General features: G+C 37.7%; 22 protein-coding genes, 3 long non-coding RNA genes and 1 other non-coding gene across 67 annotated transcripts in view; 13 read left to right on the top strand and 13 right to left on the bottom strand.

Moving 5' to 3' along the window:
* The first annotated feature begins 655 nt into the window (after window positions 1–655).
* On the top strand, window positions 656–22,182 carry LOC107275166. 3 transcript variants are annotated; one of them, XM_015755015.2, is made up of 11 exons: window positions 656–1,122; window positions 14,324–14,378; window positions 14,465–14,635; window positions 16,771–16,993; window positions 18,783–18,866; window positions 19,436–19,569; window positions 19,659–19,795; window positions 19,876–20,030; window positions 20,112–20,353; window positions 20,437–20,623; window positions 20,741–22,181. In XM_015755015.2, exons 1-11 carry the CDS (start codon window positions 1,088–1,090, stop codon window positions 20,935–20,937), a joined length of 1,620 nt encoding a protein of 539 aa, XP_015610501.1. In that variant the 5' UTR covers window positions 656–1,087; the 3' UTR covers window positions 20,938–22,181. The 3 variants fall into 3 exon arrangements, with proteins under 3 accessions (XP_015610501.1, XP_015610502.1, XP_015610503.1); XM_015755016.2 differs by lacking the exons at window positions 656–1,122; window positions 14,324–14,378; window positions 14,465–14,635 and adding an exon at window positions 15,362–15,483 and having other exon boundaries at window positions 20,741–22,182; XM_015755017.2 differs by lacking the exons at window positions 656–1,122; window positions 14,324–14,378; window positions 14,465–14,635 and adding an exon at window positions 15,523–15,549.
* On the top strand, window positions 7,236–10,857 carry LOC107275168. 6 transcript variants are annotated; one of them, XR_003058105.1, is made up of 7 exons: window positions 7,236–7,463; window positions 7,624–8,072; window positions 8,163–8,259; window positions 8,339–8,398; window positions 8,595–8,823; window positions 8,915–9,994; window positions 10,086–10,857. It is a non-coding gene; the product is annotated as an uncharacterized LOC107275168 (long non-coding RNA). The 6 variants fall into 6 exon arrangements; XR_003058107.1 differs by having other exon boundaries at window positions 8,920–9,994; XR_003058108.1 differs by having other exon boundaries at window positions 7,624–7,857; window positions 7,941–8,072; window positions 8,595–9,994.
* On the bottom strand, window positions 13,318–18,193 carry LOC107275167. 4 transcript variants are annotated; one of them, XR_003058103.1, is made up of 5 exons: window positions 17,778–18,193; window positions 16,805–17,052; window positions 16,179–16,307; window positions 13,762–13,923; window positions 13,318–13,642 (listed from the first exon to the last, which is right to left on the bottom strand). It is a non-coding gene; the product is annotated as an uncharacterized LOC107275167 (long non-coding RNA). The 4 variants fall into 4 exon arrangements; XR_003058102.1 differs by having other exon boundaries at window positions 16,179–16,710; XR_003058101.1 differs by having other exon boundaries at window positions 16,179–16,728.
* Window positions 22,183–22,837: 655 nt separating the features above from the next.
* On the top strand, window positions 22,838–28,769 carry LOC107274894 (cyclin-dependent kinase 14). The gene is made up of 7 exons (XM_015754449.2): window positions 22,838–23,574; window positions 23,795–23,884; window positions 24,361–24,489; window positions 25,055–25,251; window positions 25,372–25,757; window positions 25,867–26,411; window positions 26,503–28,769. Exons 1-7 carry the CDS (start codon window positions 23,529–23,531, stop codon window positions 26,592–26,594), a joined length of 1,485 nt encoding a protein of 494 aa, XP_015609935.1. The 5' UTR covers window positions 22,838–23,528; the 3' UTR covers window positions 26,595–28,769.
* Window positions 28,770–29,006: 237 nt separating this feature from the next.
* On the top strand, window positions 29,007–35,085 carry LOC107274890 (lisH domain and HEAT repeat-containing protein KIAA1468 homolog). Of its 2 annotated transcripts, XM_015754443.2 has the most exons (16): window positions 29,007–29,448; window positions 29,533–29,721; window positions 29,905–30,063; window positions 30,159–30,511; window positions 30,571–30,681; window positions 30,758–30,999; window positions 31,069–31,379; window positions 31,447–31,733; window positions 31,805–32,138; window positions 32,223–32,376; window positions 32,490–32,613; window positions 32,701–32,971; window positions 33,032–33,167; window positions 33,239–33,438; window positions 33,529–33,790; window positions 33,879–35,085. In XM_015754443.2, the coding sequence occupies exons 1-16, from the start codon at window positions 29,394–29,396 to the stop codon at window positions 34,033–34,035; spliced, it is 3,345 nt and encodes a 1,114-aa protein (XP_015609929.1). In that variant the 5' UTR covers window positions 29,007–29,393; the 3' UTR covers window positions 34,036–35,085. The 2 variants fall into 2 exon arrangements, with proteins under 2 accessions (XP_015609929.1, XP_024935495.1); XM_025079727.1 differs by lacking the exon at window positions 29,007–29,448 and having other exon boundaries at window positions 29,580–29,721; window positions 29,888–30,063.
* LOC107274893 (lysophosphatidylcholine acyltransferase) lies at window positions 34,962–45,953 on the bottom strand. Of its 2 annotated transcripts, none has more exons than XM_015754447.2 (11): window positions 45,594–45,953; window positions 42,485–42,630; window positions 37,332–37,546; window positions 36,981–37,093; window positions 36,756–36,910; window positions 36,546–36,683; window positions 36,352–36,477; window positions 36,117–36,264; window positions 35,938–36,036; window positions 35,733–35,877; window positions 34,962–35,655 (listed from the first exon to the last, which is right to left on the bottom strand). In XM_015754447.2, the coding sequence occupies exons 1-11, from the start codon at window positions 45,729–45,731 to the stop codon at window positions 35,567–35,569; spliced, it is 1,512 nt and encodes a 503-aa protein (XP_015609933.1). In that variant the 5' UTR covers window positions 45,732–45,953; the 3' UTR covers window positions 34,962–35,566. The 2 variants fall into 2 exon arrangements, with proteins under 2 accessions (XP_015609933.1, XP_015609932.1); XM_015754446.2 differs by lacking the exon at window positions 37,332–37,546 and adding an exon at window positions 41,259–41,476.
* On the top strand, window positions 37,554–41,061 carry LOC107274892 (piggyBac transposable element-derived protein 4). The gene has a single exon (XM_025079728.1). The coding sequence runs from the start codon at window positions 38,864–38,866 to the stop codon at window positions 40,595–40,597; it is 1,734 nt and encodes a 577-aa protein (XP_024935496.1). The 5' UTR covers window positions 37,554–38,863; the 3' UTR covers window positions 40,598–41,061.
* Window positions 42,626–47,726, top strand: LOC107274901. 4 transcript variants are annotated; one of them, XM_025079741.1, is made up of 9 exons: window positions 42,626–43,722; window positions 43,868–44,702; window positions 44,839–44,952; window positions 45,102–45,280; window positions 45,610–45,748; window positions 46,673–46,865; window positions 46,977–47,270; window positions 47,349–47,461; window positions 47,551–47,726. In XM_025079741.1, the coding sequence occupies exons 6-9, from the start codon at window positions 46,720–46,722 to the stop codon at window positions 47,598–47,600; spliced, it is 603 nt and encodes a 200-aa protein (XP_024935509.1). In that variant the 5' UTR covers window positions 42,626–43,722; window positions 43,868–44,702; window positions 44,839–44,952; window positions 45,102–45,280; window positions 45,610–45,748; window positions 46,673–46,719; the 3' UTR covers window positions 47,601–47,726. The 4 variants fall into 4 exon arrangements, with proteins under 4 accessions (XP_024935509.1, XP_015609950.1, XP_015609946.1 ...); XM_015754464.2 differs by lacking the exon at window positions 45,610–45,748 and having other exon boundaries at window positions 45,102–45,152; window positions 45,218–45,280; XM_015754460.2 differs by lacking the exons at window positions 42,626–43,722; window positions 43,868–44,702; window positions 44,839–44,952; window positions 45,102–45,280; window positions 45,610–45,748 and adding an exon at window positions 45,965–46,093.
* A 22-nt stretch (window positions 47,727–47,748) lies between these two features.
* LOC107274891 (sodium-dependent neutral amino acid transporter B(0)AT3) lies at window positions 47,749–51,378 on the top strand. Its single transcript, XM_015754444.2, has 11 exons — window positions 47,749–48,075; window positions 48,347–48,639; window positions 48,730–49,047; window positions 49,125–49,232; window positions 49,336–49,419; window positions 49,487–49,759; window positions 49,824–50,225; window positions 50,299–50,500; window positions 50,575–50,734; window positions 50,821–51,084; window positions 51,174–51,378. The coding sequence occupies exons 2-11, from the start codon at window positions 48,454–48,456 to the stop codon at window positions 51,376–51,378; spliced, it is 2,202 nt and encodes a 733-aa protein (XP_015609930.1). The 5' UTR covers window positions 47,749–48,075; window positions 48,347–48,453.
* Window positions 50,987–55,260, bottom strand: LOC107274895 (nudix hydrolase 7). 8 transcript variants are annotated; one of them, XR_003058097.1, is made up of 7 exons: window positions 54,886–55,260; window positions 54,473–54,781; window positions 54,213–54,415; window positions 53,975–54,130; window positions 52,481–52,620; window positions 51,684–51,921; window positions 51,267–51,406 (listed from the first exon to the last, which is right to left on the bottom strand). XR_003058097.1 is itself a non-coding variant. In XM_025079736.1 (6 exons), exons 1-6 carry the CDS (start codon window positions 55,097–55,099, stop codon window positions 51,097–51,099), a joined length of 1,041 nt encoding a protein of 346 aa, XP_024935504.1. In that variant the 5' UTR covers window positions 55,100–55,260; the 3' UTR covers window positions 50,987–51,096. The 8 variants fall into 8 exon arrangements, 6 of the variants coding, with proteins under 6 accessions (XP_024935504.1, XP_024935507.1, XP_024935503.1 ...); XM_025079736.1 differs by lacking the exons at window positions 51,267–51,406; window positions 51,684–51,921 and adding an exon at window positions 50,987–51,115; XM_025079735.1 differs by lacking the exon at window positions 51,684–51,921 and having other exon boundaries at window positions 51,280–51,406.
* Window positions 55,261–55,659: 399 nt separating this feature from the next.
* Window positions 55,660–57,507, bottom strand: LOC112493600 (galactoside 3(4)-L-fucosyltransferase-like). 2 transcript variants are annotated; one of them, XM_025079733.1, is made up of 3 exons: window positions 56,969–57,507; window positions 56,756–56,895; window positions 55,660–56,659 (listed from the first exon to the last, which is right to left on the bottom strand). In XM_025079733.1, the coding sequence occupies exons 1-3, from the start codon at window positions 57,179–57,181 to the stop codon at window positions 55,723–55,725; spliced, it is 1,290 nt and encodes a 429-aa protein (XP_024935501.1). In that variant the 5' UTR covers window positions 57,182–57,507; the 3' UTR covers window positions 55,660–55,722. The 2 variants fall into 2 exon arrangements, with proteins under 2 accessions (XP_024935501.1, XP_024935500.1); XM_025079732.1 differs by having other exon boundaries at window positions 56,741–56,895.
* Window positions 55,954–60,454, top strand: LOC107274897 (ribosomal L1 domain-containing protein CG13096). 2 transcript variants are annotated; one of them, XM_015754456.2, is made up of 6 exons: window positions 55,954–56,006; window positions 56,152–56,237; window positions 58,547–58,861; window positions 58,933–59,162; window positions 59,533–60,098; window positions 60,181–60,454. In XM_015754456.2, the coding sequence occupies exons 3-6, from the start codon at window positions 58,715–58,717 to the stop codon at window positions 60,405–60,407; spliced, it is 1,170 nt and encodes a 389-aa protein (XP_015609942.1). In that variant the 5' UTR covers window positions 55,954–56,006; window positions 56,152–56,237; window positions 58,547–58,714; the 3' UTR covers window positions 60,408–60,454. The 2 variants fall into 2 exon arrangements, with proteins under 2 accessions (XP_015609942.1, XP_015609941.1); XM_015754455.2 differs by lacking the exons at window positions 55,954–56,006; window positions 56,152–56,237 and adding an exon at window positions 58,001–58,227 and having other exon boundaries at window positions 60,181–60,420.
* LOC107274900 (ankyrin repeat domain-containing protein 40) lies at window positions 60,425–61,620 on the bottom strand. Its single transcript, XM_015754459.2, has 3 exons — window positions 61,330–61,620; window positions 60,926–61,230; window positions 60,425–60,857 (listed from the first exon to the last, which is right to left on the bottom strand). Exons 1-3 carry the CDS (start codon window positions 61,452–61,454, stop codon window positions 60,502–60,504), a joined length of 786 nt encoding a protein of 261 aa, XP_015609945.1. The 5' UTR covers window positions 61,455–61,620; the 3' UTR covers window positions 60,425–60,501.
* Window positions 61,621–61,753: 133 nt separating this feature from the next.
* On the top strand, window positions 61,754–67,019 carry LOC107274896 (splicing factor U2AF 50 kDa subunit). 2 transcript variants are annotated; one of them, XM_015754453.2, is made up of 7 exons: window positions 61,754–61,932; window positions 62,268–62,497; window positions 62,588–62,848; window positions 62,934–63,084; window positions 63,168–63,223; window positions 65,715–66,161; window positions 66,249–67,019. In XM_015754453.2, exons 1-7 carry the CDS (start codon window positions 61,911–61,913, stop codon window positions 66,378–66,380), a joined length of 1,299 nt encoding a protein of 432 aa, XP_015609939.1. In that variant the 5' UTR covers window positions 61,754–61,910; the 3' UTR covers window positions 66,381–67,019. The 2 variants fall into 2 exon arrangements, with proteins under 2 accessions (XP_015609939.1, XP_015609940.1); XM_015754454.2 differs by having other exon boundaries at window positions 62,934–63,072.
* LOC107274902 lies at window positions 67,005–67,747 on the bottom strand. Its single transcript, XM_015754465.2, has 3 exons — window positions 67,558–67,747; window positions 67,388–67,471; window positions 67,005–67,294 (listed from the first exon to the last, which is right to left on the bottom strand). The coding sequence occupies exons 1-3, from the start codon at window positions 67,598–67,600 to the stop codon at window positions 67,134–67,136; spliced, it is 288 nt and encodes a 95-aa protein (XP_015609951.1). The 5' UTR covers window positions 67,601–67,747; the 3' UTR covers window positions 67,005–67,133.
* Window positions 67,748–68,417: 670 nt separating this feature from the next.
* On the top strand, window positions 68,418–70,749 carry LOC107274847. Its single transcript, XM_025079740.1, has 6 exons — window positions 68,418–69,305; window positions 69,359–69,549; window positions 69,647–69,694; window positions 69,793–69,975; window positions 70,108–70,293; window positions 70,372–70,749. The coding sequence occupies exons 1-6, from the start codon at window positions 69,227–69,229 to the stop codon at window positions 70,720–70,722; spliced, it is 1,038 nt and encodes a 345-aa protein (XP_024935508.1). The 5' UTR covers window positions 68,418–69,226; the 3' UTR covers window positions 70,723–70,749.
* LOC107274903 lies at window positions 70,740–79,091 on the bottom strand. Its single transcript, XM_015754466.2, has 12 exons — window positions 79,032–79,091; window positions 78,301–78,551; window positions 77,772–78,224; window positions 77,473–77,644; window positions 77,126–77,344; window positions 76,777–77,057; window positions 76,442–76,633; window positions 76,272–76,381; window positions 72,485–72,780; window positions 71,805–72,095; window positions 71,372–71,521; window positions 70,740–71,301 (listed from the first exon to the last, which is right to left on the bottom strand). Exons 2-12 carry the CDS (start codon window positions 78,534–78,536, stop codon window positions 71,047–71,049), a joined length of 2,655 nt encoding a protein of 884 aa, XP_015609952.1. The 5' UTR covers window positions 78,537–78,551; window positions 79,032–79,091; the 3' UTR covers window positions 70,740–71,046.
* Window positions 79,092–79,176: 85 nt separating this feature from the next.
* LOC107274899 lies at window positions 79,177–84,640 on the bottom strand. Its single transcript, XM_015754458.2, has 4 exons — window positions 84,286–84,640; window positions 81,317–81,462; window positions 80,928–81,237; window positions 79,177–80,838 (listed from the first exon to the last, which is right to left on the bottom strand). The coding sequence occupies exons 1-4, from the start codon at window positions 84,347–84,349 to the stop codon at window positions 80,603–80,605; spliced, it is 756 nt and encodes a 251-aa protein (XP_015609944.1). The 5' UTR covers window positions 84,350–84,640; the 3' UTR covers window positions 79,177–80,602.
* Window positions 84,641–85,021: 381 nt separating this feature from the next.
* Trnaf-gaa lies at window positions 85,022–85,094 on the bottom strand. The gene has a single exon. It is a non-coding gene; the product is annotated as a tRNA-Phe (tRNA).
* Window positions 85,095–85,115: 21 nt separating this feature from the next.
* LOC107275001 (probable cysteine--tRNA ligase, mitochondrial) lies at window positions 85,116–87,956 on the top strand. The gene is made up of 8 exons (XM_015754689.2): window positions 85,116–86,031; window positions 86,100–86,395; window positions 86,472–86,670; window positions 86,754–87,019; window positions 87,082–87,218; window positions 87,284–87,406; window positions 87,479–87,739; window positions 87,849–87,956. Exons 1-8 carry the CDS (start codon window positions 85,781–85,783, stop codon window positions 87,906–87,908), a joined length of 1,593 nt encoding a protein of 530 aa, XP_015610175.1. The 5' UTR covers window positions 85,116–85,780; the 3' UTR covers window positions 87,909–87,956.
* LOC107275005 (ribosome production factor 2 homolog) lies at window positions 87,905–89,264 on the bottom strand. Its single transcript, XM_015754700.1, has 5 exons — window positions 89,242–89,264; window positions 89,019–89,151; window positions 88,489–88,928; window positions 88,274–88,418; window positions 87,905–88,188 (listed from the first exon to the last, which is right to left on the bottom strand). The coding sequence occupies exons 1-5, from the start codon at window positions 89,262–89,264 to the stop codon at window positions 87,970–87,972; spliced, it is 960 nt and encodes a 319-aa protein (XP_015610186.1). The 3' UTR covers window positions 87,905–87,969.
* A 17-nt stretch (window positions 89,265–89,281) lies between these two features.
* LOC107275004 (threonine aspartase 1) lies at window positions 89,282–93,704 on the top strand. Of its 3 annotated transcripts, XR_003058096.1 has the most exons (12): window positions 89,282–89,446; window positions 89,723–89,783; window positions 89,867–89,934; window positions 90,094–90,365; window positions 90,435–90,514; window positions 90,661–90,728; window positions 90,811–90,927; window positions 91,167–91,347; window positions 91,439–91,608; window positions 91,779–91,886; window positions 92,476–93,249; window positions 93,329–93,704. XR_003058096.1 is itself a non-coding variant. In XM_015754697.2 (11 exons), the coding sequence occupies exons 1-10, from the start codon at window positions 89,435–89,437 to the stop codon at window positions 91,881–91,883; spliced, it is 1,134 nt and encodes a 377-aa protein (XP_015610183.1). In that variant the 5' UTR covers window positions 89,282–89,434; the 3' UTR covers window positions 91,884–91,886; window positions 93,329–93,704. The 3 variants fall into 3 exon arrangements, 2 of the variants coding, with proteins under 2 accessions (XP_015610183.1, XP_015610184.1); XM_015754697.2 differs by lacking the exon at window positions 92,476–93,249; XM_015754698.2 differs by lacking the exon at window positions 92,476–93,249 and having other exon boundaries at window positions 91,457–91,608.
* An 846-nt stretch (window positions 93,705–94,550) lies between these two features.
* Window positions 94,551–119,369, top strand: LOC107275002 (hepatocyte nuclear factor 4-gamma). Of its 10 annotated transcripts, none has more exons than XM_015754691.2 (8): window positions 94,551–94,991; window positions 96,336–96,475; window positions 113,139–113,340; window positions 113,531–113,625; window positions 113,731–113,867; window positions 114,156–114,426; window positions 115,937–116,071; window positions 116,143–119,369. In XM_015754691.2, exons 2-8 carry the CDS (start codon window positions 96,376–96,378, stop codon window positions 116,649–116,651), a joined length of 1,449 nt encoding a protein of 482 aa, XP_015610177.1. In that variant the 5' UTR covers window positions 94,551–94,991; window positions 96,336–96,375; the 3' UTR covers window positions 116,652–119,369. The 10 variants fall into 10 exon arrangements, with proteins under 10 accessions (XP_015610177.1, XP_015610176.1, XP_024935497.1 ...); XM_015754690.1 differs by having other exon boundaries at window positions 115,919–116,071; window positions 116,143–119,363; XM_025079729.1 differs by having other exon boundaries at window positions 113,731–113,849; window positions 115,919–116,071; window positions 116,143–119,363.
* On the bottom strand, window positions 103,545–106,755 carry LOC107275007. 6 transcript variants are annotated; one of them, XR_003058099.1, is made up of 4 exons: window positions 106,595–106,735; window positions 106,420–106,515; window positions 105,498–105,806; window positions 103,545–105,398 (listed from the first exon to the last, which is right to left on the bottom strand). It is a non-coding gene; the product is annotated as an uncharacterized LOC107275007 (long non-coding RNA). The 6 variants fall into 6 exon arrangements; XR_001539587.2 differs by having other exon boundaries at window positions 105,498–106,274; XR_001539588.2 differs by having other exon boundaries at window positions 105,498–106,274; window positions 106,344–106,515.
* Window positions 119,370–119,413: 44 nt separating the features above from the next.
* On the bottom strand, window positions 119,414–121,280 carry LOC107275006 (DNA replication complex GINS protein PSF3). The gene is made up of 4 exons (XM_015754701.2): window positions 120,991–121,280; window positions 120,695–120,839; window positions 120,484–120,613; window positions 119,414–120,391 (listed from the first exon to the last, which is right to left on the bottom strand). Exons 1-4 carry the CDS (start codon window positions 121,094–121,096, stop codon window positions 120,158–120,160), a joined length of 615 nt encoding a protein of 204 aa, XP_015610187.1. The 5' UTR covers window positions 121,097–121,280; the 3' UTR covers window positions 119,414–120,157.
* Window positions 121,281–123,869: 2,589 nt separating this feature from the next.
* Window positions 123,870–133,673, bottom strand: part of LOC107275134 (guanine nucleotide-binding protein G(o) subunit alpha) — a 23,621-nt gene continuing 13,817 nt past the window's right edge. The window contains exons 6-9 of the mRNA XM_015754958.2: window positions 131,491–131,619; window positions 131,253–131,382; window positions 130,347–130,500; window positions 123,870–130,237 (exon numbers count right to left, since the gene is read on the bottom strand). Coding sequence (XP_015610444.1) covers window positions 130,050–130,237; window positions 130,347–130,500; window positions 131,253–131,382; window positions 131,491–131,619 — 601 coding nt within the window. The 3' untranslated portion in view covers window positions 123,870–130,049. The remainder of the gene's footprint in view (window positions 130,238–130,346; window positions 130,501–131,252; window positions 131,383–131,490; window positions 131,620–133,673) is intronic.

A 133,673-nucleotide genomic window follows, 5' to 3' on the forward strand; every position in this document is an offset into this window, starting at 1 on the left:
CTCCCTTGCTCGCCTTGCCGATTTCCAAGAGAACCCGTTAACCGCGTGCGGAATTCTCTGCGGAATAGGTATACGCAAGGGTGTTATACTGATAGTTGTGATCCAGTGATACCATCCTCCTCCAAGAATACCGTTTTCGAGAATTTACGTAACACCATAACACCAGATCCATGAAGATGCTGTGCTCTTCTGCGATATCTGTGAACTGCGGGGATCCTGAGTTTGCTGAACTGGAATATACTAGAAAGAAAATAAAAAGATATTTGAAAATGTTCAGATCCTTTTGTACGGATAAAGGGATTTTGATAGGATGAAGATAAAAAATTGGAATTTACCATTTTTGCGGATCTAGTTTTCGCTGGATTATTAGTTGTCACCTTTTTTAAATCCGTTTTCGAAATACCATTAGGTATCCATGCAGAACCGGAAGAGTTACGTCATCTGAGGTTCTATGCGAAATAATTTGCTACGATAGATAGATAAGGCTTGGAGAGCATCTGGCGAAGATGCGCTCCGGAATGTCCCGGTCTGATTGGCCGTCGCGTACCATCCTGGCATTCGGATTGGCCAGGTACGCGTTTCCCCACCTCGGGAAATTCACTTTTTACCCGCGTTATTACAAAACTGACTAGCATCTCCTAGACCATGTCATTACGCCGCAGTGCTCCATTCCGCAAGCATCCTCTCACGGACTCCTACTTTCTCGAGGAAGACACCGATCCATGCTCGGTTTAGTCGAATACAGTGGAATTTAAAAAAAAATAGATCTCATCGAACATAACGTCCCATCGAATACAGAGAAGAGCTTCTTATCAGAAAGTAAAAAAAAAAAACAAAAAATCCGCGACCAAGGATCACGCACAGTTAATAAAATTTCCCAATAATTTCTAATAATCTTCCAGTTTGTCAATATCTTTTTCTTGTCTTTTTAATTAAATATTGATAAAGACCAATTACGTTAACGCGTCTGCATGAGGATAGTGTGCCAGGAACATTATTGACAGACAGTGCATTGTGTTATTAAGAAGATTTGGTGATTGCGATAACGTAACCACTAATCAACTTGGAGAACATTTCATCATAAACAATGGCGGCGATACGGCAGGATCCATATCGACAATTGTAAGTCAATTTGATTGAATATTCACTCAATAACAAAAGAAACACACCACACAACTATAGTCGACAATAATAATAAAAAAATTAATTAACACCATTGGTCAAACTGGAATAGCAATAACGAGACTTATTTCTCTATTTACGTGTAGCTAATCTACACGATATACTATAAAACAATGTCCCATTGATGACATCCTGTGGACATCTATCATTCATCTCACATAATCCTTTATGTTGTTGTCGAAATACTTGAAAACTGGTGCCAACGACTTGCCAATTTTTTTCGTACAACTTCACTCAAATCTCAGCTGTCATTGCGTGACGTGCAGAAACCCCTATTGGCAGAGTGTCTGACGTATCTCGTTTGACAAATGACGGGTTACTTTTCAATCGTGTACCATTAGAACGTCGAGCAATCAAACGGGACAGTAACCACAGTGCTCGGGAGGATCGTGCACTAGGTTGCATGCCTGGTACCACCATAGGAAATGATCTCGACCGATCTAGCTCCATTGCCAACGTGTATGCGCCGACGTCGAGACGCCCCGTAATACAAGTAAACATCGACGACACACATGGTGCTCTGGTGTGGTTAGTTTACAGCTAGTCACCAACGTTGGTCCCTGTCAGATCCCCTCTTGTCAACCAGTTCAGGATTGTGATCCCGGAAGAAGATAGCAGTTCACATTGATTTAAAAAAAAAGTTAGGGCCATTAAAAAAAAGAAAACATTGAAATTATAATACAAAAAAGATCCGTACTTACAATTTCACTATAGAGCCAACTGTTTCAATAATATTAAAAATAATTTTTTAATATTTCTCCAAGAACTTCTTCCCCAGGCTTTTACTGCTTCTCGGTATAGAGATGAAGCTTCTTTAAACGTAATGGCACTCGACTCTCCACGTTCCCCTGTAGCTTATTCACTCGGTGTCCATTCGTGCGTGAAGGGTACTGGCGCAGTTCTAGTGCAAAATTGAAACAGTGGATCAAATCCTGAAATGCTTGGCGTTCCGTACGAGTTACCAAGTGAGATGTATATAAGTGGTAAAAAAGATTGAGCGTTTTCACCGCAAAACATTACGCGAAGAAACATAGCACCTGCGATGGTACCTCGGCACCGACAGTGCTTACCTACGTATAACAGATCTAAAGTTCTGCTACAAGTAGCTTTGCCAGGCTAGTTGCAAATGCTTAAGCATAAAATAATAGAACTATTATGTTCCTTGTAATAATTTACGTGAAATTAGTGCATAGCTAGTGGCATGAATAGGACCATTGAATCCAGGAAAAAAAATAATAAGGAAACGATACTTCGGATGAGTCTCAGAGGAGCAAGCAAGTCCCATTGTCGGTCAGAAAGAAATTCTAAGTGTCAGAAATGAGGTGAGGCTTATCTTTACGATAATTCCGACTGACGTTAAGTAGCTTGATAATCGCAATTCGCCGTGGAAAATATTCTCACTCTGCTGCTTTTAAATTCTATCTTTCATTCCCAAGGAGGTTTAATTCCTTATAGGGTGACTTTGCCTTTACTTTGTCAGACGTCATAGCATTTCCGGATATTACTTTGTTTTCATCTATAGTGAATACGCTTGCTGTGGTATGTGGATTTTTTTGAAGATTCCTTAAGGCGGTTCCGCATGAACGACAGGCGTAAGAATATCTTGAATCGCAACGACGGGGCGGCTGTCGTGTCTGATAATGCGTGGCGGGATATTCAAACTGCTGGAGTATGTCGATGATACTTGAAAGAATACTTTCCTACGGTCAAAGTCATAATTAATTATAATTAGCAAATTAGTGAAACGTACATTGATAATGATAATAGATAGTGTTATGGAGGTGTGTGAATTTTACTAGTTTTTTTAAATACCTTTTATACTTATTCGTATCCTGCGATTAGTCGATGGATCGGTGTTTGCAGGCATGAGCGGTGCTAATAACAAATTGGCCGGATCGAGTCTGCTTTCAATTATGGTGCAAATTGATGCACGTAATGGAGAACGGATTGTAGATCGTGACTCGTGGAATATCCCATTATGAGTGGCCCTTTATGGGGATCTCAATAGAGAACCCATGTGAGAAGTATGACCGTCATTTTTCACGTGTCAGTGAGGAGTATCAAGCAATTAGATACAGTAAGTGACCTTCGATCGGGAAACATTATTCAATTTTTATTTATGGGATTAATATGAAGCGATAATTGTCTTGAGTGAGACAAACTAGATTTTTTTTGTTTTTTTTTTGTTCTTAAAACTTCAATTTTGGTTGTGCTAATTTAAACCTGAGACGTAACGAAGGAGGTGGCTAAATAAATCCAAAAAATTGGTATAACGACAGCTTTAAGAGAAGAAAAAAGATAATAAAAAAAATACTGAAAAATCTTGACTTCTGTGGCCTTATTTTTACATGCGCTTCCATTCAGCATTACCGGATCATCGTGTTTGATCGTGGTAAATCGTGAAATTCGCGTGGAAGAGTCACGTTCACTTATTTATCGAGATTCTTCAATAACTGCAATTAAAAATTAATCGAGTTACCGTGACAATGAAATTGTTTATTTATATAATTGTTTAGCCACGCCATTGTAATTGTATTTTCTATTAAAAAAAAACCGCTAAGCAGTACTTGAAACAGTTTCACAACGGTTTTATAAGAAATCTCAATTAAATGCACCGCGGCTTAAGGAACATTTTGCAAAGAAATCTTATTCATACGTACAATGGGTAATGATTGATAAACTTTAAAGCATACGTTCAAATTACAGCATTACTTAGAATCTGCCGCCAAGACTACAGAGAGAGAGTTGTCGCCCAGTCCGACAATAACGGCAAACTTAACATGAAATCTGATAAAGAAAATATTTTAATTGGTCAGTGACAAAATCTCTATGAAACTAACTAAGACTATATATTGTAGTGTGTTCAGTCTATAGAACAAAATTTAAGATCCAGGGGACAGCGTTGCCTTAAAAATCATAAACAGATGGTCCCTGGAAATGAAACTTTTATCGCAAACGAATTCCTACTACTTCCAACATACCTGGATAAGTATCCCAGGATGCAGAAGTATTACTCAAGGTCGTTGAATGAAGAAAAGAAGTATAATAACGTGAAAATAACCGATTTCCAACAGCCAGACGATCCATCCACTTCAAGGTAATGTCAAAATGGCTTTAGGTAGGATAACTTCACGAGGTACCAAGAATCAGCGGGGTAACGTAATAGGAAACTCTCGTTACAAAACTCGTGCCTATAGACATAAAACTTCCAGCATAAACTCCTTCGGGTAACTACTGGTCCTTTACGTTGATGCCTGGTAGTCAGAACTTCCTCTTCCGCTCCAGAGAACGTTGCCCACCTTGAGTATCTACGGTTGTATTCCTTTTTTTTTCTCTGTAAGTTGCCTTCCTTGCAAATCATCAACCATTTCTCGAATCCATAAAGGGAAGCTTCAGGAAAGCATTAACGGCATAGTTGGAATTCTGTAAAGAGAAAGAAAGACAATATACCAGAAACATAGTCGTGTGATATCTTCCATTCTGTACCTGCAATTGGGTTTTGACATCTAACGTCGATTTTAACAAATACACTGAACTTTGAGTCGAGTATACTGAAATTAAGGATAGGAATGTTAAGCACTGTATATCTGGTCTTTCTATCCGTTATGTAATGTCACGACCTGCCTATATACACGTATGACGTTAAATGATGATGACGTTACCAAAAAGGTAAATGCCTAAACGGCGACAGTACGGAAAGGTCACCACGCATGTAATGGAGTAACGACCTTTATGAAATAAAAATGAAGATTCTTAAAGTCGACAATTAACTTTACGACGACTCATTTACAGACGATTACCAGTGTCGATATTGTTTAAACGGTATAGTAAAACAATCAGAGTACTCAGATAATCATACCCATTAGGAAAATGACCGGATACTTTCTACCGTCTTATGATGTAGCAATCAACCTGACATTTAACCCTGAAAATTTTATCGTACGGGTTATGCATTGCTGGTACCTTAAGATCTAAGGTGCTAGTATCTGCTGCGTTTATCTGCATGTAAATATGCTGAATGAATATAGCTATATTTGTCAGAACGTTCAATTCTTCTTTGATTCAAGGTCATCTGTACTGCTGATAGTGAAATTAATTTCAGTTTCAGGGGATCATCTCCTTATGCCATACAATATACGAGTACCTTGAATGTATAACGTAAGGTATAATAAAAAAAATATACAGATCGTATATGAGTATCTTTCTTGGCATACCGATTGGAAATCGTCGTAGGTTTAGTACTGGGATGCCTCCTTGATTTAACGACGTCCCGCGGCTAATGGTGCTGTGTGACTGCAAATTGTATGAGTCTATGTAGGCCTGATGGCTATTATACCATGAAATTTATTGTTCCCGTCGTTATTAGAGACGACCATCCTCTTTGCCAGTCTTTACCCTTTGATAGAATTCAGAGTAAATGGTCAATTTTGTGAGAGACACGTGTGATTTACGAGCGCAAATTTTCTTTGCTGTTTCTAGAAAAATAAATTGATATAGATGTAATAATAAAATAGCAAAGTGTATTAGTAGTTCTGAGAAAGTCAACTTTTTATCAAGCTAGGGAAATTTAAAAATTCTCCGTTAATTTTAAAAGAAACTGCAGGTGGTCACGTGATCTCTACGCACATGCGCAGAGAGTAATTACTCTCGCCTTTATAATTATACTAATTATCTTCTCACTTTCATATTTGCATAAATCTTTTTCTTTCTTCCTGTTTCCTCAGTCGATCGCGTTTGTGATCCAAGATACTGATCCCACTTTAGTGCTATGGAACGTTAAATCTCATGGATGGAATCGGCTGATCTGTGTTCTGATTTTAGGTTAAGTTTTAAATTTCACAATAGTTAACAGTTCGTTACCCTTGGGTCGTTTACAGTTAATTTTCTAAAGTGTCTTACCGAACGATGACGCACCTTACTATTCCAGGTTAACGTGAACGTTCTGAAATTATATTCCAGTAATGCGGTCGATTTCAAGCAATGCATTCATTAGTTTGCTTTACGAGCCAATAACCAGTGGCCTTACGCCGCTGCGCGAACCGACATGTAAGCCAATTGTAACGGTGGCAACCATTCGTCTAGACAATTTTTCTCTTTTGGGCAACTGAGAAAACAATTACCCGTCAATAGATTTATATACCTACTGGCTACCGTTAAATCTTGTTTGAATAGTACTGGACCTATGGTCTGTATTTAAAGTCAGTGCTTAAGACGATGCTCAGTCTTACGACCATAGATATAGTAATAATAAAACATGGTAGAGGATGTCTTAATATCTTGCTTAAAACGAATAACTGACTATAAATACGGGCCATAGATTCCTTGATATTCAATGACCCAAACATTACAAGAGATGGCTCCCTCAATTATGGACTGCCTGTAGGTATATTTATCTAGATCTATTTATCACTCTTTTTTTCTCATCACTTCTCTTACAGTTATAAATCAAGATCAAAGAGATCGCGTAATGTGCGCTAAACCAGCTTGATCTAACGATCTATAACCACGATGCAACAGACTCTTCTGCATGGTCTAGAAATTAACCCAGTATTTTCCAGTGAGAATCTATTCTACAGCCATTTTTTCTTTAGCCTCTTTCAACTATTTTTCCCACAATGTCGAAGACCTACAAACTGTGCAATTTGTTAATATGCCTTGCAATCTTCAAGGCCGGAATATCAAGAACGCGGAACCTGCGCGTCTATATCCTTTGATAAACTTCGTTTGAAACTGGGACAGCCGTGAAACCTCACGTAATTAAATCTTCAGTAATTCGACAATTAATATACAGATCACATATTAGATTGGTAATAACGCAAACTCTATTGAAATCTCATCACATAGGACAATAACTAGTGACTGTTATGACTATTTCCATTCTTTCCTCGAATCAAAATGGCGAGTTTCAGTAGCAGAAAAAGTCACCGAACTCGCTAATGGCCACGATCATTTGTGGTTGCGGTTCTTTTTTTTCACGAAGATAAATAAATAAAAGAATGATGAAGGAAACGTGCATGAAATAGAAAGAAAAAAAAATCAGAGACTTCCGCGCACTAACAAATTAGAAACAATTACCGAAATTACCAGCTGAATACTGTCTCCATTAACTAGTCTAAGCACGTTACGTAACTGCATTACTGTACCGGCATCAAAAGAGGAAGTTAGCACACGTGTTTCTTCCCGATCTTAAGTCCAGTTTACTTTTATAACGGCCTAAGACAATTACAGAAAGACGTACGTAAGGCCCAGCATCATGCTCGAACAAGATACAACGCTTTCAGGTTAGCCGGCGCTGCCAACATGCTAAGCTTTTAAATTTATCTTATTTCCATTATAATAGTTTTCACAAAAGACAGATTTCCTTCTGGTGTTCTAAAGTGAAAGATAATTGTTAATATTTAAAAAGACCAAACGAGCCTGTATGCCCAATTTTTTATACAGAAGTAAATCTGTTGTTTCCGCGAGAACATAACCTTTAACGGCCGCAAGAGACAGTGATATCCGTTACACAGCGGAGCCGCTTAAGCGTACGTAGACGGGAGCAGGTAATCTGTGTTTCGGAGGGATTATGAAAGAGACTGTTGGAAAATTGGAATCTCGTAGAGCCAGGCAAGAGGCAGATAGTTTCGTGAGTGAGCTGGAGGAGTAACGGTCCCGTTCCATGTGGCGCCCCAAGTAAACGTCCTCTGTACACTCATTATAAGTACCCTGTATACTTGAAGGCTGATAATGATACTTACAAAATATCCAGCTGGTAGTTCATCTGTTTCAGGATAATTAAATCTGGTATAAGAAATATCATTGACCGATGGGATAAATCAAATGAGTGGTACGATAAGTATATTATGATGACACTTTGTCACTTTAAATTCATCTGCTTAACAACACAGGTAACAGGTTATATTCTATTGGATGAGTTTAGAGTATATAAAAGGTCTTCGATGAGTTAAATACTGTATTAATAGTTATTTCTTATTTAGATGCTACGGATGATTATTTCTCAGATGAATTGTTCTGGCAAGTCACCAAGGAAGCGAGCAATGCATGTAAAAGAGGTTAAGCCACAGGCACGCGTCCGTTAGTCACTCCCTTTCTTCTTATCTCACTGCATTGCATCTTCATTTTTTACAAGACTTCATTTTCCTGGTATCCACAGGTACCTGAAGAAGTGTCACGCGATAAGATCATCCGTTTCTGCAGTCTCTCATATGTATAGGTACAATAGTTATCTTCATTCAAATTCAAAGTTAGATTCTAAAATAGCCTGGAGCTCATTGATAGCCCTTAGGAGCATCTACTGAGAAGTGTCGCACACCGTTCTAATCGGTGGTTTATTGAAAAAAAAAGTAGATCTTGAAGAAGCAGTGCAACTGCTATTCATTGATAGTAATTAATAACCTTTACTCCTTCAGGGCTAAATGCCAGGACGTATCCGCATTTGGATTTGTATGCAGCAACAGATGCCACGTTATCCGCACTATATACTGACAACCTATCTTATATACATAGATATGTATATGAGGAATGCCATGAATTGAAGAGGATTAATCGTGCCTTTGTAGCAGCACTTCTAACGCACAATACCAATACATCTGTCAATCCTGACACAGTCTACTTCGCGCCCGCAATAACGGTTCATTAGTAAATGATCGATTTTCTACAGAGCCAAATGAGATTTCTGCAGGCTCATTGATATCCGCTTAACCCGCGGGTTAAATAACACTACTTTCAGAGAAGAAGAAGAAGAGATATATAGAGAAAAAAATGGAAAGAAACCTTGATAAATCTTCAGGTTCATCACTGGCCCGCTGCTATATATTCACGCTTGATAATACACCATGCCTACTATCATGGACCCCCCTTGGCGGGATAGAAATACCCACATCCCAGAGATCTTTTCCTATGATGAAAGACTCGGAAATTGAGCGGCCATTCGTTGGCTGTCGAGCAAAACGAAATGGAGACCGGATGCCATCAGTGGAATCTTCATAGAAATAAGAGAAATTAGTTTATGGTGTCTTATATATATTGGGTACTTACTATGTCGGCAACGGATTTATATGTACACTGAGGGATGACTTAGTTACAGTTAACAATTTACTGTTACCGACAATGAGCTATCAACAATCAGCCATGGAAGTAGTGCATCGGGTTCCTGGCATCGTGGGTTGTTCGACATACGTTATGCTCGCAGCGTCACACATACACACAGACACGCACACACATGTACAGGTATATATCCCATATAAAAATCTAATCCTTTACCCAGGTGGAAGATTAATCACGAGATCCGTTAAAAGGCTAATCACCCTTACCGTTTAGCGAGCATACTTTAACGCCTGTTTCTTTCAAGGTATCTAGAACAATCATGTAATTCGTGCAATTGCTAAATTCCTCTGCGAATTGAGACTCTAACACGTACTAATCTGTATGTAATGTAGACGATTCCATTTTATTGAAGATTTTTATGTTCTCTGATAGGCATTGTTATATCACTGGTGTTTCACTTAAAGTAGGTATAACGAACCCTAACTGTTTTTATGACAGACTTTTTGTCCAGATCCGGCTAGATATGCGTGACACTACGTTAATCGTTAATTAAAATCATTAAGCAAGAGACAAAGTGGAGTTTGATGCATTAACGGAGGTAGAAGAGCATCCAAGCGTACAACGTCCTTCTAATTGTACCAAAGTAATGAATACGACATCGGTACTCTCGCCATGACTAACTAATTGCGACGTGGAAATAGCTGAGATGATCTTAGTGCGAGAAACGTCGAAGCGTTTGGACACCTGCCGGAGAACGTACGAAGTAATCGTGAAAATGGAGTAACCGAACGTCTAATACTTATTCCCTTTTTTTTTTAATCTATCGTTAACCACGTCAGTTTGTTATTATATAGGTATATCGAACAAGTTACAAAAGCCATGCCACCAGCAAATGGTGTTGCATTCTGGTCTACAAGAGCTTCTATGACTACATTGCGGTTCACTGAGATCTCAGGATCATGAGAATCACCAGATCCAGATAACTCGTAAAGCATGGATCCAGATAACTTGTAAACCATGAACCAGCCGTTCAAATTGATTCGATTGGCTCACGAAGTAACGGAGAACAATTGACCAATTGATTAACAATATCCAAGAGGATCTTCCATTCTGAAGATCTCACGCTTGCGGAACATCCATCAGAAGCTTGACAGAATTGCAATCTCTTTATTTTTACAGAAATCGTTTAGATAGTCGCTCATTGTAGCATTGATCCACAGTCAGAATCTTATCGAACAATAATTCATTTAGGATACTTAAGTATTCAACCTTCATACTTATTTCATTGATTGATCACTCGTACATTTCTCAGCAATTTATTTTATTTTTTTCTTTCTTTTAAGTTCCTAATCTTTATGATGGATTAAGTAGTCACTAGATTCCCTAGGATATCACTGTAACGGTATACGTTCAGTCGAGCGGGATTATCGTCTCTGGTTTGTTACAGGCTGTTTCCACTTCTGACATATTTTTTTTTTATTATACATAAACCATTAAGATACCAGCAAGTGTATATCTGCTTGGAACCTGGACAATAGAAGGTTTTATGGTAAAACAAGAAAAACTACTGAATCGGCTTGTCACAAAATTACTAAAGGATTACAGTCAATTTATCTCTATGATAACAACGACAATTGGATCTATGGTAACTTTCTGCATGCATATCCTACAGATAGAATTACATACCAGCTATACACCAGAGCACATAAGAATTACCGATTTCCTTTTTACCACTGGTTAAGATAATAATACTAAATCGTTCGACACGAAGAATTCCGTTCTTCGTCCTATTGCCATGTATCGTGCCAGGCTTCGTATACCGATCTTACCTAACCTAACCATAGAGAAAGCACTCCTCCCAAGAACGATCTTCACGTTTAATTCGTACTTAGGCAGAAGGGTAATCGACCGAAATCCCGGAGTAGCGATTATCGCCAACCGATTTCCTGCTCGCTTGAACCACGCGAATAGCGGATATCGATTCGATTTATCGGTTTGCCTACGTATGCTATACTCACACGCATATACATATATATAAGATATAGAGAGTGATCAATCGGTAAACTTATACCGATCCGTACCACATATGGCGTTTATATTACCAATATGCTTCAGATCTATTCATTTTTTTATAGATAACATATCCAAGACACGCCTTGGATTACGTACAGAATTTACAACACGTAACAGCCTGGCGCGTACGATGCATCTTCTGAACTTAACGCATACCTTGGCCAATGTTAATTACCCTGGGATTCTAAGATTGGATTAACAAGAGACTAGTCACTGGCTGACTTTTAATTCTTACACAGTCTGATCCTGAACGCACAGCTATATCGCAGCACTGCATAACGGATACGAACTTGTAAATCAAGCCAAATGCTCCAATAGCAATTCGCAGGAAGCCATTTCCTCGACTACCGTTTCTTCATGCCGACCATGCATGACCAAAGAGGTCTGTTCCTCGGGTAAAAGGTCGCATATAATTTGAGGCATCTTTATATGCTACGTAATGACAGTCGTGATGCTTGTTACTTTTGCCAATACAGTAACACGCTGCCCTACGCTGTATTACTAAATACACAAAATTCGTAGTGGCGAATTTCGAAGTCGAAACTGTCTGACCACTTTTTGTAGCGACACTTTATGTTTCTAATGGATTCCAAAAGCCTCTGGATACTCCTCTTCCCTTCTTTGTTCCTTTGTTCTTATTTCTCTTTATTATTTTTCTTTCTCTCTTTACCTTGCTCCATTTCTCTTCCTATTCTTCCATGTAACTCCTCTCTATCTTTCCCTCGCTTTCTGTCTTGTGCTTCTCGGCCCAGGAGGCCATAATTATGAATGCCATTATCCTAATCTCGGGTTTATATCGGCTGCACTTAAGCGCAACGGTAACTCGCTCCCATCCTATCCCTTGTGGAGTGTTCTGTACTGCCAATAGGTTGTTGGTACTCTAGTAGTATCAACCGTAGGAAGCCAGACGAGAGTACAGAAGTAGAGGCAGAGAACAACAGACTGTATACTTGTGTTAGACGATGAATTCAGCATAAGTTAACACCGATCTTAATTGCAGTTATATGCAAATTTCAAGCAGACACTTATATGCGCCCAGACTGTGTGGATCCACTTTTCTACAGGGTCTAATGTTAACTCAGATATCCCGTGCGAACATTGTATAACTGCGCTTTTATATGCTTGCATGGTGGACGTATATTATTCTTGTGGATATATATTATACCTAAGCCATTTTGTTTTCGTGGTGGTCTCAACTGTCTTCGTTAAAGAAATTTTAAACGATCGTTAGCCCCACTCTGTCGATTTATTATTCTCGTAAATTCTCACCCTGGTCCAAGGTTTATTCTCATCTCTGTATTCTCTATTCGTTTAAAGTGAAATACCACGGCTTTGTTGTGTTAAGATATCTCGAAAATAATGCAGCTTTTGTCTGGCAAAATACGCACGTGGCTACTTCATGCGCATGCGCAATAGACTGACAAAGAGCCAATTATTAACGTATTGGCTTATGGCGGTTTCTTGATGCTGACAGTAAAAAATTTTACACTGACAGAGTTTAACTGAGTACGTATCTTGATGGAAATTTATTTTTATTAATATACAATTTTGTGGTAGGTCAGGATTTGTTTCATATTAAAACACCAATACCCATTTACGCGTTACTGATATGGTTATGTGAAAATTGACTCAGGTTCTCGATACGACAACAGGATCTTGTTTTGAAGTTTTAATCCTTTTTAAAGAATCCCAACACTTGTGCGACCCCGAGGAAATAAAATATTGCTCTTATTACATGCATATAGAAGAAAATCGAATATATAATGAAAAAAGGATACATAACACGTGATGGTCCCGTACGAGGAAATGGCACAATAATGGCGTAATGATGGAGACCGCCACTAGCAGATGCAATACTAATCTAATTAATAGCTCATCTCGCGTAAGATGGGTCGAGTGAACGGGTTACGTAGCCTGCGGCGACACGCCTACCTTCTTCATCATCCAAGAGGAGCGTGAACGTCGTTATTCCATGTTATACGTAGGCGTATTAGGTCAGGTGGATAAATCTGATCCCCTTTAACAGTATCGCTTATTATTTCATGCGTTTAATCCAAAAATATTGGATTTCCGTTTTACATGAACCATCTTAATTAAATTATGTTTCATACGGTCATCGGTCCTTTAACTAGATAATATTTGATCTCATATTCAAGAAAATCTTGATTGTATATGATGTTGCTTCTCCAAGCGGGATAGTCATTGCCATCGGGGATGATCTTTTTGCGATTTAACGGTTGCACGACTGTTACAAGGACGAGCGAGGTCGCTGCACGTGCATCTAGGTGGGGATAAGAAAGTCGTTCGAGGACGTAGAGGAAGCTTTCCAAGAGGATATCTATGGAAGGACAAGTATTGATAATTAGGAGTGACGTAATAGTGAGAAACGAATTTATTAAAAATTCTATTCTTATCCTTAACTGTAATATTTCATTCCTAGAACGTATATACCGATACCTCAAAGGATCTCGTGGCTGGAGGTCAGTGCCTTATCCTGATCCTGGATCCTCGTGGTCGGTCGTGAAGTAGCAGTAGGAAGTTATGCATCTTGTAAAAATACAACCCACGGTCCTTCCTGAGAACGCGCCCTAACGATCTCAGTATAGTTGGACGGCCTTGCTTAATGTTTTGTAAAACAGAAAGATACGTTCATGCTTTATGCAGACCTCAGGTTAAATTCATCCTCCATATACATATATAGATATACTTTACGGTAATCAAGCCGTCACGGAAAGTCTTTCCCTATCTCTAATAATTGCCACTGATTATATATCCGCGACGCCCTGACGAGCATTGAGAATCACGGTAATCATTATCGATAACTAATAACAGATCGCACGATAGCTAAATGCAAAACTTGAATGTATTCACACGGTAGCTTAAAAAGTACATACCGTGAATAGTACGTAATATCTGCAGACAGTAAATCAGAATTGAAAGTATTCGAAGATTTGTTAAGATTTTCAATTATATCTCTTTGCTGCTTGATTGTAACATAATTTTGTTCTTTTTCTTACAGATACGCTCTCGTCTTCTGGCTACTTTTATTCGCGTTTTGCACCGTGGAATCACTGGTAAACATTTAATTTATGACGATATTAATATACTGTACACTATATATCCAGCTTCGTTGTACTCAGTAAAAACTTTTAATCCTCAGGCGTCTAGTACACAAGGTGCCAGCGACGTCGAGACGCCTATAGAAGATCCCGTTATCGAGGACGCTACCGAAGATTATTGGGCAGGAAGTGGCTCCGGTCCAGATGAAGATGATTCTCTTCATAACGAGACAAGAGAAGCTCTAACGCACGAAGCAAGCGACCACGAAGCGGTGAGCGATTCTCTCCCAGAACCTCCGTTTTCTTCTGCACGTCAATTTCCGACATAACGAGCCACTTTAGATAGCGTTCTACGTTCTTTACGTGCAATGATTCTAATGTGACCATGCGATTAGATTAACACGTGTGAAAAAAAAAAGATAGAGTTCTACCTTATCGACCGCGGTATAATACTGATAGTAGAAACTTTATGGCATATATAAGTGAATAAATTACACTGGTTTCTTAATTATGTAATGCGTTATGCGCGAGATACGCTAATACCACTTGGTGAGCACGTGCCGTGATTTTTTTCTATCGAGAATACATTAAAGTTGATGTCATTCCGAAGATACAGATTGTAAACGACATTCCGGAGCGAAATTAATTATCAACGCCTGCCTTTAATGTATGGAGCTAATTCAATCGCACTCTGTTCTATATATGGCACAATGCACGTGCTACAGTGCATAATAAAGCCAGTCGCCAAGTCCTCGACTCACAGTACGTTTCCAAGTCCCAGCGGTAATCACAGGCATAAAATAAAAGTCACGAGCGTAAAGTCCATCCGTTTCGCACGGACGTCCATTAAAAAAGAATAATAAAGAAAAGCACAGTCGAGTCTTAAGTATCGAATAATTTCTCAATTAAATATATACGCGAGTAGCCATTTAACGGTAGTCAGTCAATTTGAAATAACAGAACTGTTGTGGCCATGAAAGATGATCAATCCGAGAAAATGATGCGTCAATTAACGCCGTGAGGTTGCCGATATGGAAGGAAGAGAGGAGAAAAACCGCTCGAAGAAATGGACCAAGAGAATAGCTGTATGGCGTTAACGACCAAGAAGTCAGCTTTTCCAGTTATGTATTCAAGATGAGATATATTCAGCGTCCGTTTTATCCAAGCCTGAAAGATGGAAGATCAGGTGAAGAGAATGAAAAAAGATGAATATCAACAAGAGAGCACATGCACGTCCTACCTGATACATTTTCTGGTCATCATACGTAAATGTATATATATATATATATATATACACACATATGTCTACTCGGCATATAATATATAGCTATACAGTGATAGAGACGCTCTTATCTCACGAAGCCGGTTTTACATCCTTGGCTGCATTTTGCGCAACTAGGTGCATTCACCTATCACACATATGTCTACTCGGCATATAATATGAATATCAACAAGAGAGCACATGCACGTCCTACCTGATACATTTTCTGGTCATCATACGTAAATGTATATATATATATATATATATACACACATATGTCTACTCGGCATATAATATATAGCTATACAGTGATAGAGACGCTCTTATCTCACGAAGCCGGTTTTACATCCTTGGCTGCATTTTGCGCAACTAGGTGCATTCACCTATCGGCACGCCTCAACTAATGACTTTCGACACCCCAACCACGCGACCGTTAATGATCGCATGATCGTACGTGGGTGTCCTCGTCGTAGTACGTGACGTGTCAGATCTACGTGATCGAACTTCCTTCGATATAATATTGTAAATATAATACCTGCTTCCCATATACCCACCGTGTCCGTCGGTATGACAGGTCGTGACTACTCGCCATGAGAAAATAGAAGATTCTTGTTCTAGTTCTTTTGAATATTTTTCTTTTATTTTCCTTCTCTCTTTCTTCGCTCGTTCCCTCGTTTTGTTATCTGGGAATAAACAAGCAGACACGACACCGAGTGAGAATTCTTAGGGACGTCAATCCGAGTTCCTTGTGTATCAAAGTGAATGAACTCATAAGGAGTTGGTCACGCGCGAATGCGATTATCCTTTTTATTAAAAAATTTTTTTCTCGTCATCATCATCATCATCATCATCATCATCATTCTATGGTCGCTTTGACTGGTATCGACTGTACTACTGTGGTTGTCAGTGACCTCTTGACGTAACTTTTACCTCGTGACGGTCGAGCCGACGTGGGAGAGGTCACGGTCTGAGAAAGTAAACGAGATGTCGCATCTTCTTTTCTCTCTTTTTCTTTTTCTTTGTGTCGCAAGATAAGAGAATCGTGAGGTTACCTCAGGAGCATTCACACGGTATATACCCGGTGCACTGCATATATTAGATGATCTTGAGATTTGATTTTAATAAAGTATTAACTTTGTCTTTTAGGTGGTATACGTTGGCGAGGGTGCCGGATACGTACCTGTGCCCTCTGTGAGAAACAGACCCCTCACAACCAATCTTCAAGCCCTTCAAACTCTTCAGGGTCTTCAGGGCTTAGCTGGTGGCGGAGGAGGAACTGGAATTGCTGGCGACGAGGACTGGCGTCGACATCCTGAAACGTGGGATCGCGAACACAGGAGATACAGACCCAACACCACAAGAGTGCAGCGTAAGTTTATGCATGGTAATCAGCAGGTGCATACTGGATGAACGTGGAACAGGATCACCCTGGGAAAAGATGTAAAATGAAAATTCAGTGAATATTAACCTAGCTGTGAATTCTCTAGATTTTTACATGAATATCTTGTCCGTTGGTAGCAGTTGGTATATATGTATATATATATATCGTATATAAACCACAGGGTGGTTTTGCACTATTGCCAAATTTTGTTAAGTTAGGTTAGTCTATTGATAAATGGCAGTGTATCTGCTTATTAACAAAAAGATATGAACAAAGTAATACAGGTATATGAATAGAAGAGAAAATTGTGCAAGTAAATAGTAAAAATTATCGGTTCGAATCTTTACTATTATTTATAAGTTATACGTCACACAATTCATCAGAGATCGTGATATCCTTGGCGGCCATATTGAAATTCGACAATAGCCCTGAACGGTCCTGTATGTACAATATATATATATATATCCAGAGGACGTTAAACGATGAAAGAATAAAGGTTTGCGCTATTGCGTTATTAATGCATTGCGCAATGACCGACCATCTTACAACAAAGAGCATCGAAAGCTTGTTCGAAAACAATCGTTACAATTACAACATGGAATACGAGCCCGGGATTGCGAAGTATTTTTTCAACGGAGCGTTACGGCATTGCGAAATTACCAAATCATTAGAGAATTTGGGCTTTGCGTTAATAAAAAAATATTAATCTTCGTCTCAATGATAATTCATTATACGATTAAAATGTCGTTATTCCATAAGAATTACGGCTTACCGTACGAGCAGGGACGAAACTGATTCCGAAACAAAATGGCGAGTCACTACCGTTAGTCCGGCAATTAAAACGGTGTCGGAAGTCGTACTGCTGCTGACACTGCAAGTCCGGCGCACCTCACAGTGCAATTCAATAGCAGCATCGAGTGTACGGAAAGTCGAGCAAGTTAGATGAGGGCCAGGATAAAATTACTAGACTTTATATAGTACGCTCTATGTTATGCATATGTAAAGCCAACTAATGTATATAGATATATTTAACACAGTGACTACGTGGTTCAATGAAGCCATAAAGCGAACTTGATTACGGGAAGTTCTTTCATAAACGACAGTCCCCGACTTACGTGGATTATCAATTGTCTTGAAAACAATTAACTTTTATATGCCCTCATTGGTTATAAATATATTCCACACAATTTTCAAATATACATACAGATCTGCACTTGACTAACGAAAATTGCAGTACCTTCGAACATTCAAATTTTCATCACAAGAAAGCAGCAGCTTGTTGTCTCTTGAAAGGAAAGAAAAAGACTTAGAAATGACTTTCACGTTATAATTTTATCGAAGCATGGATTTGACTTTATATAACGAGATTTTCTTTATACATATGATATCCCAACGTTTTCTCGCACGATGAACACGTATACCTCGTGCACTGCGTTTAAAATTCTAATGTATCTAGAGTTTCGTATACAGATTTATGTTGGCTATACTCTATACCATATAACTTCTATATATGAAGTATACTGTATCCTATACTGTATTGTATCATCGTTCTTTTTTCAAGTGTAACTATCGTATCTATCTTTGCTGGCGTAAGTCACGTCGTTACGTCGAAACGGCACATACCGCGAACCACGAAGATGCCGACAAGGTCTACTTTCACTACTCCCCGATGACCGGGTTTCTGTTATTCATAGACCGAATCTCAATAGGCGATATACCCGTGAGATAGTTGAATATTGATAAGAGTTATCATAACCTTTTTTTTATTGTATTACAGATATCGAAGCCGAGTGCCAGGACGATTATATGAAGATCAGAATTGGCTTTAATGGTTCCTTCGCAGGACTTCTTTATTCTGCTGGTGCGTATACTTCTCAATTGAATTTATTTTTGATAGTTGCTATTTTTTTTTTTAATTAGGATCCTTCAAACTTCGACATAACAGCTGTGTCAATTAAGGATACACGGACGTTCTCCGATCAGAAAATCGTGACTAATCAGTCAATGACCTTAGTCGTATGGGATCCTGACAGCTGATCGTTATAATTTTATTCGAGCAGGAGCATCATTCTTGATGACCTTCATTCCGTTATATAAGTCTTCCTCGTCCTCCTCTTCTTGTAACGAATATCGATGGAATTTCCTGCCCTCTAGCCCAGTTCATAAACAGCCAGGAATCATTATGGCACAGATAATGATCTTATATGATCTTCATCTTGTCAATACGCTATAGTTATATATATATATATATATGTACGTGTTTTATGGCCAATCTTATGGCTGGAGACGTGATCCTCAGCACGTGTAAACTTTTTTCTTCTACACTACGTGCAGTCTTATGGTTATTTATCGTACAGATACTCAGATTCGGATATCAGTTCTTGATCTTGTTAATGACAATTCCTAATGGTAATTATTCCTTAATTGCAGGCTACTCTTATGACCCTGATTGCATGTACGTTAACGGAACGGGTCGAGACTACTATGAATTTTATATTCAGTTAAACAGATGTGGCACCCTGGGTGAGAACACTCATCATCAAGACAATAGGAAGAATCCTACGGTATGTAAAAGAGAGAAGTGACTGTATTCTTTTAGATTTGTATTATCTTATTTATGAGTGTATATATGCTTTATTATAATTTCTTACAGAAAAATCTCATGTGGAATACCGTAACCGTACAGTACAATCCTCTTATCGAGGAAGAGTTTGATGAGCACTTTAAAGTGACCTGCGAGTACGGTTATGACTTTTGGAAAACCGTCACGTTTCCCTTTCTCGACGTGGAGTGAGTTTTCTTTTGGGATTTTCTTAACACAGTTTTGTGTTTCAGTAAAATTGATCTTTAATTAACAAATTTTTTCTCAGAGTCGCCACGGGGAACCCTGTAGTTTTTACTTTGCAACCTCCTGAATGTTATATGGAAATTAGATACGGATATGGTACGACTGGAACTCGCGTTGCTGGACCAGTACGGGTTGGTGATCCATTGACGTTGATCATTTATATGCGTAGTAAATATGGTAGGTTTTTTGAATTAATAATAAATTATTAATGAATTATTGATTGTAGTGTGTCTTATTGATGAAAATGGTTTTTTTTAGATGGCTTTGATATTGTAGTCAATGATTGTTACGCTCACAATGGCGGTAACAAAAGGATTCAACTAATCGATCAGTATGGCTGTCCTGTCGATGATAAATTGATCAGTCGATTCCGTGGCTCCTGGTCCGAAAGTGGACTCTTTGAAACTCAAGTCTTTGCCTACATGAAGACTTTCAGATTCACGGGTTCTCCGGCGCTCTACATAGAATGCGACGTACGCATGTGCCACGGAAGATGCCCGGTAAGAATGCACTTATATGCCTTCAAAAAATGTTTACTTGATATTCATAATTATTTTTAATTTTTATATCTTTCATCGAACAGAGTCAACCCTGTCACTGGAGAAATGCCAAGAACGTAGCTAAACGTTCAGTAGACGCTCTGGAGGGTCCAACAACAGCGGCAACGAGTCTTTCAGAGAATGTCAATTTGTTCCAATCACTTCGAGTTCTTCAGGAAGGTGAAACGGACACGGAAACGGCATTGTTTCAGAATTCAACAGTTGGCAGCAGTGAGTAGTACTTTTTATACGGATAAGGTTATACCTTTATACATTAATAAGACATTATATACGTTAATATTTGGAAAAATTGCAAACTAGTATTAATATTTTTCTTAATTTACTCAGGTACGACTGAATCCAGCGGTGACAGGGTCTGTTTACGATCCACGCTTGTCAGTACAGTAATTGGCTTAGGATGCGGTCTGCTCTGTATAATGGCGGGCACTTTATTAGCAATGTGCTCAAGAATGAGACGGGCTGCCCGCGATAAATTACTCTCGGATAGTATAAGCTATATGACGCACAAGGGTCGAATCAATTAATGTATCCAAGTGATACCGACGACGCCAGTTTTCATATCGAGTCACGTAACGCATGGCCGTAACCGACGGGACCTTAATGCGCATGCGCGAAGGATTTGGTCAGAATGCAATACGTTGACGAATGCGGAGTTTGACTCCGTTAAAAAATTATATTAATATTTATGCTAGGCAATCATCCATGTAGCTCGACGATCCAAATACTTTTCTCTATCTTTCACTTTCTCACACCGGAACCGTTGAATCCGTTCGTTTAAAAAGGACCAAGGATACGAATCAAATTTATACATATGCTGTGATCCTTGTTAAATGCGATGCTATGACGTTTATAGGAAACGTTAGTAGTTGGGCTTTATATTACACAGATCTTCGTGAAACGCCATTATTCGGCATGTTCAGGAACGCGTAATTGTTTACTGCATTCTTCAATTTCACTCGTGCTTCATATCCTGCTGTCGTCGCGCGCTGTCATTAGATGCTGTCAATTTCTTTTTAAGTGTAATTCCAGTACACCGGTAATGCACCTGTATTAAAGATATGTAATAGCTGAATACTCAACCGGTACTGACTTTATATGTAACTTGATCGTCCTTAACGGCAACCTATCGTTAAGATATCATTACGGATGCAATAAGTATGCGTGACATGTTGATGGGATTGCAACGGGATCGCAGTCACTCGGTCACATGTATCGATTCGTTCTAACTCGATGTTTCTGAATGTTCTTGAATGATGCGCTTGATTTTACAGGATATCTTTACGCTATATTATATTATACTTGAATTGTAAACGCTGCATAGGGATAATCAGTGAAGCTTTTACGGTAGACAAATGAAAAAGAGAAACATATATATTGAAAATGGAGAAAAACTCGTTTTTTTAGGGCCAGCGAGGATTAAGTAATGTTCTGAAAATATTGTGGACAACGCTAAAGTCTAATTTTCTTTTTTTCAATACTTGTTAGACTATACTATTAATTTGTGTGACGTTACGTGGTGGTTAGGCGTACGTTTTTTTTTTCTATTTTAATTGAAATTTATTGTATTGGATGTTTTGAATATTAATTTCTCCTCCTGGTCGTTTTCAAGTGACTATTCAACGCATCACATAACTTAATATTCTCCGGGTTACACATACCATATTAGGATACTTTTGTTTAATTAACTACCTGTAAATATAGATTACTAGAACTGTACGATTATATCATATTTATAATTAAGTTCGAGTGTATCAAGATTTTCAATAAACTATAGAATGATCGCTCGATTTTTTATTTTTTATTTTTAAATGTTTTATAGGATGAATTAAAGAACGAGAATACCATGTGCAGAAGTTTGTTGTAAAAAAGGGATGTATTATTAAAGCAATCTGAATTTATTGGACTCTAAAGGGACGTGGTAAATACTCCATTCTTCCTTATTACACTATTTCCATCTTTCTCTGAATAAAGTAGTCTGAATGAAGTAATACTAAAGATAAAGCAGCAGTACGTATTCTCTCATGATACAAAACCATTAGGTCAGCCGACGATTTTCGTCGAAGTTTTCAAAGATTAGCATCAGACGGTAAGAAAAATCGAAAAATAGTACATTGTCGATAAAACGGTTTCTTCTTAGCCGACATAATACTCTGCCGACACAACAGTTCTATTATTCTAGATAGATGTAATCGGACATTAGCTTAGTTGAAAGTTGAATATGAAATATATCTTGACGTAACAGTTAAAATTAGAAAATTATCAGTTCAAGTATGCAGCATCGGTATGTATATAATTTCAAAAAGGATAATTTCTCGTTGACGCCATGATGACGTCATATAATGCCTGATAGTCGACGGTGGCGCTACAGAAGACGGGAAACTGTTTTAAAAAAAAAGAAATCGCGTATACCGTCTAGGTGCCACTAAGCTAATCCAGGGTTGTGGTGAGTGGTGGTGAGTGTTGTCGGGTGGGCAGTTTTGTAGTTTTACCTGGCGTGTGAGACTGTGTGGTACGTGTGTGAAGCAGTGACGGATTCGCGGCTCTTGGAATCTCGTCCTGTCGATGTGCTTGGTGTTACCCGTCGGATGACGAAGTCTAGGAGGTAGTGGCAGCGGTGTACGTGTGCGATGGCTACGGCGACCAAATCTTGAGGAAGCCGAAGATCTCAGACACCGTTTGCCACGATACAAAGCCTGTGCTCCGTGCAGCAAGAAGTTCGCCTTCGGGACGGGTGAAGGAACAGAGAAAAGAAAGAACGAAGACAGGATCCGACGTGAGCGGCCTCCTGGTGCCCTGTTTTCGGATACTGAAGTTCCCGTTACCTTCTTCACGAAGAACGGTGCATCTGGCTGACGATTTGGAGCAGAAGAAATTCTTAGAGCAGCAAATTAATGCTGGAGAAATAAGCGGAAAAAATATATATGGAACCACTTGAATGGCGATCGGTGAATCTTTAATAGTCTGGTGCTTCGAGCTATCGTAATTGAATCGTTCTCGTGTACGAGGACACTCGTCTTTGGCTCTGACCTGTCCAATTTTTTTGATCAACCACGCTAAGCGTCACCGCCCATATGTGATGTGTGCCGTATACGCTACAAGCGAATGAGTAATCGTCATGTACTGTCAGGACAAGGGCTCTACGGCCTCCAAGAGCAAAGAGGGTGAGTTTAATAGACGTAGGATTTAATAGTTTATTTTTCTGTCATCTCTTTCAATCCTATTATTTATACTTGTTCAGTTCAGTTCCGAGCATTCTTTTTTCAAAGAAGTTGCTTGGTTCATGTTTTTTGCAATATTCTTTATAGTTGTCTTTTAATAGATTATTTGGAGATACTGTTACAGCTGTGTTATAATTCTACGCAATGTTTTTTTGGCGTTCAGGAGCTGTGACAATGCGAGAAAAGAAAGGTGGTGCTCTCAGCAGGGTTCAGAAGCTCAAGAAACGACTAAGTCACAGCTTTGGCAGGCTTTGTGAGTATCTGAGATTTTGGCCTCAGAGAAATCCTAATATCTTATCATTGTTAATTACTATTTACTCATGTTTATTAAAGATTTACTTTGATTAGTTAAACAAATATTCATATTTGCTAAGAAGATCCTAACAACGCAATGTGGAAGGTAAGGGGAAGTTGGAGGTGTTGACAGGGGAAAAGAGAAATAGCAGACAATAGAGCAAGAGGAGTCAGACACATATTTGCTCTTTTTGCTTGATATGCATTGAACTGTAAAATGCATAAAGGCAAATTCCAGTGTTAGATAAGCAAAATTGAGCAGTAATAGAAAGTCCCCAGTTTTGTTTAACTGAATTTAATGTTGTAGTCATAAATAGCCGTACATATTTGATAAGGTCGCAGATAATTTTTTTTCTTTGCAATGAGCAAGGAGATACACGTGCGATATTTAAGAAAGACTTGTCATTCTACATAGTCTGGCTATCGTTGTTTTAGCAATATCAAAGGAGGAGGCTGATGAGGTTGCACACAGAGGTCAGCTACCATACAATGGTTATTCCGAGGAGTTCCTAGACCGTTTGGAGCCAAACGGTAACATCCCCGCTGACAAAGACCGTCGTTACGGTAAAGACACACCTTATTGCTATTTGATATAAAGGCAGACTGCTCTTTAAGCCATTGCCAAGACAATGGTCTCTGTCATGTACACTTGTATAAGAGCAAAAGGAGTGAAAAAAAGAATAAGTAAAGAATTTCAATGGCACGAAGAGTGTCGTACCTCATTTATCAACGTATTTTTCCACTAGCTTCCTGCTCTATCAAGATATATCACAATCTCGAAGTTATTCCTTGTCTAAAGAATCTTATCTATTATATGAATACCCTGCAATGAAATCTTGTTGGTCAGTTAACCAACAAACCAATAAAAGAAAGAAAGTTCTGATCCAATTCATTAACAGAGAGCTGCTAACTTGTAAGGGGTTTTTTCTCGACGGCCAACTACGTCTGCGTAATCTTTATCTGATAGACTTATTCCAATAATTAAATGAATCGATATGAAGTTTATCAGAGTAGGGCTTGATTCGATTTAACTTTAGCTTTACTAGAAAATCGAGTCATTTACGACCAAGATACTTGATCGTCATACTAGATTAATATTGATATGTACGATATGATATCAACAAAACAGAATGGTCAGGCGTGGGTGAGCACGAGAGAGTTCATCGGCAGCTATCGGTGTCGAGCGATTCAAAACTCCTCGACGAGGATATACGAGAGGAAGCCAGGGTCATCCTTAGACCTCGGCGTCCACCACGACCAAAGTCAGAAGTCTTTCTTGGGCCGGATCCTCCACCACGGAGAACGAAGAGATTCTCAGCGTTTGGTGTAGGTATACCTTGTACTACACATTAATGAGCTGTACCTTTGATTAAGGATTTATAACTATTTTTTGTATTTAACGAAGAAATTAGTCTTCACTATTTGCATACAATTTTTATTTTCCAGGGAGACTCGCCTTTCGGTAAATCAGAAGCTTACATAAAACTCGAGCAGTTGGGCGAGGGTTCGTACGCCACGGTGTTCAAGGGTTTCAGCAATCTGACCAATCAGGTGGTCGCTCTTAAAGAAATTAGACTGCAAGAGGAAGAAGGTGCTCCGTTCACTGCCATTCGGGAGGCCAGCCTGCTCAAGGATCTGAAACACAACAACATTGTTACACTCCACGATATCATACATACTCGTGAGACCCTTACCTTTGTCTTCGAGTTTGTTAATACTGATCTCTCACTGTATATGGAAAGGTATGGCAGTGGTGGCGGTGGATTGGACCCACGTAATGTCAAATTATTCCTTTTTCAATTGCTTCGAGGATTGGCGTACTGCCACCGTAGGTAAGACATACTATTCCTCGGCTTCCTCATCCGGTTTTCTAAATATATATCATACCCTAGATTCATAAATTGGAGACTTATATTTGAATGGGTATTAATCATGTTCCAGGAGGGTGCTACACCGGGATGTCAAACCGCAGAATCTTCTTATCAGCGAGATAGGAGAGCTCAAGCTTGCAGATTTCGGATTAGCCAGGGCTAAATCGGTACCGTCGCATACTTATTCCCACGAGGTCGTCACTCTCTGGTACAGACCTCCGGATGTACTCCTGGGTTCAACGGAGTACTCGACCTCACTAGATATGTGGGGCGTTGGCTGTATTTTTGTAGAAATGCTCACAGGCATACCGACCTTCCCGGGTGTGCGATGCACGTACGATCAGCTCGACAAGATATTCAAGGTCCTTGGTACACCGACTGAAGAAACTTGGCCCGGAGTTACGCATTTTCCTGGATACAAGCCGCATAAGCTGGCTTTCTATCCCGTGCGCAAACTCGGACTATCGTTTCCTAGACTCTACGACATCGCCGAGGGTGACTCCATGGCCTCCTCTCTGCTCCAACTTAATCCGGATAAACGGATAGGTGCTGACGAGGCACTTCGGCATCCTTATTTTGCCTCTCTTCCTAGAAAACTATACGAATTGCCCGATGGTAAATGATTTTATATATACATATATATAAACACACTTCTCTTCTGTTTTTCTTATCTTCCAATCTTTCATATCTCCCATTGTTCTTACAGAAGTGTCTATATTCAGTGTAGAAGGTTGCCACCTTTACACGGAATCGAGGCAGACCTACACGGACTCCCGTCACACGGCCCTCAAGACTTGAGGCTAGAAGTAAACCCTATATAAAGTATAAACAAGAAAAGAGAAAAAGATCAAGTGTAAAAGCTAAGTAAATACCCGCCCGATTGGCGTGTTATTCATCGCGCCGAAGAAGACGCTTCTACCCCATACTCCGTACCCCATAACCAGTGCTTCTATATCAAGGTACTCACCTGGACATTTATTTCTTACTCTATCGCGCTCTCTCATTTATTTAGGAACGCCGCTCTATCGTACGAAACCGTCAAACTGATGTTTTCAGACGTAAACGAACGTAGCTTATTCAACATTTCATACACAGTAGGACCTTCGCTATGTCTCGTGTATCTGGCATCTAAAATGGCTAATAAATAATCCTCACGAGAAGGATTATAAGGAACATTCAGAAAGATTGGCTGTCAAAACTATTTATAAAGAGGGACTTGCTAGAGGTACTATTGTACAGGACGTAATGGGGTATAGTGAATTTTTAAAAATGTTTCGGACAAAACGCATTTATTAAGATAAAAATAAGACAGGGGTTAACGGACGATGGGGTATGGGGTGCAGGGGTAACAGGTACAAAGTATGCACGACCCATCCTTGCACTGCGTCCAAATACTAGCTTTAGACTGAAACCAATCAAAAGAATAATATGAATGAAGAGAAAGAGAGAGAGAGAGAGAGAGAGAGAGAGAGAGAGAGAAGACGAAGAATTAAAGAAGAGAGTACTCTTAACGAGACCACCGTCCCGAGTCTCCAGATCCCAGTAGCCCAGTACCAAGTTGTGGGATGGCGGTAGCTGGCTAGGCTGAATATATTTAAAATAATTAACTACGATCTTAGGTAAAATCATGGAAGATCTGTAGCGCCATGAAGCAACAAAATGAAAATTAGAGAGACACACCCATCGCGTAGTACGTAATTAAGAGAAAAAGTAACGGTTAAGATAAAAAAAATTTTTTAAAATAAGTAAATTAAAAATAAGTACGTCTCTCGCACGCTTTTTGATAGAATCCAATCGAGTTCTACTTTCTCGCTGATTCAACTTATTTTAATTTTCAAAGAAATATGAACATCGACTCCTGACATTAATTCTGCTTATCCGGGATTACATCTTTTTGTGATTTAAAATCTGCAAGAGTCCTCTCCTCTCCCATTGAACTAAAAACTAATTTCGTAGCTAATCCTATTGGTTCTAAAGGTTAAAGGGCAAACCTGAATCTTTGCCAAAGCCATTCCGCGCGCGATTCTAATCGTTAACTTAATTCATTAATTAAAAGCAAGCTTTATCGAATGTTTTAAAATCCTTGTCTTTTAATACAAAAGAGTCCCTTCCTTCGGAACCTCATACCTTATTTACGGATCGAGTTTAATTTAATGAAATAAATTCAAAAAATCCCTCAGCTTTCTCGATAATGACAATTTACTTAGTATAATTAACTTTTAAATAATCATTTCAACGGTACAGTAACGTCCCTCTAGTTAATTAATACGTATAACTCCTTAAGCGTTCGAACGAATTGTTCAAAATCCTTTCTTCTTTTCTTTGCTTTTCTCTTTATGTGTCATTATATCATCAGCTCGACCTAGTCAGGCTATATTGCTGTGATCTTTGCGAGACAAAGTCTATGGATCAGATGCTGACGATAATCAATGACAAACGTGCGTTACAGGTCTTCCAAATTGTGTCCAAGCCACGATGACTATTACGATAATATTACTCCCTAGTACGATTACATTTATACCGATTTTTCAGCACACTTAATAAGAATATTGATGACGCAAAGAGAGAATGGGAGGGGGGTGGAGGGGTTGCAGAAGTGCAGGGAAGAGATTAAAAAAAAGCTGCGAAAATATTACGAAATAGCGAACGAATAATAGATGCGATTTACGAGCGCGTGCGCGTACGGTTACGCGAACACATAGAATGTTCCAGATCCTGAACAACGGATAAGTGTTGAAAAAGTTGTCTTTAAGACTTCTTATGCGAAAGAAGTTGTCTCTTAGGCATCTTGAAGATAACTTTACGATTTACGTGTTGTCTGGAAGGATTATTAAAGTTAATAAATTTGTCGAATGTATTATTTGAATTGGCGAGACGCAAAGACGGTAGGATGTATATAGAACACCAAGTTCATAATTATCAATGACACTGACGTAGATGAGCTGAGACTAATAAATGTGACTTTGTAATAAATTGAGATGCTTGCTATCGGCACTTCGGATAAAATACCAGTGTCAATTTTTGTACGTTGTTTCGCTTAGGCTATGTGTATAATTATATTTTGTTTTGTACTTTTCTCCCAAGAAGTCTTTAACCATCTTCCATCCTGTTCATTCCAGTACGATGCGCACGGCTTCTCACGTGATATTTACTCCAATTGAAAAACGGCTTGTGACAATGACTTTTATGTCGGCCGTCGATCTTACGTTTCCCTTGATCTTATGTTTGTTTGATTTTCTTTTTTTTTATTATATTTCCTCTTGATCTACACCTGCTGAGAGATTCGAGGACCAAGATGATATTTCATATTTGAATGGACACCTGCGGCTTTTTAAGTTGTCGTTCTGGTCGCTAGTCTTGAAGTTAGTTACACCGCGAAATAATAGTTGGCGTTAGTGTTGTCGTTAAAAAAACATGGCGTTGTTGTCATTGATCTGACAAGAGGATATTTCTATTTTTATTGATAAATGTTACTCGCTCGAACGTGTCCCTTATATTGTGCTTTAAGTCATTTAAAAATTAAAAGAGTTTATTAAAGAGCACTAATTTGGCTTTAGTGACATGTCATTTCAAGAAGATCGTCAAATCTAGTTAAAAATGGCTAGTTTTGTTGGAAAGGTTAGGAATGAATTACCTGTCGGTGCTATCAAAGGTAACGTCACCTCCAATATCTTGGGTACGCCCACGTATGAAGACGTACTTAACAATATGTTTACGACGGTCTTTTTATTTTTAGTGGACAGTGCACTGTCATATGAGGAAATTGCTGAGAAATTACTCAATGAAAAGCTGTTGCTGACTGCTTTGGAGCTCCATGCGGAGTTATCCGAGGCGGGAAGAGAGCTGCCAATTTTAAGGGATTTTTTCTCGAATCCTAACAATTTTGAAAGCCAAAATATCAAACCTGAACCGTACAATCCAATGCGTATGAACATTTTTATATATCAATTAGTCTTTGTCTTGATACCTATGTATTATTTCTTCTTACTAGTAGAACACAAGTCTTGAAGATTTGACTGTAGAAATATTAATTATTGACATTCATGAGTTTATTCAGTTAAATGTTGGTTTAATGTATTTAATATTCTTAGAATCTATTGCATATTAGCCAGGTCCTCCAGTCAAGTCACCTTAGACTCTCTAGATATGACAAGGTATTCTGAAGATGGCGGTGGGGTCGATGAGAGAGTGGCAATCCTTGAATTTGAACTGCGCAAAGCCAAAGAAAGCATCTCTGCACTACGAGCGAATCTGACTGTAGTCACTGGTAATGTACCTAGTTAAAATATGGGAATGGATAACGATATTATTCATACATTTCTCATCCTCGTTATTTTAATGAATCTTCCTTGTACAATACAGAATCAGAAAATACAACACCTGATAAATCCTCTGAGAAACAAAATTTAAATGACCTGCCAATAAAACCACATGAACAGCGAGCTTTGAATTTCTTGATAAATGAATACCTGCTTGGTCATGCATACAAATTGACTTCAATTACGTTTAGCGACGAGAATGAGAATCAAGATTTTGAAGATTGGGATGACGTAGGTTTAAATATTTCAAGACCACCAGAATTATTGCAAATCTACAGAGAATTCATAAAATCCAGTGGACATGAGAGACGAATGGCTTCTGCAAGTGTTGCTGTACAGACCGATCCCGTATCTTTTGAACTAAATGATAATAAGGAAAAAGAAATTACGAAACTGGTATGTGACAACATTGTCTTTGTCATTCTAAATATCATGTTTTAGATATTTTTTTGTAGATGGAAGAAGTTGAGCGACTGAAGGAGGAAGCTCAGGTTATGGAACAAGACAGGTCAGAGCTTCAGGAACTTCTTACAGCAACACGTATAACAACAGACGTATTAACCAAAGTTAGAAACTTCTTCAGTGCGTAAGAAGTATGAGTCAATATTATTATTAAGGATTCTGGCTCTCCTGCACTTTCAGGACGGTTTGGTGACAATAGAAACGACAAATTCGAATTCAACAACACCAGATAAGTTCGAGCTTCTCGAGTCTCCTCCTCAGGACATCTCAACCACTACTCAGGAACCCGAGGAAGAGGATTCTGCCTCGGTAGCTGTCAGTCTTGGGGAAACTGATCCCGGCGATAGAGAATGGACAAGGCTCCAAGTACCTATACTAGACGTCACTGACAGTATAGCTGTTCTACCGAATTCTCCGTCTAGGTAAAATACTTACATTGGCAATTTCAATTCATAATTATACTTTAGACCGTCTTAATTAAAATCTCGTAGATACTTGCCATCAAGCTTCAAAAAGGAAGTGTTAGCACTCTGTATGATGACTTCGACAAGCTCTGCCAGAAGCATCATTGAAGAACCTTTAAAAGAAGGCATTAGTAAGGACACCGTTACAGATATTTTGGCTTATTCATTGCCAAGAATAGTACCAAATGTTATCCTTAATAAACGGGAAGAGGTTATTCCGCTGATTCTAACAGCGATAAGGTTGCACATGAATGCAGCTGAAAGAGAGAAATTATTACAGCTATTATTTAATTTAAAGAAGAGACCACAGGAAGAAGAGAGGCGAATCATATTAGCTGGTGAGTTGTCATGATAACTAAAACTAATACCTATAAGATTACCTTTATATACATGTCCTATAAACAGGACTCGTGGCGATAGCGAAGCTACGAGACGCGCAGACAGAAGGCGAAGAAATCATCAATCAATGCTGGGAGCAATCTCAGCACAAACATCCGGAAAGAAGATTACTTGCTGCTGAGTGTTGCTCCAGTATAGCTCCATACGCCTCGAGCAATGTCAGGAACTCATTAATCCTCTCAATGCTCCAGCAGATGCTCCTGGAGGATAAAGATCCTGCTGTACGAGCTGCTGTTGTCAGAAGTCTAGGTCTGCTGGTTGCCTTTATGGATGATCCTGATAAATATTTTCAGGTATCTTATCGCTTCTATCATACATGCTTAATATTATATACTGTGTATTTTATCTTTGGGATTCTTAACAGTGCGAGGAATTAATTCTTACTGCTCTCGAAGATGTCTCATCCTTGGTTGTCGATACGGCCACTTCTGTTTTGTTACCCATACTCGCTCAATGGGCGTTGTCTCTCAAGAGACTACAATCTCATTTACTACCAAGGATTATTGTCAAATTAAAAAACCAATTAAGATCATCAACACATCAACAACATTCACCGGCAAAGGATAATCGTTCGGATGCTGACAGAATACAAACGTCCATTGCTGTTTTACAGTGTCTTGTGCCACACACTGTAGTTTGTGTAGCTGATGCTGCTATTGTACATGAATCTATTCAGGAAGAGGAATCTCAAGATCTACGTAAGTCAAAGTATTTATTAAAATTCACATTTTATGTATAATCGTACAGTTATAATACAGTACATATGTAATAAATCATTTTAGCTGCCTCATTCCTCACTCTTTGTCGGATGAATTTAATCAATCCCATAGTCTTTTATGACGGGGAAGTAGATGTCGTAGCGTTGTTGAACACCTTTTTCGCGAATGCATGGGAAAATGATTCCTGGCCGGAGCTGGAATGGCTCACTGAGAAACTGTAAGTGCTTCATAATTTGTCTTTACCTTATTTGTAAGTTAAACAACGTTTTTAGCCGTATTTAAGCGTGTATTAATATTGCGTATCTTTATTTATTCGTGTATCATTTTCAGTATCCCGGATCTTGTGGAGATTGTTAAATCTCTTGAAGTCAATCAGGATGTGATATTCAATGCTTTCCTCACGTATCTTCAGTCTCTTTGTCTTGGATTTGGTCGATACATTACACAGACGCGGGTAACTAAGCGTAGATATTGTACTGTTAGGAAAACGTTAAGTAACATTTTATTTTTTTTACTTCCTGGCATTCATATGAATTTACAGATCCAGCCTGTATTCGCTTCTGAAGTTAGCCAATTGGAAAAGCAATTGACAGCTTTGACGCCGGATAAGGGACAGATGAGTTTAACATTGTTTCCAGCATATCTTATGGCAGTCTCTACCCTGGAAGTCAAGCATGTTGTTGAATCGCTGAAGAGATTCATAGTTGCATTGTCGATGAACGGCGTTAGCATCGTAAACCTCCAGGTCGCCGTTGTAAGGCTTTGCAAGCAGCCTAATATGCTAGAACATATTCTTGGTGCTTTATGGGACGGTTAGTATTGTTGATTGGTATTATTTAAATAATGAATTAAAAAAATAAAAATTGTTCCAGGAGTCGTTCATCAAAGACCTAGTGTTAGATGCGCTACAGCTGTCTTATTCAGCGCAGTGGTGGCCCATGTTCCTGAGCGTTTAGCAAATGCTAGGATAACACCAGCCATTGTTACCCTGGCTAGTGATTCTGAAGTGTAAGATAATTTTAATTCTGACTTTTCAAAATGACGAAATCTCAGGAGTTATTGAAAAACCTTTTGTGTAGTACCGTCAGAGCAGCAAGTATACCAGCACTAGGACGGTTAGCTACAGAGTGTACAGCGAGAGAAGCTAGGGACAAAGCTAGATTAACACTGGAAACCATTGCCAGGGAACCTCAGGGTGTACCTCCTTCCCTTGCAGTTCCACTCGTGTCCACCCTGGCTACCATTGCTCCTAACTGTCCCCAGAATTACGTCGAAGATGGTATATTTAATATAATACAGTAGTCACTGATTAATATTGTGTTGGCACGACTTTCAGGTGCAATAAATTTTCATTCCTTTGTGTTTCTAGTCATTGCCACACAGCTTGCAGGCATCACTGCTTCGGCACTTCAGCAGCCACGTAAAACAGACCTGGTTAACGCACTTGTGGAAGCCTATTGTGTCCTTGTCTACTGTCCTCTAGGTTCACAGTGTATAAATGGAGTTCTTCTTCCTGGTCTGAAATATCTAGAGACTCTAGTCAATCAGGTACTACCTCAACAGAAAGAAGCAGTGCGGTCTCTGTTAAGAGAAGCTGAATCTCACCAGGAATTGCCAAAATTAATGGAGAGGTTTGTTCAACATCATGTCTATCATTTTGATCTTATTAAGCATTTCTTTTCAGAAGTTCAGATAATATTATTTTTTTTATACTTACAGAACTTCGTCAACCAGCTCAGGACTCTCCTTGTCTATGGCTACAGCTAATGTTGGCCAGGGTGTCGAAGACATGCGTCAGAGAATGAGCAAGATGTTCCAACAGAAAACAAACTCTTCAAGCATGCCAAGTATGCCCAGTATCTTCCGCAAAAAGTAAATAGTGTGATCGTCAATTGCTTTACTAAGAGATCATTAAAAGTAGAAACAAGTGGACTTGTTTGTAATGAATCCTCTAGAGAGGGTATGTATTATTTTGATTTGTATTTTTCATTTTGGTGCTACAATTTATTCTTCGTACACGTACTTAATTGAAATCTCTTAGAACTAAGTGTATCTAATTCTGTACCGACGTGTACATACGTATTAGCATAGTAAGCACCTTTTCCAATAATTATAAATTAACATTTTTAATGATTTCACTAAATTAATATTAACCACTGTTATCAGAGACCCAGTCTAGATTCTATATATTGTATTGTAATTATTCACAATAGCAGTCAGACTGCTTATAAAGATTTATAAATTATCCACCCTGCATCGACTCTCAGAATCTAACTGGTGAAAGAGGGTAATGTCTCATTTTGTCACTTATAAGTATCTTAGGGGTCAGATTACCCCAAAGGGCACGTATATCATTATCTTGAAAGGCATTAGAGAACCTTGTTTGTAACAGGTTCTACATTTCTGTAAGAGATGGCGCGACATTTATCAAAGATGGCTCTGCCACTTAGTGTTTAAATGACCGCCAAAAAGGGCGCAAATTTGAATTACCCGACGATATTAGTATAGACTAGCATAATATTTAAAGATCTTAAAAGACATGGGCCTAAGATAAGAAATGACAATGAGGTATACGGAATACAGTGTTATTTGTATATATATGATTGAACTTGACAGTAAACTTACTGGTCATCGTAGATAACTTTTTACTTCAAATTGTATTTCGATACTGAAATTTTGTTTCTAATAATTTACCTATGAGATGTTATAGTATCAGAGAAAAATAATATATATAATAAATAGTCAAGGAGCAGCTCTTTCAATCGAGCCAAAATATACTTTGAAAATACAGATCTATGCGAATAGTATATATATACATATATTTCTTTACTCGTCGCATACATATATACACAGTCGCATACCCGCACGTAATCTAATTTTACTACAGATGTATTGTTACTTGGCAATGAATAAATTTTATAACATATTTATTCTTAAAACGTATGCATTCGTTCCGAAGGCTCTGGTCTTCTTAGTAAATGTTATCATCATGTAGTAAATATTAATGGAATACTCATACACATTCTTGAGGAGGATTTTCTTTCCTTTGCACTCTTGAAATAAATTTTTTTAGGACACGCGAGAGGACACAAGACAAACTGCATTTGCATACTTGTATAAGTACTCGTAGAATACATTTTCTCTACTATTTACATTTCTTATTATCTGAGAGGTTAGGCTCTCTCCAAAGGGAAGATTAGAGCAGCAAATAATTTGGTTACAAATTAGTGTAACTTCAGCTATACAGATTCTCATTACAGGGAATGATATTATTTGCTGTAATTACTCCTACCATGCTTGGCAATAATCTACGCAGGACTCAATTGTGTTCCAATTAGTAAAGAGTTGGAGTTGCTTCGTTGGCCTGTAAAATTGTAAGGAGTTACTGTGGCTGTCAATAGACACTCTCAAATGGACTTCTTCCTCTTGGTATCGGTGCAACCATTAAACCAATGGGCAAACTCTGGATGAGAACTTAAAATCGCCAAAATATCATCTGGAAGAACAATAAGTTGCAAAGTTTCTTCATAAACTGCTTTACTTTATAATTAGCTTATGCGATATCTTAATTACCTAAATATACTGTCTCGGCAGAGTTATCTGTCTGTGCTTGTGAGAAGATCCTGTCCGACTCTTCTGGTTGAAAGTGAAGGGACAGTCTCAATGCTTTTCTTAATTCCCTATTGGTCAGTGATCTCGTTCCATTTGAACTGCATACCTGCAATATTTATTAATTAGTTTCCTTAATCAGTTAGTGCAACATTTTTTGTTGAATTACCTGAAAGGCTATATCTATCATGTCAGGGACTGTGTTCGCGTCAGCTATGACCAATACTGTGAAAATATATTCCTCCAGGTCTACTTTTCCACGTGAATCCTAATAAAAGAAAAGAATAAACTCTAATTACAGATAATTAATTTGCAAAGTCTCGGAAGACACTTGAAAATATTTTGTACTCTGTCGTGAATCCGAAAGAGATGCTGTGTCGATGGTTCCTCAGGATCTAGTCTAAGTATTTTGGTAAATTCCTGGAGATCGACATTCTCACCAAATCTTTCTGTTTTTGTCTGAACCAGACACTCCTCAGTCTTTGCTTTCAGTAATCTGTTGGGCATATATTTTTTTCATTCCTTATTCTTTTTAAGAATATATGCCTTTTTTAGATATAAATCACTAAAGCTTGTTATTTACCCAAGTTTATAACGAAGCTTATGTGCTTCTATGATGGCTGAAGCATGTGACAGATTAAGCTGATGAGCCTTGCTGATGATTCTACAGTCATCGTAAGTGTAGTCTGAGACAGGAATTTTTAGCGCCCTAAATAATCAATTGATGTATGAAAAGTGGAATAAAGTTAAGTAGATTGAGAGAGAAAATTAACTTACTCTGCCATCAGACGACGAACATTATTAGCGTAAAGCTTAGGATCAATTTTCTCAGCTTCGCTGGGTTTGTACACTGGTAGGAACTCAATCTCACAGCTACTGTTCAATTGTGTTAAGGTGAGCCAAAGTAATTTCAATCTAAAATATATCATTTTCTATGATTAATTGAATATTTTAGAGAATCCATGCGAGATATGGATATCCACTTACGCTCCAGGACCTTCCCAAGTCCATGTGACAGTATCCAGCTTATTAGGATACCTAATACAAACAGGCTGAACTGGAACTCCCGGGTAGAATGCTCCAGATTTAAATGTAATTAAACATGAACGATTGGTACAGGTTCCCTCAGGGAATATCATCACCTGTCACATAAAAAGAATCATTCAAACTTAATACAATCAATAATAACATTTGGAATTTTCAAATAATTACCTGTGGCCAATCTTCCTTGGAAGTGGCTCTTTCAATGATCTCTTTTATAGTATTTTGCCTGGAATTAGGATCCTCTCTCCATACGTAAACTGGTTGTGTATAGTTGATGAGTTCTAGCAATGGAAAATAATGTCATTAGAATTAAAGTATTCAATTTTGACTATGATTGATATGTCTTATGCCAGTTGGTGCTGAGATGTGAATCTTGTCAGACAGATTTAATTATCTGCTTTTGTTTTAATGGCCCAGAGAATCTATGGTGAATGGGATTGTAGTTATGAGAATCTTTTTTACAGACTGTTTATACTGTTACTACAGTCTACAAATTAGACGGAACTGGTCTGAACGTACTTCCAATGAAAGGATTCAATCCTGATTCTCGTCTTACGATGATCGAGGGGAATCCTGTTACATAGACGATGCCACCATCGATGAAAGTGGAGTGTGGGGCCACCACAAGAATAGGAGCTTCCATCCTGGAAGCTTGCTTTCCTCGTACCACAATCCTCATGCCTCCTGCCTGGTAGGTAAGTCTTCCCAGGAAGCACAACCAGGGTATAATTTTTCTGTAGGTTTTTAAAAGTTTACTTAATGCTCTTTTCAGCATTCTTAAATTTGTCTACCAAGAGAAAGAGAGAGAGAGAGAGAGAAAGAATTTGACTAAAAGACTAGGACAAATTTTTACTTAACCAAATACAAGATCTCCTATTTATTTATTTTTATTGGAATTGCTGTAGTTAATAATTGCCTTCAGGAATTATTTTTATATGTTAGATATATTACACAATAATGAATAAATTAATTGTTACCATTATATATCTTTCAATGTACAATTATAGATGGAAATTTAACTTCTTAACGTGGACTGAAGTTGGTGCACCCGATACTTATATTCATTGATTCACCCTCGATCAGTTAATTTCTTGTTAGTTACAGTTAATGATACATCCCATCCACCATATATGTCATAATAAATCTGTATATGTATATAACATTTATTATAAATTTTTGTATTATATACACGTGCGACTCTGTCGATAATGCATCGACATATCGTTTTGATTATACATTTCTAGATGTCGCTATATACGTCGAATAATAGTAACCTAAAATTTTAGTGGATAGAATAAATATTTGTGAGAACAAAATTTATGATCTGTACAAGTTATATTCTTAAACAAATGGACATCAGCATCAAGTAAAACGTGTGGAAATACTGTATTTTTGGAAAAGAAACCAGTAGCTTCAAGGAGGGCAGAGGTGTCTTGTTTTGTATCCAAAAAGATATGAAATTGTTCCTTGACAGTGGTCAATACTGCTATGACAGCTTTCTAAAAATTGCTCAAACAATTCCCTCACTATCTCTGAGAAATAGTTTGAACTAGTATCGTGATGATTTATGGAGCATGATAAAGGAAACTTTTGTGAAAAATTATCTAACGACCATCGCAGTTGCTAAAACTAAACTTGAAGAACTCTTCGTTCTATCCAGAGTTTGCAAAGAAACGCGTGTGAACCCCCTACTTTTAAACACACGTATCATTTGTCTAGTGAAAGCCTCAGCTGCTCCATATTAAAGTATATCAAAATATATGATAGAATATAAATAATAGAAAACACAAAGTAAGAATTACCGATGCCAGCAAATAAGTATATGCCAAGTAGCCTAAGCCTGTTTAAGATAAAGGGTATACACACACACGAGAATGCCTTTCTTGAGCAAATGTTGAAGACAGTATGTATAAACTGTGCTACTACAAAATTTTTTAGAGAATTTGGATAATAGTCTTCAACATATGAAATAAATTAAAAATGATAAAGTAATGGTGACTCATACCTTGAGACACTGAAAGTCCATTTTTGTTTAACATTGAGGTTTTAAGATGGATTCCAGCAATATGAGTGAAGAGGACATGGATTCGGTGTTACATGGAAATTTGTCAGGCTTTGAAAAGGGCACAAAGGTCTTTGTGTCAGACAGTGAGTGTAGTGACGAAGACCGCATACTGGAAGTGTCTGAAAATGACAGTGATGCTGAAAATGATATGGGAGTTACTAAAAGTGTAAATCCAAATGAAATCATAATGAAAAGAGAACCAGGAGCAGAGGTATGTAGTCCTGATTCCAATACAACAAGTACTCGTATTACCAAAGGAATTAATACATTGCGTTTACCAGAAGTAAACGTAACATCTCCATTGTGCATTTCCATCCTAGACTCATGGAATCTAATAATTCCAGAAGAGATAATAGACAAAATAGTATTAAATACAAATGAAGAGATCGCCGAGAAGGCAACAAAATACAAAGAAAGAACAAGGTACATCGCTATGACAAGTAGAGCAGAGATAAGGGCGTTCATCGGGCTCCTCTACATGTCCGGAGTGATGAAGGAGAGTCATATCAGTGTCGAGGAACTGTGGTCTGATATGTACGGACCGCCAATATTCCACGCGACCATGACACTCTCGCGATTTCGATTCCTGACTGCGTGTATCCGATTTGACGAAAAATCTAGCAGAACCTCAAGAAAGATGACCGATCAATTCGCAGCGATTCGTGAAATCTGGGAAATCTACGTGAACAGTTGCAGGACGTACTACAATCCTTCAGAATACTGTACCCTGGGTACTAGCCTCCTAGGCTTTAGAGGACGCTGTCCCTTTCGAGTCTACAAACAGAATCATCCTGACAAGTGTGGCATCAACATCCTGATGCTCTGCGATACGAATACTAACTATATGGTCAATGCTATGCCCTACCTAGCGAGTGTCGGCAAGTCCGCAGATGAGGACAAGAGAGTATCTTATGTAAAAGCCTTGACAAAACCCATTCATGGAACCAATAGGAACGTGACCATGGACAAATGGTTCACATCGACATTACTCGCGGATACGCTGCTGACCGAGTGCAAGCTGACGATTGTAGGACCTCTTAAAAGGCGGAACCTAGAATTTCCAATTCCATTTGTCAGTCCAAAGAGTAGGGAAGCAGGCACTTCGTGTTACGCATTCGACAATGAGAAAACGATGGTCTCTTATATCCCAAAGAACAATAAAACCGTTATACTTTTATCGACGATGCATAAGGATGATGCGAGTGACGAGGAAACAGGAAAACCGAAGATTCTGACTTTTTACAATCAAACGAAGGATGGTGCCGAGCACTTTGTCCAGCTCTGTCAGAATTACACCACTGCAAGAAAGACAGGACGTTGGCCATTAAGGGTCTTCTACGGGATGCTGGATCAGAGTGCCATTAATGCCATGATAATCTTCTCCATGGCAAATCACGAGTGGAAAATTGACAGGAGTAATACCAGGCGTATATTCCTCAAAGAATTAGCCCTGAGTTTGGTGAAGCCTTATATGACTGAACGTCAGAAGATACCCACGCTGAGGAAGGATCTCAAGCTAATAATCAACAGTATGATTGGCGAGGATGATACTCCCGTACCGCAGATTATACCCGGTGGTAGTAAAAGAAGATGCGGCCTCTGTCCTCGCAAGAAAGACAAAAAAACTGCACTGCAATGTCAGTCGTGCGCGAAACCCGTGTGCTTAGATCATCGAGCTATGATTTGCATATCTTGTGTTCATATTAACCATATGAACTAGGTTTAGAATAGATATTATAAAGTAGATATTAAACTTCTATTATTATTTCTATCTAGAAATTATATAGAAACTTCTTATGATCTGATCACATGGCTACTGTACAATTCTTTAAAGTGATGCTGATTTCATTTTTTAGTCCTCATGGACGTGGTGTACAATTACGCACATAACGTGCAGCTACGTAGTGAGAGGACCAGATTAAAGGACGCGGTGACGAGTACAGTTTATGTCAAGACGCCATGTAAAGGTGTCTCTAGTCTATGTATAAACTAATAAGAGTTCAGGTAGCAGTGTACAGATTTACTGTTTAAATAATTCATCGGTTAGTCATAGAACCTGCAAAGAGAAATTTCAGAATATAATAGAAGAGTGTCGCAGTGCTTGCTGTGGAATATTTATCTCAGAAGGGTACGTCAATCATGCATAAGAATCCTTGATAAGTAATAAATTCTACAAGATCTATACAAGTGTGACTCTCTATGCCCAGAAAATCCCCAGATATCCCAACAGGTATAACCCACTTTCATTCTAATATTCAAAATCCTCTATGCACACGTTTGCCCAGGCGTCATTTCCTCATTCTTCACATAACACTAAGTCATACATATTACGTATCTAAGCAGGCTGAAATTGGGTGCGAGGACTCCCGCAGAAGACCTACTTCCAAAAAATGGAATGCTCCCAGTTTCCGCTTTGGCGACGATGCTGGGTCCACCGAGGTAGACGACGGGTAGAGCATCGAAGAAACTGGAATGGGGCGCCAGTGCCAAAACCGGAGCGTCCTTCGGCGGTGCCCGTTCGCCTTTCACCTTCAGGTGGTGGAATCCTCCGCAGATGAACAAGGCCCTCATCACCCAGCACACCAGCACCCTCATGTCTCTGTTATTGGGCAAGGACCATGACCATGACCATAACCATAACCACGAGGACGACAATGACAGAGAATTAACAATAATGCTATCATCGCAACCATCATTATCGTCATCGCCGTCATCGCTGTGCATTCGTTAGTTGTTTTTATCTATACATTAGCAAAATAAGCTTAGCTATTCTTATCCGCTCATTAGCAAGGTTATCGATTCCTAAATAGATAAAAACAATCAAATAATTCCTCATATAAAGATAAAATAATTTATTATTCGCATTATTCCAAACGAGCTGAGAACTCGAAATATTATTTTGAACGGGACATTATTTGAAGAAATAAGCTTAGCTTCAAGTGTACCAATGAAATGACTATTGCCTTCAAGCGTTATCGATAGAACTGCTATCAGGAACGATCCTGATGACTCATTTACCAGGTGGTATACATATATCTGCAAGCTCACGCCACTTAAACTTTCGACACGTTCCTCGCCTGCTCGACTAGATAAAACTGCTGCCTTTGCAATTAATGACATAAATTACCAGGAATATATAATATAGCGTATAATCTTGGACAATATCAGCAATAGTGAACTACGTACTAATGCATGCACGCGCTCTATAAATAAAGCAATTAGTATATTTATTGTATATATAATTAGTGTATATATTTGCACGTCTGTACACACATAGGTGCTCATGACATATGTACATATATTGTCAGTATCCCTTGTGGACTTTGTCGAAAGTTTTGGACCGAGTGTACAAGTACTTGCATTAACAAATGAAATGTAAGTAGTTAAAAGCATAGCAGGTCAGTTGAGAAGGAAAGAAGCTGAGGAGCGAGGACATTCACGTGTTAGAGAAGGAAAGTGTAACCCTCATTTCTTTTAGGTCAAAAACTCTTCACGAGAATTCACCTCGTACAATTATCACGCTTGGGGCAAGAGCAAGAGGCTCTCCAAATGAGAAGTCCAAGGGACTCCCAGAAACAAGACTAACAATTTTCAACGTAATACTTACCGACGCCAACCAGTGAGTGGAGCTCGACGTAGATCTTCTTCAGAGAGACCATGAAGACCTAGACAAGCTAGAAGCCAAGCCATAATCACCAGTGCGGTAATGGCTGCCAATCTCAATGGTAGTAAAGCCACAGTGAGGAATGCAGTCTGCAATAGAAGGAAACAAACACTCCTGATTAAAGAAACTTCTTGATATCAACTTCCTGGTAGTTTAAATTCACATTACGTTCTTCCATTGCTCATTCTATCACACAGCATCCTCATATTAGTTTGTGAACGCATTTCTAATTTTTACCTAATCATCATTCAAATACTCGTAGGAGTCAGCTGTACAATTTCTTTTGTGAGCGACAAACTTCCTACTAGGACTCCTAGGTCAATCATGTGTCAGTTTATCTAATGGAATGTATCATTGCCAGCGGCTATCCTGGACCTCGGGTTTCTACTTAGTAACGTGTACCGTTCCTCTAACGTTCCGTTCCAATCCGTTACGCTCTCGGAAAGCATAGTGCAACAGAGAAAGAAGTGGAGACAGACCGATGTAAATATAAAGAAATATTATGACGAATAAGTGGGAGAGAAGATCGAGGTTACGGCCACGTCCGCTTGCCAGCGTTCTCATTTACTCTTGGAGCATCGACACCGGCACGATGTCGATGTCTTCCTCCCATGAATTCAACGCTGAAAGTAGAACAACGCCACACGAGAGAGTAGACGTCGGTGTCGATCAGCACTTCTAAAGGAATGGCCACTTTGTGCAGTCAGATTGTTTATCGATGACAAAATATACATATATATTTCTGAACAAAAGATATTAGCCAGATTTTGGATCGAATATTAATGACCAATGCGGAAACGGCCTACGCCATAATAAATATATGTCTCGCCAAGGTCTTCTGGACGTTTGATCATCGTCTTATAAATATCTTATGTATATGCTATTAGGACTGTCTCTTGCATAAGTTCATGATGTGGGAACTTAAAAAGGGACCCGGAATCAAATATTCATTTGATACAGTAAATATAGTCAGGACTATATTTTGTGATTCATAGACAAACTTTCAGCTGATTCTTGTCTGCTTGTATGTCGTCAGCATGTCAGAGTGGCTGCCTAAAAACTGTGTCAAGGAATTCGGGAAAAAGCAAGGACACTTCCGTTACACTGAAAGCCTCGTTATGACTGAATGATTCAAAAGTTTTACTGAGTACGAGTACATAATCACCAGAAATTTAAAATAGGTAAAACTTCCAGTTTATAAATTTTAATAATTATTTATATAGCGAGTTCAAGAAAATTCGCTAGATATTGCTTGACGAGTGCGTGGATGAGAGATACTACGGCGTCGTTGTCGAGATTAAATAAACAAGTAATTTTCTCTTGTAGGTGCGGAGGAACAGAGGCTACGTTATTTTTGAACGACCTCGACAATGGCACCGAACAGTATTCATCTTACAGTTTGTATATGTCTAACGTAAAAAGTGCCGACCATCGTAGGATTAATCAGCAACTTTGAAATGGCTGGGACGTCGCTTTCGTTTCTTTCTTGGTATCGTTTGCCACCACCTCTCACTGTCCTATGTCTTCAGTAAATCTTAATTCATTAGAAAGGATCGAGGTTTAATACCTTTAGACGACGTCGTTGATTGAACACGTATAAAATGCTTTTTTACAGAATGCAAGACGTTTGCGTGTCAGCAAGTCACGCGCTAATTTTTCTATTTATTTTGTTTTTCTTTATTTATCACTTTTCTACTTTAATGTAACTGCTAAGAAATAATAATACGGCCTGAAGTCTATCTCTCTCTGTCTCTCTGTTAATCTCGTTGAGAAGTGTAGAGAGGGAGAGAGAGAGAGAGAGAGAGAGAGAAAGAAAGAAAGAAAGAAAGAAAGAGAAAGAGAGATGCCGTCAGAGCATCTTAACTGTATTCAGCAAAATCACGCCTTCCTGGAGATTGATGTTAAGATACTTCATTGGTCAATAAAAACTGGTGGCTATGAATTTTATTCAATCAATAATTTTTATTGCATAGAATATATTTATGCTTGACGGAATTTGTAGGTACAAAGAATCAATCACGTAACTCACTGCAGCTAAGGATGCCGTTAAATAGCTAATGATATTAGTGGGATTGGAAAATGAATTACTGAGGCTTCGAAATTCAATTGACAAATATACAGGTTGCCATGTTGTATACACACCTTACAAGAAACAAGTACTGTTAGTGTTTACCTGTATTAATTCTACATTTTATCGGCGTGTTACGTTATGTTCTTTCTGAGAACTAAGTATCTATTATCACCAATTAGTTAATAGCTGTCGATAACTCATGATAATTAGTGCACTATTTTTTTAGGTCGAATTCAGAACAATGAATTAAGAATTGATGACCCATAGGCTTATGGAGACGTTAGATGATTATAGTATTTGTTGCCTTCCCAGGAAAATAGTATATTACGATACGAATGCGGTAAAACTTTTTCTCACAAGTCAAAAATGGTATGAAAATGAGGGTTTTACGCACGGGAAGCGTACGTAAAACTTTGATTTTCGCAACGATATTCTTTTTTTAAATTTTCTTACTAACGTTCCTAATCCATTCTTTTTTACTTCCTATAGTGGCTTCATCTTCACTAAGAACATTTGCCAGTAATGGTCCAAGTCGATTAGGTAATGCTTGTCGAATTGAATGAGAAAACTCGTATAACTCAGTTTGTCGTCCTACATTATCTCAGGATGATTTGAATACATTGGACCACTGGACGTAGGAAGAAGCGGGAAAGAGCAAAGAATGCGAAGTGAGTAGGCCAAAAGATATCATTATTCAAATTAAATTGAATTGAATATTAAATAATAAATACTCAATGAGAACCGAGAAATTGGATGTGGAAAAGAATGTGTATTTTGTCAGCTTGTTTTACGCTGATAATAAAAGAAAGGCCTTTCGAAATAGTATGTACACACGTGCGCATTCCGTACGTAGCAAATTAGCGAAAGAAGGCAATATTACAATTTATAATTTATATTGATAGCAAGCGACAGAAAAAATATTTTCCATCTTTTACCGCATTCGTGATTCTCTTTAAGCACGTTAGGAAACCATATTCTGACCTTGAGCTTGTCGTAGGTCGTGTCAAGCTCGAGCCGGTGTATGAAGGGGTTGAGAATATCTGCAGTAAGAGATGTGTTATCTCCCACGGAAGTTCCCGTTACCTCCTCATGATGCATTCTGCCGTTCATTTCCTGCATTCTCTTGAGACTTCTTCGTAAGCCACACAAATACTAAACCACTGGCACTTGACACTTTACTCTCACGTCAAGTCCTAACACCCAGATGCGGTTTCTTTCTCGAAGTAGAAGTCACTTAAGCTTTTGAAATGTAGCCAGTATTATATCATTAATATATGGCTCGTAGAAGCAGACACATATTGCTTGATAATAACGTGCAAACTCTTTTCTGACAGCTGTCAGTAGGGGGAAAAACAAAATAAACAAGCTAGCGAATACGCACACTACTTGCTCATTTACCCAAGTATGTAAACACGCGTGTACACGGTTCAACTGACGAATACTCAAGACCCGGAAGATAACGCAAAGAGGAAAACGGAAATGTAAGTGGTTCTTCTAGCAGGAACTGTACACGCGTATCAGGAAATGATACACCAGGCTACGTTTAAGGCTCGCAGAATACACGATACGGTTTTACACAGGATAACAAAGGAGAATAAGCTAGAGCGTAGAAGAAGCACGAGTCCACTCGAGTGGAGTCGAGTCGATTCAGGAGCGACACTCCGTACGATTAAGCGTCCTCCTTTCCACTGTCTCCGTTTCAACCCCCACCAGATTCGCTCAGCTGTCTGAATAACCTCTGGTCCCGTTATGTTCCTGGCGGGGGTGGCTTACGGGTAGCTGAGCAGAAACCATTGATCGAAGCGTTAACCGATTCTAAAATTTGTTTGAGCACCCCTGAAATTATATGCATATCCCTCGAGACCTTGCAACCTTCTGCAACTTCCTGACTATTAGTCTAGTAAAGTATGACTTGAAGTATGTTTAATAATTCAAGGATTAACTTAGATGATGTTATCATTTTATTCTTAGCATATGAAAAGATTCTTAGTATTAACAGTTTAAATTTTTTACGAATGGCGGGTAGCAATTATCTGGTCTCAAATTGTTATCTTCTGTAGATAATGACTCTAGACGGCAATCCATAACCTAAAAACTGACTGCAGACATGGCGAAGGCATTGCACGTGTGTTTGATTGGGTACTTCTCCCAGCTTGAGAAATTGGACGTAAAATGGAGAGATTTATTGAGTGTCATTGATAAGCCTGTTAACAGTTTAATTAATTATTCAGAACAGCTCCAATTAGTGACCAGGTATTTAGTTCTTGGAGTTGTTTGGCCTTTGTTTATCTTATCTGTACATAGTATAAGATACTCTAGATTCTTCTTAACGTTACCGACTGAGTTAAATATCTTATTTCACAGTAAAGAGGTTGATAATGCAGAAATCTGCAGCGTGGACGGACTAAGAGAGAAACTCATCTTTAAGATCAACATGGGGATCGAAGATGAAATAGCCCTGGTGCTTGATGTTGTCTCACAACTTAATAACGCTAATCAGTCGTTAAAAAATAAATTAGACACTCTTGAATCAGCGAGGGACAAAGTTTCTTTAGATGATCCATCGTTGCAATATCTGTTGGACGGCTCGCCATTAAGACCACGTTTAAATCTTCTCTTGGAATTTGCCATTGATGGTTACAAATTCTATGACCAACTGTATCCTTATACGCTATTCATTGTGATTCTTAAACAACAAGATTCCGTGAGAATATGTTTCCTTAACTAAAAGTTCAGTTACAGGAACATCAGCACATGCATGAAAACCTTAGATTGCAAATATCCTAGGAGTCTCGAAAATCTTTCAAAATCATTAATTCAAAATAATCAAAGACGAACGACTATAGACAGTACGTAAATTCTAATTAATTATGTATCATTTTATTAAGTCTCCATAAATTAAACTTCGAATAATTAATATTAAACTTTTCTCTTTCAGGAATACTGGCATTCACGCAATACTTGGAACAAGAGAGCATTCCTAATTAACTTTAGCTATCTACACTCAAGTATCCAATTCACTCGTGTATAATGAGGTCTCCAATATATGATGACATAATTTTCTATTTATCTATTCAATAAATCGATCGTAGGAATTCCACGAGTATTTTATAATATTAATAGATTATTATACCTTCATTAGACTATATATACGTCATAGTAACTAGTGATGGATGCATTCAATTACCAAATGCTATTGCATACTACAGATCATAACATTGGTTATGCAAAAAAAAAATTATCGACTCTGCTGATTCGTAACATGCAGATTCGTTCGTTCATTTGGTAGGTCGTCGGGTCGACGAAGGGTTGGCGACGTCGAGCGCCGGCGCCTAATATTGATTCCGGCGTCATCTCCCAAGATCCAAAAGTTACAACTACGAAGTAGAGAGTGCTGCTACAGTAATCAACTGCTCCTCGCACCTCAAGGAGTTCCTTGCGCGTTTCTTCGCATTCCCGACAGGTCAGTCGCGATTTACAATACAATATATTCTGTGATCTACATAAAAGCGCTCTAGACATTCTTGTGACTTTTCATTTAATCAATAACATTTCATGATTTTAATATTACATCTTTGTCCTCATAACGTCCCGACCTCTCGCCGCGCCCTTTACCAATGCATTATAGAAAATATTCTGATCTAGACTAGAAGAGTTTAAAAGCGAAGAGATTTTTTAGCAAAGAATGATCCTCAAATGCCTTATAAATCCTTATATATTGTTTGGTCTCTTAGGATGGAGTCAATGAGCGCGCGTTGTGGATCCCTTATTATCTGATTCCTTGGATAGACCTACAAAAGAATTAAAAAATCAGAAAGAAATTGTTTAAGAATTAGATAAAATGGCAAATACAGCACATCTGGTAAGGCGTCAAAGCTCGCGGGACTTGAAGCCACAGAAAAGCGTCGATCGCTTAGAAATGAAGGAGATGAGGGGCCGATTAGTCGTAGACAATCACAAGAATATATCCAGTGGAAATTATGGGGCCACTAACGCAGCCTTTGACGACTCCAGTCCTAATATGAAGGTAAGACTTTTATGAAACTCAATCAAGAACCTGTAACTATTTGGGATAATGAAAAGATCTACATACTACATACTTGCCCCTTTTTTTAAGAGTAAATCGGGAAATGTTGCGACTAATAAAGGGAACAAACTGGGGAGCAACGAAGAGAAAGCAACGTTTAAACCGGAAGCAGGTGAAGATGATCGTGAAAACTGGGATAGTAAATTGACCTTCCTTTTGGCTACTGTTGGATACGCAGTCGGACTTGGAAATGTCTGGAGATTTCCTTATCTTGCTCAGAAAAATGGTGGTGGTGCTTTTCTTATTCCTTATTTTGTAATGCTGGCTATCGAGGGCATACCGATTTTCTACCTGGAGTTAGCTATTGGGCAACGACTTAGAAAAGGTGCTATTGGTGTATGGAACCAGGTAAGGGAAGACTTTGTTATTGATTTTATATCTATATATAGCTAGTTTCTTTGTTATTTATTGTTAAATTATAACAGGTCTCTCCATACTTGGGTGGAATTGGCGTGAGCAGTGCTGTAGTATCGTTCAACGTGGCACTGTATTACAATACCATTATAGCTTGGTGTCTCTTTTATTTTGTTCAAGTAAGTCGTGCATCCTCCAGGAGGCATCATAACAGTTACTCTTGTAGCCAAGTATTACATATGTTTTATTACTGTTGTGTAACTAGAATGATTGGTTTTCCAGAGTTTCCAGTCGCAACTACCCTGGGCTGAGTGTCCTAACAAGTATTTCCAAAATGGTTCCTACGCACCAGAACCAGAATGTCTTGTGAGTATTGCTTTAAATAAATAGTCAAATCTACAAGAATGGATATACAAAAGTGATTATTCAACAGGCAAGCAGTCCAACACAATACTTTTGGTATCGAACAACCTTGATGATATCAAAAGACATCAACACTCCGGAAGCCCTTAATTGGAAAATTGCTCTAGCTTTGGTGGTAGCCTGGATCCTGGTTTATATGTGCATGATCAAAGGAATTGCGTCCTCGGGAAAAGTTGTTTATGTCACTGCGACTTTCCCTTATATTGTTTTAATAATATTCTTCTTTCGGGGTGTCACTCTACCAGGAATGTCTGACGGTTTGCGTCATCTCTTTACACCAAAGGTAAGTTTTTCTTCTGGGAAAATTACATGAAACAAATCAAGATATGAGATTCTCTTGCTTTCAGTGGTGGACCCTGACTGATCCGGTTGTCTGGCTGGAAGCTGGCACGCAGATATTTTTTTCACTTGGTCTGGCCTTTGGTGGATTAATTGCCTTCTCTTCTTATAATCCAGTTAATAATAATTGTTATCGGGATGCAATAATGGTTAGTCTGACTAATTGTTTCACGTCGATGTTCGCTGGGATTGTTGTTTTTTCCATAATTGGTTTCAAAGCCACTATGGTTTACGAGCAATGTCTAGCTGAGAGAAATGCTACCCTAATCAGTATATTTGGACACGAAATGGAACCTGATAAGATTCCTATAGCTGGAGCCTTGATAAACGTAACTAATGGAAACGGATCATTGGGCAACCTAATAATGCCAGAGTTAATCGAGTGCAACCTGGAGAAGGAACTGGACAATGTAAGCTATTGAAAATATATTTAAAAGTTTCAGGCATTTCGTGTGTTGTTATACATTGAAAATACTGTTTTAGTCAGCTTCCGGTACAGGTTTAGCCTTCATCATTTTCACAGAGGCGATTAATCAGTTTCCTGGTGCTCAGTTCTGGTCGGTTCTCTTTTTCCTGATGCTCTTCACGCTAGGTATCGACTCACAATTTGGCACCCTGGAAGGTGTTGTTACCAGTATCGTTGACATGAAGCTATTTCCAAATCTGCGAAAGGAAATACTCACTGGTGAGTAAGACGATTATATTCATAGTTATCCTAATTAGACAGATCAATCAAGATCATTTCCATCCACGATTCAGGAGTCATCTGCCTCGTTTGCTGCATTATCTCCATGGCCTTCGCCCATGGTGCAGGCAGTTACGTCTTCGTACTTTTTGACAATTTTAGTGGAAACTTTCCGTTGCTCATCATAGCCTTCTTCGAATGTATTGGGGTTTCTTACGTCTACGGTCTCAAGAGGTAGACGAATATGTCGTTCAGGATGCGAATTATCCATTGATTTCTTTAATTAAAATCTATTGACTTTATCATTTCATACGCATTAGGTTCGCCGACGATATTGAACTCATGACCGGTAGTCGCCCTGGACTATACTGGCTCATCTGCTGGAAATATTTGAGCCCCTTAGCAATGTTGAGTATCCTGGTAGCTTCCTTCGTAGAAATTGCCGTCGATGGAAGTGGATATCAAGCTTGGGTATCAAGCAAAGGCATCGCCGAAAGGCAAGACTGGCCATACTGGTCTTTAATACTCATTGCCGTCCTGATCCTTGCCTCTGTACTCTGGATCCCAGCAGTAGCGATATGCAGGTACGATATTCGTCACTGACTTTCTGACCATCTGAAAAAAGCCTACATGCTTCCAATTATTAAAATATAACTTTATCTCACTCTTTTAGATACATGGGTATTCTGATAATCGACGATAATGAAAAGGCTTGGTTCCCTGCGGCTGATCTCAAGGAGTTTCACGGAATCATGCCGCACGAAGTGACACCTGCAGAGACTCTGCTCTTCTGTATACGAAGCGACGGCACGGAAGGACTGTGCTGTCCTACAGGAGGTTCAAGAGATGAGGATGAGGAGGATGAGGATTTAACTTAAACATGAACACCATAAGGATCCTGCTGCGCTAGAATAAACGTAAGCCATCAATATAAGTAAGTAAGATAAGTGAATAAGTCCCTTAAAGCGTACAATATTATCGGAGGAGCTTCCGCCCTGGTCAATATTATCAAGAGAACAAGAAAAAGAAAAAAATAAGATACAAATAATAATTGTAACATGGCGTACATATATTACGCAATGTCAGTCATTGCTAGGTGCTTCATATCATACAGTAACTCATCATAAAATAACTTCTAGATTGATCCCTATTCGACATTCGTGAAGGGCTTTGTTTTATATACCTTTAATTACCGATAGTCCTTCAGTTGATGTATTATCGATTAACGATAAACAATTTGCGATTTGCGAGAAGCTATTAGATTTATGAAGAGAAGTACGTCTATAGAGTAGGTGCCGTCCATTGGCCTTCTAAGAAATCGTCGATCTATCCTTCTATATTATTTTTTCCCCTTCTTTAAATAAGTCAAGTTGCACTATTAACCGTGTCCACGCAATGTCAAATCGTTGCTAAAAAATAATCTGAAGAAATAAGAGAAAAAAATGTAAAAAAAGTGCTGAATAACTAGGTTGAGAACGAGGACATGTCATTAGATGCAACTGAATGACTTACACGATCGGTTTGCCTAACCATCTTGAAAGTATAGGAATAGAACTAGAGAGTTCGATAGGGAATCGATCGGGTTAAATTGGGGAGAAAATATCCGACAATAAATGTGCGAGACTCGTGAATTTCAGACGCTTAGATGCTCAGATATCTTGATAGGAGACTGGTATGTGTCATACGATGACATAATTCATGATTAATGACAATAATATTGTTGTACGATATTCTGACAATAATGAATTCCCAAGCACTTGTTACTGGGAAGCTATGTAAGGACAATAATAACGCGTCATATCTTGATATTTTCTGTTGCACCTGCACTGCACATTTTGCACATTCACAGAGGCCTAGAGAAATCTATGACAAGAGCGCGTATCTTAGTGTGGATATTCGAGAACCCTGCTGACCGTGTGCGAATGTGAGTGCTAGTCGAGAGTGTGAATGAACGTGTGAATGATTGCACATGTGTAATACCTTAGTGAGAAATTAAAGCGAGGTGTGAATGAAGTATAGCCAGTGCGCACATTCATATGCATATCGATCCATCTATTTTGTATGTGCGCTTTGTAGGATGGTTTTAGCTCCATTTTTGGGGTCCTGTATTTATTAGGAATCTGTAATTAAGATTGATTTAGGACGTAGCACATATAGTAAACGGATATCCTATGTAAGGTAGATTCTTGGAGAGAAAGCAAGAAGTTAAATATCTATTGGACAATGAAAATTTAAAATTTAGATTGGATAAGTCAGAAAGGATAGAATCAAATGAAGCAACTTACTAAAGATTTGAATCGATGCCCTTTATGCAGGAGTTAAGGGTAAGAACTTACGTAACATGCTAAGGATACTCTGTCTGAAGTCTTTGGGTTGAAATTTCCCTTCATAAAATATTCAGACACGTTTTGCAAATGTTGCTGAAGTATAATTAAATTGTTGTAACCTTTTGGGTGGTATTGGATTGTTAATGGTTTTCTTATGAGGAATTAATTCTGGCGGTATATTCGAAATACGTGTTACACCTATACAAAGGTATTCGCTAGAGTACTCTCGTTGTTTTTTGAGCGGATTGCTCGCTCTTTGTATGTTGATTAATCAGGTTTTACGAAAGAAAGAAAGAGTAGATTATATCAGATTGGATTAGATGAGGTGGGATTAGACGAGACGATTCTCACGTAACTCGTAAAGATTTCAAATTAAGGGTCGTGGAATTTCTCTGTGCATCTTGTTGGCACAAAGCCTTATGCAAGGTCGACAATAATGAATCATTGGGATTTCGCTTTTGCGAATATAATTAAAGTCATTCTTTGCGACTCACGAAAATGCGATATATCAATATTCCCAGTATTTCAAGTTAATGAATGTTTAAAACATATCGTGATTCATATCAGTGTTCATCGTCATTTATATCTCACTCAAGAGAATAAGTGCAATGGCCGTTTTTAACTTTTTATTTTTCTCTTGTTCTTTAATTTTGATCAATGAAAATTTACTAGTGTGTATCGTGTTTTGTTTATCGATTTTTATTAGTCATCTGTGCCATCTACTCTACATTCTTTTTGATTGAGTCATTAAGATTTTCCAGCGTAAAAGAAAGACGGAATGATGTTCCAGATATCTAGATAAATGGGTATTTGGATATCATATATCTAGATAATCTCTCAATTATTTAATCTTGTTATATGAAGAGTTATCTTACGGTTTTAGATATCGATGTAGCTTGTGCAATAATTATCAATCCATGAGACAGATGATATATCAATGAAATACTCTAGATATATACACTGTAGACTTATATAAAATATATCTGGTTATATTATGTATACGCAAACACACACTGTAAATATATTGTTGTCAGTTGAATGTTGAAATAAATACCGTGCGTGAATGTTCATTAGCTACTTTCCCCCTCCCGTTATTTAATTTTCATATGCAATTAGCTAATTTCCTTTTACATAATTAATTATCTACCGTAGATATACTGTAGACACATATTGGCTCCTTGCTGAGGGGATGCCTTTCGTATGATACAACTATACTTTTTCGGTGATTAAGAAAATCGATAAAATGTCTTGCAAATTCCTTATTATTTTCATGTACTTCAGGATGTTCTGCATACTCATTCAACTATAAAAATCAAGTTTTGTATATTATATGACTGTACAAAATTGAATAAGGTATTTGTGATAAAGTAGAATGAAAAACTTACTTTCATCCAAATACATTCAGAAATTTCTTGATTGCATTTTTGAATTTCAAAAGTCTGTGGAACCATGTATGCTATCATATAAATATCAGAACATCCAAAAGCATACTTGTGACCATGTCTAAAAGTTACGAGACTTTTAAACTCTGCCTGAATTCCAGTTTCTTCGAGTATTTCTCTTACAGCAGCATCCGAAATGTTTTCCCCTACGAGATAAATTGTTTAACCACATACATACCTATAAGGTGATTGTAGTTATTTACCTGGTTCAAGATATCCACCAGGAAGTTTCCACAAGGTAACAATAGGAGAGTGTCTCTCTTTAATAACTAGGACTTCATTGGTATTCTCTCTATAAACAAAAGCTCCGACACCAAGTAATGTATGTGCATAAGGAGGTACATTACAAAATTCATCATCAGAAAGCCATCGATAGAGAGTGACATGGTGCTCTCTTGCATTATGGAACTTGAATCCATTCTCAGTGAGAATAGGAATCCAAGAAGCATACGGTAAACTGATTCGAAACCATATAGTGCGTTTCTTTTCTTTTTTCCATTGTTCAAGGGATGCTAAATAATTACGAAATGGTATGAAAGTTCGTTATCAGTTCGTGATAATTAAGGTGTCTAGTCATCTGACTATGGTTCTCTGAATCCTAATATCTAATCTTTACCTTGGAGACGTTTTAGAAATGCAGGTAGTTGACATGGTTCCACATCAGAATCGACTGTTATTCCGTCATAACGATCGCCATGCCCTTTAAAAGTTATATCTACCATTCTGTTTGAAATTGTTGTCAAGCAAATGCGACTATCTTTTAGAATAACAATATGCTTAGTTGATAATTTAGAAAGTCGAAGGAAAAGTGAAGTTGATGTGTTTAACATTGAAATTTTCTAAAATTCTGGGTCACAAGAGTGTTTCTAATGAGTTGTACTGTCATGTTCTTATGAACTCTGTACCATATTTACGCATCAAACTTATATAATTATATGACTAAGCATTATCGATTGAGTTCTTATCAACTTATCGCTAACGAATGAAAACGATTATACTTGATGAAGATAACTGATGATAGCTATTATAATAATTAATATGCATAAATATTTGTTGAACGGTTTGTCGCTTGCATTGTTGGAGGGCAGCATCTACTTGAGACTAGTGCTGCCACTACGAGGAAATATCTAAAGGTGGATGAAAAATTGTAGAAAATCAACTTTATGCATAAATTTTACCAAAAATTATATAAAACGAGACAAAAGGAAGTACAGTTGAAATATTTATTCTTTTACTGTGAATATTCCACTGTCATAAATATCTTATTGTGTAAGAATCATGTACACCAGTATTAAATACTTACAAATCTAATTAACATCCATATACTAGGAATCTTGTGATTATAAATCTAACTAACATGCATATATTAGGAGATTATTAACTTATTGTATTTCGTTTAAATTTTCTATAAAAATACGTGATTCATTCAGTCACCTTACTTTAGGTAGCATCATTATCTATTCCAAGCCACTAAGGTACAATCCTTTTCCTTGGACCAAAACTGTTCCAAGTTTTGATACGTCTTCGCCTTTGGTGAGTTGTAATGAAGTGCTTCACAGAGACGACAGTAGTGTTTAGACGCGCTACCAAAATACCCATGCTCGTTTATCACTTTGTAGTGTCTTCTCCATTGGTGGAACGTAAAATATTCATCATCATGCCTATGGAGGTAGAGTAGATACGTAGCTAATACTGCAGGAGATGCAAAATCCTCAACATGAAGATAAGATTTTGGTGGTAAGAGTTTCTCGCATTCACTTTGTGCAGCTCCCATTATTATTGGTACTGCCCATTTATGATAACCATGCCAAAAGGTTTTCTCTGTTAGATATTCTTTACAATTGGAATTTTCAAAGGCTAAATAAAATTTGTATGATTCTAGAACAGTGCAGTCATTGTCAAAGTGGCCAGGACAAGCATTGATATTCCCTTGCAGACAGTGGCCATAAATATCAAGATGATCACCAAGTAAGTTTTTTAAATGCTTTACGTAGTTCCATCTTCCATTACTTCCACCACAGTTACTTCCCATTATAGCGACCAGATTGTTTTTCTTTTTAAACATATCATAGAACTCTGTCAAGTCTACATCAACCTGTCTGTCTATCGTCCTACCATATGGTACTGGTACATCACTGTCACTTCTATAACTCATTGACCAGTTAAATAGACCATTGTAATCTGTAAGTTCTTGGTTGCCATAAAGAAAGGTGTGTAATGGTGATTCATCTGTTAAGAAAACCCATCTCTGCAAAAGATGCATTCTTCTTGGCATCTGTTGCCTGTTTTTCATTCGATGCAAGTGAAACAGAACAGCATCAGCTTTTTTTAAATCTCTAGAATTATAACTTAGTTGACATTCCACTGAACAATCTAACCATGGAGAATACCTGCATACACCATATAATTACAAGTATGTTAAGATTTATCATAGAATCAAATACAAACAAGTATGTTTTCGTAGAACTAACATTTTACTACTGAACCTTCTTAGATGTCTTCGTTCCAAATATGAACCGTATTGCCATACAAGAATGAGATATTTATTTGAACGTTGACTAGCTGGAGGATATGTTCCATTGGCAGCCAGAAAGAGCAACTTACCAAGATTAGACATATTTTCAATCTAAAGATAAAAGAGGATTAATGAAAACTTCTAGGAAATATTTCAAAACAGATGAGAAATATTTTAAACATACCTCCTCGTTTGTATACTTTTTTTTTTCTATCTTGTTCAAGTGCTTGCTTAATTCATTGGATGAATTTCCTTTGTGATTTAGTTGAATACTATATTTCAATTTATTAACAGCCGTGTCGTATATTGTAAAATACTCAATGAAAAGTATATAGAGAAGTACAGAAATCACAGAGAGAAGAAGCAGAAGCTTCAACCCCATCGATACATTAACCATGGCTCTCTAACTCACTAATGTTTCGAATTTACATAACGCAACACTAGCCAGTCTATTAGTACAAGCAATTAGTGTTCCTCTAGTTGACGTAACATCGATTACAAACGAACAGTAATATACACTCTGCTCCAAATTCCGTGTTATGTTGGTTTCTATGATATTTACGACCCGATAACATTTTTTTCATTTAATGCGACTTCTTCGCCCGTTACGGTGAGTCTCCCCCAGGAGTTATCAAGAACGTATAATTTATCATAATTTAGTGCGCGGTGGAAGTGATTCTCTAGAAAGAGACGTGGGCGTGTAAGGTGTCGTGAAATGAAGAAATTGAAGGAAGTCGAAAGGTGGATGGTAGACTGTTAAAACGTGTAAGAGAAGGGAGAGAAGAAGGTTGAAATAAGAGAATGAAAATGCTCGTAAAGAGGAGAGAGAAAGGATATCATGCACTAGCCAGCAAGGTCGTTCTTTATAACCGCCAGAGCCGATTGTTAATTTTGTTTCTCTTGGTTAGCCATGCAAAACCGAGTTTGTAGCTCCGTTATTCCTGAACGCCTACATAGATTTACAACGCTTTTTAAGTTCAACCCGATATGGTTGCGTCGATTATACATAAAAAGAGAACATCATTTGTAGAATAAATCTGAGATGAATACTTCTTCAGATGTCCAGTTAAAATTATTCTGTTTTGGGTTTAGTTCCTGTGAATTGTAGCAAGAAAATATTGAGAATAATATTAATCTTTTGGCTCTGCTCTGAGATCTTTACTTTTTTCTTCAGGCGTTTTGTATCTTTAAAATTATTCCCGCTACTTTATCGGATATCCTAATATAACAGTGTTGTCATGTTACCGGAAATGAATTGTTTCTTCTATGATTTCCATTGGACGATTGAGCTGTTTACTCGTGTGAGTTTCTTATCGTGTACTTATCTTCAGAGGTTTTATAATCCCGGGTGTTGTTTGCCGGCTCGCGTAGTTGCCAGTAGTTGCTTTCGGAGTTTTATAATGTTAACAGCTGGAAGAAGAGTATGCGGCGTAGTACTGAAAGGTAATACAGGGTGTTCCGAAATTACCTGACCTACGGGGTACGGGGGTGTTCGGTCCTTTTACCCGTACATTCTCCTGCTCCTCCTGCATATCTACCCGTACATTATCCTGTACGTTTTACTAGATCTGGAAGGAACTAGAAAATTGAAGCATATCCCTATACATCCAAAAACTTGTTATTGCACTTAATAACATATTCAGGTTTAGAACTGAATACAATGAGAGTATTCCTAAAAATATATATATAATGTTTTACTCGTTATTTAATGTTTATAAAATTTAGCTTCTTTCTTCTTTGCAATATTTTTGTTTGTGTTCAGCAATCGTGATTCCTGAGGAAATTGATGCATACGCATTCTGATTGCGCATGCGTATAAACAGGCTCCTCCGATACTAGCGGCTCATATTCCGAACTAAAATCCGGAATCCCAAACGGCACTTCCATTTCCGCTGAGTGCCCAGACTGGCCTAGACCTGAAAATAAGACCATGGAGCCACGTGTTTTGAGAAAGAAGAAAATTAACAAAATAATTAAAAATGTTAAGGACATAAAGTCACCTAAGGATCATGAAGAAGAAGTTAAAAAAGTTGCTATACGGAAACCCGTTGCCGCTAAGAAAAAAAAGAAGCTACAGGTAAGCTAAATTTATACTTTGCAATTGAATCATTAGACGTTATGTGTGAAATGATGAGTATTTGGTTAAAGATTGAAGAAGATGTTGCAGAACCAGTAGTGGCACACAATGAAGATGTAGGAGATATTACTCAACTGAAGTTGGATAAAAAACAAATCCATGATGCAATAAAGGCTGTGTTTGCATTGGTAAAAAAACGTGCTGTAGAGAGTGCAACTTTGTTTAAGGCAGACCATGAACCTATTTTCATGCAAATAAATTGCATACGGATACCACAAGTGGCAACAAGACAACTCAGGATGTATGTAACTATTCTGTAACGATCGAGCTATTAGAGTCCTTGAAATGCTTATTTAATCTTTATCACTGCAATTGGCAGTAATGCTGCTAAATGCAATTCAGCATTCTACTGCAACCAGCAGTTCTGCTGGAATAATAAGAGTCAATCACTGTTCAAATATCCAGGCTAAGTGCCATATGTGCTTAAATTTTTATTATTTAGTACTAGTCATTAAATAACAAAGCATTGTTTAAACATGATTAAATTTACAATACCAATGGATCCTTATGAAGTGTCCATGATTAAAAACTATCGTATGATTATACATACCATAAATATCTGAATTTGTTATGTTAGCCACAGAAACACTGCTCTTCTGCTTTTGTTTCAGATTGTTGCCACATAAATTAATTACAAACATGGATGATGTGGCACTTTTTGTAAAAGATCTTGAAAGAGGTCGTAAAAGGGATTTTGAAACAACAATAAATCACTACAAAGATATGCTTGACGAACATGGATGTAAAACAATTCTGACTGTAATTCCAATGTTACAATTGAAGACAGAATTTCGGCAATTTGAAATGAGAAGGAAACTACTTTCCATGTATGACTATTTCCTCACAGATGGCAGAATTGCCGGGCACGTGGCAAAACTTCTTGGCCGAAAATTCAGCACGAAAGGCAAGCTGCCAACCTCCATAAGAATCGACAGCAAAAATCTTATGGATGAAATTGATTATGCCCTACGAAAAACTTCTATGCAATTGCATTCTTTAGGCAATATGCATATTGTTAAAGTGGGGCACACAGAAATGACTAAGAAACAAGTTTTTGAAAACATTCTGGCTGTTTGCAAGAAATTGGCAAAAAGCTATCCTGGGGGTTGGGATAATATTCGATCTCTAAGTATTAAAACTGGACGTTCTTTGGCAATCCCCATCTATGTTACCCTGAGTGAGTTTTATTATATATTACAACCTTTTTACTAGTTTAGCAACCACTTTTATTTTTAAACAAATTATTCCATCACTTTCAGAAAGTATCAGTCAAGTTGAAGTACCTGTTGTACCTTCGAAGAGGCCAAAGGCCTACAAACCAATTACTGGTGAACTTACGACCTTCACTGGAAAAGTTGCTGTCACATTGGAACCTGATGGTGATATTACTGTCAAGAGAAAACACAGTTCTCTTGAAAAGACTTTAGAGAAGAGTGAAGACGCTAATGAGAATGATGTTATTACGAAAAAGAAAATCAAGAAATAAACACTAATGGCGCAAGATTTTTTTTAATAAAAAGTTTTATTAAATCATTTTGTCAATCATCACTAACCCTGTTTTAGGCATAGTTGAAATATGTTTAATATAAAATTGTTTGATCTTTCTTTGATATACTTTGGTAACTATTTGCTGGAATAATTGCATTTGTAGATTGAACTGGTGTTACATTATTGATATTTGGTGTGTATAGCTCAGTATACAAAGCATCAATAACAAGTTCAATTTCTTGCAAATTTTCAAGGCGTTCAACGTCTTTGTCTCTACGTAATTTTGTATTTGGCAACTTCCTTAATTTATGCACTTGTCCAGGATCCACTGCTAACTCTTCACAAGAAATTTTTAATAAACTTTCCAGAGTCAGATTGTTTTTTGGTAGATCGATTTCAATAAAGTCAGGGTCAGATGTATTTGCGATTCGCACCTTAAGCACCAGTTCTGTATAAAATAATGTATGATAAATTTGAGTACTGTATAGCATTGTAAAATTAAGGATAGTCTTTTACCATCTTGACTTGAATTCCCTGAATGATTATGATAACTTGGTATCTTTTCTGACAAAATAGTTTCAAGACCAATAGTCAATGGAGGATTTTTAATATAATTGGGCACAAATCCTGGTGTGGTGACTTCTTTCACATTTTCTAGTTTATCAGTAGAAGCACCCAGGAGTTCCAGAATTTGCGTATTCGTACAAACAGATTCCGGTGTCTCACCACTAACTGCAGGAATACTCTTATCTGCTCCATTCATTAAAAGCATAACTGCGACATTAAGATGTCCTCTTTTACAAGCCCAATGTAAGGCCGTCCTGGAAAAACAATACCAATTGAATATACAACTACTGGTTATCAGGCGGATTACAAAAACAGAGAAACTAACTACTACATGGAAAAAATATGTGACATACCATCCATTAATTGCATGTTTCGCATTAATATCCACATTCATTCGCAACAGTTCCTGAACAGCGAGTGTATCCCCAACACAAGCTGCTTCTCGTAACCGCTGCTCCAAATCTCTGTTCAGTTCCATATTGAACTGAAGATTGTCAAATAATTGAGAAAACGCATGTCAGCGTTATCTCATTGTTGAAAGGAGTTGCCATTCGTACCATTTAACGGTTACTTGAACCGTTGAAATTGAACTAGCATCTGGCCGTGTCGCGATACTTTCTTGTTGCTATTGTGCTGCGGACAATTTTGGATTTTTATTTTCATTAAAATATGAAACTCTCTGTACTGGACAAATACTTTAGTGACACCATCTATCGTTGTAGCGCGACTGTTCGTACGATTCATGACTCCTTTATGACTTTCCACTCTATGCACTTTACGGTCCCAGACTTAACGCCGTAATTGAGTCCTCCCGAGAGTAGCGGTTGATTGACGTTTTGTTGCATTTTGTCTTCTCACATTCTCTAGGTGAATTTTGAGACTCTTTTGCCTCAACGAGGATCCTCATCAAATCATTGGGAAAGAAACGAACGAGATGGGCGAAGATTTCAACGGAGGTAGGCTTCAGGATATAGTTATTTGCTTACGGTTTATTAACTGGCTGTTCCACGCTCTTTATCGTTACGAATGTCCCCCAAGTATTGTGCCTAGTAGTACAATGGCCGAAGCGTTCGTGCCGAAATCGTTCAAAAACATTAGACGAATAAAGCATTTTTATTCAAATTTAGCTATTCAGTATCATTAAATTAATGTGAATGATGAAATTCTTTGTTTATGGAAAAAACTAATAACTTTTTTCTTAGATTGCATACTGCAAGTTGTAGTACAGAGTGATATTTGTCATGGGTTATGCTGTATGTTGATGCTACAATTTATTGTTATTTGTTTGCAGATCGTGAACGTCAGGATCGTGACAAAGAACGTGATAGGGATAGGGACAGAGACAGAAGACACAGATCTCGTAGTAGGGATCGTAGGAAGCGTTCTAGGTCACGCTCTAAAGAACGCAGAGATCGTAAGCGTAGTACCTCACCCAAAAAGAACCGCAGTTCTAGGAGGAGAAAGCCATCACTCTATTGGGATGTACCACCTCCAGGATTTGAGCACATCACTCCTTTACAGGTTTTTACTTTGATATATGTTTGAGAATAATGAATAATTATTAAATTGTTTATTGCACATATTAGAATCTAACTATGTTTCTTGGTTAAGTACAAAGCGATGCAGGCAGCAGGACAGATTCCAGCTAACATAGTAGCAGATACTCCACAAGCTGCGGTGCCAGTTGTTGGCAGTACAATTACACGACAAGCCAGACGACTTTATGTTGGAAACATACCCTTTGGTGTAACTGAGGAAGAGATGATGGAGTTCTTTAATCAGCAAATGCATCTTTCAGGACTTGCACAAGCTGCAGGCAATCCAGTTCTTGCCTGTCAGATCAATTTGGATAAGAACTTTGCTTTCTTAGAGGTAATACATATTCATGGATATTTGGTTACAAAAAATGTGTTTGTACTCTGTTCATATATTCTCATAAAATTTCATTATGTTTCAGTTCCGTTCTATAGATGAGACTACACAGGCTATGGCTTTCGATGGCATAAACTTCAAAGGACAGAGTTTAAAGATTAGAAGGCCCCATGATTACCAGCCCATGCCTGGAATGACAGACAATCCAAGCATGAATGTACCAGGTATGGTTCCCGGTATGTTACCCGCGTATCTTGGACACATTATTTATGGGCTTTAAATAATCTGAATTTTCTTTTCCTCCTCTGACTCATTCTAGACTCACCTCATAAGATCTTCATTGGCGGTTTACCCAACTACTTGAACGAGGAACAGGTATGAAAGTTGACAGATTCTCTACTTATCCCGTAGAACCCTGAGACCGTTTTCCTGAGTTGCCTATCCCGCTCCACAGCCAGATAGCCCGGGTACGCTTAATCCTCATAACCTCTCATCCTCTCGCAAACTTCCTCTCTGTAAATTCCTTCTACAACGAGGAAGGAACAAGAGGACCTAAATGAGAAGCTTTGCGAGTTGGAGCAGAATCAGTATGAGACTGGCCATTTGTCTGTTTGGCTTGGGATCGCAGTACCCTGAGAGTACGAAGCACATCCTTATCTTTTTCTTCCTCATCAGTGCACTGCGATGACCTAGCCAAGGATTAAATCATGAACCTAGGTATTTAGCAAATCTAGCGGAGGGTACATCAGACACCCTCTTTCGAGAATATCTCCAGACACCTCCCAGAAGATGACGTTCACGAGTTCTCCAGAGGTACGTATTCGGGTATTCATCGGTTTTCAGCGTCGCGTAGGGTATCTAGCTAGCTAGTTAGACCACGATCGAGCCCCTCTAGAACATTATCGTCAAGAAGATGACTATGACAGACGCAATAAGCGAATTTTAGACTACGTATGACCACGGTGACGTTAACCAGGACGTAGCACAACGATTGTTTATGTCGTCACTGACGGTGACGAGTCTAGGGATGATCAGGTTAGCGACGTTACAGCATTTAGGTGGGTGGCGCGACGTCGTGGCAGTCCTTTTTATTCTTTTACAGCCTTTCTAGGCACTCCGGAGACCCATCCCAAGGCCTACCAATATTTACAGTAATCACTTTTATATCCCTCGTGTACTTAGGCGGATATCAAGGATATCAACGCGTTCTTTCAGGGCATTTATATTAAGAGTCCTCTCGAGGAGATGTTACGTCATGTGCCATATTCCGGACGAGTCCAACAACGTGGGGAAGGTAGAATCCTCCCTACCTTCGCGACTCGATTCTTTTTAGGTCTGCCTTTCTTCGTTTGCTTTCTTATTAGCGCGAGAATTTTGGAAAAATACCATGGACATTTTTCAGGCTCAGCCCGAACTTCCAAAAGCTCTATCGGCGATTTATTATACCACACGATTATTGATTATTCGGATATGTCTTATCCCGGTCATTTGATACATTGCATACACTTTCTATACAGCGACTACTCCAACTTTTCAGGAATATACTTTTGTCCATCTTGCAGCTCTTTTCTTTACAGGCTTTTTACAGGCTTTTCCCGAGTTGTCTACGTATTCGAGAGAGTGAAAAAAAAACTCATTACGTGTAGAGGCCGAACAAATGAGAATAAAAGATTATTTTTTTTAGCAGAAAAAAGGATTAAAGTACCGAGGCTGAATGAATGAAACTACATAGTATGATACTCTGAATGAATAAATGAATGTATTGCATTGAAATGAATGATTCAGTGTGTTCGAGAGAGTGATGTATGAAATTCGTGATACAGGGAACAAAAATAAAAAAAAAGGGAAAATCGTTTGGTTAAAAGAAAATATAAAGGAAGAACATGGACTGATACCAGTGCCCTTTCTCCCCATTTCTTAGCTTAGGGTCGCGCCGATCAAAAGCATTCGCTTACCACTACCACTACTTCTACCACTACTACTACTATTACTACTACTACTGAACATGACAAAATACCACACTCTATGGAGAGAGGCTAGTCCGTTTTCTAGAGGCAAGTACCTATCTCATTTATCATGTCTCTTCGTACCTTGGGACAAAACGAATTTGCAGCCCAGCTGGCGAGGCATTTGGAGAATCTGGATCAAAGAATGGCTTCCTAGTTTACGGTGCGTTTCCTAAATTCATTGATTTAATCCTTTTATCCATACATTCATTCATACATCCCATGGTCCACTCATTTATGTATTTATCCATATCATCCATATACCTTATTTCCTGTCTTCCTTGATGCTGGATGATCTTAAGAGTGCGTTATGTCTTTTTCAATGTTAAACTGTTAAAAAATATTGAACTGTGTATACTCTAAAAGTCGTTTAGATCATTGGACATGACCCGCTCTTAGTCACCTGTCGTTAATTTAAAGCTTTCCAGTGTCTGACCGACAAAATTATTAAGGTATCATCCTTCTCGTCCTTGTGTAAGTATAACCTCTTAGAATAATAGAGAATTTTCAGGTGAATTTACAATGTGCAAGAGTCCAATGGAATCTATAAGCTGCGAGGACCATTATCCATGCAACCAGTTGCATTATATTGTCAATTAGCTTTGGACTATGTGATACACTGGACCGCTGTTAGACTGTGTTTAGATTGCTCAAAATTTTTGTAGAAGCTCAAATATGCACTTCCTCAATGAACCTTTTAGAATGTACATTTGATTTTGTAATATTAATAATCTTATAGACAGAATGTCTCAGTCTCTGGTGTATCGTATAGGTCAAGCACAGTTCTAGTAGCTAGAAATTTTAATAAAACTATAAACGAAATTGTTCAATATAATCTAAGCGATTGTTAAACGATACAGGTGAAGGAGCTACTGATGAGCTTTGGGCAGTTGAGAGCTTTCAATCTCGTCAAGGACTCAGCCACTGGTCTCTCAAAAGGTTATGCCTTCTGCGAGTACGTTGACGTCTCGATGACTGATCAAGCAATCGCTGGTCTTAATGGAATGCAACTTGGAGACAAGAAACTAATCGTACAGCGCGCCAGTGTAGGAGCAAAGAATCCAATGATCGGTGCTCAGGCACCGGTGCAAATTCAAGTTCCTGGCCTCTCCATGGTCGGCACCAGTGGACCTGCTACTGAAGTTCTTTGTCTTTTGAATATGGTCACACCTGAGGAGCTTATGGAAGAGGAGGAGTACGAGGATATCCTCGAGGATATTAAAGAAGAGTGTAACAAGTATGGCGTGGTACGTTCCGTCGAAATACCAAGACCCATAGAAGGTGTCGATGTTCCAGGATGCGGCAAGGTAAGCGATCGATACCGTGATTCATTGATACCCATAATGCACGTTTATTTAATTCGATTTCTCTTTCTCATTCTTTATCTTCTCCAGGTCTTCGTTGAATTTAACAGCGTGATCGACTGCCAGAAAGCACAGCAAACCCTGACAGGACGGAAGTTCAATAACAGAGTGGTAGTCACATCGTATTTCGATCCGGACAAATATCACCGTAGAGAATTCTAAATTTGCATAATCCTTCGCTCCCACCCACTTTTCATACCGATTAACGGATAATCGATTATTTGTCTAAAGTCTACTGTTTACTATATGTATGTATACCAGTGAGTAAGTAATTCACGAGTGAGCCATAACGAGAAGTTCGATCAGCCATGAAGATTAATGGAATTCGTGAACTGAAGAACGTTTTATTTTAAATAATAGTGAGCGACACAGTTTGCTATTTCGAATCAAATCTTTTGTTTTATCATTCACACGCATGCTCACTCGTTCGCTCACTCGCTCGCTAACTAACTCACTAACTGGATCGCTTAGTCCAATTTGAAACATAAGTCAAGATTGAGAAGAAAGTGAATAACTACTAAAGGAATGTATGGAAACAGAGAATGAATGATTGCATTATTCGGGCCCTGAACTTATAAGACAATTGTACAATATACGATAGAATTTAGGCGTTATTGCCGCACGACAGAGCCCAATACACTCGCTAATAAATGACACGGTCCACTGCTAGACACAGGGTGCAGCGATTCGGGGCGATTAAGTAATTAAACAGGAACGACACACCGTATTAACGGGCACTAAACTTGAAAAAGGACAGCACTAACTATACGGAAATAAAAAGCCCTCTGTCTTTGTAAAAAACAAAATTAATACGTCATTTATTGTATTGGATAGAACAGATTTCATCTCATACAATTTTGGGAAATGAATCGAATAGAATGATTGATACAAGTATATTAAATAGAATGAGGTCAATTAAACCTCGTCTTGCATGGCAGGTTGATAAGCACGGGCGTCGTTTGAATCCGCTACATCGATGAGGAATTTCTTCAGAAGTGCGTAAAGTACCCCGCCAACTATTAACATTCCTATACCTGCGACAAGAACTATTGCCCATGCAGGGATGGCTGTGCCTCCTGAAATAGATTCTCTAATTATTAATATTCTCTTGCATTGAGGACATTACGTTTTCTTCTGATATTCAGATTTTATGATTCATAAGGACTTACTGTAATAATGTCTGGTGATGGTCTTCCTGCCACGAAGAATCTTACGTCTGGCTTCTGCTTCCTCCATGAAGATGCCCATTATCACTATAGACATTTGACAGGTATTAGGAAATTGGAATGAATATTTGCTTCATAAAAATGACGACGCCTCATAGTGCGATTGAACTTACACAGCCCTATGGCGAGGTAGTACACGATACTTTTTGTTCTCATTTTTGATTCCTTTGTCGTTGATTTAAAAAAAAATAATTCTTGTTTTTTTTAATGGAGTTTTTTAAGAAACACTGGGCCTTGCCGTATGCACGATGGAACGCGTAGTGAATTTGTGATTCAGTACGCTGAGATAACGCGATCGTGATAACGAGTACCGTAGAAACGGACCTTATCTTCTCTGACACATCAGATAAAAAACTAGATTTTAGTAAAGACTGGATGTCGTGCGCAAAAGGATATAGTAGAGGATGTTACGTATTGTTAGTTTATCAGGATTCTCTTTTAGGATAGTTTTTTGATTATACAATCTGTTTCCAGGCTGTTCAATGATTAATCAAGCTATCCAATTGTCGATTATTATTGATAATTAATATAGAGAAAGTAGAACAATCTGTTCCTTATTATACATTATATTGTAAAGCAATGATACGTTAAACATTTTTGCTCGGGGTCTTTATACATATTTTATTGTTAGGATTACATTTGCTACAATCCCTTAAAAGTATACGTACAATATGTAGATTTTTGACGAAAGTTATGAAAATTAGGTTTTGTTGAACGTTAATTTATTAGATAGTGGCACATTTTCGAACTGTTACTCGACATGATATCAGACCCGATTTCTCAAGATTCCACGATTACAGTTTTGTCTCGTGTGAAGTTTCCACGCATTTTCAACATGTAGAAATCATCCACGAGCAGAACCGAGGCTGCATCCACCATAACGGCGAACTTGTCTTTGATTTTGGGAGTTACTAGTAGTAATGTTCCCGGTACTACAGTATCGGTTTCTCTGTCGTTCCTCCTTCCTTTCGTTACTTACGCCAGCAAAGAACGGATTGTTGTTAGTTTTCCGATAGATAAAATAACGGAATTGCGGGTTCGCGATTGGCTGCGTAAGTTACGCGTACTATTCCCTAGCCAAATTTGCTTGATTTCCAATTCCAAGGAAAATATGAACTTTTTCTCGAAAGTAATACACCATCAGTCACCGACAAACGATTTTACAATACATTGATTTATATAAAAGTCAAGTTGAAAATATGACGATGGAGTGGCTATTTAAAAAAGTTCCCTAGCTAAATTTGTTCTTATAAATTTATATAAACAAATAACTGAAGAAAATTAGTTCGATCGGTCGTGATGAGGGGTTAACTATATGGAGCTCTTGTCTGCAATGATTGTAGAGGAACAGTATCTTCTAGTATCTAATAAGCAATACATAAATCTACTATTAGGAAATAGCTCCTCTTGGACAATGTACGTCGCTCCATCTATGAGCGCGCAATTTGAATCAAACGAGTGAGTTGCAATAGCCCCATAAAGATGGCTCTATCAAATTACTTTACGGCGTGGTAATTTTCAAATGTGAATGATCATTACAGCCTAAGCGCTTTTTTTTCCAGTAAATATTTCTTCATCAGAAATACGTATTTTTGTATTCTAGTCTTTTTTTACTTCTGAAGCACAATTACATACAAACAAAATGTATACTTAGGTTATATGATAATAACACGCGTCTGTCATGCAAGAAAAAAATGACTCATGCTGATCTCAAAATCAAATATTCCACTGCGGTATCATAAAGCTCAGATAATTATCATTAAATTTTAATGTGACTTCAAAATGGCAGAGTGGCTAGACCAAACTTTCCGTGAAATCCTGCGAGACATAGGACGCGATATAAAACAATATTCTAATGAAGGTCTGCATTCAGTCATACGGTAACTTCAACACATTACATTTTCAATCGTACAGAGAGAAGAACAGTGGCCGGTTGGCTCAAACAAATCGGCAAGGAAATACAGAATAACGAGGATCGGCAAGCACGGAACGAATATGCTCGTTACATCAGATACATTGTTCAATCGGGTGCGGATTTGCCTGCGGACTTCTCAGCCATTTGTACAAACGATCTTGAGGAGAATCGTAGTAGCTCCACCACCTTGGTATATTCAGTATATTATATTCCTGTTAGACGATGTTAATATTGTTAATGAGCTTGTCTGCCGTTACTAAAGATAATCTGTTTAATTGTGCAAATAGAGAGGTCCTTGCCCGAGAAAGGATGTAATAGCGCAACTTGGCTCACGCGTAAGTAAATTACGTATAACGGTAAAACCAACTTCCCGTCACATTCAAATATATCAAAATCATTACGACCTGACTGCTTTATTATCATCTGAATAAAGACAGATTCCGAAGGTATAAAAGAAGTGTGCGAACAAGTAGCAAATGGCGAGATAACAACAGCTGCAGAATTTATATTTAGTATTACACCGTATGTGTCTGATCGTGCTGGAAATTTTCGGGAGATTCTTGATAAGGATTTAAATTTCTTTCGTGAAATCGTCGAGGATACTGTCGAACGTAGGGTGAGTTTATACGATGTTTACTTTTCATTCCTTGTTGAAATCCTTCGGGGATTCCCCCGGAATCATAGGGAGATCAGTACCTACTTCCGGGTGATGTGATATTTTATTACCGTTTTGGATTTATGGGGACAGGTACAAGATGAGGCTGACGTCATGATGAACACGCAGAATGATATAAAACAAAAGTTTCATAATTTAACCGATGCGATGCTCCAGAGGACTATGCGAATTCGACAGCGATTGTTGGAAGTAGCGCCAAGATTTGATTGGGCAGCTAATGGGAAGAATAAGGCTAAGATAGCCAAACTTATTACAGTTGTAATTAGAATGATGAGATGTTTATAGAATATTTTTAATTCATTTGATAAGGGGCAGAAACAGGTTTTGTAATTTTAGAAACGTAATGAGATGTCTGGAGATCCTCATGTTCTTGATAAACTGATCCATCAAGTATTTATGCGTGGTCAGTGGTTGAAGAAGGAACTGAATCGACTCCAGGAGGAGAATGGAAACCTTCAGAAGTTCCTCAACAAATTCCGCCTACTCGCAGCTGAAAGGAAAGCACAGGAGTCGCACATCCCAAAGTTGTTGTGTAAAGAGAAGAAGATTCTTGAGGACCAGTTGTCGAAGCAGCGTAGGACTTATAAAAGAAATCTAGAGACCATCGATGCTTTGTATGTTGAGCATCACAGATGCATAAAACCATCCACTAGTAAAAGCTCAGTAGAGGAAGAAACACTCGAATAAAGTGAGGAATACAAATATGCAAAACAAAGTGCCAATTTATTTATATTCTATAGATACATATATACAGACAATCTCGCAGAGATAGAACACATGGGGAGGCATACAGGTATACTATGTACACAGATTGATAGGTATACACTCTCATATACCTAGTAAGGCACATCAACAGGAGAAGATTTAAAAAGTATTAAGACTGAAACAGAAAAACTTATTTCTGCTGTCTCAATAAAAATTAGGTCGTATTTTCTGTTCAACATTTGTTCTGTCCAAATTGAGTTAGCAAGGAAGAGTACGTTCAGTGATAATGATTCTGTATACATGCCCTTAGGATGACTTTCTAGTACCAATATCACTGCCTAGGCTACTCGAAGCTTTAGATTTTCTCTCAGGATCCATAGCTATGGAGATAAATTCTTCAGAGATCCTTTTGTCAAGTCCTGTATAGGTGTGAGCAAGGTCAACTTGATCTTCGCCAATGGTTTGGCATTTCTTCTCGTTTTTACTTTGAAGATGTCTTTTCCTGTCATGAATTTGTTCAGGATGATGTTCACCAGGGTGTCTTCTGGGTTTCATACGCATCTAATATGAATAGTAATACATTAATCAACAGTTTCATCTTGCGGTAAACGCATTCACGTTATATTCGTACCATTTGTGATGATGGTTGATTAGGATGCCCGAGGTGTGGAGGAACAGCGAGCTTGTATCCCGGAGTCCCGATTGGTATACTTCCTGGAGGAGAAATCATCCCTGGGGCGGGATAATTTCGCGGTGGAGGAGTCATCGTCGCATACGGCGGCTATGTTGAAATTATGCGGATGAACAACAATTTTCAGACTTTCACGATAAATGCTTTACGGCTTAAATCAATCAATCTTAAGCACATCGAGTTTTTCTTTAAAGGTAATAGACTGCGGGTTGTGCTAACATCATACGAAACTTTCTAATGTGTCACTGAACTCTTGCTACTTACCACTCAATATCGCCGGCGCACAAATAGAAATCGGGATGAGTATACAAGTATACAAATAGACACGTGTACTAATAGATTACTACTACCTAGACAATTTGATTATTCTTACCTGCATCATCGGATGCATTGGCAGTACAGGCTGTAGCACGTATATAGGTTGATTCTTAGGAAGAAGATTCTGAGTGACCACCCATTGATGAACCATATTATGAGTCTTGAGTTTGCCCTCAGGTTCACTAGTTTCACTATTTGACCTGAGACAACTACAGAGTCTAGGGGTCAGAGTGACACAGCTATAACCTGAGATGAGAAGTTCGACGACACTGGCGATGAGCAAACCGATGCTAGCTTGAAGACCACCCCAACCACCTTCTAGTTCGACCAAATCATCTTCTTCATCCTGATATCAGTAAATAATTAAATTGATTTAGTTATATGATACAAGCACCCTGGTTCTATTTTGTTCCTGACAATTCATTAATCTCTTCTCCAGCAGGAGATTTCACGAGATTCCAGAACGCCCTGGCCTTGGCATTGAACTTTCTCTCAGTGATTTTAAAGAGGCAACAGCAGCTTAAGCTTAGTGCTTACTGCCGTGCGATTTGCTCGTTAACTTACTCACTGATCATCTTAATTGGACACGGTCTATGATAGTAATTGGCACGCGGTTATGATTGTGGTTACTGATGCATTCTGTACTAGGTTGTAGAATATATAATAGTATATATATATATGAATTCTTATGAGCAGAAATAGCTGTATATTAATTAGAAATGAACAATCACTCACTGGCAAACTCAGCAGAGTAATTTCGGGCACCCTCTGGGAATCTCTGACGACTGCAGTAAGGGCCGTAATAGCAGCCATGTTGGAAAGGGCCAAGGAAACTAAACTAGAGGCCAGATACGCCGTTGAAAAACCAGAGTTTCCCTTTTGAGACTTCTCCGTGAATGTGGTGATGGTCGCTATGACTCCAAGAGCACCGGCTACGAGAGCACCTGCTCCTGCCCAGAGTCCTGCTCCGGATCCTCCTAAAGAAGCTCCGTGCACCAGGACCAGAACTCCAAAAACCACCAGGATCACACCTATCAGAGATTTTATACTAGGATTAAAAGGGTTGCAAATTCAACGTGGGAATTCCTAAGGAAAAGGTAACTGAATTTTGTTACCTAGAAGAAGATGGCCACATGATATGAACATGTGCAAGTTCGAGTCAGTTTTTGAAACCGTTTCCTCTGTTTTTTTAGGTTCTTGTCCTTCTTGTGCTGCTTCATTCCTATAATGCTGCTGTCTCTGCTTCTCCGTAATGAGAATCTCCTTCGAGCGTTTGGACTCCTGACAACTGTCAGGCTTGGAATCGTTGGAATTTAGACTTCTGACAGTCGAGTCCTTCATCGCGGTCTTTTGCATGTTCACTCAATAAAGTATAAACGATAAGGGCTTGGAGAATGTGCTGCGTGAGCACAATCGACAACAATCAAACTTTTTAATTCATCCTCTGGTACATAATTTAATTAATAATCTCCAATTGGCATCTCCGCGAGTCTTTTTATCATTAAAACAATCGATCCATAAAATTAAAAAATTATATATTTTCAACTAATGATACGTAGCCTTTTAGAATCACTTAAAGTACAGAAAGCTCAAGTACAATTCGCAATATTATATGGTCCAATCACTGATAAGATTGCAGAGCTCCTTGTTAACCGATCCTGAAACACGAAAACAGTTTCATGTTCACCATAACATTTTATTTTTTAAAAGATCACTTCACTTCGATTAAAATAAAAAATCTGTCTCTCGTACAGTCTCTTTAATAACTTTTGTCTTTCTTTTTGTCTAAGGCGCTGCTAATTCATCACATAGTTCAATACTGTCAAGAAGATCGGATCAAGCAACCGAGCGAAGAAGCGAGCGACTAACTGAGCAAGCGAATGTCTGGATCGCGCCGGCACCCGGTAAAAGAGAAAATATCTGAGATCAACAAGAGAGAGGCTACGGTAAAAGAGCGAGTGGGTCGATCGGGGGAGACAGAAAGAGAAAGAACGTAAAGCCAAGATAAAACGTACTAAAGTGTGTCTCGTTGTACGTCTGGTCAGTCGCTGGGTACTTTACACTTTACACCAAGTGATATCTGCGTCCTCTTCTTGATTTTATATAAGTCTATCTCGCTTACTCTCATTATGTCTATCTGTTACAGTGCTCTTTCACTTAAATAAACGTCCATTGCACTCGTACTGCTAACTACTTGGCACATCTCGTGTTAAGTCCTCTTCGTTAGAAGGTGCAATTGCACGTGCAAAGTGCGCTATAGCGCAATGCTTCTACCACTGGAACGTAGTATCACGTAGAAGTAGAAACGCTAGTCTTTACGGTACATTTAGAGAAGATATATACAGTAAGGCGGAGGGCAGCAAGAAGGAAGGAAAGAAAATGAGAAGGGAAAGAAAGAAAGAAAGAAAGAGTGGAGCTGCAGGGAAGAGTAGCAGATAGACTCGCGAGAACATAACAAGCTAAGATGATTCTGCTGGCTCGCTCTCTGAACTTCCAGAGGTTTCTCCGCCTTTCTACTCAACTATTTATCAGAGAAATGCATGGTTACACGTTTTAAACAATTGCATCCAGGATGAAATACACAGCTGGCATTATTTTCACCTGCTGACAGAATTGAAGGGTGATCGTCCTCGATGGCTAATACCAATTCGATGTAAATTAACGCTTTGATATCTGTAGTAATTGATAATTTAATACTCTTACTTTCAGTGCTGATTCAAGTTATCAGATTTCAAGCTAGTTATCGAAAGGTACGCGTGCCGTTACCTCAAAGAATAATCTAGAAGGGTTTAACCAAAGCTGTATGCAGTATTGGTAAATGATACGTGAAGGGAACCGGGCCGATTTACTCAAGCAGAAAAATGGAGTCACAGAATCCAGAGAAAAAGTTCATTCAGGAATCTCGTTTAACAAGGATACCCTGTCAATAGTGCCCAAGAATTTCTGTGGCTGCTCTGGAATTCACGGGGACAACTTATGAGCGGCACGCGGCCGGAAGTTATTGTCGGCCACTTAAATAATTCATTAATTTATCGACCAAGAGAGAAAGTTGACTCTGGAGAAAAAGGAGTGAAAGAACGATGAGAAATATGTAATAAAAAAGAGAAAAGCAGCGAATAGCAACTCTTTTTAAAAAATATTTTTGGTTCACGGACCTTTAAATTCTATTTAACGTATCGATATATTGACACCCTGGATCCCTTTGGACTTCACTATTGCCTTCGCCTCGTAAAAGCCTCACCTTGTTTTCAATCGGCACAGATACTTTGTACTTGCTTGCCTTGGCCGAGCAGGAAAGACTGATCTCATCTCCGAAATATGTCGTATGGTCCATGCAAATCATACTCAGTCAGTCAAAATGATCTTCCTCAGTAAATACATAATAATGGCCATCTTTTACAGGTCTGTCTGAACAAGAGGATGAGGTCAAGGAATGAGGAAACCAAGAGGAGGATGGTATTGCCTGTGAACTAATGAAATAAGATGTGAATGAGAATGAGTGTAATATTCCTCCAAGGAATAACAGCCGGTGGAATATAAACTAGTCGAGGACAAGTTGAATTACAAATAGCCTTGTTACGGCATAGCTAAACGTAATATGGGTCGGTAAAGCTGGATGTATCGCTAACAGTGCTTGGGAACGCATCTTAATGAGCACCTAATATTCCAGACAGTCTGTCGCTTACGCATTAACGAAACGTCAAAGTGAACGGAAGGTGCCTGTTCCTCTATATAAATTGTTTCTCGGTTGTTCTGGATTGCGCAGCAGTCACGGAATGCAAAAGACTTCTGCGACTTTTGCAATCCAACATCACTTATTATTCGTGGGTCAAATTCTACACTGGCAACCTAGAATCCCATTGTTCTGCCTACGTGCAAATAATCAAGTGCCGCGCGTCCTCCTTAAGAATGACGAACAATACACCGTTCACTGGGTACCCATGAATATCAGCATCAGGAAAGGAAGCTGAATGTCCTTAGTAGAAACAATTTTATAGGGAATGTGGCTACCCTTGGGGTCGTAATCGTGGTATAGTATGCTGATGGTTAATTACATTTTAATAGTGGCGGACTAACCTTAGACGTTACAATGATCTCGATCGTTTACCTATATTCTCGATAATCTGGTATTCGAAGCTGTTAAGCAGTTTTCTTATCGATTACTTGTCTTTGACTATTTCAATGACTCATTTGCGAAATACTTGACACACCTGTCTTTCTAAGTGTCAATGATCTATGAACCTATAGCACGAGAGCGAGCTTAGATATTTCTAGATGCGCGAACCGCGAGCAATACTTTATTCTTCCTTTCACCAAAGTGGCTCTCAACCACCGAGTACCGTAGACATTCTACTCTCTACCATTTGTATAATGATACAGTATGTATACGCGCTATGTTTCATTATGGGATACACCACGTGTCTACATCTTTAGTCACGTGGAGGAAGAACTTGCTACATGCAACATTGCTCACAGTGTCTTGTTAATAACAGTTATTCTCGTAAAATTATTCCTAACTTACCGAAACGTGGCTGTTTTTCTTCTAGAAGGATCTCGCCGACCTCGTAACCGCCTGGAGTTGAAAAAGCTAGGCCTATCTCGAAGATGCTTCTCATGGTAGTAGAATATAAACTGTAAGAAGGATAATGGTCCATTTAAAATTATGCTTAAATATAAGGTGGCGATTTTTACCCTCTGTTCCATTGAGTATCTATTTGCTCCACGTCTATGGGTTTGATGCATTTAAGATCCTGGTCGTTGCCTAGGATTAGCATTGGAGCGCTTGTTATTAAATTTCTTGGTACTTGCGTATGCTCTCCGTTATTCCTGTAGATGATGGTTGCTTGTATTCCTCTTGCAAATTCTACGTAGACCAATAGCAGCCTATGTACCAATAAGGAGAGACATTAACTACGATTGTTTTGAAGTGAAAGCGTTTCTTAGTTGACTTGTTACTTCCTAGAGGATAATGGCGAATACTTATAGTATTGCTTCCTGCATTTCTTATTTTAATGGTCATGTCTTACCTGTGATACACTTTAGGATCTACGGTTATAAGCTTTAAGCATCCACCGCCATTATAGGAACACATGTTGTGGAATTCAAAATAATTTTTTTTTGGATTTGTACTTGTTTTCTCTATCGTGATTGATCTACCGTTTATGGTCAGGATCCTTTCTGCGGATTCGTAGATCTTTTTCAGGGGTTTCTCGCTGATTAATTCCTTACGCGTGAATAATAAATTTGGTACAGTCACGGAAAGCTGTACTTTTTGCTTGGATAGATTATAGAACCCATTATATTCGACCTGACGTAAATATGTTAAAGTTAATGTATGTTATATTATATGTAATATTAAAGCTGCGAAAATTGTACCTTGCCGTTGCAGTAATACTTGACTCCAGCGCCACGACAGAAGGATGTCCGGAAGGTTTCATTATCGTACAAAGGTACGTGAATATATAGGTAAGGAATCAGCTGGGCCCAGTATGTATCTTCTATTTCGTAGAATTTTTCTCCATTAAAGTATTCATAAGTCCATGCTGGCGCGAATATCGCAGCCGAGAGGTGACTATCTGCTATCATCTGCATAGCCTGACAAGAAATTATAATGTTATATAAGGAGGAAGGAAAGCAATTATTTACCTTATTCCTGGGAACAAGAAACTCTAACGTTATACAAAATTGTAATTTTCCACCTTGGAAACATTTCGATTTATTACCTCGCTTGAATCGAAACCGCCACCTCCTGGCGATCCTCTTCCATGAACATCCACTCCAACGTAGACATCCTTACTTCTATCGTACAAATCAGCTAAAGATTTACTAGATGCCAATCCTTTTTTTGTAATATTGTAATTGAGGTATATGCCGTCACACGCCAGGAAAAAAGCTCTGAAAGGAAGAAAATATACATAGCGAGTAAATTTTAGTTATAATGCTTATACTTTTCTCAATAATCAAATCTTAAGCATAATAATAGTTTTTTCATATTAGTTATAATCAACGAACAGAAACATACTTGTTTAAATCATTTAGTTCATTTTGCCAATGAAGCTTTCCCTCAATGGTCACACTGTCGTACCAAATTATTTCAGAGATTTCATTTGCTATGTGACTATTACTTGTGAGGTACCGTATAAAATATAAAAGCATCTCAATTGAGTCTGCCTCAATTTTATTCTCAATGTTTAAAAGCCATCCATCAAATCCATAATGTTGTGCAACGTGTATGAGAGCATTGGCAAACTCCCTGCACTTTTCCTCAGATACAAGTACTCGTTTCCACACTTCCTCGCCATTATTATTCTCCGTAATAACAGTGCCCAGTATTTTTACACCATGTCTATGAGCTGTATTAATCCATCCATAAGGCGGTATAGTGATTAAATGATGACTGAAGTATATAAACGTATCGATCAGATTCCAATGATAGAACAAATAAGAATCATAGGCTTGTGATCCATTTATAAATCTGTAAAAAACGAGAACTTATAATTATAATATTACACTAGATACAGGAAAATCAATACCGCCAAAGTAAAATTTACCTATCTTCCAAATAACCACCCATCATATCATGACATAAAATAGTCTTTGGCATAGCATCCCTCGATTCTTTTCTAAGAACTTCTCCATCGACACTTATTTGGGATCCACGAAAAACAAATTCTGCATTTTCTCTCAACTTCACAGTTTCCAGCCATTCAGGCAAACAATTTATATTCTTATAAAGTTCTTCTAAATCGACAATAGGCTTGGAGACTTTTGCATCTTCACTCGTCATTGTGCAGACTGCTCACTGAACATGTATGACAGTACTATTTATACTTAGTCATATCATAAACATAACAATGTAAATGAAACAGGATGAAAATAATATTGGATAATAGGCCTAGACCAGTAAGAGAGTATGATAAGAATACAATGATAATAGAAAACCTTACTGATTAGAAACAGCTAGAAAACAAGGTTATCAATTTTTTAAAATATAAATCACACATTATCAAGTGGAGAATAATGCAGGACATGATTAATGATGTATCTAAAATAAAGAAAACAGGAAATCATGGTAAGGAAGTAATGCAAAAGATAATAGTAATGTCGTGTGATAAAATTATTTTAATGCTGATAATAAAAAAAACAGATGACATACAAAGATTATGATATCTTTTCAATTATCGCTTTAACATATTCTACTACCTCTCCTTCTTCTTTTCCTTTATGTATTTATATTCCTTATAAAATAAAATGTCATATTAATTAACAATACAAAATATACCTTAACAATACATATACGGTACTACAAATGTCATGCGACTCGTGTAACTCGTGTATAGTCGTGCATTTCCGCTACGTTTAAAAATTGAAGATCCAATCAGCGTCTAAAAAAGAATTTGGCGAGTCATGGGTTATTACGAATGAAATTTAAGCCGTAAATGTCAATTTTATTCGATTGTTACAGCCCATTGGAAAAGACATGATATCTCACAAGTATAAGGTATACAGAGACAACTGTAGAATGACTGGAAGACGTACGAGATCGTGACTTAAATTTAAGGACAACGAAAATGCCAAAATTTACGATCCGGTCCTAGTCGCGACGATGGTCCCGTGTTGTGCTAAAACTTCCATGTAATCTAATGACAATTCTTTTAAAATCATTTCTCAAAGATTAAACCCTTGCAATTTTGTTTGCTATTCGTTATTGCATTCAGTCATTTTATTACGCACGCACACATGCACGCGTGCTGTTCTCGATGACACTCGTGCTGAAGGCTACAAATTGTCCTGGTTTATTAATTAACAATGGTATCTCTTAATCAGAGTTTGATGATAATAGGCCTATTCCTATTGAATAGAAAAAGCGGGGCCAGCAAAGGGAAATCAAACATCGCGCAACCCGGTTATCGATTGAATTTCGTTCTATAAATTGTAAACTTTTAGACAAAATTACTCTCTTCGACATTGTATATATCACAATCGAGTCTATTCTTCACGTAAAACTATGATATTGTTTTATTCCTTCTAGAAACCTAGGATTGTTATCAGCTACATTTGCACCGACTATAGAAACTATAATATCAATCACGGTCGATTTTTCATTCTAATCGAACTCACCTATCGTCGCTCTTTCATCAACCATACAGAATCCTTCTATACATCAAATTCTATTAACATTCTCATTTTTGTCTCTACGTACGTATAATGTTTAATACTGTATACAGATACATAACATACCCATTGTATATATCGTAATACTTCCTCCGGCCTATAAATACGTATTATGAGTATCGCGAATATATCTACATATATTTATGTACGTAAGTATATCGTACGTATTGTGCATATCGATTGGTATAGATAATCCCAGGTCGATGTATGTCATTAAAGTTAATCAATTAAAAACTAACAACGCATATCTTCATATCTGTAATAATAATGATAACTGATACGTTCGCATAACGCTGTTCTCCAGGATCACAGAATCTCGCGCGTTCTCATAGAAAACCTAGCTAGACGTGTCTAATTGCTAATCGCTCCGAGATTATCCTTTTCGCACTTTTCTTGAATTTTGTTAATTTTGATTATAACATAAGAAAAAGAGAGAACAACTGTAATGTTCAGAGACGCAAAGACATTTAAGACGAAGGCACGTTCCCGAAAGACGAGACTCGTTGCCTCTGGTTACTTTCTTAGAAGACTCGATACAAAAACCTTTCTTGCTCTTGAATAAGAATAATAAGATGTCATTGTGTTTACACCAGAGGGAGTCTGATATGCGAGGCAGATATTCGTTCGAGTGTCGGATCGAGAAGTGGTCCAGCGATGGATGCTCTAAATGAAGATCTTCTAGAAAGTTTCATCGATTCCTCGGCCCTGCGTCAAATCAAAAACCTCAAAGTCGACGTCGGAATTGTCTGGGGAATCCGGAACGCCAGGTATTTCAAGAGGAACGCCTGAATCCGGAATCCTCAGGGCGATGCAATCTCTTGGTGAACATTCAACACGACCTTCCGAACCGCAGCTGCATTCGACACAATTTCCCGTTGAGTGAGGAAGTCTCTCACCCTGATGATACTCTCTTCCTGAGAAAATAAATATATTAATTAATCAATAACGTTTCTCTAAATGATTAATCATTTAATCTGTACTTAATATAAAGCTAGTATATTACCCATCATTCTGCACGTCTTCGAAGACGTCGATGAGGACGATCCTGATTCAGATTTAGTTATTGATTCCGAAGAGGTCAAGTTTCTCTCTACTTGTTCTGCGGGATCTTCAATATTCTCTTCCGCTTCACCGGAAGCTTCAAAGCTCTCAGGTACTTGTGTACTTCCTGTGACAGATTCCAGCAGATCACGAGCCTCGCTGCTAGTCAGGATACCTGGGGAATCCGTGATCAGGCTATGATACCGCTGCCACCAGCAATAAACTTCACCAGCGACGCAGAGGCAGTGTGAGTTTGGATCTCTGACTGGTATCTACACCCCAAGAAGGTCAAGGTTCAGACAAACTGCAACCATTAAGCCTAGAGCATACCACCAATAGAACCAGACTAACCGTCTGACTATGAGAATAAGTATAGCCGTCGACGAGACACTTAGTCTGAAAGGAATCCTCGGTAGAAGCTTCCACGTCCTCATCCTCGGTGCTTACTCCGGTATCGACTTCCTCCAGAAAAAGAGCAGGCGATTCTTTAAGCGTTGCTGTAAGGAACATCAAAAGATTGAAATATATATTAAGCACACAATAGCGTCCTAAATTACTCTGTATTTCTTGAATGAGTAATAACTTTTCAGCAAGCTTTGTCATCTACTTGAACAAATGGAACTTGCTGATGACAGGAAGCCTATCCACTTCCCAGATTTCATTTACCATGCCAGCCAAGGTTTCTGCTTCGAGGATATGCACTTCTTATTCCTCTTTCTCTATCTCACTCTTTCCTGTTCTAACAGCGTCATCATCAGCGGCACTTGTACCACCACTACCACTACCCTGATACTGGCATCACTAGCTGCATGACTGCTACCACCACGAATGAAAGAGAGCGTGATAGCGTGAGTAAGTACAAGAGCATCGTAGGAGGATTGAAGGGGAGGATTGGTGGAGAGGGCCGTGAGAGGGTGACCGAGTGAGTTCTGGATCGATCCCTGAATTCAGCATGCATTGCACCCTCTGCAAACCAGCCAACGCACAGTATACTCTGTAAGAGGGTAGTTTACATTACATTAGTACATATATGTCATCTTGCCCTGTATAAGACCAAAGCGAATATCAGAGGTGTCAACATGGCTTAATCACTTTGTATAATTATGAAATGATATAATAAACATAATAAATTGGAGTTGCGACAATTTTTGCAAATTTTATCACATACTTTCTGTATCTTCAGCCTCAAATAGATTGGGATATAAGGTCAGGATGTTCACGTAAACCTGACCTCAATTTTCACAAAGTATTCCAAGTCGCAAAACCACCAGAATGCTATGAAATGCCTACTCACAATCATACCTGGTCAACACTCTGGCATATAGCTAGGCATGCTCCTGAAGATACATTTTTAGCTGTGTCCTTAGGCGGAATGTGGAGACACACCTCTTAGACAAGATATATTACACGTGAGAGAGTTGGTAATGGTAGTGGACCTACCTAGAGGCCTAATTAAAAATGCTACTGCTACAAATGAAGACAACAGAGAGTTGTATGAATTACTTTGAGAATCCTTCAGTATGTATTCTTGTGTACGTTACCTCAACCTACTTGGTTCTCGTCGCTCTTATTGCTCTCACTTTCATTTAGTCTTTTTACATCTTCTTTATGGAATATCAATGCAAAAAATAGACTACCTTTTCATCTTTATATGTATATATCCTCTCTTGACTTTCAAATATTTATTTTATTCTGATCCTCGTGCGAACCATCCATTGAGATTGCTTGATTTTATTCAGCATTCACTTCCTCTTTTGCTTGTTCAATATCATTCTGATAACGACACTTATTATTCTCCTGTGCGAAAAGCACAGCGTTCAGAGTGCCAGGCTCAATCGTTATTTATGACGGATAGCGTAGAAGCTATAAGCAAGACGTGGGTAATAATAAGTGAGTTATATCAGCCTCTAGAGAGAAACTCTAATTACTGCACCAATTGTGGCTCCAAAGTGCACCTGAGTTCGTGCACATCCTGTAGCGTGTAAAGGAACAATTCAATTTCAGTATTTTCTTGGTTAAGCTCAACCTGGTACGTATGATTAAATGAGTATGGGTCAGTGTAGGGGTATAGTGTCTATGAGAGAATCGATCCATGAAAATTGGATGGAGCTCCGATCGGAAAACAAATGAACGTTGCTCAGGGTTCTTTGTGATTAGTTATATCGACGTATACGAAGCTCTGATATTGGAGAGTTAAGCTGTGGTTTACACAGGACATCGTTTCGCCTAAGATTTGTTATCAAGATGACGAAACGTTCATTCTGATAAGACTAGTCCTGTACATTCCCTGTTGTACAGTTTGTCCAAGTGTCTTCAGAGTGATCATCTTAGAGTACTGTAAACTTCAGTTTGGCCTAGTAAAATGATTTAACAAGCTGTTCTTTCCCGCCCGTCCAAGTATTCGTTAACATCCCCAGGTGCTTCAAGCCTTCTGACGTGAACGAGGCTAACAGCTTCGCGCTCTACACAGCGTCAATTTAATTACGAGATTGGATCGTTTCGTTACCACATACTGCCGGCATTAATTTCCCTCGACGAATTTAATTAATGTCCATTGAAAAGTCAAGCTGGTATTAGCGTGGAATCATCGATCGGCTCGAGCTCCTCTCTTATTATTTTGTGTTCTCAGCCTTCGTTCAAGTGGCATAGGGATACAACGAAGAGAAGAGTACCTGGGAAAAATTTGTCATGAAAGCTCTTTTGCTACTTTGATGAGAATTTTCCATTTTTTTTCTTCTCTTTTGATTGAAATCCTTCAACCGGGAACGAGCCATCAATTTCGTACGTGCTTAATACAATAAATATGACCAGGTCGATATCCGATTTCTCAGCGAAAAGGGACCAACCGTTATTTCCCTCTGTGTTCAGTAATCCAATATGTATTAATATATTCCTGTATACCCACAGGACCGTAAACCTATATTGCTATTCAGTCACATATATATATATACACATATATTTATAAGCAAGTCCTAGAATTTCAAAATATGAGATACATCGAACTAGCAATACTGTAAATTATTATTTTTTTTTAGGTTCCCGTGATTTATGAGCAACTTTTGAGTACACAAAATTTACGAAAATTTACGTACACAACAGAAATCGAAGCTAAGCTAATCAGTAGACTGTTAAATCCACATTTAACACTAAATCGAGCATAAAATGACTAGTATGTTCCTTTGATAATTGTACGATAATATTTAACTCTAGTGGTCGATTGCTATGAATTCTCATAACTAATGTACCTTTTGATTGACGATAAAAAGAAGGAAAAAACATTTAATACATCAAGCGTGATAACTCGATGATCCTAGACTTACCGGCATAAGCATAACCAAGATGAATGAAAATCGCCAGAGCAAGAAGAAACGAAGCGGCTTTCATCTTTCCAGGATTTTAAATATTTTAACGTCCACTACGTGTAAATCTTGTTCTCCTTTTTCTTCGCCCGCAAGGACTCTTTCTGCAAGTTCAGCAATGTATTTCCAGGGTGAGCTTTACTAACTGTGATACACTTCTGCAAGCTTCTACGCGAGAAAGCTCGTAACAGTCAATTCACACTGGCTGCTGGGATGATCTCCAAGAGATGGTAGACATTATCCTTATCGGGATGTCCGAAGCCGACTGATTCCTCGGCCAATGTAAAAAGCACGGGAAAGCACCTTTCCCAAAGATGTGTGACGGCGAATAGTGCCGAAAAGCTTCAGGGCGCAAGCGCCGGATGGAGCTTTCGGGGATTCGTCCGAGCATCGTTCGAGTACACGCAGCTTTGAGTGTAAAGAGGTGCAGTATAATAATAGAGGAGTAAAAGTGTTTGCTTGAATATTATATGCAGATGCTCGTTATAAAGCCATTTGGTGCAATTATTAATTCAGTTAAATCCAATAGTACGTATTGCTCTGCAAAACAAAAAAGACTATACCAACATTGTAATTGAATTCTATTTGTGCTTTAAGCGAAGAATGCGATTTTGATAAATTCTATGAATATTTATGTTACCTCTTTTATGGTTTATGATGTATACATTTTTTTTTATGTCAGAAAAAATAATTAATTTGCCGAAACCCGGGATTGAACCGGGGACCTTTAGATCTTCAGTCTAACGCTCTCCCAACTGAGCTATTTCGGCGATGGGTATTTTGGTGTTCCCTGAGGACTAACAGCCATAATAAAAAAAATGGTGTTTTTAATTATTTAAAACGTGGACCTTCATTTCATACTAAACTTACTTTGGTTATACTAGTCTGCAGCTTCACTCTGCGTAATAGGATTTAATTTAGTCGACGTCGCGAGGAAACCTTAGAAGTGATAAATTTAATTTTGGCTTAACATTAAATGAAAGGCATCCCTTACCCTTGGCTCGAGCGAAGATAGTCGTAATTTCTGTCAACTGCTCATAACTTTCCCAAGATCGCAATTGCAGCCTCCGAAGAATGTGGATATGAACTTAGGATAATATATGAAAATTAGTCGTGCAATGATAAATACTTGGCAAAGTGTGGTACTGGAAATTATCAGATTATTCAGAAAATCGACAAATTGTATTCTTGGAGTTATCGGTAGTTTTCGGGGATCTTATTAAGGAGAGTCATTTCGGTATTGCAGATCGCTAGAGAACTCAAGTTTCAATGATTCGTAAATTGTATAGCTGATTACTAGTTTGTGGGAGAGATGCTAGATGGCGATGCTATTCTTTTTGTTATTGTCCGGTATAATATGTATGTATGTACAATTGTACACTTTATTAACAGAGTTGTATAGTATGTAAAATATGTCTTTGAAACATAGTATCAATTTTTATTGTTAATATAAATTATGAATTGTATGGGAAACATGAAATATTTAAAAAATAATTTATTTCCTGTGTGGAAACGTTTTTTTGATGTGCAATCTAAAAAGAAGCAGCAGTTGAGATGGATAGAACCTGGTGGATTTAAAACTAATGTTAGTGTATATAATTCTGTTACTAAATGTAAGGTTCCTTTAATTTTAAAAAATGAGAACTCTTGCACTTGGTACATGTGTGGACCAACGGTATATGATTCTGCACATATCGGACATGCTTGGTAAGAATATCATTACTTTTTATGTGTATTGTTTCATATATTAATATTTTACTATATGATTCTTGCAGTACATATGTAAAATTTGATATAATCCAAAGGATATTAACTGAGTATTTTAATATCCATCCTATTGTAATAATGAGTATTACGGATATCGACGATAAAATAATTAAACGGTCAATAGAATCTGGAAAAAGCTGGAAGGAATTAACAAGATTTTATGAAGAAGAATTTTTTGAGGATATGCAAAGTTTAAATGTTTCAAAGCCATATATGTTTTGTAGAGTATCAGAATATATACCACACATAATAAAATTTGTTGACAATATTGTTTCGAAGGATGGTGCTTATGTTACAAAAGATGGTAAGCTGTGTAGAAATTGGCTGTAAATAAGCTGTATATAGTTAAGTGATAAAAATGAAGTAATGTTTTTTTATAGGCAGTGTATATTTTGATACCGCAAAATGGCATACTTATGGTAAGTTAAATAAGCCGATGCCAAATGAATCCCATCCAGAGAAGAAGTCATCATTAGATTTTGCATTATGGAAGGCAGTGAAGGCAGGTGAACCTTCATGGGAATCCCCATGGGGACATGGTAGACCAGGGTGGCATATTGAATGTAGTACCATAGCAAGGTAATTCAATATTCTAAATAAAAATTGTATCTCTGTAAGTTAATGAAAGAGAAAATTGATTAAAAATTCATGTGATTCGTTAGCACGATTTTTGGAAATACCATAGATATTCATAGCGGTGGGATAGACTTAGCATTTCCACACCATGAAAATGAAGAAGCTCAATCCTGTTGCCATTATGATATTGAACAGTGGGTCAATTATTGGCTACACAGTGGACACCTGCATTTACATGGAGACACAAAAATGTCAAAAAGTTTAAAAAATACAGTCAGCATTAGAGAACTGTTTAATAAATATACTGCTAATCAGTTTAGAATGTTCTGTCTTCTGTCACACTATAGAAATGGTAATGGTTTCTTCTAAATTAAAAAATAATTCTTGTATTGTTTCATACTTTTTTTTTCACAGGTGTCGAATTTTCTGACATTACAATGCAAATTGCTGTGTCCACCCTGAAGAAATTCGAATCCTTTATTAGTGACTGTGATAATTTTGTAGCTGATAAACTGTGTACTGGAGACATAGATGAGTCGTTACTACTTCAGGTAACATATTATATAAGGTAATTAATATGTCCATAATAATATTTATAATTTAATTCTATCTATAGTGTTTGAGTGAGACTAAGCACCGTGTCCAGTCAGCAGTTGCTGATGATTTTAATACACCCTCTGCTATTCATGAACTCTTAAATCTTATTAGTCTTGGAAATAAGATGCTTCATTTGCCTAAGGTCAGTGTTGTTAATAATAAAAAATACGATAAAGTTTTAAATTTGAAGACATTATATGTACACCATTTATAGGATCCCTCGAAGTCTCACAGTAAATCGTCTATAGCAGTAGTTTCTAATTACATAATTTTTGTACTTTTAAAATTTGGCATTTCGTATTCTGTGAAATCAGACGCCAATGATCACAAGTTAAAAAGTGTCATAGAGGAGTTAGTAAACTTCAGATCTTCTGTAAGAATCAGAGCATTAGAGCAAGGTGTAAAAGATAAAGTTTTATTGACTGCGTGTGACACAGTAAGAAAAAATTTACTTATCCATGGAATTGAAGTGAAGGTAAGTTGATTTATTTATGACCTGTAACTTGTGTCAGTTTAGCAATTTATAGAATTATTTATTAAATTGCAGATTGTGATCTAATAACATTCTTTTGGAAATTTTTTAGGATTACAAAAAGACGTCCACTTGGAACATACTAAGGGAAGTTAAAATGATGGAGAATTAATGATAACAAAAATTTTATTATTAAATACACAATTGAAAATAATATACAGCTTGGTCATTCTTTAATCTGTAACGTTACCATTGGAGATACGAATTTTTTTTGGACTTGTCGCATCAGCCTCTAGACTCTTTCGCTTGCGTTCAGCTTTTCTTTCTGCTACTGTTTTCTTCAGGCCTTTCATTTTTCTTGTTTGTATACTATTCAATTTTTGCGCTCCTATATGTATACGTCCTAGGGTTGTGCCTAACGTGTTCTTTGATATATTCTTCTTCTTCTTCACCTAAAAATAAGTGAAAGTATGAAGGAATAACCAAAACCACTTATAAATGAAGTTGTACGTAGTAGAAAACATTGTTACTACTTACTTTAAGTTCCTTTGGTTTTTTGCATGCTTGTTTGAAAAGATCATCTGCTGCAAGTTTTGTACGCCTTATTTCAAGATCCATACGAGGTCCAATTTCTTCCAATTCGATTCTAGGAATTCTAGTTCCCGATTTTTTCAGTTGTATTCTGAAATATCACAGATGTTATACTTCCTGTAATAATTTCTTAAATTCTTTATAGATAGTGATTTATGTACCTGTAGCTTCGCAGCAATATCTTATTGTCAACAGCAGTGAAACTTAAAACATGCTCTAAGCCTTGCAGTCTCACTTTCCCCACAACTTCACGTTGAAACATATCGACCAATAAATTTCTTATCCTCCCAAATTCATGATTGTTCTCAAACACTTCTCCATTAAATATTAATATCGGTTTAGTACCCGTAGATATCTTTCCAACCTTGAACTCTTTTAAGCTTTTATAATTTTCAACACCAAATTCAACCATGTCTAACAAAGTATGCTCGAATACTCGACCCATCACAAGATTGTGAGGTCTTTTTTTATTATGTGAAGCAAACATGAAAAGAGGAGAGTTCAACTTTTGACAGAACTGTTCAATACGAGTGACATCTTCAAATGGTCTAATGTCATTCTTCTTTTGCATCATTTGTGCATCTGGCTTTTTTAGATCGTACTAAAACCCACAAGAATTTATTGTAAATCAAAGATACAGTCTATTACATGTATAAAATAAATCAGTGTATCTCATGACAAATGCACTTACAAGATCTTTCATACAATCAGTAACAAGCTGACTAGTCGAAGCACCTTTAATGCACAAAGTTTGCTTAGCATCTTCAAATAATTGTGGTTCCTTTTTCAAAATTGCCCTTTTTCCTCTATGTGAAGTAGGTTTTCTATATGAACAAATATGTGAAATTAAATCATAGAGGTTAACCGTTTGTATACTACTCAAAATTTATAAATAACTTCATTCTTCTACTTACACAATTCTTTGTATAACTGGCATTTTTTAAGAATATTTATTACAGCGTGTCTACTGATGTATTGTAATAGAGGAAACGCAAATACTGTATAATTCACTTGTATAAAAAACCACGTTGAAACCAGTTAAAACTCAATAGAAATGCTCACTTATGAAACTGTACACCGACACGTGCTTGTCTCTTCAGCGGTAAAATGCAGAATGGAGTATGGGCTACATAATAATAATAATGAACCACGCGAATTGCTCTTGCACTGTATTGTTATTGTTTTAGAATTCATACCCAAGTTTTGTATGCAATATATATATTTACTTACAAACAAATACAGTAGCATACTGTAATAGATTTTTCCTAGACACACGAAATTTTGTAGTAGGAGCATTATACTTTTATATTGAACCTCTCAGATCTCAAATGTTAAAAACAATATGTATTTAGCTATTCAATAGGAAATAATAAAGAAATCTATTTGATGCAATAGTTACAAATAGCAGAATTTGGAATGAATTGCGCTAAACATGGATTTATTGCTGTGCATGTTGGTACGTAAATTATGACAATTTTATAAGAATTTATTGTTATTTGTTCATTTAATCCAAATTTTAATAATTGTATTTTGTTTCAGGAGCAGGAAAACATTCAGAAACACTCAAAGATAAATATCAGAAATTATGTCGTGTAGCATGTGAAGCAGTAAGTTATATAAAATTTATTAGAATTTGATATGTATTTGAATATGCATCATCGAATATGAATGGCATGTTATTATTTGGATTTATTCCAGTATATAAAGCATAATGATATTATGTTATTAATTCATTATGCACTAGTGTAAACATAATTTTCATTTAGGCAATTAGTACTTTGAAATCTGGAGGTAGTGCTTTGGATGCAGTTTCTGATGCTACGGTGGTGCTGGAAAACTCGTCATTAACAAATGCTGGATTTGGTTCAAATCTTACAATTGATGGGAGAGTAGAATGTGATGCCAGTGTAATGGATGGCTTGAGTTTACAATTTGGTGCAGTTGGTGCAGTTGGAGGTATAAAAAATCCAGTTTTATTGGCAAAATGTTTGTGTCAACAACAAGCTGTTAGAATTTCATGTGGAAGAGTTCCACCTAGGTAATTTACATAAAGTAACGCATTTCAAATAGCCATCTATTTACTCTCTACAAATTTGTTTGAAATTAGTATTTTAGTTGGAGCTGGCGCACATGATTGGGCAAAAGAAATGGGAATACAAGTTCTCCCACCAGATAATTTGATATCCGGTATGTCTTGATCAAAGCTTAATATTTTAATAGAAGAAAAGTTTTATATAAACCATATTAAATAATCAAACTTTAAAACTATATCTGTATACAAAATGCAATTACGTAGTTGTAACATATTAAAAAATAATAAGTTCTTATTTTAGTAAAGGCCCGAAAGGTATACAAGCACTATAAAAGAAAAGTGGATGATCATGGAGACGAAATGTTAAAGGTATTGGTATACATTTATTTTCCCTAAACGCACGTGACACGTATTAAAAATTGTTCTATTACCCTCAATTTTAACTTTGCAGCAAGTAAAAAAAAGAATGGATACAGTGGGTGCAGTGTGTGTTGATGAATTTGGAAATATTGCATCGGCTTGCTCTAGTGGTGGAATTATCTTAAAATACCCTGGAAGAGTGGGACAGGTAGATAATTATCAACTTGAATTTACATATCAAGAACATTATAAAGGCCTGGTATATAATTTCTATATGATATTAAACCACAAAATTATTACTCAACACAGCATCGAACAAGTCCTTTAATAATAATTTCACTTTCAAGAAACAATATAACAAGAACCTTACTATCAAGTGGGATAAAAACTAATAGTTTACATATAGATTAAACATGTCATATAAATTATATATAATCGTGAGTTCAGGCTGGCGTATGGGGCAGTGGAGTATGGGCACAAAATGCAGATTACTCAGTGGGTTCAAGTTCGACAGGATGCGGCGAACATCTCATCCGCACGACATTAGCTCGTTCAGTTGCAGAAGCTATTTCTAAAACATCATGTCCTACAACAGGATTGCATCAGACCATGAAAAATGATTTTATAGGTAAAACATTTCTACTATATTCAAACAATATATAATCATCAGTGAACCCTCATGTTGAAGCAACACTTCATTGATTTTACTAAAAAAAAAGAAATTATTGTGCTGGTAGATTCAATGTTTTTACGTGGATTGGAACAAAAGCTTGGTGGGGTCATCGTTATCAAGTATTCATCATTGGAAGGATTTGGTGATGTCCTTTGGAGTCATTCGACTAACTCAATGATTATTGGATATATGAATTCTAATGAACGAACCGCCACGGTGAGAATTTTGTAATTACAAGGAGATCATCAAGTATTATCAAATGCTTGAACTCTCTGAACACATCGCGCAGTTGCTAAGTCTTTGACATAAATATTATGTTGATTTACGATGATTAGTGATCGATGATCGTTACTGACAGGAATAAGTGCACTTAATAATTTTTACAGAGCCGCATGTCGGTGTTGCCGCAAGATGAAGTCGGAAAGAAAGCAATAGTAGAAGGAGTTTGCTTCAAAATTACGCGAACGCTTCCTTCTGAAGATGTTAACTGATTGGTATGTTGTATAACCTAAATTTTCAGATTAGATAGATATAAATTAACATTTTTGTTAGATTAAGTTCTAAGAATGATTATTGAAAATTGTACATAAACAGTTCTCTCTTCGAAATTGAAATTTTCAATAAAAAAAAAGTGTTCGAGCTCATAAAAAAATAAAAGACATTTTTAATTATCTTTTTTCTTTTTCATTTGTCAAGGAAATATAAATATAAATTTATTTATCTTATACAGATGTATGCAAACTCGCTATTACTATAATAGTACTAGGAGTTAAGTCGTCACTTCCGCAAAAGACAATAATCACCAACAGTGACGTGTCATTAGTCAAGTCGGAATAGTTATAAAAAATTTCTTACACAGTGATAGCTAGTTTGATTAGAGTCTTTGTAAACATATGTTTTCTTGATAAAAATTTTGTTTGGTATAAATGATAAGAAAAATTCCGATACGCTTAACATTGCTTATACTCCAGAGATACATTGTTATTCTAACTGTACAAGATGCTCCACGTAAATCGATAAATTAATTTTAACTAATAATTAATTATTTATAATAATTTTATTGATTCTAGTTATGTTTTCCAGTAAAACAATCAAGTCTCCTAAGAGTTATTATTTCGACAAGGTTGACACGTATTACGATGATGACGAACTAACAACAAGAAATCATATGTTGCTCAGTAATTAATTCTAATATAATTATCTAGACCTCATCGATCAACCAGCACCTGATAGCAATTCCGTGTCTTTTTTTTGCTGATATATAAAATAATTAATAGTTATGTAAAATAATAATAGGCGCCTCCATAGTACCAAGTGTTGACCGACATAATATTATGATGTTAAATATTAATTGACGTATTCCACAGAAGTCGAGCTGATTCTTGGTATGAAAAAGTAACCCCTTTTCTAAATTTTAATAAAAAATAAATAAATCAACAGCAACGGGTCACACGAGTTTCATAAGTGTTGTCAAGTGTCTCATATATGACCCAAGCAATGGCAAAATAATTCTTTATTAATTCAAGGCAGTCTTCTTTGAGTTTTTGCTAAGATTTAACAGCGGCATAGCTATAATCATTAGCCGAGTAAGTGCTTATATAGCAATGCTCACTCTGTAAGCATTTCTGAATGCACAAGGTTAATAATAATTAAATGAACCGTTCTTAAATTCCCATTGAACGAGGCCATGCCGAAGATATATCGTACATATAATTCAATGATACAGTAATCGAAACGATTCAACTAGAATGCGGAATAATCATCGAAAAGAAAAAAGAGGAAAAACGTGTATTAGCGCCACAGTGACAAGACGTATATTTTATTCAATTTCGAAATGCACCTGTCACCGGAACTGACGTAATATAAACGAGTTTCACGCATTACCGATTATGACACGTGTGAATTTAAATAATACAAACAACAATTTATTCCTCAGGAGCATCGACGTATTCATCGACGGAAGACGGTCGCACGATGGACATCAACGTCTACAGTCAATATGAAGATATTTTAACAACTGGTTGTCAAGGAACGAAAAAAAAATGAATTTTGGCTGTGACGATAAACCCTGGATATATCAAGTCTTAAGTTAATGGATTACGGTGTATCTCTTTACTCCTCCTATGGCTTCTTCCTTAATTTCGAAAGTACATGACGTCACCGTATTACGCCAAGACATTCAGAAATCTTGGAAGTTCCTTTCGAATAAATTATCACAAAATTACATTAACTCTACTACAGAGTTCGCGCGACGTTGTATAAATCAAAATATAAAAAAGACCACAAATTCCGTTGCTAAAATTAGACAACAATAAGAGTATAATTATTTATAACATTATTAAGACTCTATACATTGTATAAAGAGTTTACTTTTGAATTCCGTGCGATAATTAACTATCAATATTAACCGACGAGGATACGTACAAGGAAAAATAGATAAGCGAAGAAAATTTTTCTCTATCAGCTCGATTGGCTTTCCTACGATGTTCCTGATAACGATGACAAATAATACTGCTTCGTTTCTGATAAGAACCGTACAATAAGCTCCCTCAGCGTGCGCACCTAAAATAGTAGAATTCAAAAAATTAACATATATCATTACCGTTCTAAGCAATTTGTTGTGTAACGTTGCTTCGATGTTAGTATGCTTTTTCTGATAAGCGCTATCAGTGTCGTTGTGTCTAGAAACTAGATGACAATTTTCGTTAATAGTTTTCCTGCGAGCCATGTACTCATTCAGGAGCTGATAAAACAGAAAAGACTCCATATGAAAGAAATCATTAATATAAATTTTAATTAAAAGAAAATCAAACCTAATTGTATTATGTCATTGTATTATGTTTTTTTGTGATAAAAGAATCTGTATGCGCAACCAAAGTAGCTTGTATTCGTATGTTTACTATGCATGATTACGCAACGATCACCTGCGAATAAGATTCTCGTGTAATTAAGCACCGTAAAAGCATTGATACCAGACAGAACCTTTTCTAGAGGTATAATGATTGACAAATGACTCGTTAAAAAGTGGAAGCACTAAAGCCTCTATCGTATGTGTACAATGTGTCCCCACACTGTTGTCATATTCGTAGTCTCCTGGTATCTGACGCGTTCTGCCCGTCGTAAAACGACAAAACTATCATCGCCAGCAGTAGAGCGAACGCTTTCCTCGAGTGAGGACTTTAAGCGCGACTGTCGTATATTTGGTTGATATCCAGGACTGTCAAATATTATTGTTGTGCGGTACTTGAGAGATTTTCAAGTATTGTCATTGACTGAAATCGATGAAAAAGTGCGTCGAGGTACAGATGCATCACGATAATAGCACTGCAGACTAGTTGGTATCAGTTGCTACTAGCACTACCAGGGGTACCAAAGCAGAAAGTACATAAAGACATAAGAGTGCCGGTTATACTGTGTAAACATAAGCGACGTAAACTTTGTGATACATACACTTGCGCCATCTGGACATCAGCTGTGTGAAGGATTAGAAATGATTGTTATAGTCAGTCGACTAGAGGGGACGTTGATCTTTTGAGTTCCGGTTTGTTGGATGACTTCCGGTCGGACCATCCCTTGACTATGACGTTATTTAATACATGGTAAATTTTGATTGTCGAGACTTTATAAATATTTATTAGGGTATTTTTCAAAATTGCGTTTATTTCTTTTTGTGGATACCGATTGCTAAATGATTTTTGATCAATTTAAATGACTATGGCGGAAGATGTAATTGGGAAATGTTTGTCTTATGGAATATGGCTGTTTTATACTTATCATGGAAAGCAGATCCTACGTAGCGCTTATACGGCAAGATACTGGAATTATCACGCACTTTCCACATGCAAAAGTGCAGGAACTTTTCCTCTTATATGCGTAGATATCGTTATGGTTGAATGCCCCTGTCAATCGGGAATTTGATGACTGATGAGACAAGATTGAAGTCAGTTTGTTGCTATTTTTGTAAATTTCAAAGCAAGGAATCACGTGAATTGAATGTTTGGTGTAAAACTTGGAAAGTGTAATATTGATAAAGATTATATAAAGATAAATTAGTTAACGCAGCGATAGTCATTGGCAATGTTGAGGAAAATATTTTTGTCAAAATTTGGAAAACTACTCGAATGAGATTATTTTTACTTTTTATCTATTAAACTGCATAAACTGAATGTTCTGGTAAGCATGCAATATTCAAACGAATGTTATGTCTTTGGGTTGTCAGGGTTCAATGACTTTACGATAATCAATAGTTTGCATTCTCGTTAAACGAAAGATTTGACCCTGACCTCTGTCGTTTGCGAATTTGTGCATTAACTGTATTTTCACGGTTAAGTCGAATATGTTTATATTTAATTTTGTTTATTCGATTCGATTAATATTCAATAAAGATTTGCATATGGTCATATTTGTAAATATAGAAATTCATACTGATTAAAATTTTAAGAATTCTTCAACGTTAGCACAATATAGATCGATCATCCTTACATAATGATGAGTCACTTTTGTGATATCTAATTACCTGAATTTTGAACCCGTTATAACTCAAAATCTTGACGCTTCTCAAATCAATGATCGATCGATTAAGTTTATCTGCACCAACAAATTAGTATAGCATTTGTCACAAAAAGTTAACTGGAGGTTATTTTTAACTAAAGAAAACATGTCCGCTGATTAAATCAGGAGGCAAATTAGTAATATGGCAAGAGTGCCACGTATTAAAATTTTTCATGCGATTGGTCGAATCTGAATGACATTTTAAAATAATTTTGACTCGGATAGCCCAATACAAAAATAAAGATGAATAAATCTTTAAAAAAATATGTAAAAAATCATTTTTGCGCGTATGCAATATTAAGAGTATAGTGTAAAGAGTGTGTAATATGTAGTAGATTTCAACAACGAACAGATACTCGTATGCCTTAATTAATGATTCTTCATATTTTCAGCTATTCCTGATCAAAAGGTCATGACAGTGGCGACCTCAGAATGGACGGTCACGATATTCAGGAACTGGTGTCAGTAAAAGAAAGTCTGACTGCCCTTGGAGGACATAACCGAATGTTAATTCATTCTCCATCTATAGAAGGTAAGTCTAACCTAAAGAAAGTTATATCCCTACAACAAATTAAACGATAATACTCTTTCTCTCTTCCTCTCTCTATATGTGATATATAAAATATATATCGCCCTGAAGAATGAATATAATTTTCCTGAAATCGCACTATCAGTCATATCCTGCCATTGTTAACAAATTAAATTATTCGCGAGCGAACATGCTGCTTTTTTTTTATCATCCCAAACAACCTGTTTTTATTATTCCTTTTATTTGGCACGGTCAATATTAATTTAGTGGAAATATTCGATTGATTCCACTCGGATCTCAGTTGGTTCGATTAATAATAATGCTGGAGTATGTGATGAGAGTCAATTATGAATCAAAAACTCATTGAGGAAAGTGGACTTTACGGGCGAAGAATTTCATAAATAAATAAAAGAATATTTGACTTAAGTTGCAAAATCTTTTTTTTTTCTTTCAATTAATAGTTTCTCGAGTATCAATAGTCGCTCGCTTGAATTCACTATATAATTTTGTTTGGTCGATAGTCCTGTAGACTCGATTGTATAAAGTCGAAACTATGAGAATATTTTAGATATTAATGTAAGTTATGCAACTGATACAAGCACGGAGTTTTCACTTGGATCTGCCGTAAAAATCGACGCGGAACGAATTTCAGGTAGAAGAGACACTGCTGGATAACCCAGGGAAGCCCCGTTCACATACATTCAAAATGGCAGAATGTCATTGCGCAGTTACCATAAGAAGTGACGTTCCGCCGTATAATACATGTCTAATTTGTATACATAATCAATGATTGTTTTACCAATTATTATTATTCGTAGTCGTATTTGAACTGTCCCTTTTTTGTTTGTTCAAAAAATAATCCAAAATTTCTTCATCAGTCGATACGTGTGACGCTCGTAGATACATTGTTTCGTATTCCTGATAGCATTGTCATGTGAATACTCATGCGACAGTCAACTAAAATCAATTATCTAATATCGTGACGAAGCCTTGTAGACAATAGATCCAAAGCAAATCAACGTTTCGAACACGTCAGTTGTTAGTCAATATTTCCAAAACGAGAGTTGGGCACGAATCAACTTGCACCGACCGGAATGACGAGAAGTGTGCTTCTATACAGAAAATAAATTCCGAGCACGAAATTACGAAACTGGACTAATACTGGAGTCACAAGTACATAAACTAGTGGTGTTCATTAGATACAGCTATTTGATTCTTATTGGAATAAATCGTTAAGCTTGATACTCGTAGTGTTTATAGGTTAACGGCTGAGCAGCTTTTCAAAAGTTTTAAAAAATGGTATCCATCGATAATCCAATGTATTTAATTGATATAAAAAGAGTTTCCTTGAGAATGATGCGTATTTCAAAAATTTTCTTTTACAATTTCATCTTTATTACGATTATTATTTCCATTTATAACGAATTCGAGGGGAACACGTTTCCAGTGACCGATTGTCTGCGATCAATCAGTTACGCACCTTTTTGTCCGGCTGTCATTATTATAATATTCACAGTATGCATCCTGTATCTCACGTTACTTTTCATAAGTAAAATAGACCAGACGCCATTGACGAATGGTTACACGCATTCGGACGCGCGTCGCGACGTCCAAATGGTTTTCAAGAGTAAAACGCGTTTTGTTCGTGCAACCGGGTAATTCAGCCACTTTGTAAGTTCGTGACGGCTGCCATTTGCAAGACAAATGTTTGTCAACCAATTAACCGCGCGACGCGAAATAAAAATGCGAAACGCGTATAGACTGGTACCTAACTATATTATAGATACATTACATCACCGATAATAATAGAAAATTGCGTATAGATTTATTTTAATTATGCCTTAGGCATAAAGCAAGACTTACATGATCCTGGAAAGTGTCCAGGGATCCCATATCTCAATTTCCGTGTATAACGAACCAGGAGTATAACACGCTAACGCTTATGCATTTGTTTGTATCAAACAAAGTGACATAACGTAACACATTAAAAGCCATAATTCCAAAGAGCTGCGTCATTTTCTAATAAAACAAAAATATCATTTTCATAACCACGCTTAAAATTATGCGATTGCAGTACACGGAACTTCTAACCTACCAATGAGCAAATGGTAATATATTCCAAGAATCTTAAGAAGGGAAAGTTCGGAAATTCAAACAAACCGCCAAAGAATCCCGTGTAAAAAAATCACTAGACACGCGTGCGCACGTGTAGCCAACGTGAAGAAAGAAAAGAACAAGACAAACGAACGTGATGTTGACGCAGTAGTATATCATAATCTGCGAGGATTAATTTTATCTTGACAACGTGTACTTCCAATGTTGAAGAATCCTCTTGTTCAAGACTCACGTAAAGTACGTCTGAATGATTATAACGAGATATTACGGATTACAATAAGAAAAGACAATCCGACATGTCACAGCCAACTTCGTCGTTCCGCGCTCCGTGTTCCACGCTCCAGTAACACGCGAGGTCTCAATTGCATATTGCCACTTGCAATTTCAATTCGTGCCAAGATGCAGCGAACCGTGAGGGAAAATTTTCTTACTAGGCAGAAGTAGCTGTGGTAACGATAATGTCGTAAAGTTTCATTTACTCGTTTCATATGGATCGACATAACCTCCAATGCGTCTCGTTTAACGTGATTAACGATCTTTAAGATACTGGCACGATCATCGTTGTAATCATTCACTGCACGTGGCCTCCTTAGGCAGAAATCTTAGCGGCCTTTTCCACGTCCTTTGATAAGGATTCATCGTCGAAAGAGACTCCTCACTGTTTACCATGACTCCGGGTTTATTATCTACGTACTCCGTAAACATATGTGAATGCGTAGTGTATATATGCCTGCCATATATATGTATAATGATGCCTGGTGGTTTTTCTTTCATGTAAATGGGAAAGTGCAGCCTAGTGCAGGTACGGTTCACGTGATACGTTTTATTGATAACCTGAAAATATTTTTTTTTTTCGAAAAAAAAAATAAAATTTAATGAATCACTTTTGTTTTTCTGTGTTTGGCGTAATAAAATGTCAGAAAATTTCATGCCGTACACGTTCTATCCGCATGACAAATCGAAGGATGCATCTGCGTAGAGGTTGAATTGCCGCTGTATATAAGTTATAATAAACTTACAAGTAGATGCTCAGAAGAGGTCAGATGATAACCCCTCTCGAGCATCCCGGATTGTCCCGGATTGAAAGACACTTGGCGATGTACGAGGACACGAGAATCGGTTAGATCATTATTGGAGGCTGTTTAGATAGCGATGTTTGAAATTTTGATGGCGGGGGGAGAAGAGAGGGGTTATTTATGAATTTTTATTTTTATTATTACTTTGCTTCGGTTAACGTAAAATTATCTTATTTTGTTTTGGCGTGGTATTGCTCATGGAGGCTGGAATAATTTTTCATCATATAAATTTGAAACAGTGCAACGAACATTGTTACTGGTTGATACAACGATTATTTGTGTATCTTTACTATTTCTATTTTGATCTATCAATTTTATTGTGGATTTTGTGCGACAGTCATTGCTTCTAATATTAATTCGACTGATAGTGCATGACGAATGTGATGCTAAAATAGAAAAGTTAAAAGGGTTATGTAATTGATCAGATATAGAGTGATATGCAAAATGATGAAGTTCTATGTGGTCCTGAACTATAGCGTTTGAACATTGTCTAATATATATACACGACTTTTTAGATATGGATGTAAAAGCTGTATGTACGCGCGGTATACAATGGGCAGTAAAAATTGTTAAATATTTTATTAGACTTTGGACTTTCGTATATATCTTGATGCTTTTATTGATATTGATAGGTATCACCGTTTGATGGAAGATGTGTATTAGCTTTATAAGGATTTCGCTAAAGTGAATTATTGCTTTCTTGTGAAATCTCTTCTATCCACTTTCATCACGTGTGCGATGATGTAATCAATGGGAACTTCCGTTCTGGTTGCTCGCTTCATTTATTATAGACTTTGGCAAAGGATACTCAAAGTCACTCTATATTTATTCCCTCGATTACTGATTTCTGATATTGCAATGTGTCGTTCTAAAGTGATTAAATAATTTCGAAACGGTATTTACGAAAAAGAACTTGTTATTTTGCCATTTCGATTTCCTCTATTCATAGTAAAACTTGAAAACGAACTTTTGCAAAATTAACATTCTTCCTCGTGAAAAAACGCTAGTCAAGCGAAGACTTGTTTTTCGAATTGCCACTCATCTCTTAAAGAGTATTAGTAGATTTTATACATACACAGATGGCAGTAAAGAAAAATCTATGTATCACGTTAAAAACAGAGATTAAATCTGATATGGAGAATCATCATAGATTATTTTTCAAGCTGATCTTAACGTATTAATATATCTAAGCGATTGTGCTGATAAGTTGATAAAAGTATGTGTTAATGATCTGACAAGATCTTACCAATTAAAAAAATTAGTATTACCACGTGTGTAGTTAAAATTATTTCCATCTTCTTTTTCTCGTTCGAATCTTATTAGCAGTGCTTGTACATTAGAAATTCACGATAAAATTGCAAGGATGCGTGTACGATAAGAATGTCCATTCACGTAGTGAACATGATATATGACGGAATTTCAATGCTAATTTTCGAGCTAGTTAAGCCAACAAACATAGTTACTGTACCTTATCGTACTATGCTAACTTAGGAAAATGAGAGGCCAGTAACAATAGGTATTACGGTTGCCATTCAACCTGAAAGACAAGTATACAGAGCCAGCAGAAGGACGAAACGCAAAGCTCATAGACAATGTTGAAAAATTATAAATATAAAATAGCAGTCATAACCGAATGTCCTTGCTGCGTATTCATGTATATCTATATCTATACTCTGAATGCATATATCATTATATATTATCGATTTGTTATAAAAAGCCGGTTTACTGCGACCCACATTAAACTTTTGCAAATTAATTGGCAATAATTAATTATTCGTGAGGTTGCTCGTTATTATTCGTCATTCTAAGCGCAGCTATTTTCTTATTGAATTGGATTCAATATCTTTATACCTATAATTTCGAAGCATCGTTGTTCTGTTTCTTTTCTAAATTAATTCGTCAATTTAATTTCGCTGACATAGAGGTAAGTAACTTAACAACCAGTTCACCTTACCTAACAGAGCACAAATCAATTAGCTGTTTTCATGTCTTTGTTTTGTTTCGATCTACACCTATGTGAAGTCAACGATACACGAATATTCTTTCAAACTTGGTCGACCTTGACATATCGTTGTACGTTTCATTTGTCATGTTGCATCCACTACGTTTTCTCGTACCTAATTCCTGAACTCTGTAGCAAAGATAAATTACGAGAACGATTGGAATTCGTCTTGACGTTAAGGATTTGAGAAGATGTAAGAAACAATAAAACAAGCCATTACAATCACGATACGGATATTAATATATTTTTCACGTTGCCACGCTCAACTTTTCCTAATCGCGACGATGTCACAAAGTCGTAGGAACGGATTAAAAGAATCAAACATACATATGTGTTTTCAGACATACTCAGATACTCGTCCTTTAGAGAGTTCCAGATGAGAAACGAGAGCTTCTCGAATTTTTTTAAATCGTTGGCACACAATTCTTGCTTCATAGAATTCTATTTCTGTCCGGGTGAGGTAGTCAAGCATGTTAACGGAAAGAGATTCAGAATCGATCTTTAATCAAGTCGAGATACGAAAATACACTGGCAACCTGTGGACGACAACATGTACATTTACAGACATGTCATATAACCTAAAAATTAGGAAGGTAAGTCTCACGTATGTTTTCTCCTTCTATAGTCAGCCGTTGGTACAAACTATTTCTATTTTCCTACATTAATGAGTCACTAAACATCTGTTGACTGTTGACATCACGTTGCCATGACACTTGGCGGTTGCAACGGAATCTAGTGAAAAGTCTAGTTTACAGATAGCAGCACTGTTCGACCGTTGGGAAAATCAAAAGTGAACCATGTTTCTTATACGAAAGGCAGATACAAATTGTTCCTGCTATTTGATTACATAAGAAAACCTTGTAGCAAAGAAGTGCATTGTAAAGAGTTTTAAAAAAGTTAATACAATACACAATATATTCGTATAGGTATACTCGCAAGAAACAAACGCTACGTAGACATAATAGAAAGACAGTGGTTTAGGCCAGGATCATTAAGTGTCCTATGGTCTTTCTCATCTTCATTTTAATTCTTATGGAGTTGTCAACTTGCTTATTCTCTAAGGTCTCCTTCTCGTCCTCAAGCTTCTTCTCCACTGGTTGGTCACAGCGACGCGCACTTATCGTGTATATATATATCGTAAAGAAGCTTAGAGACTTACAGAGTAGCGAGGCGATTAGATTATCAGTTTAAACTCCCACTACTTTTCCATCTTTCAAAACTGAAACTCCTGAAGGCGGTTGGTTTAGTGTCGAGCAGTATCGACAGAGTTAACGTGGATCGTTGGTCATCCTGGCCAATCATTCCACGCAAGACTATTTTTGAAAACCTGGCTATTTTATTTACTTCGTTTTCGGTTCTGTCGAAGTTTACGAGATTCACTCCGCTGAATTTATTTAATCGTTTCACGGTAACAGTCGTAATTAGTGCTTGCCAATCTTGGCAACGACTGACAGTTTATGAGTGCGGATCGAATTTTAAAATATTTCCAATCGTACTTGGGTGTTCCTAATGCATATTACTGAAACATCCTCTGATCCTTTTTCGACAATGCGTTTCGACGATCAGTTCTTCACTATATTGGGTGAGTCTTATATTTGTTATCATATTATCTTTTTTTCTCGATCTTATAGATTGAAGGCTTTCTTTTACTGTTTATACTTTCTCTTTATGTTATTACTGGTTTATCACTAGAGCCTTCCTATTGTTATGGAATAGTCTCTGTGTATGTTTGAATAGTTTCATTAATTTGTTAATTAAAGAATTCTTATACAGTAAGGAAACACGTTAGAGTCTTTAAATTTCCTAATGGTCATTTCTTTTAATACTTGCCTTGCACTTTGGCAAAAAAGAAACTTAACGACGTAAATAATCTTTATAGTTAAGATTTAAATAGTTTATTACCTTAGGTTTTTGCAAATATTTTAATGCATTGCATTATTTGCATGCACGTTTTTCATACGTGGTGTATTAAATGCACTATACTTATACCAGTAGATACCTATACCTCTATACTTATCCTGGCTACTAACATAAGTCAAGGTCGAAGAAGTCAATTTCCGTGAACTAATTGCACAGATGTATACTTAACGTGACGCAGCATATTTGTCACGTGCATGGAAACTGCTTAATGTTCACAAGACAACCGGAAGTGCATTAAAATTTTTCTGGAATGACCGAGTAAATCGTATCGGCTATATTATAAGTATGCATTTTCGAATGCGAATTTGAAATTACGTACTTTTTAAGCGTCTAATCTTCTCAATCTGATTCGATACCGTAATAGATAAACGCATAGTAACAGCCAACTGCCTTAAGTAAAGTCGACGCCGATATTTTTCTCGCGGTCCAAGTTATCGGTAGCAGTATATTTATCGGTGACTTAAAGATTACAATTTTCGTGTTGACAGGACATTCCGGAGCTACAATATTTCATCTGTTGTGGAAGACAAGTATAATCAAGTAATTGATTAAGACGTAGGAATATAAATTTTGTAATGAAACTTATCGCAATATCCGCCTTGGACTTGTGACGCATTTTATCTTAAACCACGATTACTTATTCGAAGCACAATGCCAATTAGAAAATTTTAAGAAGAAATTGGATAATTTTTAAAAATTTCGTAATGTCATCCTCATCAAATGTAACTTTAGAAAAGAAAATTACGTATATATTAACACTAGATTATTCACAAAAGCTTTGAAAACTAGAGCATTCCTAATCGGACAAGTTATCTCCAAGTAGTTGTCGGATGACATAAACAAGGTTTTCAAATGCATCTGAACGATAAGGGATCCTCCTATTAAGAAAATGAAGAAGGCCCAGCCATGAAATACGTAACGACGATTACAGACTGCCATCTTACATGTTTGTCCCCGGTAAATGTCCGGAATAATATTGGCGGAGGCAAAAAAAGAGGAGAGAAAAGAAGAGAGAAAAAAAATTAGGTAGACAAGAAACTCGTTGCGAAGTCACGCACGTTTTCTTAGGTTAGTTTGCTTGCAGAGTTGAGGTCAGGAAAGTTCAGCATATGGAAACACGTGTTTATGACTATAATACCGAGTTTCCAAGTATCGAAGCTGTAAAATCTGCCATACCTAGTAATGTTGGATTTGATAAGCTGTGCAGTGATTTAAAAGAATTATTGTGAAATCCTCGTCAGGATGTCAAATGGACGTTGAGTTTGCCACGAGGATCCGCGTCATCCTGATTCGTATAGCCTCCACTCATTAAAGGACGTCTAACGTCCGGTAGGAACACTCTGACCACGCAACTTGGCGTCGCCGTCGCCGTCAATGATATACGAACGCTATGTGAATCATTAGCCTTATGTCTCATTGTCCGTCAGCAGTAGTCAGCAGGAACAACAGAATGGGTGCTGTGCTGTTTATCGCTAAACTGACTCATTATCCGACTGCGCTGCTTTGTTACACATCGAACTTGTGCACATTTGCAAACTTCGATTTTCCTTGTTTCCAACGAAAGCAGAATTAACTTTTGTCTTTTCTCGTAAAATCATCATTCCATCTCTTGCACGTGTCATTTCGTATATGTATTTACTGGCTGCTTTGATCTCGTTCAGTTAACTTCATAGATCATGGACTTTATGGATTGGTAAGCACGTAGAGGCTAGTGGCGGCGGGAGCTTCGAAAAATTCTATTCTCTAGAAGTGTTTACGACTGCTGGTAACAGATAAGAACGAGAAGACTTGCACTTCCGGGATGATGGAGTGTCTGTAACAATTGTAATTTATAAAGTACTTATTAGGCCACCGATGATGATATGTTATTTGTTTCTATAAAATTGGTATCTCGTTAATGGAAGGATATTACCTTCGAGCATAGTGATTTATTTGATTTTTTAATTTATTTTCAACATCTTTCACTTTCTGCTGCGAATTGTATTAGGACACTTTGACTTTGGTCCAGCTACTATTTCTGCTCCAGCTTTTTCTTTATTTAAAGTCGCTCAAAAATTTCGGTCAGATACAAGGATCCGGTATTGCAAAACAGTACAAACATTTCTGACAGCATCTGACTCGCCTTTGAAAAGTCGTAGATCTTATTTGCGTAATGTTAAGTTTGTTTTTAACATACAGCATCTTCCCTGTCGTCACACTCTGTCATCGATCGTTTAAAATTCTTCACAATCATGTAAAAAAGAAAACATTGCATTTATACGTATTACCTAATGAGAATGACAATGCTGACTGGCGTAATTTTTTTTTATTATATAAAATAACAACCCCTAGCGATTAAGAACATTAGCCGCTTATTTGTGTCCTTGTGGTTTAATGATACTTTATCGTTTGATGAATACCATTATTACAGTGAATTAAAAAAGTGTCAATTAGAAAAATTCTTTCAATAATACTTAGCTAGAGTCTGCAGTCATCCTTAATATTCCTAGGTAAGATCATGTCACCCGTAGACATTATAAGCCTGAGATTCAGTGAAACAGTGATATTAGGTAACGAAGTAGCAGATATAATTAAAAAATGTCTCTTCTTCGCAAGATAATGGAATCTGAATGGCCGACCCACTTAACCGTCTCTCTTATCATGTTACGTTTCTCTAGATTAGAATTTATCCCTGATGGCACGGAAAAACCTATTATAGATCAGAAGTATTTATTCAATAGAACACGTTGCGTCATTATTAGTCGCTATAAAGTCATACCTAAATCATGAATATTCTCAATACAGATCAATAATCCACAGACTCAGAAGAGTATATAGTAAATGTTAGACATTACCTAAGAAAAATCACGAACCGGGTCACTGTTCTTCTGAGTGAAATTCAAATGTAGTTTTCATCGTTAACCATGAAATTTCGACGTACAGTATCGCTCCTGTAATTGAAAAAAGAATGTATTACAGGTGACTGAAGTTTTCCTTTAACAGTGTGATAGACTTATAATGGTGGCGTACGTTATTATATGGTAGACGTACGAGTATATATTATAATGATACATGTCTGTCTATATGTATGTACGTGCTCAAAGCGTATCCTCTGAAACTTTAGATTGCCAGGTCCCCACTATCAGCAAGCGAGTTTCATTCTGTGGCAAAACGTGTGTGCGTTTACAGCTGTTTCTCAGTTGTCACCGGGCCGTCGTGGGGTCTGGTGAAGGTCGTTAATATGAGATTTCTTTTCGCCGTGAGAAAGCCGGATTCTACAAATCGAGTTGCGTGATTGTTATTAAGGCTGAAAAGTAATTGAGGAGATATAGATAGCAGGGCGTTCGAACAAGACGAAAGCATACAAACAAGTAAACGAAGTCATACGTACACTGGGACATCGAAGAAGCATAGAAAATCGTGGAAGGAGTCGAGTGTATCGAAGCCATGAATAACCCGCGTCCCCGAATAAAAGTTATTTCCGTGGCTTTTGCATAATATAGAGTTTCTAAAATCGCCATTGACCTCGCATCGTCGCTACACGAGTCACGCGACTCTTGCCGAAACAAACAACGGGAAGATTGTCGGAGGGTGACAGGGTTGGAATTACTTAGGCAGTTCGTATTTAATTACGTACGTATATAGGTTACAAGAGGTTTTTCATTGGGTTAACGTAGAATCAAGTGTATCTCAATGTTAACGGTGTCAACATAATTATCATCATCACCACTATTTATCATCGTGTTTTATCAAGACTGTCGCAAGTAGTTCTACGCATTTCTCTCAAGCCGATAGCTTTCTTTGTCGTGACTTCATAACCTCTTTCGGAGATATATCCAGAGAAAAGGATGGGTCTGGCAGGTACGTTTTTGTTTCTTTTTGTCGTTTCTTTTTTTGTCATAGGATCTAATTCGATATGATGCCAATATATTAAAGCGCAATGTTGACGTTGGTGAACGCGGCCAACGACGAATGACGGAAATGCCCGAGCGTCGTCGTAAATACGCGCAGATATGTCGGATGGCGCGCATGCGCAGTAAAGGCCCGTTTTAAACACCAAGTTCTGCTTATTAGTCAACATCTACAACCGATTGCCGCCATTAACCGGCGTCTCGACATATTTAGTCATTATTCGTCATCGTCGCCGATCAGAGACAATCGCACACGAGTAATCATTAAGTAAATCCTGACAGTTTTGTTGGACTGTTTTCTATTTTCTATCCTTTACAATCGTTTTCCTACTCTCTAGTCTCCGCTCTCTTGAACTCCTCCTTTTTTCTCTTTCTTTTTTTTTTCCCCAGTGTCATTAATATCTCCTAACTTTTCCCTGTGTACGCGGACCTCGTCTTGGACGGAAAACAACATAACGGCTACACTTATACTCGTGGTGTTGCGACGCGACGTTCTTCCTCTGTATTTTATATGACCGATGAACACGCTATTTATCGTCGGATTAATGTCACTCTGGGTTCGTTAAATATACTCATTAAGTGCGTATAGTCGAAGGCGGCAAATATGGCGGAATGGTGCACGAATTGCTCGAGGTACATTCTTATTCATTATAATTCCCTACATAAAATTAAATCAGTACGGGAATTACTTTAATTTTTATAATTTGAGTATTTGCTTCAGACGCGTATGTATATTCGAAGATGTTTTTTCTCCTTGTTTTTAGCCACGTACCGTAGGGTTTCTAGGAACGGTCTGTAATTACGCGCTCTACGTATTCGAAACTATTTGATTATGTTAATACTCCGCTAACACATAATGCAAATAGAATGGCTGCCATAGCGTTTACGTTTGCGCGTACAGAGCGTCAATGTCATTCATGAAAATTTATGCGTCTACGAGAACAGGTATAAATAACGCACAACCTACAAATTGACACTTGACTCGTGTGGAATAGTTGAAGAAGTCTCATCAAGTATGTAAATCTCTTTCATTGCTCAGTATCTCGTAGTTCATTTCTCGTATTTAATTATACCTTACAGAATCGTCTTTTTTTTTGTTCGAAATCTGAGTTAAACACGGGAAAGCGTGACTGCGGAAAAATGGTATTGAAACTTCCATTTTCTGCTGTCTGTAATGAGTTTAGAAGTAGAGGGATCTATCGAGGACAAATCGGAAGCTAATTAGTTGAGGACGTCTTAAGGTAACCATTGCGCCATTATTGGCATATAGGTAAAGGCAGTCTTTACTGGAAATGGCAGGTTGGTCGTTAATTATGAAAATGTGCTAATATATGCGAGCAGTGAAGCTGCAAAGGGAGAGAGAGAGAGAGAGAGAGAGAGAGGGAAGGTGAAAAAAAAATGAATGTCTTTTTATTCTTTTCTTTTATAGAGCAACACTGTAAGTTCTACGCTGCAATGTGCGATCGGCAAATGCATGCAGGATATAAGCTATAGAGTCCTCGACCTTTCACCTTCTTATTATCTGAAAGACACGAAGTCCCACTGAGAAAAAAAATACTGGATCGGCCAAATTATCGTCTCGCGGGTGGCGAAGCAAATATTTAATTAAGAGAATTAAGTCTTTGATTACCTTTTGTAGACCGTTGAAGCGAATATCTGTCGATGGAACCAACATTACTTTTTTCAAAATCATACCCGACGACCAATAACACCGATCCTGTCGGTTTTTTATGTTTGTGTAGAAAGAAAAAAAAAACCAACAGCTATACCTACGTGAAGTGTCTGTACTACCGGTTGACACAGATTTCTGCGAAATCTTGTATTCCACTTTAACTTTACGCCTTACTTAACGTATTGACTTCAATTTTGAGCTATGCTTTTTTGTTTTTTGGTTTTTTTTTATTATTCTTGACACTATACGGAAACTTGTTTCGGGGACGGTGCCTGCGTATGAAGCCGAAAAATGACAGGTGGCTGTCCTTGAATTATCCGGATAGTAACAATAATGGTAATAAGGATATCTTCTTCATGGTCGACGTAAAATCTCGCCCAGGTCCTTGACGAACAAAAAGAGATAGACGTACTTGCTATATGTATAGTAGGGACGAGGCTATACTTGGCCCTCTGGCTAAAATCACTTATGTACGTCTATAAACACTGAGCTTCGTGAGCATTCGAAGTTGTGTAACAACCACTGAAGTCAAGTCACTGGTTTTGTAATAGTCGGCATGCCGACGTCGCTTGTGAAAATAAAGAAAAATAATAGTGAAGTCTCTCAGTGGGCCTTGACTCTGACTAACACACTGTGCCTCAAGTCATGGTGAATTTGCATGCACTTATAAATTGTTCGATAATAAAATATCCTCGTGTACCACTACGTTCTGTATATTATATGACAAGTGATAAACTAACGAACTAGATAATCTATATTCACTCGTTCACGCCGAAGGAAAATAACAGCAAACGAATGGACACAAATAACCCTATTTTTATTCTGATATTGTTGATCGCTCAGTTTCCAGACAACACATAACCTCCAAAAGTCGTTCATGACTCGTCTAACGGGCACAGATGTTGTATCCGAGCATCTTAAAGATAACTTCTAAATATATTTTTTATCCGGCTTCCGTCGGTCGCTCATAACCTTAAAATGCTTATTGGCTACTTTCGTACGAACTTACTCGACCACGTCGTTAAGACCACTTAATGGTTTGTCATCAAATTAAGACGTGCTACGAAAAGCACAGCGCGGCCTCCGTTTCGTTTTTACACAGAAGAAAACAATCGATCGATGTCCTGTATAACTGTTTACTGGAACTCGTGTTTCAAAGATTTGCGAGAATTCGAACAATTTTGCTGACGCTCGATGACACGCAAAACCGCGGGTGACGCAATGACGGGTTATGTAGTCCCGTCTAACCATTATTTTTTCTATTATAATCTTTCTAGGAATATACGGAAATGTACATATTCATATATATACATATAATGATTCCCAGACTTATGTCGTCTCGATTTACGATGGATCACGTAGTTCAGGGTAAGTTCAGAAGTTCTCTGCCGGTATACTTATCGTCGCACTCCTATTTATCTGCACGTAATTGAGACGCAATCAATGCTCACAGTACTGGTGCATTTTCGAACGTACTTTTGTTTTTGCCTGTCTCTAACACTTCGTGTCAACGCGCGCTTGACTTACGTCGTTTTGACCAACGTAGTTTATCGGGGAACCAATTAACGACGTAACTTCGAGGTATGATTGCAGATATATTTTATTGAAACTACTTTCAGACATTATTATGCGATCGACGGTCGATACCGACTACGTTTATACGACAGCGTTAAACCGGTTTAGTTAGCACTGATCTAAAGAATATGACAAATCACCGATATTTCTACTTCTAAGGAATATTTGGGATTGATCAATTCTTTCAGACTAGTACTAAATTAATCGGTTTAAAACCGCCGTGTGAATGTAATCAATGATTTTAATGCGAATATCTACGTTAGCGGCGCTTGGCTTTGGCGGGAAATTTAAATTCACCTTTTACAAAATGCCGGGAAATTCAGCTAAATCTACTACTATCTGTTCATTGCCCTCGCTCATGTCTCATGCGCGGAATAATAATATTCTGACGTATTCGGTGGACATTACGCTTATACAGCTAACGTGGATCGAAACGTCGAAGAACTTGCGTCATATCTATTTATATATATATATATATATTATTAGGTATATGAATATAAAGATATATACAAATAGATGCACGGTAGATTAAAATGTAGGTTCGCGCGCGATGAAAGAATAAAGAACGTAAAGTCTCGTGGACTTTATAGACTTTGACATCAATTGCGGTAGGTCTTGTCTGGGTTGCTTGGAAATTCTCACAATACCGTAATAAAGTGATATACTGTGAGAAGTAACGTTTAATGTCGTGTAATGTTATTGTTGAGATACAAAGTCCAAATAAGCGATACGTCACGGCTGGAGTTGCTTCTTAAGCATTTACACATATACATATATATATATATATATATATATATATATATATATATATATATATTAATACGAACGATAGTACACCTACTATCTTCGTACGATCCTCTGGTTTTTCTTTTTTTTTTTTAATCAAGGCTAATCCTTCGGACACAGATTAAACGCGAAGAAATTCTCAATCCACCATTGATTATAGACTGTCGACTATTTGTTAATAAGTTACGAACGATAGTACACCTACTATCTTCGTACGATCCTCTGGTTTTTCTTTTTTTTTTTTAATCAAGGCTAATCCTTCGGACACAGATTAAACGCGAAGAAATTCTCAATCCACCATTGATTATAGACTGTCGACTATTTGTTAATAAGTTAATGAAATTTCATGGACTCTTTGGATTTATTGCTCATACACTTGTGAATACTGTGAAGCACTGTTTTCAAAGTGCCATACGTGTGTTAAAAGTGTTACTCGGGACTGTTGATAATAATGATAATGCGTCAACAGGAAATGAAAATGCATCTTGAGTAAAGCTGAATACTTTTTTTTTGTTACCATTATAAATTTCGTGTCAGTACTGATAACCCTTTGGGATATCTCGAAATAGGTTGGTGTGTCATGGTTCTCATATTTGTGAATGTTTTGGAATCTCCAAAAAATGCGTACGACATTAACACACTCAATATTCGTCTTTTTTTCCAAAATTTAATATTTTTTAAAAATAATTATCCTGTTTGTCCCGACCTGAAAAAAGGGGTAATTATAAAACATTTGTACTTTCTTGCTGCAGTTTGTCTGGACGAGGTAACTTTTTCTTTAAGTTCTTCGCTAAGGCAAACCAATAATTTCCTGATTCTGAAATCATAGTAGTGTCAATATGTCTGACCTACCTCATTACCCGCAATGTAATGTCAAAAAGCACGCATGATTATTCAAAATAATTTGTTTTCATACTTTTTTTTATGTATAGTGGATTTATACATCACGTGCATGCCAAATATTAATTTCCAAGGAAATTATTATGTGTATATATATACATACATATATGCGCAGTGGTATATTAATAAATCAGCTAAATGCAACTGGTTGCGTAACTTGAAATCTGACTAGTCTTGGAAAAAGTCTATGCGAGAACACGCTATCTTCACCTAACTGGTGGAATAGATGATAGGATGAACGTGCATGTGAGTTGGTACATATCTATACATGTTTGTGTGTGTGTATATATATATAGTCTCTTTTTCAAGATAACGTTATCGGGACCCTATGACTTGTACCTTGGCAACAAGAAATGATTAAAAAAAAGACTTATCCCGAGAAATGACCCAGGGCCTATATCACAAATATATATCGATATTTATATCTTCATATATAAGTCACTCGGCGATAAAGTCTTCGAGCCTGGGAAGATCCACTTGAGCTCCTATGGTCGTTTCATAGCGATAGGTATCTAGGATCATTTAGATGATTGTCTGCTAGCCAAGATTATATGTAAAAATAAGCTGTTTATCACATGTGTATGTGTGATCTTCATACAGATCTTCATAGATCAAATCTTTCTTATAGTAAAATGATTTATTGCCATCGAGTGAGAGGGTATCTCGTTTTTCTATAATGTAGGTAAGTCATTGAATTAATATAAATAAAATTTTCTCTTGATCATTACAGATGCTGATCTTAGTATGGGCGGAGGCGGTGCCGGCGGTTCTGTTCTTGGTTTACCGGCTACCGGTGTCGCTGGAGTGTTGTCGCAGCACTGTGCAATTTGCGGTGATCGTGCCACTGGGAAACACTATGGCGCAGCTTCCTGCGACGGCTGCAAAGGCTTCTTTCGACGATCGGTTAGGAAGAATCATCTTTATACCTGCAGGTGGGAATTAGTAATTGTTTAATGCTGTCGTAACGACAAGAATACTTTTTGAGAGATTGCAGTCGATCTCCGTGTAGATTGTGGGTGGGGAATTTAGTAAAAAAAAATACAGATCCGACTGTTTGGTTTTTAATCATGAATCTTGTGTCAGTTAATGGGGATTGATTGAATTAACATTTCTTGTTGTCAGGTTTAGCAGAAATTGCGTAGTCGACAAGGATAAACGCAATCAGTGCAGATACTGCAGACTACGAAAATGCTTCAAGGCTGGTATGAAGAAGGAAGGTGGGTTTATTTTTTAAATTATTTAATAATCGATCAAGCACTATCAGCCAATCGAGTGCAATGTATAAATCGATGCTTACGTTATTCGATCATGTCCTTTTGCAGCTGTGCAGAACGAGAGGGACCGGATAAGCTGCAGAAGACCAAGTTACGAGGAGCAAGGGAACAATGGAGGTGGACTTTCAGTGGTTTCGTTGCTTCAGGCAGAAATGCTCAGTAGAAAGGTCGGCGCGGCCTTAGAGGTCAGTTTAATAATTCATTAACGTGAATATTAATCCGTTAAAATCATTAGGCACTGTGCGTATGGGCTGGTAAACGTAAGCACACGTAATTCATGAAATAAACTGAGTTTAAGTTTTTTCCATAGAATCTCTTCTCAAGACTTTGTAATTCAATCGAAGGGTAACCACGGGACGTAGTATTAATAACGATTTCGTGACGTAAAATTTTTGGAGAATGAAGATTCATGTTCTTGAAAAGAAAAAAATTAGAATCTAATGAAGTACTGATATCTTATACGATTTTAACAGTTGCGCAGTCCGGGTAACGAGGTCGACCTTAGCACCAAGCAAATCGCTAGCATCAACGACGTGTGCGACAGTATGAAGCAGCAGTTACTCATCTTGGTCGAGTGGGCCAAATATATTCCGGCGTTTGGTGAACTCACCCTGGACGATCAGGTAGCTCTTTTGAGGGCGCACGCTGGCGAGCACCTTCTTCTTGGCGTGGCGAGACGCAGTATGCACCTTAAGGACGTTCTTCTGCTTGGAAACAATTGTATCATCACAAAAACCTGTCCTGGTACGTAGATTGTGCTGACCTCCTGGAGCACCGAGTTCGTTGCTGTACAGATGGCAGGAGAAATGTACTCCAAAGTGCTAGTATTAATTAATGTTATTGAACTAGAATGAAGGAGGCCATTATTGCTCGCTAGTGTACTGGCTTGTGAATTCGTAATGACGGGTTCAATTTTAAACATTAGTACAGTAAAAGTGTCCGGCATATATTGGAGCATTGTGTGTTTAATTATCAATTGTAAACTCCATTAAAAATATACATTGCATCTCTGTCGCGGTTATCTTGGTTAGGGATTGCTTCGAAATTGGTTATCGATCAGTTTTCAAACAATTGACATTGCTTGGTTAACGTGCATATCTTTGGGAATTGGCTGCTGCGTCCACGGGTACTGATGGGGGATTTCTTTATTTTTTTTAATACTTTTAATGGGTCAAAGGTTAAGAATGCATGACTGCACGATAGAGACGTGTATAGTTTTGTGCTGTTCTCCCTATGACTGGTGAAATGATTGGTATTAGGAACAGCGCCCACTGTCTTTGATATACATACACAGATATACGATTATTACACAAGTCGAGTATTTTGTAATTTCTGAAAAATTGTATAGATTTAGTTTTTCCTTTCTTTGGGGGGGGATTATATCACTCGTCTGGAAGACATTTATCTTTTTACCGTGAAGCCCGTGCAATGAACTCATTTGTTATTTCGTTCGGGTTGAGGGTATAAATTTTAATTTGAATTAACATACAATTAATTCAGTTCTTCATAAAATTGATAGTCATAGGTCTAACTTGAAAAAAAATATTAATGAAAATGACGCGTGTGTACCAGTAATAAATGCATTTCGAGGAATCTTATTAGAAATTTATATGCGTATGTGCGTAATACATTATGTAAACAATCCGGACAGTCTATAATATACATATATACACGCATATGTACATACATATAGGAATTCATATACTTATCCACTCAAAAGGTATTGTTTAGTATCGAGAGGAAAAAAACAATCGTAAGATACTATCGAATTGCATAATATTGTTGTGATGCGTTACAAAAGGTCATTTAAAAATTGTATAAATTGGTCTGATCGCCAAGTTGTATCCTATTGTTCAGAGAGAATTTTTATCGGTGATGACGCAACGTCACTAGAGTCATTAATCATACGGGATGTTATTGTGCTTTCAATTGGCCGTCGAAGATTTACAAAATGTTTACTGCCACATTATTCGTAATCTTTTAGAGTAAAGAAATATGAATAGTAAAAGCATCTTATAATATATATTTTTTCTTTAATCTCGAAACTAAACCACTGGATTATTCCTGCACGATATATTGGGGAGTAGCTAGTTGACTGAGTCCGGACTATGTGTTTTCTATGTGGCTGATGCAAAACCTGCATGATCTGAAATCCGGTCGAGGATAAATTTGAGATTTCCAGGCTGCCGGACTCAGTCATAAAATTTTAAGTGAACGGTATAACCGTGGTTATCAGTGATATCATTACCCACAGAAGGACGCAGTCAAGACCTGGACATCAGTAGCGTCGGTGTCAGGGTAATGGACGAGCTGGTGAAACCCCTGAACGAGATCCAGATTGACGACACGGAATTCGCCTGTCTCAAAGCCATCGTGTTCTTTGATCCGAGTATGTATTCTTATGCAACTGTATGCAATCATATGTGTAGAGATTATTGATATTTAATATTTGAACAATAGATGCGAAAGGACTGAGCGAACCGGGGAGGATCAAGCAGCTGCGTTACCAAATCCAGATAAATCTTGAAGATTACATAAGCGACAGGCAGTACGACAGTCGCGGACGCTTTGGCGAAATTCTTCTAACGTTACCAGCCCTGCAGTCCATCTCTTGGCAGATGATTGAGCAGATTCAATTTGCAAGACTCTTCGGCGTCGCCCATATTGACAACTTGCTCCAGGAGATGCTCCTGGGTGGTGCTACTGCAGAAGTTAACGGATCCACGTCGCCTGTACCGGCTCCCAATGCGCCCGGTAGTTACGTCAGTAGTAACGGAAGTCCCAGCAGTCCTCTGACACCGGCTAATGCTGGTACCTTAAGTCCCCAGGATCATATGCTAGCTGCTGGTAGTCCGGTGATGATCATGAGAGATCTCACACCTATAAACACCCAAGAAGACACCACGACGGTCGCGGGTTTTAGATTATTTAAGCAGGAGCCCAGCTTGGAACCTGAACCGACCTTCTGACTAGACGGGGAATTTCGGATTTCCTCAGGTGAATTGAGTTGCTGAATTGGTTGATCGGCCGAAAGTCTCGATTTTTTGGGAATTTTTCTGAAATTCTATGGGATCTTGACACGGGAACACGGGGAACACGAAAAAGAAAGATCCTCGGGGTACGTTTAGTGTCGGATATTTACGAAGATCTTCGTATTTCATGGAACTCTGTAATTGCCAATTCGTATCTGTCCGTACGTCCAATAACGTAGATTTCATTTCACTTGACTATGCGGCCAGTACATTTTTTGGCTCCTGAATTTTCCGGGACAAGCATCACTAGTATTAGGGCTAGCCTTGAGAATAAAAAACTGAGGACTTTGCAACAGGGTTACGAGAATCTATTGGATTCGTTTGAGAGACGTGGTGTGTAAAAAAGACGTGGAGCAGGTCGCACTCACGACGATGGTGCTCAAAACAAGAAATATTGCTCAATTTAACGTTTGCGCGCTTAATAAGTACGCGACTTGAGTCGCGAATATCAAATCAAAATGTATGAGTTGATTTAAGTCAACCATTTTTAACGTTATCGTCGAATATTTCAGTCATTCGTCTTTGTTCCAATAAGCAATAACAACTATCGTAATACCAATCAAGTTAGTTTAATACCAATCAAGGGAGGACTGTCCGACAGATATTATATTTCCGCGACGATATTACGTTAGTACAAGTCTGATCTGCTTAACGATCTTCGCTCAAAATCGCCCTTAGAAGCAAACATAAGTAATTGATATGAAAGCGGATATTTCTAAACAATGCAACTATAATGACAATAGTTAGTCGAAAGCGATTGGTTTAATAGATATAATAAGTAGAAAAAAAAAGGAAACAAAATGTTATTGTGCCTCAGTCGTAAATCAAAGGAGGTATATATTAAAAAAAAAAAGAAGAAATAACATCATCGTGTTCTCAACGTCACAAAATTTTTTACTTGATGCAATGCGAATCCACGATCGTTTGTAATATTGAAAATACAAAAAGTTATATTTTTTAAAAAATAAAAATCACTTATTGATTACTCAACGATTGTGCCTGTGACTTTGAGTCGACGATATGCAGATTTTAGTGTTAACGTATTTCACACGTACATGCATACGTGGTGTATACATGGATAGGAGAAAACACGCACCAAGATGCGCGCATGTGCAAATATTAAATTTGTATATTTTCTTAGAAGTTATCATAGCATTCCAAAAATCGTGCGATATTTAATCGTATCCTTTTTATATTGTGAATAGTCTCGATTTGCCAGCAAAAGACGTAAGCTCCAGCGGGTATAGCACGTTTTTTGAAAATGTACGCCATTGCAATGCAATTTACTTTAGTGACACCGTGACAAGTGGTGTGTCGTTTACGTACTTTGGGTTTCATATTTTGCAATACACGTATCTTTTTCATACGGATGTCAATGCAGGAAGATTACGCATATTGTTATACAGTATGAAACGGATAGTACGTGCGACTTGTATACTAATATTAATAATAGTAGCAATAAGTCTTAACGAAAGCTGTCCTTACAATTAACGTAAAAATCGTAGGGCCGGATAACAAGCAATAGTAGAGTAAAGAAAAAGAAAAAAGTTAATCGAAACAAGCATATTTCACGATTAGCAGAAGGATATACTGGGACGATATACTGGGATGAAATTGAATTGCGGATAAGATTAATGCTCTTTGAAAAATTTATTTAATCGAGGTCATTGATCTTCTTATTTTACTGAACCATTTGTAAGGTTTAATATTGCGAATACTGTATCGTGAATCATGTTAGAACGTTATCTCTTAATGAGAACTTTATATAAAGAATATGAATTAATTGCAAAGGTTACTTGAAAAATATTATCAATCAAACTCATGTGTCACGTAATCGATTTCATATAATTCACGTTATAACTTTTAATCAAAAACTTTATCCTTGTAAAGTGCCAATGCTGGACGCGCATCCCTTACGGAAAAAAATGCATTTAATTTAGCCTACTTCTTCTTCTCTATGAATTTACATCCTTCCTCATATTATTTAGTAAAGTTACCGGCTCTCAAGTGCCACTGAGGAAAGATGGTTATTGTTGTTGTTGTTGTTTTTGTTGTTATTATTGTAGATAAATCATATGGAGAAATATAAGGATGATGAAATGCGCGCCAGAAATATAATTTTTTGAAATACAGGAGTGAATTATAATTTTTTGTTTTCAGGTTTGTATAATTCAAAATTACAAGCTGTATAGTGCGTACAGTATATACAGAATGTAGAGTTATGGCTCACATGTTATCACAGTATAAGGCTCATTCGATGATAGCGAACAAATTTTGTATTTTTCTATAAAAATTATTTATAATTTAGTGACGCTCCTGTATGTGTATATGTATACGTAAAGGTGTCATGAGGCAGGGAAAGTCATTGATAATATAATAGAGAATACGTATCTATCAATTTGATAAATCAGCTATGCCATTTTTGCGTATCAATAGGTTATCCTTAACGTTATTCAATCATGGGTTGTGAACTGTAGACGTTATCGTTGTCTGTTATTTGATTTGTTTTTCTTTTTTTTTTAAATACTGTTGATAGTTCTCTTATACGTATTGGTTTCGTTATGGATACGCAAATGCGACGTTTATTATTGGTTATTTAATAATTATAACAGCCGTTTGTAATTTTAAATAAAGGGATATGTGATTTAATATTTACTTCTCGCTCGGGAATTTTATTGTTTATAATTATTTGACTTTGATGTCGGTATAATTTCCTTTCTTTATTCCTGAGTAATTACAGTCGTGTTACTTATTCCACGTTTGACTATTGTGATAACAGATAGAGCTGAGTTATAGTTTGTTGTTTGTCTTTATGTTTCATCTAGGATTGGATATTGTTTTCACATTGATTGTTTGAATTGTCAAGGTGTTTGAAAATGCGATGGGGTTTTGAATATCAGGGAAAACTATTGTTTCTGAATAGTAGATTCTTCTACTGATTATTAATTAACTTTTTGGACACCTAGTGCCTAAGTTTAAAATAATTTTGTAATGTGAATACTGCATAGCAATGTAATGTAGATAAATAATAAGGAAAGAGGAGGAAAATTGTTTACTTGCAGCTGATTCTTCAAATGAGAAAATGTTTTCTAATATTTTTGAAGTGATTTAAATATTGTATTACTATTGAAAATACTTAGTTTTGTATAATCGTACGTTAGTTACTAGAGTACATTAATTGATAAAATGTTTATACAATAGTATAACATAGCTAGAACAGGATGTTCTTATTGAAGTAGAAAATTTAAATGCATGAAATATTGTAAATATTTGTACACTTTGTATGATTGTATAAGTTTTTGAAGACTGGCTTGCACTGTGTCAGTTCGCTCCTTATTACACCCTAAAGAATATTTTACTTACATAGAAAATTTACAATCACTTTGAGCATCTCTAGGAGTTTTTCATTTATCCAAGAGATCATTTTTATGATATAGTGATATCTAGCGCTCATTTTCGATAAATGTAGAACGCTTACGTTTCTTATGATTTGCTATCAACTCTGTTGTTTTAATACCACCACCACCTATCTTAAACCAATATACAAGTTGCTCCTTTGATTTTCTACCAGATAAGAAGATTGTTCTCTCTAGCATAGGCAACTGAGAGGCAATCATAGGATTTGTATCTTGATTTTGTGCCCAGTCCATAACGAGTCTGAATCGCGATTTAAATGTCTGTAATAATATAAGTAATATAAAAGTTATAAAGCACAAGGTACATTTCTCCAAATTGCATGTACTGATGGCAAAGTATTATAAATCCTTACTTTAAGCAACAATTCTGGTAACTTTTCACAGTCCGGATGATCAAACTTGGCTACGTGTAATCCAAACTCATAAAAATAAGTGTTCCACTTACTTAATTCAATAGCGCAAGCATCAGCATTTAAAATTTCTCTAAAAAAGCATACAATATTCATAATGTATGGTGCAATATTAAACTTCCTCTTGTTAGGAATTGTAAGTATTGTTGCATACCTGTAACTTTCTTTATAATATTTTGGTATATCAATACTGGCTATAGGATCTTTTGATTTATTCATTGAATATGCTAGCCAAAAAGAAAGTTCTAGCTTCGTACCTGGTTTTAAATCTTTAGATTCTGATGAGTGGTCCATAAAACCTGTACTCACAATTCAGAGGTTTCGTCAAACGTACAATACAATTGGTTTCATATATTTTTATAATACAACATAAAAATATTTATAATTCAGATTGTAATGGTAAATCAAATTTGACAACACAATCGGGGGGTTAAATGTACGCGGACTCACCGAGTCTTGGCACTTTTTGTAACACTTTACAAGACAGGCGCTCCTCTGTAGCTAAAATATCATCGATTGAGAAATAATTAGGCTTATAACTTGAACACAATGACATGATGAGAGTTTCAAATTGTCGATTTCTATTAAATATGTTTTTATTCCAGTCACCAAGGAGACTCCAATAGATCCAGAACCCCTTTAACCGTTAAAGCCATGAACGAATGAAAATGGTTTACAGTGGCACTGTAATCGCAGACAGAGATGAGTGGGGAGATGCACAACGCTCCGGTTTTAGGCGATACCAAAAGCATGCCGCTAAATCGTAGCGGCGAGTCTGGAAGTAGGATTTTGTGATCATCGCCTCCGTCGACAATGCAAATCCCGTCGTAGTCGAGCTAAACGTGAACACGAACGCATAGCTTGGCGGGCAGAGGTTCTCCGCTACTCACCGCTGGTTCCCAAAGCAACTCTTAGAACGAGACCGGGAAATATAGAACTTCTCAAGAATTATTGAAAAAGCTTATTGTTGAAATATTTTTAAGACATTTTTAAGAAAGTGCCAACTTAACACCCGTGTAGCACCTCAATTTTTACTAAATATTATTGGATCTTGATTTACTTTCAAAATTTATTCAAAATATAAAATTGAAGCTAAATAAAAATTTCGCAGAATATACGGAGTAGATCAAATTTGAATTGAAATTGTAGAATATCGAAAATAAATTACATTCAAATTGAAATATTAATAAATTAAGTGTTTGTAACGATAAAATAATTAATTAAATCAATAAAGTAAAATATTAACACTCAGAAATCGGAAATTCAGGCCAAGCATATTTAGAAATTACTGGAAGGTGCCCAAAATTGTATGCGCGCAAATTCGTCGCGGCAGGACTCTTGGAGTGGGAGATGGCGGAGAGTGGAGGTGAGCGCTGGAGGCAGCGCCCGGACTTCGAACGCTCATTCTTCCTCGAGCCGGTCTCCTATACTGGTCTTTTGGAATCATTACTATTATTCATTTTCAACATTCTTCTCTTTCTATATTTATTTCTTCTTTACATTCATTTTTCTTAATCTGTCATTCTTTACTTTCTGATTTATCTCTTTCTTTATTTCTTTTTTACTTTTATGTTCCTTACTTTTCTACTTCTTAACTTCTTTATTTCTATCTTCCCTTCTGTCTTCTCGTTTCATTCTATTCCCTGTCACTTTCCATTGTGCTTGTTTTACTTGTCCTATTCCTTTGGTCGGGTTGAGCATATTAATTGAAGTAGTCATATAAGAGTAGTCACCCTGTTAGTGCAGCTAGATTTAAGACCATGGTGTCGGGGGTTGCCCTTCCGCCTCATCCGCTGAGCTTGCTCAGTGGGTCGGGCCCTAGTTGTGGCCGCAACGGGACCTTATGGGTCTCCCGACGGGGGCCTTGAGCCCCCTTAGGGTATCTACGGCCATGGTCTTTCGTATAGTGAATCTAACCAGGTGTCTAGCTCTCACGTATTTCGTATATTTTGCTCGCTTTGCTAAAAACGCTCCAACATGTCATTGACCCTTGGGCACTCGTGTGGGTAGAGACGATCCTATGTGTCGGTGGGGAGGTCGGAGGGGTAGTCCGTTGACTCTGGGTAAAGTCCTATTTGTGCTTGTGCTTGGGGGTCTCCTTCACTTGGGGTAGGTGCGGGTGCTATTGAGCACCTGCTAGTATAAAGTCACCCTCCGTCGGAGACATTTTGCGCGGGAATTGATGGCTAACGGGGCCCGCCGCCGGCGGCGGGCGCGGTTCCTTACGTCTAATCCACTGAGCTTGCTCGGTGGGAAGGGACGGAGGTTGTAGCGTTAAATATCGTCCTTCGGGATGCCCTGGCGTGCCCGCAAGGGCGCCGCCGGGTGCTACGCCCGCGGTCTTTCGTTGCGGTGAATCTTGACTAGGGGTAGACCTTTCGCGTTTAACTTCACCTTACCCCCTTGTGCGTGTTTCTTGTCCCTCGACCCGACTTCCTTTCCTTCCTGAGGTTTTTCCCCCCTAGTCCTGTGCGCGAAAGCCGCAGAAACCAAGGCCCCCGTCGGGAGACCCATAAGGTCCTGTTGCGGCCACAACTTGGGCCCAACCCACTGAGCAAGCTCAGCGGATGAGGTGAAAACTCATAATCCATACGAATTGCTACTCTGACAGGGTGACTACCCTCATATGACTGCTCAAATGAATATGCTCAATCCGACCAAGGAAATAGAAAAAGTAAGCGAAGAACAAAGGAGAGCGAGGGGGAACAGAGCGGAAAAAGGAAGCAAAAGGAAAGGGAAATGAAGAAAGGGAGAAAGAAATATATACGTAAAAAAGTAAAGAATGAAAGGATAGAAGTAACACAAGAAAAACGAAGAAATAAAGAAGTAAATATACAAAAAGAAAGGGACGGTAATGAATAATGGATTCGCATCCAAGAGACCAGTGTAGGAGACCGGTTCTCGGAAGAATGAGAGCTTCAAGCTCGGGTACTCTCTTAAGTAGAGCCCCCCCCCAGCGCCCCTCGCGACACGGGCGGTCGTGGGCGGCAAGTCTGCGCCCACACATTTGCAACTTACAGTATTTCTCAGTGTGCCTCACCACAGTTTTTGATTTCTGAGTCTCAGTTTGTAACTTAATAAAATTAATTACTTTAGTATTTTAATAATCGAATTGCAAGTACACTGTCTTCTGCATAACGAATTTTTGTTTGTTTGTCTTCCCGCGGAATATTCAACTAATCATCAATTGCCTAACATGGAACCCTAGTGCCACCAGTGGCGACAATTAACACTACTTACTACTTCCTTAATAATATTTCCTGCCAGTAGCTAAGCTGGTGCGTAACGTAAATTAGGCTATTTATAATAAAAAAAAAAACAGTATAATATATTTTTAATATTAGTTTATTTTGACATTTTAAGATGTATGGACAATTATTACATAATAATTATATATAATGAGAGATTTCTTTTGGTGGTAGTTCATAATGTTCCACATAGTGTTCGCGTTTATCCTTTTCCTATACTTCTTACACAACACTCTTTCACAAAAATCAATCGTCTTTTAACTACGAATGTATCATGAAATACGTGCGCTCTTGGTTATTAATCGTCAATTAAACATTATATATATATTTTTATCATTATCAATATTATAATCATTAATATTACCATTAATTATTATAATTACGATATAACGCTATAATTATTTCTTTTTATTTACTGGTTTATTAATTCATCCATAATGATAGAAAGTACATTACAACGTGTAGCGAATATTGTTCGGTAGAAGGATTTCTTTCTTTTTTCTTTCTTTTTCGTTAATAGGTGTCACCCCAAACAAATAGCGCCACGCACCAGCCAGAATTTTTAGTTCCTAAACGTGCCCAGACTGCTTCTCAGAAGACGCTAAAGACCCGCGACCACTCAAAAACAATTTTCCAGCAATCTGGAATTTTCCCATTTTCGTATCTTACGACAATGTTTCTTCGTAATAAAAATTTGCCTCAACCCATCAGCAACCACATCGTCCAAACGTTACTCTGACAATTCCCTGCCGAAGACGAGTCTTTGAAAAAAAAAAGTAAAAAAAAGCGCGAGCCCCGATCGAACGTATCGTGTCTGCATCTAAAAGTGTAGTGAATCGTTCAAGAGTGAAACGAATGAATAAAACCCCAAGTAAACGAACGAAAGAACGAGCGAGCGAGCAAAAAAGGAGCAATCCTCTCTGCATAAAAATGCCAATAAAATACCCCCAGTATAACATATCCCAATCGTACATAGGAACATCACTTAATAAACGGAACAATTAAGATTCACCGACGTTCCTCTCCATGCTCTCTGTCAACTGAGAAACGTGCCTCGAGCTTTGCTCAAGGGGCAAAGAAAAAAACTATTCTAGCCACCATTTCGCACGCTCGTCGCAAATTGCAAATGCACGTCGTTCCTTCACGTTCTTCGTGTACACCCGCCCATTTTAAAATACCTACGAGCTGCCAGCAAATCTATCCCAAGATTGTGGTAGGATTCGGATCGTAACATCACAGAGTCGCGTCGACATTTTAAAATGTTGTTCCCTACCTGCCTCTCCGCTTCCAAGCGTATACATATATGCGTCGCGTCATATAAATCGCCAAGACGCCAGAAAAGCCCGATGTACGCAATAACATTTTTTAAAAACGAATGATCATCCCCATTACTAACGCATTTACTTGTCACTGAATGTGCATACGTATGGTTGACTGTATCCCTGTGTATTTGCGCCCGCGAGTGTGTATGCGTTCGAGTGTTAAACGTGTACCCGCGTGTTAATCATTGACTATGTGACTAGAAACACGACATACGCAAGACTTAGGTATAATAATTAATGATACATATAACGACAGCCCCATTAATGGGGATCGGCGTTAAATTTTATAATAATATGGCCACCGCAATAGCAATAGTATATAATAACAACAATAATAATAATGATTATAATGATAATAATAATTATTACGGATAATAATGATAAGGTGTATACAAACTATATATCGTAATCAGAATGATACACGTTTACAATCGTGTAATAAAGTGGCGATTACCTATGTGCCTGACGTATGTAAGCGAGAGGTAGATAAGAAGAAAAAAAAATTAAAATAAAGAAAGAACATCAGTGACGAAGAAAGAAAAAAAAGGAGTAAGCAACAACGTGACACGTAATACGTGATACGTGAGGTCAGATCGGTAAAGATTAGATAGATTGAATATATACGCTCGGTTTCACCATTTTTGTTCGTAGGTCTCGTCACTCAATTAGGATTTTGTCCACGGGGACATTTAACACGTGACGAAAATGCTAATGTGGCACGTTGCGATACGAGATTTAACGTGTTACGGCCGACCTTCCAGAGAATGCAATGCATTGAGAGTTGTCTCAGTGTTATCAGCGCGCGAAATTCATCGATCAAAGCCATTAGGAAGGGGTACGAGCTTGTGAACGAATGTCGGTTACGCAATGATTGTTATTAATTATAAATATAAAGAGTTAATGGACTACGTGAAAGTAAGTCTGCGATAAGAAAGACTCCTTGAGGAGCGAGCGAGGATCGATTTGTATTGGGATTGCGCAATTACGCGAGAAAAATCAACGATCGGATTGGTCGCGTATTAGTAAAGTTATTTTGTGTTGCGCGCGCATCCAATGGAAATTCAAATAGTCGAAGTTCGCTGGGGGATAGTTCGTCGACGCGGCCGCGTCAAAATGCTTGGCGCTGCTAACCGTGCGGACAAGTGACGTCGGTAGCCGAGGATCGGAGAATTACCTTAAAGAGAAAAGGCATAAACAAAGAATGACGCACGCTCGAAGCAAGAATCGAAGGACTAGAAGTATTTTCTAAGCTTTAAAATGGCACGATGCAATTTTTGTTTTGTCGTTATGTAACGACGCGAATAAATGCACGAAGAGACATCCATCTTTGTTTTCTTTAGTTAGGACTGCCTCCGTCTCCTGATCCTGGCGCTACTGTCGTTTCTTCTCCTCTCGCCGTTAATATGAGAAATCCTTTTTGCGGACACGGCGCGCTCGCATGGGATTCAGAGAGACTTTTTTAAAATTAACTCTCGATCGCTCAGTCACCCAATCGCACGAACTGCATGTTCGATACATTTAATTCGACGCATTCACACGATTCACGCTTTCGACGGTCATTCGTTCGCGCATACATATATTATTTTCTTACATCGTTTGTTCGTGCATTAATTAACCTCGAAACACCTTTAATAGCAGACAATCATCTTTATATTCATTTGCTAGCGCTCATCTCTCTCTCCTAAATGTTATTGGAATATACCCCAAGTATACACAGAAATATGACTTACCACTTTTAATATTAATTATTTATAAGTAATAACGCAGTAATCGGTAGACTCTTACAAATATACTCCTATCTACGTCATCAATCGTTTATCGTATTTCATTTCTCTTTTATGTGCTCTCTGCTCTGTCTCTCCTCTCTCTCTCTCTCTCTCTCTCTCTCTCTCTTGCTTAACCATACCATTTTCTTAATACGTATAATCCTCTCTATCTGACTGATGTCACCCAGGAGTTATCGCGATGTAAATAAATTTGTACCCTTCTCCCACTCCCTACATTCATTATCATCCTCTGCTACATCATCGAGGACGCGCACGACTTTCTTAATCACGATCAAGCATTGCCAAAGTATCTGATCGATCGAGCAAACAGATATTTTTCGAAGGATCAAACACAAAGTCATTGACACTACTACGACGCCTCATTATCCTTCACTAACTAAAGTTACACTGCATGCACGTTGGCACGTATTATTTGGTACATTTTCCTTATCTTTTTTCTCTTCCTTATACATTGTTCATAATTTCCTTTTTTTTTTAAAACGTTTATTGACACCCTAACTGTTTCGCGCTGAACTAACGTCCATCAGATAAAATCATTTGTCGCGAGGAACCAGAACTAATCATAAGTAAAATCGTTCGTTTGTCTCACGTGTCGTCGATCTTAATATTGTGACTGTCGATATTTGTGATCTTCAAATCACGTAAACGCTCATGGCTACTTCTATGATCTCTCGCTGCTCTCTCCTGCGACCGTCGACAAAACGCTCTTGTAATTTTTCTCAGTATCAATGATACACTGTACTCGCCACGGCGCGTTTCTCGCGAGAACGTCACAGAACGTTTTACTTATAAAAACCGACACTTTACCCAATTACTCTTTTATTACTCTATGGAGATAATGCTCGTTCGCTCGTTTCATTCAGTCGTGATAATTCGCAACGCGCTCATCGATATAAAGCCGTATCGGAGACTGCGTACCGACCTTTACTTAATTTTACGAAAAAATAAAAAATAAAAATGAGATTCTTAACAAAAAAGTGAGAGACGACTCTTCGGAATCGTGGAAATCGCATTAGTCGCAAACAAAAAAAAAGTTACTGTAATTTCATTGACGTTGATACTATCGTTCGCAGCGTTAAATGGGCAGAAAGAAGAGAGACAAACGAATTTTTTGTAATTTAAAAAATTCCTATCTTCACGCGAGATTGCGGGCCAAGCATCTGCGAACTCCGCATCACGGGAAATGCATATCGAACGAACCGTGCGCCGATTGGCTACCTTGAATCTGCTTCCCCTCCCCCCCTCCCCTATTCCGCCAGCCCCAAGCCAAGTCCCTTAATAAAGTACAACTTATGCAAGAATAATAATAATACATAGTGATTTGTGCGCAACAAGATTTGCGTTCATCGAACGTACATTTTGAACTACGATGTCTACTGTGAGGTCCCGTGTGAGCTTGCTTTGCTGGCATTATTATTTTTTAAATCATTTTATCTCATTTCGTCCACTCGTCGTTCGCCTTCATTATTCTCTTGTATATTCCGAACATAACGGTATTGTCAATATACTCGTAGAAAGTTAGAACGAGAGAAAAATAAGGTACTTAGAAAAATACGTTTCCAGGATACCTGACGATCGTCGTTAACGGACGATACGCCGGGTGCGCATGACGCTTGCATTTTTTTCATATTGCGCGCGCGCGATGCTTTGCCTACGCCTGCGTGTTAATAGAGCTATGCGTTATGATTATAAATTTATAATATACATATATATAGTATGTATATGCTCGCCGAATGAAAATAGCGTTATGTGCGCGTACAGAGAGTGGTGTCCAAACAGAGTGACACGCGTCTTGCAAGGAAAAAAAGAAGAAAATTAATACAAAGATTCAATAACCAAGTAGCCAGTAGCCAGTAGTAAAATGAAAAATCGATTGTCAAACGACATAGTTAACCAAAAAGAAATTAGAACAAATTCTAGCCCGCTCGTTTCGTCAGACTCATGTGTAAGCGAGCTTGTACCCTTTGTTGTGTGCTTCTTCGGTGCGTCTTGTGCAGTTGCGCACGCGCGTATTGTACGTACCTATGATTAGTAGCTATAAAATAAGGAACCTAAAGTTACATGATATTTTTGTCAAGCCTCGACTCTTTGTGCTATCGATAACGACTACGCGCGCTTATTGGCGTAATCGAAAAAAGAAATGCATCTTTGGATAAAATTGTAGTCCCACCCACCCTATCCCCCATTCCACTCTGTCCCAATTTTATTCGCTCCCGGGGTATACTTTCACACGTTCAATACGAGCTATATCGTGTTGGCAAGTAAGTGCTTCTACTAGTCCTTTCTCTTTGAATTGAGAACGAAAGGAAAAAAAGAGAAGTGAAGAAATACAAGGAAAAGGAGAAAAATGCAAATATTACTGCAACAGGATTAATGCGTGTGAAATTGTATGTGTGCGTGTGTGTTCGCGGACCTGCGCGTAGTCATATTGTACCTTGGTCAGTGTCGAATTCTATATATGACATGTATCACGTGACATGGACTTATTATTCGCATATATGACAATCCCGTCACGCGTTCCCTCATATGCGTGCAACGTGTATGCATACGTAATGCAGATATAGATGGGGACGCGGGTGAAACTGTCCTCTGCGCCCGCGTATATTATAATGACAATTCGTATATATCAGATATTTCAGAAGGTTGTCCTCACTTTGTATAAGAGTGTGTTATATCGTGCGTGTTTTGCGTATCCAATGATTTCTTTAAAATGTTAATTACCATCAAGGCGGTACTCTCGTCATCGAGAACCTGTTTACGTCACGCTGATTTCAATTCGTAGTACGAAAACTGCGGAGGCTTGTGATCTCGATCAGCAATCGGAATTCAAAACGACCAAACTGGATAAATACTGGCAATAACGATGATGCGTTTACAGGCTGTGCAAATACTATATGATATTTTAGAAACATTTTTTTTATGTAACTCAACATACCGTGTATCGGTTTACGTCGATCCTCGTATCTGTCCTGACACGCATCGTTCTAACGCTAATTCTGATTTGCCGTTAATTTACATATTTTCTATTGTTTCATGAAAATTTGAGCCCCGGAGTCTCTCGGTCAACCGAAACAGACCATCGATTATAAGAGTGATCGCCTTCATGGTTTGATCTCTATTGTTCGCGTTTAAACATAAAGTACAGAATTAATCTAGTAGAGACCGCAGCCGCGCAAATTATTGGCTATAATCACGTCTGTGACTGCGTCGAACACGAATTGAATGTTGTTTGTGTCGGTTGCGCAGGTCATATGGCAGTAGATCTCCTTTGTGGTTGACTTGTTCTTCGCTTCGAATTGTGCCTGAATGTAGGCAGCCGCTTCGCCGTACTCTTGCGCCCCTGGTGGATTGAAATGGCAACAGAAAAAAAAGAAGAGTAGCATGAGTATTTGAAGAAGCCTTTAACAGTTTCAAGAGTTGCAAGAAACACTGGTTTACAATATACATACCGGCGTATTCCGGGAAGCAGATGGTCAGAGGAGACTTGCGAATCTTTTCCTCGAAGAGATCTTTCTTGTTGAGAAAGAGGATGATCGAGGTGTCCGTGAACCACTTGTTGTTGCAAATTGAGTCGAACAACTTCAAGCTCTCCTGCATCCGGTTCTGAAATAAAAATTCGATTATAATCACAGCTCGCTCATATATTTCTATGAATAATAAAAATCTATACTAAATATAATCGATTGAATTATGTATATTTATTTCCTTGGGTCACGTATATATGCATAATTTTCTAATACAATTTGTCACTACGTCTTTACAGCAAGCACGTTCTAATGCCCACGACCACTTGAAAGGCAGTCAATGGAGTATTGCCACTAGGCGACACGGTCAATTGACACTTTGACACGAGACTGAACATTGTCTTTGTATAGAGGCGTGTCAGTATGCAATTGTGCATGTTCGTAAGATATCTGAGAGTTGTGTGAGCCGCGGTTTGCCAGCAACCACCTAGGAATTTAACGACGTCTCCTTCTTCCTCCAATATCCTCCTCTTCATTCCCACGTACACTGACCCAGCCAATTGATCTCTTAATTCTATGAAACCCCAGTCTACTCCCTTTCGCCCAACATTCACTAGCACGTAGCTCCGTTCAGAATTTCTTCGTCATTTCATTCATCATTTCTTTCGTTTGGTAAATTAATTTTTATCCATGACGCGTGACCGGGTTATGTTCTACTTGAGAATTGTGTAATGACTCCTGACACCAGATGGGTACCCCAGATCCACTTTACAATGGCTATCAAAAGTTTGACAAATATTAAATAACACGTTATCTTTTTCTTCCTTTTCGTCTTATCGCATATGTTTTTCTTTGGAGTTTCGTTCGTTTCTTCTTCTAATCTCTTCTTACCGTAGTCTCGTCCTCGTGCAGCACCTGATCGTATTCTGACATTGCAACGCAGAAGATAATCGCTGTTACGTCCTCGAAACAATGTATCCATTTCTTACGTTCGCTTCTTTGGCCACCAACGTCGAATAATCTGAAGAGAAAGGAATTGAGGATCAGTAATGATAAATAGAACATTTTTTAATTATCGACTATCCATATTGACCTGTCTCTTCGTTGAGAGCTGTTTTGGGATACTTACTTGAAATTAAGATTTTTGAAGGAAAAGTGAACTTCAACGATGCCAGTCGTTTTCACTCGAGTCCTTAAAATATCCTGTTCCGTAGGTTGATACTCCCTGGCGCCTAATCGATCTAAGTCATCGAGGAAACTGAAATGAAGAAATCAAACACAAGTTAGTACGACAAAAATTCAAAGTATTCATTCGCTTAAATATTGGGTAGGGTGTTAAATAAAAAAAATTACAAAAAATTTCTTAGACCATCCAGACCTCGATCGTTCAGTTTCCTAAATCGGAAACGTTAAAAAAAAAAAATAAAAATAAATCGCAAAGCACCAAAGAGACTATCTCGATTAAAGAAGAAACTGTACCATCCAAACAAAACTGCATCCAAAGATTAAAGGCGCGTTTCAACGAAAATTCTTTTTCCTCAGCCGTACAGATACCAATGAAAGTCAAAACTAGAATATTGAATTACATATTGAATATTACATATTAATTATTGAATATTCCAAGTAACGTCCAAACACACGTGTCTCCTCCAAGCACATCAGCCACGCTATTATCGTTAACGTCAATCGGTTATCAAAAAAGAAGAAAAGAACAAAAAAGTCAAAATAACTTTTCCCAGCATTATCATCACCCCCTCGTTACTGCGTTTGCAGTTCTGGCACGTGATAGGGCGCGGTTCGCAACAAGTAGGCAACAGCCTGCGCGAAGTTCGAAATAAAAAAAGAAATATCATCGTCCTCGTTATCCTCTACCAGTCTTTACCCAGGTAAAAGAAATTGCCCAAGTCAACCCCCTCGAGTAAAATTCGATTACATGAAAAATTTTCTTTCACATTTTATCATAGGCCTCCCGATACACCATGCTGGAGATAAGATAAGGATACACTAGGTATTGGCTGTACTCGCAAAATGAAAACCCGATAAGAGTACGTGGGTAGGAGTAAAGTGGATAAAAAAATTTTTTCAGGACAAAAATATAGTAAAAGACAGTGTGAAGTATGATTTGAAGAAAAAAAAAATATTGTCCTACTAGCTAAATTTTCCATCGAACTGGACCGACTGTAACCACTGGAATCCTTATCAGGACGTCGGGACGACATTGAAGAGGGCGCGTGAAACTTGAAATCGATATCCGTGGCTCCACCTTGTCGTTTGCGAGTAACTGAACCGCGGGTAAAGTGCATATAACATAAGCGGGCCATTAATATGTCAAACGCATCTGCGTATGGTGGGCAGGTTTAAAAACAGATAACCTGTTGCAACGAGGCGAGAAAAAAAGAATGTGCACAGGTGAACGTGACTGGTAATCCATTCTATACCTTTCAATGAATCTTCTGGAAGAATGATTCCTTTTTTTACACGTCATTCATATGGATATTGTTATCGCGTCTGCATGTACTTTACGTTCGTCATAAAAATTTAACAGTGTCACCCATATGGTTCGGTGTCTATCTTGGATTAAGTAGTACTTTAAATTCCTTTTAGACATGCTGTTAGATAACGAAATGCAAAAAAAAATTTATTTCCATCGTCAATCATTCCATTAAAAAGATGCATCGACAATCTCGAAAAATATAACGAATTTTTCCTAAAAACGGCCAAACCAAAAGTCAACAATAGCCCCAAAAAAAAAAGGACATACAGTTCTTGCACCAAAGTATAAGGCTAACGGCAGATTGTCAAATCGATCTGACACAGAGCGACCATAACCTCAAAACCGTACTGCAAATTAAGAAGCCCCTATTACAAGTCGGAATCTACGAGTGACCCAAGCGAATGAAATATTTCCAGAAACCAAAATAACATATGAAATCTTTGTACAGCAGCAATTTACGAGCTGCGATATAACAGCCAACTAAAACCCCCGAAGTAAACTTCGGCGCGGCCGAGGATTAAGGAAAGCGAATACGAGCGCCATCTTGACAATGTGTACTATCGTGGATCCCCGTTACATGACATAAGGATTTCTCGTATTTTTGAAGGAACGAACGAGCGCAATAATAAGGAATCGCTCAGGGTTCGGTGAGGTGTGAGTCACGGGGGGTGGAGAGACAGGCTATAGATGACTAAATGGTCGGGTGGCTGACGACTACGTAGAGGTGGACAAGCTGCATGCCTGGGTGGCCGACGAATGAGATGAGATAGAAGAGAAAGAGAGAGACAGAGAGAGAGAGAGAGAGAGAGAGAGGGGGG

Source organism: Cephus cinctus, unplaced genomic scaffold (assembly GCF_000341935.2).
Source record: "Cephus cinctus unplaced genomic scaffold, Ccin1 Ccin1_scaffold0123, whole genome shotgun sequence".
Lineage (NCBI taxonomy): Eukaryota > Metazoa > Arthropoda > Insecta > Hymenoptera > Cephidae > Cephus > Cephus cinctus.

Bases quoted from the DNA above. Each gene is read 5' to 3' on its own strand.
- LOC107275166 (XM_015755015.2), top strand. From the start codon at position 1,088: ATGGCGGCGATACGGCAGGATCCATATCGACAATT. The intron at 1,123-14,323 runs GTAAGTCAATTT...TTTTTCTTACAG, and splicing joins CAGGATCCATATCGACAATT to ATACGCTCTCGTCTTCTGGC. The intron at 14,379-14,464 runs GTAAACATTTAA...TTTAATCCTCAG, and splicing joins TTTGCACCGTGGAATCACTG to GCGTCTAGTACACAAGGTGC.
- LOC107274894 (XM_015754449.2), top strand. From the start codon at position 23,529: ATGTACTGTCAGGACAAGGGCTCTACGGCCTCCAAGAGCAAAGAGG. The intron at 23,575-23,794 runs GTGAGTTTAATA...TTTGGCGTTCAG, and splicing joins GGCCTCCAAGAGCAAAGAGG to GAGCTGTGACAATGCGAGAA. The intron at 24,490-25,054 runs GTAAAGACACAC...TCAACAAAACAG, and splicing joins TGACAAAGACCGTCGTTACG to AATGGTCAGGCGTGGGTGAG.
- LOC107274890 (XM_015754443.2), top strand. From the start codon at position 29,394: ATGGCTAGTTTTGTTGGAAAGGTTAGGAATGAATTACCTGTCGGTGCT. The intron at 29,449-29,532 runs GTAACGTCACCT...TTTTATTTTTAG, and splicing joins ACCTGTCGGTGCTATCAAAG to TGGACAGTGCACTGTCATAT. The intron at 32,139-32,222 runs GTAAGTCAAAGT...AAATCATTTTAG, and splicing joins AGAGGAATCTCAAGATCTAC to CTGCCTCATTCCTCACTCTT.
- LOC107274892 (XM_025079728.1), top strand. From the start codon at position 38,864: ATGGATTCCAGCAATATGAGTGAAGAGGACATGGATTCGGTGTTACAT.
- LOC107274893 (XM_015754446.2), bottom strand. From the start codon at position 45,731: ATGCAGGAAATGAACGGCAGAATGCATCATGAGGAGGTAACGGGAACT. The intron at 36,478-36,545 runs GTAAGTTAATTT...TTGATTATTTAG, and splicing joins GTTCGTCGTCTGATGGCAGA to GGCGCTAAAAATTCCTGTCT. The intron at 36,037-36,116 runs GTACAAAATATT...TTCTTTTATTAG, and splicing joins TCTTTCGGATTCACGACAGA to GATTCACGTGGAAAAGTAGA.
- LOC107274901 (XM_025079741.1), top strand. From the start codon at position 46,720: ATGGCGAAGGCATTGCACGTGTGTTTGATTGGGTACTTCTCCCAGCTT. The intron at 47,271-47,348 runs GTATCCTTATAC...CTAAAAGTTCAG, and splicing joins TACAAATTCTATGACCAACT to TTACAGGAACATCAGCACAT. The intron at 47,462-47,550 runs GTACGTAAATTC...TTTCTCTTTCAG, and splicing joins AAGACGAACGACTATAGACA to GAATACTGGCATTCACGCAA.
- LOC107274891 (XM_015754444.2), top strand. From the start codon at position 48,454: ATGGCAAATACAGCACATCTGGTAAGGCGTCAAAGCTCGCGGGACTTG. The intron at 50,226-50,298 runs GTAAGCTATTGA...ATACTGTTTTAG, and splicing joins TGGAGAAGGAACTGGACAAT to TCAGCTTCCGGTACAGGTTT. The intron at 50,735-50,820 runs GTAGACGAATAT...CATACGCATTAG, and splicing joins TACGTCTACGGTCTCAAGAG to GTTCGCCGACGATATTGAAC.
- LOC107274895 (XM_025079734.1), bottom strand. From the start codon at position 55,099: ATGTTAAACACATCAACTTCACTTTTCCTTCGACTTTCTAAATTATCA. The intron at 54,782-54,885 runs GTAAAGATTAGA...GTAATTATTTAG, and splicing joins ATTTCTAAAACGTCTCCAAG to CATCCCTTGAACAATGGAAA. The intron at 54,131-54,212 runs GTAAGTTTTTCA...TGATTTTTATAG, and splicing joins CTGAATGTATTTGGATGAAA to TTGAATGAGTATGCAGAACA.
- LOC112493600 (XM_025079732.1), bottom strand. From the start codon at position 57,181: ATGGTTAATGTATCGATGGGGTTGAAGCTTCTGCTTCTTCTCTCTGTG. The intron at 56,896-56,968 runs GTATGTTTAAAA...TTTTATCTTTAG, and splicing joins AAAAGTATACAAACGAGGAG to ATTGAAAATATGTCTAATCT. The intron at 56,660-56,740 runs GTTAGTTCTACG...TGGTGTATGCAG, and splicing joins AGAAGGTTCAGTAGTAAAAT to GTATTCTCCATGGTTAGATT.
- LOC107274897 (XM_015754456.2), top strand. From the start codon at position 58,715: ATGGAGCCACGTGTTTTGAGAAAGAAGAAAATTAACAAAATAATTAAA. The intron at 59,163-59,532 runs GTATGTAACTAT...CTTTTGTTTCAG, and splicing joins GCAACAAGACAACTCAGGAT to ATTGTTGCCACATAAATTAA. The intron at 60,099-60,180 runs GTGAGTTTTATT...CATCACTTTCAG, and splicing joins CCCCATCTATGTTACCCTGA to AAAGTATCAGTCAAGTTGAA.
- LOC107274900 (XM_015754459.2), bottom strand. From the start codon at position 61,454: ATGGAACTGAACAGAGATTTGGAGCAGCGGTTACGAGAAGCAGCTTGT. The intron at 61,231-61,329 runs GTATGTCACATA...TTGTTTTTCCAG, and splicing joins AAACATGCAATTAATGGATG to GACGGCCTTACATTGGGCTT. The intron at 60,858-60,925 runs GTAAAAGACTAT...TATTTTATACAG, and splicing joins AGGGAATTCAAGTCAAGATG to AACTGGTGCTTAAGGTGCGA.
- LOC107274896 (XM_015754453.2), top strand. From the start codon at position 61,911: ATGGGCGAAGATTTCAACGGAG. The intron at 63,085-63,167 runs GTATGTTACCCG...GACTCATTCTAG, and splicing joins TGTACCAGGTATGGTTCCCG to ACTCACCTCATAAGATCTTC. The intron at 63,224-65,714 runs GTATGAAAGTTG...TAAACGATACAG, and splicing joins ACTACTTGAACGAGGAACAG to GTGAAGGAGCTACTGATGAG.
- LOC107274902 (XM_015754465.2), bottom strand. From the start codon at position 67,600: ATGAGAACAAAAAGTATCGTGTACTACCTCGCCATAGGGCTGT. The intron at 67,472-67,557 runs GTAAGTTCAATC...AAATGTCTATAG, and splicing joins CTACCTCGCCATAGGGCTGT to TGATAATGGGCATCTTCATG. The intron at 67,295-67,387 runs GTAAGTCCTTAT...AATCTATTTCAG, and splicing joins CATCACCAGACATTATTACA to GAGGCACAGCCATCCCTGCA.
- LOC107274847 (XM_025079740.1), top strand. From the start codon at position 69,227: ATGGCAGAGTGGCTAGACCAAACTTTCCGTGAAATCCTGCGAGACATA. The intron at 69,550-69,646 runs GTATATTCAGTA...TTGTGCAAATAG, and splicing joins GTAGTAGCTCCACCACCTTG to AGAGGTCCTTGCCCGAGAAA. The intron at 69,695-69,792 runs GTAAGTAAATTA...ATCTGAATAAAG, and splicing joins TAGCGCAACTTGGCTCACGC to ACAGATTCCGAAGGTATAAA.
- LOC107274903 (XM_015754466.2), bottom strand. From the start codon at position 78,536: ATGACGAGTGAAGATGCAAAAGTCTCCAAGCCTATTGTCGATTTAGAA. The intron at 76,382-76,441 runs GTAAAAATCGCC...TCCTTCTTACAG, and splicing joins GATACTCAATGGAACAGAGG to TTTATATTCTACTACCATGA. The intron at 72,781-76,271 runs GTAAGTTAGGAA...AATCTCTGATAG, and splicing joins AGAAAAACAGCCACGTTTCG to GTGTGATCCTGGTGGTTTTT.
- LOC107274899 (XM_015754458.2), bottom strand. From the start codon at position 84,349: ATGAAAGCCGCTTCGTTTCTTCTTGCTCTGGCGATTTTCATTCATCTT. The intron at 81,463-84,285 runs GTAAGTCTAGGA...TGTTCCTTACAG, and splicing joins TCTTGGTTATGCTTATGCCG to CAACGCTTAAAGAATCGCCT. The intron at 80,839-80,927 runs GTAATATACTAG...TTATTTTCTCAG, and splicing joins GAAGACGTGCAGAATGATGG to GAAGAGAGTATCATCAGGGT.
- LOC107275001 (XM_015754689.2), top strand. From the start codon at position 85,781: ATGAATTGTATGGGAAACATGAAATATTTAAAAAATAATTTATTTCCT. The intron at 86,671-86,753 runs GTAATTCAATAT...GTGATTCGTTAG, and splicing joins GAATGTAGTACCATAGCAAG to CACGATTTTTGGAAATACCA. The intron at 87,740-87,848 runs GTAAGTTGATTT...GAAATTTTTTAG, and splicing joins TCCATGGAATTGAAGTGAAG to GATTACAAAAAGACGTCCAC.
- LOC107275005 (XM_015754700.1), bottom strand. From the start codon at position 89,264: ATGCCAGTTATACAAAGAATTGT. The intron at 89,152-89,241 runs GTAAGTAGAAGA...TTGTTCATATAG, and splicing joins CCAGTTATACAAAGAATTGT to AAAACCTACTTCACATAGAG. The intron at 88,419-88,488 runs GTACATAAATCA...GTGATATTTCAG, and splicing joins ATATTGCTGCGAAGCTACAG to AATACAACTGAAAAAATCGG.
- LOC107275004 (XM_015754697.2), top strand. The intron at 90,366-90,434 runs GTAATTTACATA...GTTTGAAATTAG, and splicing joins TGTGGAAGAGTTCCACCTAG to TATTTTAGTTGGAGCTGGCG. The intron at 91,348-91,438 runs GTAAAACATTTC...CTAAAAAAAAAG, and splicing joins CATGAAAAATGATTTTATAG to AAATTATTGTGCTGGTAGAT.
- LOC107275002 (XM_015754690.1), top strand. From the start codon at position 96,376: ATGGACGGTCACGATATTCAGGAACTGGTGTCAGTAAAAGAAAGTCTG. The intron at 96,476-113,138 runs GTAAGTCTAACC...TGATCATTACAG, and splicing joins TCATTCTCCATCTATAGAAG to ATGCTGATCTTAGTATGGGC. The intron at 113,868-114,155 runs GTCAGTTTAATA...CGATTTTAACAG, and splicing joins AGGTCGGCGCGGCCTTAGAG to TTGCGCAGTCCGGGTAACGA.
- LOC107275006 (XM_015754701.2), bottom strand. From the start codon at position 121,096: ATGTCATTGTGTTCAAGTTATAAGCCTAATTATTTCTCAATCGATGAT. The intron at 120,840-120,990 runs GTGAGTCCGCGT...TTGTGAGTACAG, and splicing joins ACAAAAAGTGCCAAGACTCG to GTTTTATGGACCACTCATCA. The intron at 120,392-120,483 runs GTAAGGATTTAT...ATATTATTACAG, and splicing joins TACCAGAATTGTTGCTTAAA to ACATTTAAATCGCGATTCAG.